General features: G+C 44.0%; 2 protein-coding genes across 2 annotated transcripts; one reads left to right on the top strand and one right to left on the bottom strand.

The window, feature by feature from the left end:
- Positions 1–331: 331 nt before the first annotated feature.
- CCDC92 (coiled-coil domain containing 92) lies at positions 332–6,109 on the top strand. The gene is given in 4 exon segments (XM_033174583.1): positions 332–481; positions 1,126–1,167; positions 4,775–5,182; positions 5,185–6,109. Coding segments are annotated over 4 exon segments (945 nt in total). The 5' UTR covers positions 332–351; the 3' UTR covers positions 5,550–6,109.
- A 1,945-nt stretch (positions 6,110–8,054) lies between these two features.
- DNAH10 (dynein axonemal heavy chain 10) lies at positions 8,055–118,520 on the bottom strand. The gene is given in 79 exon segments (XM_033136386.1): positions 8,055–8,390; positions 9,377–9,522; positions 10,112–10,292; positions 10,673–10,840; positions 10,929–11,140; positions 11,951–12,082; positions 14,898–15,069; positions 15,621–15,716; positions 16,165–16,374; positions 17,796–17,996; positions 18,942–19,125; positions 19,265–19,419; positions 19,695–19,849; positions 20,292–20,396; positions 21,469–21,742; positions 24,160–24,392; positions 25,310–25,586; positions 27,429–27,576; positions 29,839–29,878; positions 29,881–30,059; positions 31,580–31,625; positions 31,628–31,796; positions 33,174–33,310; positions 34,154–34,335; positions 35,422–35,596; positions 40,297–40,458; positions 40,664–40,861; positions 42,170–42,250; positions 43,334–43,537; positions 44,409–44,580; positions 45,000–45,188; positions 47,205–47,372; positions 48,519–48,612; positions 48,820–48,992; positions 50,064–50,324; positions 52,763–52,915; positions 54,158–54,303; positions 55,346–55,465; positions 56,506–56,722; positions 59,512–59,646; positions 62,817–62,936; positions 63,309–63,444; positions 64,853–65,011; positions 65,574–65,692; positions 66,321–66,512; positions 68,237–68,383; positions 68,685–68,873; positions 69,036–69,188; positions 70,560–70,694; positions 71,804–71,987; positions 72,249–72,518; positions 74,476–74,699; positions 76,219–76,452; positions 76,608–76,730; positions 77,700–77,933; positions 78,037–78,193; positions 78,961–79,172; positions 82,754–82,932; positions 85,072–85,174; positions 85,260–85,376; positions 86,797–86,955; positions 88,333–88,809; positions 89,975–90,131; positions 90,638–90,845; positions 93,905–94,069; positions 95,528–95,679; positions 98,548–98,717; positions 98,898–99,074; positions 99,348–99,524; positions 100,808–100,978; positions 101,241–101,435; positions 103,089–103,287; positions 103,684–103,874; positions 104,847–105,077; positions 107,722–107,879; positions 110,296–110,512; positions 112,232–112,347; positions 113,857–113,965; positions 118,445–118,520. Coding segments are annotated over 79 exon segments (13,470 nt in total). The 5' UTR covers positions 118,502–118,520; the 3' UTR covers positions 8,055–8,243.
- Between the last annotated feature and the right edge of the window lie 17,244 nt (positions 118,521–135,764).

The raw sequence follows: 135,764 nt of genomic DNA on the forward strand, positions 1-135,764 counted from the left end.
AGAACTCCACTTCAGTCTGCTAAAGGGATTAGTGCCCTGAAGTCTGTCTGGCACTAATCCTTTTAATATGTTAACTGCAAACAAATGAGCACCTGGTGGTTTCCTCTGTCCCCACCCCCATCATGAGCATGGCTACCCTGAATGCACTGGGATTTCCACAACTGGAAACATCCACATCTTAGTTGAAAGTGTCCATGCTGCCTTCTCTGCACATGGGCTCATTTGGGTGCAGCTGCATTGATGAAAAGCTCACTTGTTTTGCCCTGGACGTGGAAACTGCAAGGAAAAAGGCCCCCGATTTGGTCTCAAGATGCTTCCACCCTTCACTCAGCAGGTTCGCTGGATGTCAGGATGGCGGCATCAAACCTGGAGAATCAGCTGCACAGTGCCCAGAAGAACCTGCTCTTCCTCCAGCGGCAACACGCAGACACCCTCAAGGGGCTGCATGCTGAGATTCGGCGACTACAGCAGCACTGCACAGGTAATGTGGCCCAAGCCACCTTTGCTTCCAAGTGGCTTCCCTTTGTTGTTGATGCTTGGGGCATCTCTGCTCTTGTCCTCTGCTTCTCTCCAATGTCAGTCCCCTCTTCATGCTGTCCCCACATTGCTTCATACTGGAAAGGCAAGTTTGGTATTTCTTCGGATGCTTTGTGTATATTATCTTGGGAATCCTTACAACAGCTCTGGAAGATGGGTCAGTACCTTTTGACAGCAGCATCTGGGGTTTGGGACATTCTCCCCAAAGAGCTCTGTGTGTCTACCTCACTGCTAGTCTTTGGTATGCATCTAAACCTGGCTTCCCAGGGAAGACTGTCATCTGACTTAGAGTGACCTAAAGAGTTTGGGTGAGACAACTAGTCAGAGTAGACACACCAAAGTCAATAGAGTACATTAACGCCAATGGATCTGCTCTTGAGTATGATGGTTTGTTCAACTATTGTTTTGTTTTGTTTTGTAACCCACCTTTTGTGCCGGGGCAGGAATATTTGACATAAAGGTCCTGCTGCAATTGATCACCCAGTTCTGTGAGCCACAAAACTTTGAAAGTTTTGTGAAAATGTTCTATTTATGAGTTTTGCACATGGGTAAGTTTTCTCCAGCTTTCCTAACTCTGCATGTTTTCAGATCTGACGTACGAGTTGACTCTCAAAAGCTCAGACTCAACAGGTGAGTGGTCTCAACCATCTTCTATTTAGAGGGTGTGGAAAGGGCTGGCAATGACAAGGAGAGAATCTTGAGCACTTTCTAGACACCTTCTTGGAGTGTTGCATTGAAGTTGTTTTGCAAAGAAGTTCAAATGAACTCTCTAGGTCAGGAATTTGTGGAACTTTCTTACACTGAAGCCCTCCTTCCATCAGGGAGAACCAACGTCAAGGCTGATCAAGACAAGGAGTGGGTGCTGTGGCTGGTGTTTTCACTCTTGTGACAACTAGCAATGTTGCCTCAGCTTCTGGTTGTGCTAATTCACTTCCCAGCATTTACTTGGATGTCAGTGTTGGCAGAAGTGTTCCCGTAATCTCCCCAAAACAGGCTGGTTCAAATTGCATCTCCCTCTTCACAGATTTGATTTTCATAGAATCAGAGTCATGGCTTTGGAAATGACCACAAGGGTCATCTAGTCCAACCACCTGCAATGCAGGAATATTTTGCCCAACATGGACTCGAGCCCACAACCCTGAGATTAGGAATCTCATGCTCTACCAACCGAGCTATCCCAGGTAGCTTTTTTGGGGTGGGGGGGGGATGAAATAGACTATATAAGCATAGGTTATAACTCCCATTATTCTAGGTGCGACAGGGAATTTCATTAGCGCAAGTAGTTTCTGAGCTCTGGGAGCAGTACTGCACCTAAGATTTCAAGTTAAAACCGCAGAGTGGAAGGAAAGGATGGTCTTTTTCGGCATCCCCACTTCCAGCTACTCTCTGAAGACTGGAGAAGAGACTCTCTTAAGAATATTAGGGGTGTGGGCTGTGCTATAAATTGCCATACCATTGAATACTGGTATTGAAATAACATTGTGATAACTATTTCAACAAGGTGTGAACAAAAGGTTGAGACTTGACAGCTTCCCAGGGGGTAGTGCTGATGGGATACTTTACAGATACTTTGCAGGCTTTGTTTGCTCTTTCCCTCCTAACCAATAAGAAATGGCGGCCAAACTCTCTCAGCTTCACCAGTATGCAGGGCCGTCTCGGCATACGGCCTGGGTGGCGCAGCGCCGGGCCCCAAGGGCACCCCCACGAACCCGCCGCCGCCCCCGTCCCCAACCCGCCCCCACGGCGGGACGGGCGCTCACGCGCTGGCGGGCGGGCGGGCTGCAAGCTGGCCACCCTCCGGCACCCCAGCTGGAGCGCTGGGAAGGGCGCGCAAAGCCCCGCGCCGCTCCAGCGCCACCCTCACCCCCGCTCGCCCACCCCCCTCCCGAGGGGCGGCCAGCACGGGAGCGAGGCAGGCGGAGAGGCGGCACGCGGGGGGCGCCGAGGGATCGTTGCACCATGGCGGCCGATCCCTTTAAGACGGCCCTGCCAGTATGTTTCTTATTGCTGAGAAAGAAGGATAGAAGCCCTCAGCTGCAGCCAGTTTTAACCCCTTGCAAGCACACAAACCAAGTCTTTCAGCAGAACTTTCTGCTCTCACCCCCAAAACTCCAAGAACTCAGCTAATTATGCAGAGTCAGCTAACAATTCCGGAGGGACTCCCCATGGCTAGCAATCAGGCAATGTAAACAGGGAATGTAAACAAAGAACTGGGAAAGCTTCTTTCTTTCTTTCTTTCTTTCTTTCTTTCTTTCTTTCTTTAAAAGGAAGGTTGGTTGGTTATTTATTTATTTGAGAGGGGACTTCTGTGTCAGGGGAAATGGAGGGGAGAAGATTTAAATGGCTACCTTCTGCTGAATTGGGAGGTTAGGTAGGTACTGTGAGAATGGTGTGGAGGGTGTTTGTCATTAAGCAGTTGTCTTGCCAAATGCAAAGTGGTTCTTTTAAATTGAGATTTAGAAGTAATACAAAACAAGTGAGTGAGAAGATTAAAGATTTCATTCTAAACATCAACCAATATATACATGCCAAGCAAGCCCTTAAACCTGCCACTTGGATGCCCTCAAGAAGTGGCGAAGTGACTCCCCCAGGTAGCCTCAGGTTGCACGACCCCACAGCCAGATCATTCCGTACTCGAGCTTCTCTCTAACTCTGCCCAAAACCATCGATCTATAGCTAGCTAGCTAGCCTGTGTGGCTTGCCTGACTGGCTAAATGCAGATTATTCATTACTAGCTATGTGCAGATTATTCATTAGCCACCCACTCCCAATGCTTCACTTTCTCAAAACAATGTCCAACATCAAAGAAGGTACTCATCACTATCTCTTCCTCCTAACTGATTAGGACATTATAGGCTGTTCTCATGCCATGAAAGAACATCAAAGACAAGGAGAGGGGGAAGGAACAGCGGCAGGAAGTGGGCAACCATGTCAGATCACTAACTCCTCAAAATACAATCCACCACCACGGATGTATATTGTGATATATCACAATATTGAAAAACAGTTATCGCTCAGCCCTAGGGGCAGGGGAAGCATGGCTTTGTTTTTTGCAGTCTTCAGATGAGGATTAGACCATGTGAAAAATGAACACAAGTTTTTAGCTGCAGTTTCATTCATTTTAGCTTTGTATTCTTGTTACCTCATGAGAAGTGAAGACTCCCTGGAAAAGACCCTGATGTTGGGAAAGATGGAGGGCACAAGGAGAAGGGGACGACAGAGGATGAGATGGTTGGATAGTGTTCTCGAAGCGACTGGCATGAGTTTGGCCAAACTGCGGGAGGCAGTGGGGGAAAGGGGTGCCTGGCGTGCTCTGGTCCATGGGGTCACGAAGAGTCGGATATGGCTGAACGACAACATTCTTATTATAAAAAAAGTTTGCCTAGACATGCCATTGTTGCACCCATAACCTAGGTTTAAGGTGCCATTTCCCTCCTAGCTTTCATATCTCTGTTTCTAACACTGTAGGTTGCATCCATGCTTAAGAACTACTTGCTGTTTTTCATCTGTGTTGGAGAGTTGTAAAAGTGTGGAAGTGACAGGCAAGAATAGACAGACCCTTCCTAGTCATACCGACAGTTTTTGAGCCCTTTCGTCTAACCTTTTTATATTTTCTCAAACTTCAAAAAACACAACCATACTTTATTTTCCATGTCTCTCCCCAGCCTAGAAGCCTCACTGAACGTACGGTATATATTTGGCTACTATACTGTCTTCTGCTGCTGCCTCCTTGCCTTTATCCCTCTGCACAGAGTCACTCTCCGTATCTCTTTCTTTACACAATCCCCTCTCCTACTTCAAGTATACTCTGGTAATTGGAACTGCTGGATTGCCCCCTGTTGTCTTCCTGACAGTCTGATGGGATTATAATGCAGACTCTTGGAAAGTTTGTGGCTTGCATGTTTATGGGCCTGTTCTGTCAGACATGCAGATTTTGTAAGCATATCTTGCTGTTTTATGTTTCTCTGTTTGAGAAACACCAGCATTCTAAGAGCTCTCTGAGATTCTGCAATTAAAGTTCAGTGATTCTCATGCCTTGAAGAATTTGGGTGCAGAGCAAACACTTGAGCCACTTTCTTCCAAGAAATGCTTAGCATTTCCTTACTGTTCCAATGTTGTGGAGCTGCTTTTGCTCTGGTTTCTTACCTTAATCACCTTTATGGCGAGAAAGCATGTTGCTTAGTGAGTTTGCTTGACTGTACATGGTGTAAAACTCTTTGCCTGCCTGCTCTTTCAGAAAGTGGGACTTCAAGAAGTGAAGAACTCAAAAGGAAGTGTGAAGAACTTGAGGCCCAGCTGAAAGTGAAAGAGGCTGAAAACAATGAGCTATTAAAGGAACTGGAGCAAAAGAATGCAATGATAATGGTGCTTGAGAACACCATCAAGGAGAGGGAAAAGAAGTATTTAGAAGAACTGAAAATGAAAAGCCATAAGCTGAACATGCTGTCGAGTGAACTGGAGCAGCGCGCCAGCACGATTGCGTACCTCACCTCACAGCTGCATGCAACCAAGAAGAAGCTCATGAGTTCAAGTGGGACTTCTGATAGCTCTCCATCTGGGAGCCCAGTGCTGTCCAGCTACAAACCAGCCCCTCCCAAAGATAAGCTCCCAGAGACTCCGCGGCGCAGAATGAAGAAAAGCTTGTCCACCCCCTCAACCCTGAATTTGAAGAGGCCTACAGATTAGGATCGGATAGCCGCAAACTGCTGTTACGGGAGCCTGTTGATGCTATGCCTGATCCCACTCCCTTCCTACTGGCAAGGGAAACTGCCGAGATCCACCTTATCAAAGAGAGGCCTTTAGTCATTCCACCGATTCCTTCGGAACGCACCTCTGCCGAGCCACACAGCCCAGCCCGGGAGAAGCAGCACAAGGCTCACGTTGGTGTGGCACACCGAATCCACCATGTTGCTTCACCCCAGGCGCAGCCAGAGGTTGAGACACTAGCAGTGGATCAGGTGAACGGGAGCAAAGTGGTCCGAAAACATTCAGGGACAGATAGAACTGTTTAAGCATACTGTCTGGAGGTGACTCTCTTATGCACTGTGATCACAAATAGGGTTAATTGCATCTGCAGTCACTCCCCCCCCCTTCAAATCCCCTATGCATGCCAAATTCTTCCCATCACTAGAATAACCTCCTCCAATGGATTCCCCAATATGACTATCTACTTAATGAAACGCTGTGGCCAAACTCAGGTGTCTGCCTGACTGCTTGCTTCCAATGCTCCTTCATTTATTCTAAGCGCACTTGTGGGCAAATGCCCAGGCAACAGTCTGCATTATTAATCAATAGTAATGACAGAGCCTGATAGCCTCCTAATGATAGCCCTGCAGCACTGTGTATTGGCTGTTAATGGTTAAAGCCTTCTATGTATCTGTCACTTCACGCAGTCATGACAAATCCTTCTTTTTGGGGAGGGGCAGCGCTGACCACCAGTGTGAGAAGAAAAAAAACAGCTGAGTGACCCTCCTCCGTCCATCACATGGTCTTGATCACAGTGTTCATATTTTCTGTTACATTTTTATCTACAGCTACTAAAATCCCAACAAACTCTATTTTATTAACCCTGGCTGATCTTGTTTTGTGTCCTTTGTTCAATATTTGGAATAGTTTTCCACAATTACAACTGGCTGTTTCCTTTTGGGGCAGGGGAAAGAAAGGGGAAACTTACAAACACAATGTACCGGTAGGTTTTATGGTTTCTGCTTAGTAGAGAGAGTAAAGCTGTGCATCTTTTAAACTTTGGAGATGCAATGTGCTCCCGCAGGCCGTGTGCCTGCCAGATGGAAACTTGTACAACTTGAGCAGTTTGCGTAGCTGACATGTGGAGGAAGAGGTCCTTACCTTTTCTACGGAAGATTCCTCCAGTTTTGGTTGTGCCCAATCAGAAGTGCAGCTTGCCACTTTACAGTCATAACAAGAAAGACTCATTTTTCAATCTTATGATGACTCTATCTTTGCTGACAGAGGAAAGCCTATCATTTTAGAATTTCCATCCCCTATTTAAGTTTATAAAATAATCACAGGTCTATTTTTTTGGGGGGGGGAGATATGTAATTTGTTTTACATTGTAATCTTAATGGTAAAAAGTCACCTCCTGGAAGATTTAATCAAAGCACCAGTTTCTGGTGGTGGTGTTTTTTTAAGGCTACTCAGCCAGAAGCCTAAAACTAACTTCTTAAAGATGGAAAGCTACAGCTGGTATCAGCAAATAACATTTTCAAAATGTTCCTCATTTAAAATGTGCCTTTAACTGAATAATCTAGCCCTTATAGAATGAATGGTGAACCTGTGACCTTCCAGATGCTATGGACAACAGCTTCCCATTGGCTTCACATAACCAGTGGTGGAGGATAATGGGAGTTACAGTCCAGCACCATCTAGAGCCACAAGTTCCCCATCCCTGCCTTATGCTAACCTACTGAATAGTGCTTATAACTTCATCCTAGGACTGCATGGCAATACTACTAAATGGAGCTAATTTCAAAAACAGGGAAATTTTTGAAATGACCAATTCCTCCTCTTCTTCCAAAATCCATTTCTTAAACTCTGTTTCAGATTGATATTTGGCACACACCTAGAAAAATCTGAAAAGAAATATTTGCAATGGGAACTCTTGCATGTGCCAATATCTACTCTCACCCAACAGATTTCCTACTGTGCCCATGCATCTAGAGGGCCTCATTTCTGGAGAAAGTGTGCATGCATCTTAGAGCTCTACAACTGCAGCAGCCCCTTAGCATACGTTCCTAACTACCAATCCTTTTGGGACATGGGTGGCGCTGTGGGTTAAACCACTGAGCCTTGGGCTTGCCGATCAGAAGGTCGGCGGCTCCCGTTCCTCGGTCCTTGCTCCTGCCAACCTAGCAGCTTTAAAGCATGTCAAAGTGCAAGTAGATAAATAGGTAACACTCCGGTGGGAAGGTAAATGGCGTTTCCGTGCGCTGCTCTGGTTCGCCAGAAGCGACTTAGTCATGCTGGCCACATGACCTGGAATCTATACACCAGCTCCCTCGGCCAGTAACGCGAGATGAGCGCCGCAACCCCAGAGTCATCTGCGACTGGTCCTAATGGTCAGGGGTCCCTTTACCAAAGTGTTTGTAATATCTGCCAGTCCCCTTTTCCTGCGCCATATTTGTGTTGCTTTTCTGGAAGAATTTAACCCATATGTTTGCTTTTGATATTCCTTTTCATGTTGGGATTTTTCTTTTAAGTAAACATTACAGCTCTTCCTGGAGAATGTTAAAGGAAGCATATACTTTTGACAAGATACCACTGGTTTGGATCCCTATATCTCCCGGTTATTCATGTGCCAATGCTGATGACAAGCATCCATTCTAAGATGCCAAGAAAAGTACACTGTGAAATTAAAATTGCTCTTAACCTTTCTTACAATAATGCAAACCAGTTAAATAGTAATTCTGTGGTTTGACTGGGGGTCTTAAACAGCATTGAATCTGAGGAAGGATGTCTGAAGAATAAACAATGAAATCAAAGTATTTACAACTGCTGGCTAACCACAAACACCAAAGAAAGGTTTATTTTCAAACAAGTTGCAATATATAAAATGTAAGGAATCCTACTCAAAAATTAGTTTTAAAGAAACCTACAGTACATATCTTCAGCAGCTGGAAGCAAGAAGATTCCAGTGTTTTTCTGTATCTTCTCTCATCAACACAATGTGTAGCCTTTGCATCTGGCCACTAATCAGCATTCAATGTAAGGCAAACTCCTTGAAGTACCCAGTGAGAATTATGTCTTGTGGTATAAAGATCAGCTTCAAAGACCAAGCCAACGCCCATTGCGTTCCTCCGCATAGACGTTGTGTACACTGGAGTCCGGAAGGTGTTCTAGGAGAAACAAAGTCAAAGTGTTACTATACACACATTCTATTTGCTCCAGTTGCTAAAGGCATATTATAAAAATAAAGATTGCTGACCACTAGGCAAAACTGATTCTGTGCTCTGCAGAGCAGTACACTAAGTATATGAGAGGGCACTGAGTGACTGCTTTTATAATTACAAGGTAGGGGGAAATGAAAGGGCCTTTTCAGCAGTAGTGCTTTCCCTGTGGGATGCCCTCCCATCAGATGTCAAGGAGATTAAGAACTATACAACTTCTAGAAGACATCTGAAGGCAGCCCTTTCCGAAAGCAGTTTTTAATGTTTGATGTTTTTATATTTTGCTGGAAGCTGCCCAGAGTGGCTGGGGAAACCTAGACAGATGGGCAGGGCATACCGTGTTTCTCCTAAAATAAGACACCGTCTTATATTTTTTTTCGCTCAACAAAACACAGTATGGCTTATTTTCAGGGGATGTCTTATTTTAACTGCGTTGCATCGGTACGCTGCATAGCCACGCCTCTCCAGGCTGTTTTAATGGGAGGTACCACGTCACTATGGCTTATTTTTGGGGTATGGCTTATTTTTGGGGAACGGCTTATATTTCGCAAATGCATAGAAATCCTGCTATGGCTTATTTTATGGCTATGTCTTATTTTAGGAGAAACAGGGTAATAAATAATAATAATTTTTTTATTTAATTACAAGGGAACTTGAGTGGGGGAAATAAAATAGAGGCTTGTCTTTAATTTTCCTAGCACACTTAGCAATGTTGAAATTCAGACTGCAACGCATGAGTGGCCATATTCCAGTTACTGAATTTCCTAACAGGGTGGGGTTGAGAGCATTGCAAAATCTGCCCCTGGAATCCTGTCTAAAATGGTGTGGCAGCCAGAATTGGTATGGAAACAAAAGACCAAGTCTGTGTAGGAGGGAAGCTTCTCTGAACCAGCTCATCCCAAGTAGATTTAAGAGCTGCTATTGGCAGCTTGTACCTGTAGCTTGAGACGATGAGCCTCGATGGGGATTATCTTCAGAATAGGTAAGTCAACAACCAGCACTTTGGGCTTACTCTTGATGAGGCAGCTATTTTCAAGGTCCCAGTCAGCTCCTTCCAGGTACAGGCCAGAAACAAAGCATCCTGGTGAAGACCAGAAAGACATGGTTCAATGCCCCATGTTTTGAGACTTCAAATAGATTATCTAATAAAGCCCTAGGTGTTTAACCATTAAGGAAGTTTCATTAGAAGTTCTATGGGTGGCACTGTGGGTTAAACCACAGAGCCTAGGGCTTGCCAATCAGAAGGTCGGCGGTTTGAATCCCTGCGACAGGGTGCTCCCGTTGCTCCTGCTCCTGCCAAGCTAGCAGTTCGAAAGCACGTCAAAGTGCAAGTAGATAAATAGGGACCGCTCCAGCGGGAAGGTAAACGGCGTTTCCGTGTGCTGCTCTGGTTCGCCAGAAGCGGCTTAGTCATGCTGGCCACATGACCTGGAAGCTGTACGCCGGCTCCCTCAGCCAATAAAGCGAGATGAGCGCAGCAACCCCAGAGTCGGACACGACTGGACCTAATGGTCAGGGGTCCCTTTACCTTTACGGAGATGAGGTGTGTCAGTTCTTCATTTGAACAAAGAACCATGAAAGGCAGCAAGCAATCCTTAACTTGCACGCTCAACTTATAATATTAATCCATTTCCAAGTTCCAACCAAGGCAGCTCTGGGGAAAGCCCTACCCTGTCCAGGACGCTCTGTGACTTCATCTGCAGTCCTGTACTTGGTCACTTGAGTATACAAGGTGGAGCGGTCCAGAGGCCAGCCGTTCTTCCTGCAGGTTGCTTGAACAAGTGCAGTGAGGTACGACTCAGGGATATGCAGTCCTGACAACCACATGACGCTTGGTTCACTCTCCTCAATCTGAAAGCAGAAATGTATGTTAACTGAATCTTTCCCAAGCTGAATTACCATGTCTACAATCCAATGCAGCTCCTGAGTTCAGTGGCTTTAAGGGCATCTAGCTTGGGGTTGGATTGTGGCCTTAGTGTCCCACACAGACAGGAAATAATGCACAAGGGATTACCAAAAGCTGCCTTACACACCAGATCAGACTTGGTCGTCTGTGACTGGCAGCATCTGCCCAGGGTCTCAAGCAGAGAAGGATCTTTCCTATTGGCTGCTGCCTGTTCCATCTGGAAATGCCAAGGACTGAAGCTGGGGTGGTCTGCAAGCAAAGCATTGGCTCTGCCACTGAGCTATTATCCCTCCCCAATTAAAGGACATTTTGAACTTTCACTTACCCATGATGTGTACTGGAGAAACCTATTCTTAAAATAAATCATCCAGTTGCCAAGTGTCTTCAGGGTATCTGGGGCCAGCTTTCTCCATATGCTTGGGATTTGCCCATTAAAGAGAGCACGGGCCACATCATCCAATTCATTGCTCATTCCAACCTCCCCAGCCAAGGCCTGGTGAGATTGCCAGAGAATCCTGGTTACATATCTCTATCCAAGGGGTGGGGACAGTTTAAAAAAAAATCTAAACAGCTTTGCTTACTCTTTGCAGTTCCGCCAGTGACCTTGTCATGCGAATTATGAGCTTATTAAAGCGCTCCAGTTCCTGTAGCAGCACCACTGTCGTCGGTGAAATTTCCAGTCCAAAACCCTTTCTTATCTGATCAATGTCAAAGATCTGGGGCATTTTGTTTTCTATGTCCTTAGCAACCTGGCCAATATATTCATCTCGACTTATCCCTGCGCCAGTTTCACCTAAAATTTATTAAGTTGAGAGTTATTAGAACTATCTACAGTGGCTATCAGTCTGCATGCACAGTTATTGACTATCAGGCTTTTATTAATAAACAGTTTATTAGTGCCCAATTTTATTCACCTGTAGATGCTCACAAATACAGCTAATTGATGAATCACCCTACAACTTCCTTTAATCGTTTTAGTGTCCATGTAAACAGGCTGTCATCTCACAAATCTACATTTCCTAGAACTCCAGGTTGTGGGCTGGGGAGCCATGACAGAAAAATAGGTCTAAACAGATCTAAAATCATCTGACATTTGTAGTGAACCTGACTCCTGTGTTTGACTAATCCAAACAGTTTCCCACTGGATTAGAATCTCCTCCCTAAACACATTTTGGAATGCAAATTGCAGAAGAATGGGTGTGTCCTTGTGGATGAATGGAAATGTTATTGAGCTATACATAACATGCACCTGCAAAATATGGGTTGGTGATTTTGTGAATGGTTCTTTAGTAGCAGGTATTCAAAGTTAAATTCTGTCAGAAAACAAGGATAGCTATAGTTCAATGAATGGAGGATTATTTTTCCACCTAGCCCAGGATTGTGACTGGGATCAGCTCTCTGTGGTCTCTCCCTTTCCTATCCATTGTTCCTTGAACCTTTTAGCTGGATTGGACCTGAGATGATCTTCATGCACAGCAGGTGCTCAACACTGGCTAGGGTCCCTCCTCTCCATTTCACTGATGTCCTCAATGGAGTTGAGGTCTAGTCCTAAATCTTTTGTTTCTTTCATCACTACATAGTTCTAACTGGGCAAGAGTCATACCTGTTTGAGGCTGCAGCTCCAAAAGATGTGACCACATGTCCCGAGCTGCCTGTGTATAGTATCCAATTTCAGCATTTGGGTGTAGGCCAAATACCTCTGGAGTGTTAGCAAGTGGAAGTGACTCTATTTCTTCTGTAAAATGGAGGTACAAAGGGGGGATTGAAGAGGGTGGAATAATCAAAGATGTGGAAGTCAGATTCTAAAATTTGTGCACGATTTTGGCCTCCTGTGGTACTTTTAACATAGTATAACATTCTGATGTCACTGTTTTTTCATAGTTTAGGTAACTAGTAGCCAATAACAAAAAAATAGGAGCAGGGACAAAAGATGGAAGGAACAGGGGTGCTAAAGGAGAACCTTGCCAGAAAAAGGAGACCTTACAATGCTTCTGAAGCAGTGTGAAATTAAGGGTCATTCACCTGTACTCAGCCAGCAAATTACTTAATTTTATTTAATATACTGCCCTATAACCGGAGGTCTCAGGGTGGTTCACAGAACAAAATCAGAATATGAAACCACAGAATATATAATCAAAATAAAAACAACAACCCAATACCCCCTCCCCCCAAAACCCACATTTTAAAAGGGCATAGGATGTCAATCAAATCAACCAAAGGCCTGGTTAAAAAGGAATGTTCAGACAGGGAGCCACCACAGAGAAGGCCCCATCTCGTTTTGCCACCCTCCAGACCTCTCGAGGGAAATTCCCTTATTCCAGCGCCGTTTCCCACTGCAAAAAAAGGGAAGGTTGATAGCTATGGGACTCCTGAGCCATTTAAGGCTTTATAGGTCAAAGCCAGCACTTTGAATTGGGCCCAGAAACTAATTGGTAGCCAGTGCAGTCAGACAAGGATCAGTGTAATATGCTCAAACAGTCTTGCTCCAGTGAGCAACCTAGCCGCTGAACCCTGCACTAGCTGAAGTTTCCAAACTGTCTTCAGAGGCAGCCCTACATATAATACATTGCAGCAATCTAACCTTGAGGTTACCGGAGCATAGACAACTGTAGTTAGGCTATCTCTGTCCAGATAGGCGCGTAGTTTGGCCACCTGAGCCTTGAGCGACAGCAAAGGATCCAGGAGTACCCCCAAGCTGCGTACCTGCTTCCTTCAAAGGAAGTGTAACCCCATCAAGAGCAGGTGATCTCCCACCCATCTGGTCTAGGGAACCACCCACTAACAGTGCCTCAGTCTTATGTGGATTGAGTTTCAGTTTGTTGGCTCTCATCCAGTCCATTACCAAGGCAAAACACTGGTCCAGCACTTCCAATGCCTCACCAGCAGATGCATACTGCTGACAACTTACTCCAAACATCCAGATAACCCTAACCAGCACTTTCATATAGATGTTAAACAACATAGGAGACAGCATTGAGCCCTGCGGAACCCCACACTGAAGGTTCAACGAGGCTGAAAAGCATTCCCCATGCAACCCCCCCCCGGTAATGATCATTCAAGTAGGACTGAAACCACCGCAAAGCAGTGCCACCCACCCCTAGTTCAGACAGCCGCTCCAGAAGGATACCATGGTTGATGGTATCGAAAGCCACTGAGAGGTCAAGAAGAATTAACAATGACGTTTCCCTTGTCTCTCTCTCAACAGAGGTCATCATAAAGGGTGACCAAAGGAGTTTCTGTGCCCCAACTGGAGGTCGGCCAGGGCTTTGACAGGGGCGCCAGTCATATCAGCTGGAAAACCCCGCAAAGCCATTTAGAATCCCACTAAATCCATCAGCCTTTGAGGGCGGATCTTCCTAATAGCTCAGGCAGGGTGGCTGCTGGGAGGTAAACCAGCAGAATCCCTAATCTGTCCCAACTGCCCAACACCAGGAACACACATTCTAGATTCATGCCCTATAATGAATAATGAATTGAAAAAGTATTTAAAAATACATTTATTAAAAAAACCAGAAGCTTTTTTACTAGGAATACTTGGTGAAGAATTGCTCAAAAAAGAGAGAAGATTCTTTTTGTATGCTACGACAGCTGCGAGATTACTGCTTGCCAAAAATTGGAAAACACAGGATATTCCAACGATAGAAGAATGGCAAATGAAGATGTTGGACTATATGGAACTGGCTGAGATGACTGGACGGGTCCGGGAACAGAAGGAGGAGACGGTGGAGGAAGATTAGAGTAAATTTAAAGTATATTTTAAAAAAAATATTGTAATATTTGAAAATTGGAAAGATTTTGGAAGTAAGTTGTGGCTTAGGTTTAAAATGAAAATAGTAAAATTGAAAAATGATAGTAATAAAGATAGAAGATGCTAAAAAGAAAGTTAATTTTCAGGATTTTTAAAGTTGAATAATGAATTTGGAAAACTGCTAAAGATGTATTATAATGAAATTCAACAAAGAGGGATTTGAGGAAGTCATGTAAATATGTGAGTAAAGTTAGGAGTTTTAAATTTTTATTTGTGTTATAAGTTGTGAAGATGTATATCAATTTTGTTAATGTAAGTATGTTGTAATCTTTTTTTATTTGTGGAAAATGAATATAAATATTCTTTTTTTAAAAAAAAGATTCGCCCCCAACTGGACAGAGAGCCTGGAGATAGAGAATCTATAGACCACAGCAACTCCCCCTCCCCTGATGCTGCCCTGAGTACCCAGGTGGATACAGCTGGGTGAGACCAACTCCACCCTGTTGACCCACCCAGGTTTCAGTGATACATGCCAGATCAGCCTCCTCATCCATAATCAGATCATGGATGAGGGAGATTTTATTCTGGGCTGATTTGGCATTTAACAGCAGCAGTCACATTCCTGAAGGCTGGCTGATATGACAAGCACAATTCCCCAGGTTGGAGGAGGGCTGGCTGGTATAGTTATTCATGCCCCAAATAACTATACCTACAATATGCAAAACATATAGGAGATCAAGGCTACTTAAGATGTGGCAGTAAAGTAGATTTGGAAGTCAAGATGCAGCAAAGTTTTGCTTACCAACATACTCATCCTTGGAAGCCCCTTCAGGGATTTTATAGTCAACATCCTCATCATGGAAAAAATGGAAGGGTTGGAAGGTGTCAAATATGAAATCCCCCAGATACTCATCCATGTAGGTGGTAAGGATGCGCCGATCAAAGCTGTCGATGGCCCGTCCACCGTACATCACCTGGAGTTGGATGAGATGACTCTTTAGGCCATTATCAACAACTTGGGGGTTTCCCCATCAATTTGACCTGAATTTCCTTCCTCAAGTCATTCTTAGCAATAAACAGTAAACTTCCACAGGTTTTTGATACTCTCACTTTTCATTTCTTTAAAGCTAGCACTCATGGATCCAAGGGAAAATCTAATGATAGGGTCATGCTTTACCTCACAAAAGCCACAGAACCAGAAGTAAAAACTTCGTATTTGCTTCATATTTAAAACAGCATTAAAAAGTAGTCTGATGCAGTTAGCTACGTACGTGTAACATCAGATTCCCCTTTCTTATAATAAGAGTTCCACCTGCTTTGCATATCGATTGCAAACTTTGGCACCTCCAGTTAAAAGTCAGGACTTTTGGGGGGGGATCCTCTGGAAAAGGCAACATGGTGCCCTCCAGTTCTGGACTTCAGCTTGTTGCCTTCCTCTGAAATAGGCAATGCTGTGCTTGATGGGCTTGGTATAAGGCAGCTTTTTCCTGGCTCAGAGCAATTTGGCAACAACATGCTTGCTTACCTCTCCAATGAGATACTTGAGGCTCCCCCAAGGAATTTTGTCGTCATTTTGCTGGAATGCTTTTGTCAAGTATGTGTTGAGGATCTCCATGCAGACCTAAGGGAGTTATTACAGTGGGCAGGATAAGGAGGTTACTGTTGCTTAGACATTTGTAGACACTGGCTTGCTTTAGTTTCAGACAATTCCACACTCAATGCCAACAGTGCCTTCTTCCTCAAAACAAAATGGAAAAGCCCAACTGTCTATGAACAGCTGTTCCACCTGACTGCAGCAGAGGGAGAGAAGAGACAGCAGGGCCTGCGCACACCAGTCAGGAATTGGAGTCATGTTCCTCAGGAGCCGCCTTGATCATCTGAGATTAAATCTAAAGAATATTTTGTAAAATATCATGCTGCATCTATGTCCTATTCAAGAGGTGAGCAGTTTGAGAAACAGCCCTTGGAATATAAACCAGACATTTAAAGACTGAGACCTATCATGTAAACAAGAAAGCAGAGCTGGAAGCTATTGATTCTTGGGATGCTGGCCTGCACAAGCTTTTTACCTGGAAGTCAGATTCATTGAAATCATAAGGCACGTTCCAACCAATCTTCCCAAATTTCCTCCTCTCCTGAACCACGGCATGAAAAAATGCTAAGACATAGACCAAAGCCTTGAAAGCAGGATGTGGGCACTGATCAAGGGCCTCATGAGAAATTTTGAAGTAGGTGGATCTCATATTCAGTTTCAACCCATTGGGTGGCTCTGTGACAACCTAATGCATTGGAGAAAATGAAGGTTTACAGTTAGATTTGCCAGATAAATTGAAACTGAGCTACTCCACTTCCCAAGGGTGCTTTTAGTGGCTTCCTTTACCTGTGCAGCATGTGCATGGTGCCCGTATTCTCCATCCCCCAGTCCTTGCCCCCAAATGTACAAATTCTGCAACCAAGAGAGTTTAAATTTATATACCTTTGGCCAATATGCAGAGAATTGTCTGACTGCAGAATTTGTTTGCTTTTCTGTGTTTCTTTAAAGCTGAATTCTTGAGCTCTCCATGTCACCTCTTCCTAGTTACGAAATTATATCCACCCCTGAAGCAGGGCCACAACCCATATATGAAACAGCCTTATACTCGTCCTCTGCCTGGGGCCTTTATTAAGGTCCAAGGGCAGGGCAGGCAATGGTGGCAGCAGGGCAGGGCAGCACTGCTCATTTCGCCTCAAGCAGCATTACAGGCTGCACTGCCCCTGCATCTTAGCCAGTATTGTCCACGTGACTCTCCAAGGCCTTTCCAGACTCTGCTGCTTGAGATCCTTTTAACTGGAGATGTTGAAGGAGGAGACCAGAATGTTCTACGTGCAAAGCACGGGCTTTGACACTGAGCTCTGGGCCCACCAGAACTGAGAGTATTTCCTGAAATCCTGTTGCCTCTGTTTTTGAGACTGGAGCCTGGGAAGAAAATTTGCCCTAGTTAAAGTTACTTACGGTAAGTGTCACTCTGCTGCTCCAACATCTGCCTGGCAATATGATTAGGTTTACATGAGGGATTTACAGGAGGGAAAGCAAGTCACTGTTGAAATATCACTAGTGGAGCTTCACTGGCTTGTGATTTAAAAATAATCAGCTCAGCTTGCTTGTGATAAATGCCTCAGACTTAGGATAAAAGCATCCAGCTGCTTCCTATAAAATCATTTGCCCTACTGACATGGAGGCGCAGCTTGGCACAGACATCAGCCCAACATGTTCAAATACAGAAAAGTGTATCTGAAAATGGTGAGACAAAAACTGGTGACTCTAGCATATTTCAAGCTGATTGATTGGCCACCAAGTTCCAAGGCCTTCCCTTCAACACAGAAAGTAGGGTTGCCATATTTCAAACAGTGAAAAGTTTTTCAGCTATTTTTTTAAGGGAAAATCGCCAAAAACGACACTGCCTACATGGGTTGCCATACATCTGGGCTTTCCCTAACATTTCCACCCAGACACTGCTTCTGACTGCAGTATTCCAGATATGTCTGGGAAGTTCTGGGCGTATAGCAACCCTACGGAAAGGCAAATAAAATATTGGGGCATGAACCCAGGAGTTTTCTTACCTCTGACTTTTAAGCATCTGATTTTATATAATGAGGACAAGACCATATTCAGAGGAGGTCATCAAGCCCTCTTCCTGAAGTTACGCCATCTTATTTGTACCTTTAGTGATTTCTGGAGGATCCCAATTGGAAAGCCCTTTGTAGGGTCTGTTGTCAACCACAAGCGGAAATCTGGGTGTGGCTTAACAATCCTTTCTAGAGCCTTCTCCAGATCAATCAGCCACTTCACCAAGAGATGACAGTTCTGCAACATTAACCACTGTCCCCGGGCCACAGCATTCTCCAACAACTGTAGGGCAACCTGAAAAGGAGAGGAGGGGACCTGAGTCAAGATGCAGGTATAGTTTAGAAGGAACTGAATTCTCAACCAAAAGGGTGAGGACTTCATTCCACAGAGAGATCCATTCTGAAAAATCTGTCAGGAAGCTAGTTTAGTCATTTTACAAAACAAAATCGAAAATTCTTTCTAGTAGCACCTTAGAGACCAACTGAGTTGTTCCTGGTATGAGCTTTCGTGTGCATGGCAGACCAACACGGCTACCCACCTGTAACTAGTCATTTTACAGACCTAAAAGAGATGTCAAACTGGGCTTTAAGTAAGCACATCTACATGATCACTAAAGCCCGTACAGGAAATGTGTTGATCCACAATAGAATCATAAAATTGTAAAGTTGGGAGGGGCCCCAACTGTCACCCTTTCCAGCCCCCTGCAATGTACAAGTAGCTCAGTCCACACAGAAGACGCTCATGCAACTCTCTGGCCTTGCTTCCAGCTTTTCAAATTTGTGCTTGAGCACTAAGCGGGTAGCACAAGAAGATTGAGAATGTGCAAGACAACAGGAGGAAAGAGACAAGGCGTTGGCTTCTGAATCCCTCGCTCTGGGATCAAGGCAAGGCCTCACTTGGCTGACCAGTTCTATTGATTTATTAAAGCAATGGTAGACTCTCTTTCCACATACATTATGCAAGTGCTTGGGAAGAAGGGATAGATTTTTTTATTTTTTTATTGGCAAGAACATTAAAATTCCTTTCCAAAGCACTGACTAGAGAGGAAGCACCCTGTTTCTGATCAGGTAGGACTGGGAGGGGCCTCCTCAGCATGAATAAGAAACTTAATTTGCATTAGCCCTGCCTCTAGAGCAAGTGGGAGGAGCTAACCAACTCCTACCCCACCAATGCAGTAAGCATGCCTACATGCACCAAGGAGGGGAAGCCTGCTGACTTGAGGTTTCATATCAAACTTGCCTTCTCCTGCCCTTGTCCCATAGCCAGGAACTTGAGTCGGTTCCCTCCAAAACCTGTCCGGTCTGCTAGTTTCATCAGGTCACTGGCAGGGTCAGAGCCAGGACTTAGAATAAAAACAATGGGTGAATTTGGGGTGCTCTGCTCAAAGATGGCTTCAAAGCTGATCACTGGAGGCTGAACATATCTGGGGAGGAGGAGAAAGGGAACACAAGTGAATGATTCATGGCGAATGGGGAATGGGGACTAGTTGTGATGATGACCCAGGGCTCACACTTTGTACAGTAAAATACTTTTTTTAAAAATAGGAAAAGACCAGCACTTACTTCACACCCATGGTGACAGTAACATAGTCAGTCACTGCGCGATAGACACGGTCCACTCGGAAGCAACGCAAAAGCAGCAATTTCTGGAAGTCACTGAGACTGCTTCCATAGTGCATGGGATATGGGGTTTGTTCCAGAGCATCAATATCATACCACTGGTAAAAATGAGAGGTTAAGTCAGTATTCCATGAGCATTTGGTTTTCCTACTTAAAGGAGAAAATTACTAGGGGTTCTGAAAATTGTTCCATGACCCCTACTCCCCTTCCACAAAGGTCAGCTTGGGTGCAGCTGAATCTGGCCTGAAGGCAATACATCTTAAGCCTGGTATTGCCCGCTCAAAAGCCAGTCACAAGTAACAGACAGAGGCCCCACTCCCTGCTTATTTGCAACACTCAAGGGTGACCATTCAGAATGGAGAAGTTTGCTCACAGCTTTCCACTCATCTGGATTATCCTCCAAATCAGCTGCAAGAGATCCAAATTCTTCTGGGAACAGTTCAGAGACACGGATTACATCCTCCCAGCCTTGATCAGAAAGCCAGGCACATGGCTTCTTTCGGGCACTCTTCTCCAAAGAAATATTGCCTTGAAACAGGACAGAAAAATGTGAGCACCACAATCCATGGATAAGGAGACAGGTTTTAGAAATTCACTTGTCTGAATGGCAATATTCATTAATATGTTGAAGAATAGAATTGTTCACCTTCCTGCCATCATAAAAGAGAAAAATCACCCAAAACTGAGAACCTCACATAGCTGGAAATTACATGGATTTACTGAAAGGGGCGGTCCTACAAAAGCTCATGGAAGTGCACCTTTGTCAAGTCTCACCTCTGCATTAACAAAATCTGTTTTTATAAAATGGTTTCCATCGTAATGGATAATAAGGACCAGAAATCCAAGCCAATAAATAAATAAAAAGACTGATGGAAAGTCAGGATAGACAATTGACAAAAAGTCTGGCTAGACAACAGACACTTTTGTATCCAGCAATATCTGCATTGAGTTCTGGGAAGTATTTGGCTACCTTTTAAAAAGAAATCAAGTTCTTCCTGAGGGACTCTGTGATCAGCTTGCTCAATCTTGATTGTCATGTTAAAGGAGAAGAGTAACTTGTGCTTCTCAAACAAGCCTGCGAATGAAACCCCAATAGCTTCCATTATTAAATGCAAGTCCAGATGTACTACAATTCTGATCCACAAAATGACAGCACACAGAAGGGTTGAACACAGGCATTCTGAATTCTGGGACTGAGATAACTGATGCCTTAGAATCTTATTAGGAGATCTTCCCTCAGAAGATCAGTGAGTGTGCTGAAAGATCACTTGCCCATCAGTTCACACTTGCCTCCGCAATACACAACCAGAAAGAGCACTGCTGGGTAAGTTTCACACCACACAGACTCTCTGCTGATGCAGAGACATGGTGAGGAAGCCTGAAGTTAAATGAGTCTGCATGCTAAACCATACCCCAGAGGAAATTCATGGTGGATGCCCAGGAATTCCTCAGCAGACGAAATGATATAGAAAAGCATTCTATGGAGATGGACTGTTTTGAAAACTGTAATTCTAAAGGGCTGCCAAGGACATTCTACAGAAGTGACTATGTGAGCAGGACCCCTGGTATAGCCCATTGTATCCAACCAGAGTAGATCCACTGAAATCAATGCACCCAAGTTGCAAACAATGGACCTACTCTGAGTAGGACTAACATTGGCTACAATCCTCTGCATGACTGTCAAAGAAAGGGATCTTGATTGGCCAATCATATATTGGGCCCATGTAATGGAACCTTGCCAGGACCACTTTGCAGTTGCTTTGGCTCATTGGCTGGTATTTCTCAAGCTATTGTCTACTTCTCCACAAAGTCCTTAGCCTACACCCCTGGGGAATCCCTTTCTTTATCACTTTGCTGATCTGATCATCCAACCCTGACACTACCTATTTTCAGGAAAAGCTTGATGATCACACAAATTTTCCTGGGCACTAAGGAAGGATTTTTATGCCATACCTCCCCAAGACCAGCCCACATTATTCAGGTGACAGTGCAGGGCCAAGGAATTTTCACTGCACCAGAGAAACCTGAAGGGAGGAGGAATGTATTTCATGAAAATCAAATGTTATAGAATGGACACCATTTTGCACTGCACCAAAGATGCTTCCCATAATACTTTCTGCCCATAGGGAGGTTTCAGTCACACCAACCTGTGCAACCATAGTTGTATACATTAAACGTTAACGTGTCCATGATGTTCCGCAACCTCTTTGCAACAATGGTGTCAGGTATTGATTTTCGAAGAGAGAGACCAAAAACATCCAAGAAGGCAGTCAAGGAGTACTGGTACATTGTGTTGACAAGGGCCATCTCGGACAGCACAAAGAACAAGATGGCACCTCTCTTGGCAGCTGCACGGTAACCATCTCGCAGTCTGTCAATATCTATTGCTGTTTTTTCAGCCAGCTTGAGTTTCTCAGATACCTATTTTGCACAAAGGAAGTATGAATTTGAATCTGTTGCAAAGGCTGAATTGAACCCACTAGCATGAGGAAATCTAAACAATATTGGGGGCACAAGGAATAAAATATTCTGATGTGCAGTGTAAACTGCAGTTGATCATCGTAATGAGTAAACATTTAATCCATGTACCTGGTTTGAAAAAAGATCTGCACTGTACTTCAGACATGGTGCTAAAATAGTGTTTCTTGCATGGATATGTAGGGTAACTGAAACAAGTGAAGGTGTCCTAAATCCATTCCCCACACCCCAAATATTGTTCCCTAGACTATGTAGCCTTGAATGTGAGCTGCTTTATACAGAGCCAGCTCGTTGGTCCATCTAGTCCAGTAATGACTTTCCAGGGTCTAGATTATATCTTTTCCAACTCTTTAACTGCAAATGCAAGAAATAGGACGATTGGTTTTACCTGAATAGTAGATTTATCAGGTGGACGGTGAAGTATTCAGAATGGGCTGTTCCTCTTGCACAAGACTTAGGCAGGAGCAAATAATTGTGGGAGGTAGACAGTTTCTCCTCAGTTTTTCAGACTGGCCAAGCAGCAGCATTGTGACAAAAATCTAAAACTAAATTAAACACAAGACCTACCTCCCCACCCCCCACCCCCGGCACCCAAGCCTTGCAGAGACTCTAAGGATGCCATCAACATTTAGTGGGAGGAAACTGAGCCCCTGAAGCATACTGCTGATTCAAATACAGTTATACCTCTACTTACATTTGCTGCGCATTGCATTTTTGCGGGTTGTGAACGTGGCAAACCCGAAAGTGTTTACTTCCAGGTTTTGCCACACGCACAGAAGCGCTCTGCGCAGTCTGTGCATGCACAGAAGCACAATATCACTGCTTGGGTTGTGGACTTTTCAGGGTGCAAACGGCACCCCGGAACAGATCATGTCCGCAACCCGAGGTACCACTGTATTATTGCAGGCAAAATGTGTCGCAATAGCCCTTTGCGCTGCTGAAGGAGACAGGGCAACTGACAGTTCTCCTTTACGCTGCTGAAGTGGACATGAGAAAAAGGAGTTGAAACTTATTTTCTTTCTCTTTCTTTCTTTCTTTCTTTCTTTCTTTCCAGAAGCAGCGATTCTTGAAGAAAAGCCAATGCCCTGAATAAAGGGTCACAAAGACGCTGAGGGTAAGACGCAGAGCGGCTGTTAGGGAAGCAGCATGCGAACACCGAACATAGAATAGGGAAAGATGTTTAGCAGGGGGACAAGTTTTTTTTGTTTTTGTTTTATTACCTCAGTGGAGGACACATAAAAGGACAGACACCAAACAGTAACAAAGACAGGAAAAATAGCTGACAAACAACTAAGGAAGAGGAAGATTAACAATAACAAAGAAAAAACAAAATAAAAAAATTCCTTCCAGCAGCACCTTAGAGACCAACTAAGTTTGTTCTTGGTATGAGCTTTCGTGTGCAGGTATCTGAAGAAGTGTGCATGCACACAAAAGCTCATACCAAGAACTAACTTAGTTGGTCTCTAAGGTGCCACTGGAAGGAATTTTTATTTATTTGTTTTGACTATGGCAGACCAAGACGGCTACCTACCTGTAACAACAACAAAGAAAGTAGTTCAAGAGGACTCAGCTAACAGGCAACAAAAAGTGAGAGCAGAAAGAGCCAAACTGCTCCATCCTAGACAAGGGGGGGGGGACTGAGGAGAAACGGTCTATCTCTCACAATTCTTTGCTCCTGCCTGAGTCTCGTACAAGAGGAATAGCCCAATCCGAACACTTCATCGTCCACTGTAATAAATTGAGCATGCAAAATGCATACTCTACAAGATTAGCCCCTCACCCCCTTTATGGGCATGACAGTAGGAAAGCAAACTCATAATGAGATGGAGACTATTTTCTCAAGACTTAAAAAGCATGCCTACTCATGCATGTACTTTCCATGGAATAGTTATGTTTCAACCAAGAACTTCAATCAAGTGTGAGGAATCTCAGGCCTGGGGGGGCCAAATGCAGCCAACCCCAGCCTTTTTATCTGGCCCTTGGGACTCTCTCCAGGCCATGCCCTCTATTCCTAGCCAATGCCTGTTATTGGCTCTCCTCCATGCCCTCCCTGAGTGCTTTTGCCCGGCTGGAATTTTCCCTGGAACTGTGATCATGTCTCTTGTTTGCCTGGATGGAAGATGGAGAAGTATGCATCCAAGTGTAGAAACCTGGCTGGAAAATAGTCTACTGTACACAAGTAAGTCACATCTATTGTTCCACCCATCTTGCAATTGCTATGTGCCCCCACCACCCAAAGGTTGTCCATAAGGGCTGACAAAGTTCCCTCACCCTACCTGAACTGAAGGAGACAATACTATGAAAGTGGGGCCCGGAGAAAGAAGAACAGCCCTCTGGTGGACTATGTGCATTGCCCCTACCTCAGTAGCTTTGGACTTTGTCTCCTCCAGAGTATGCACCAAGTCTACATTGTCCAACATATTCCCAGTGGAAGTTGCCAATTCACGAAGGAGGGAGTCTTCCAGATCCTTCAACAAATTCTTGTTTTCACTCGTTTCCTGGATGAGATGTTCCCTCTGCTCTTCCAGTTCACGCCTTTCAAATCCTACAATAACGCTTAGTAGCTGGTCTTCTAAACCTTTCAGAGTAACTAGAAGGAATTTAACAAGGTCACTTAACACAAGGTTAGTTTTCCAACATTACTTTCACTCAACTTTAAGATGACAGAAATCTCTTAATAAGGTCAAAGACACCACAAGTTATGTTTTGCTTGCAGACTTTCCCTGTGGTTACTGTGGGAAACAGCAGGGCTCTTCTTACATTCTCATGAGTACTGTTTAATCATCCCAGTAGCTTTGTTGGTAGTTACTGCATTGGTTCCAAAGACTGAGGTGAATAAACCTAGGGCCAACTTTTCACCAGCTCCCAGTAAACTCCATGAAGATTCCCCCGCCAAAAAGGTTGGCCCAACTGTAAAAGTTACAGAGCAAGGTTTCATATCTACTGCACAATTTGAGAGTTGAATGCCTTGGGAATGGAGGCTCTCCCAGGAATAGTCTGAAGCTGCAAGGTCTGCCCTGGGGCAGTGTCTCCATTGGGGACTCTCAGGGAAGCCCATGTTTGCCAGACTGAGTGCCATGGAAGAAGTATGAGGTGTAACTCTTGTATCTCACCTTTCCACTCATGGCTCCAAGGCAGCAAATAAACAACAGGAAAACTATGTAACTCAGAAGAGCCACCTGCAGCTTCTTCAAATGGAATGGCTGGTTGCTAAATGATCAGAAAGGCCACATCCAAGGACATGAGTTAATTTACCCTGGAATGCTTGTATCACTATCCTAGTGCTGCTTAACTTCAGCTCTTGGATTTTGAATATTCACAACTTTAGGTCAACAAAGCAGGATCTACATCCATCTAATTCTGCTATGAATTTCCCACCTGACTGCAAGGTGTCTAGATTGGTGAAGGTTATAGATCTTTGCTAAAGGAATACAACCAGGGACAACTCATAATCCGGTGGCTGGGTAGAAAAATTCTGCACTGATTGCCAGCCCGATTAATTTGCTCACCTGTAGTTGATGACCATGGCTTTGCCAAACACTGATGGTGAATATTTAGGATTGGATAGTTTGGTGTTCAGATACAGCTTGAAATTGGCATCATAGTCAACCTCCTTGTCTCCAAGAATGATGAATGTTCGGCCCTGGGCACATTTTATGTTCTTTTCTAATACATTATCAATCACAGGGTCAATGTATTCATCAACATCATGGAACAAGAAAGGATTCCCATATTTTATGGCCATTTCGAGTTGCTTAAGGAAATCAGGATCATTGAAGGAAGCCATCTGAGAAATAATGAGATATGGATATATGACCTTGGCGAGTAGTTAAATTGCTTAATGCAGCGCTTCATCTCTAAGTCCTATTTCAGCATGATCAAAACAAGCATTTTAAAACTGAAAGGTTATGCTCTCTGCAATATTTTTATTTCATTTGACAGAAAAATTAAAGGTAGGCCAAATATCTGAAGTAAACTTAAAATAGGCCCAATCATTTGACATCCTCCATTCCAACAATGCAACACAGCTTACTGAGAAACCTGAGACAGGTCCCTGTGTAACGGACAGCAGAGCCAGACCAGAGTCTGGTGATGCAATGCCTCAGAATTCCCCAGAGAGCTGGAGCCTCTCTCTAATTGGCTACCAAGACAGCTAGTCAGAGGGGGGTGGAGCAGCACTTAGAGGGGGGTGGGAGAATTAAAGGGGCAGTTTCTGAGATGGAGATGGGGATGGTTTAAGAAAGAGCTGGAGGGAGAGAGGAGAGAGAGTTGGTTCTGGATAGAAACATCCACTCTGAGGAAAATATCTAAAGCTAGAGAAAGGATTCTCTGAGATTAGATTGGAAGACAGTGTTTAAGGTTTTTGAGAGTATTCAGTTAAGTGAGGGCTGGGTTTGACGAATTAGAGTAGAAGCTATGAGGACACAGTCTCTTTGGGTCTCATTCCAGTCAGGGAAGAAGAGATCTTCTAGAAAGAGAAGACCACCAACCATTTGGAATAACTTGGGAGTGTGATTGTTAAAAGGTTGGATAACTGACAAAAAGTACCACCTTCTTTAGGAACTAAAGTGTTAAGCTGTGAAGGAAGCTGTGTACAAAGCTTGTATATGAACCAAAGTATTAAGCTGTATCACTGAAGTAATTAAACTTGAGGAATGGAAGTAAAATAACTCCATATAAGCTGAGCATTTCCCATCTAGTCTGGAAACCTGTAACAACTATCTGAAGTGTAATAACTGAACTTAAGCAACTGAAGTTTGAAAGAAGCTGTGTGTTTACTACTTTGTTTAGAAGCCTGTAACATCCATTAGATTTAGTATACTTATTAATAGGTTAACTGTTTCCTGAAAGAACTGTACTTCCTGATATGTACATCCTTTGTTTTATCCACTTTATTCTATATAATAAATCTTTCTTATTTGTTCAACTTCTGCCCGAGTCTCCACGTATCTAGGATTTCCCTCAGACAAAATCCAAAAAGATAACCTGTGGTGGTTATTTTAGTGTATGTAGTTTGGATCCACTGCAATCAGTATACAGAGGTGAGATCCACTACATCAGTAAGAGTCACCTATTACTGAGCTCCATCCATGTATTTGAACCTACCTTGAAGTTCTAAGTCAGGGGCCACCAACCTTTTTGGATTAGCAGGCACATTCTGCAAAATGCCGCAGGCACCAGTAACAAAATGGCTGCCATGGGAGCATAGTTCAGCACAAAATGGATGTCATGGGGTGGGGCCATGGCATAAAAGAAAATGAGAGTCAATGCAGTCATTGTTTACTCCCTGCCCCCTGCCCCTGCACACAACAATGCTGTTGCTGTCTAATAACAGCAGAGAACCCTCCCCAACACCAGGAAGCACACACACACCAAAAATGAAATAATCTAAAATCTGTTTTCTAAAATTAAGAATACCCTAGGCCACCCACCTGGTGCCCATGGCTGCTGGGTTGATGATCCCTCTTCTAAGTCTACTTTAACCCTCTTCTAAGTCTACTTTAAAGTGTTCTGCTGGCCTTAATTAGTCCGTCCCTTATTCTCCAGGGTGGTTTACTGGCCAATTTCCAGTAATATGGAAAGTTTTTAAGCTGTGTAATTTCCTTTTAAGTGAAAAAAATAGCCTTACCCTGAGGTTATTTCTTTCTTCTTTCCTCTTGATCCAATTTAACGCTTGTTGCTGTGGGTCAATACATAGCGGGAAACGGCTGGCCCGTGTGGTGAGAATGCCATTTTGAATCGAGAGCTCATCAGGAGGTAGACCTTGAGACCCCCACCTGAAATTAGAGCAATCAAGGGAAGCCATTTTTGTATGGCAAAGAGAACCCATCAGCTGAAAAAATAGCGTGAATGTTTGTGTGTGCTTGAGCATATGTCAGGGGCAGAGACGTACCTAGGAGTTGGTGAAACCATAGACCCTGAGGAGGCACAAAAAATCACCCAGAAATCACTGTGTGTGGTATGCCTCTGAGCTTTGGTCCCCTCGCCTTTACACAGCCCACCTTTCCTTCTCTCTCAGGAAAGTGTTTAGCATCTCTTGAGGAAGGAGCCCACAATGAACCCTCTCCCATCTGCTGCTTGGCTCCCTTTCCCACCCTCCCTGAATTGTTGTTGGGCTTCACCATTTGGCAAGCCTGCCCTTCTGCAGCCACGGCAGGCTTGGCTCCCCTCCCCGTCCATAGCTTCCATCAAGCTGAATTGTGTGCCAGGGAGCAGCAGCCCTGAGAGCTTGGGAAGACCAGTCAGCTCGGTTGAGTCTAGAAGACCCTGGACGCCTCTCCCATCTGCATCCCCCAGTCCCAGATGATGAAGAGAGAAGTGAAAGAGTGGAGAAGTGCTTATTAGAAAGTGGGGTTTCACACACACAGACGCACACTCCCTAGGTCCCCCTTCACCAAACTAAAACTGCCACAAAGGCCCAGTTTTAAACTGCCATGCTTGAAGACCCTTAGTCACCCTGTTGGGGAAACCGGTTTGTTGGGTCAGTTTAAGCAAAAAGCTTCACTGCCAACTAATTGTCTGTTTGAAACCATGGTGAGTGCACTATGGTACAAAGACATGCAATTTTTTTCCACCTTTCGTCCTCACCTCACCCTCCCTCCAGATGCTTAGAGTACTTGGGTCGTGTAAAACATAGTAATTCTTAATGTGGCTAATTGTGTAAAGTGTTTTTTTTTCTTGGGAGAGGTGCCAAGACAGCTCCTTGCCAATGGCACAAGGGACCCTAGGGCAGTGGTGGCGAACCTTTAGAGACAGAGTGCCCAAACTGCATCCAAAACCCAATGATTTATCACAAAGTGCCAATCCGGAGGTTTTAAAAAGTGGTCTTTGCTCTCGCCCTAGTGCTGAAAGGAAGGATCCTATGTTGCATTATTGGGTGTTTAGGGGGAGTGAGAAATATGGTCTTGTGGAACCACTGCTGTTTCTTGTGTGTACCAAGAAAGGAGGATTAAATGAAGGTTTACACAGTCACAACAGCAACCTGGTTAGGCGCCTTGGCTGAGCAGCAGAAAAAGGGGAGTTCAAACCCTACCAAGCCTGGAGGGGGAAAGCGCCACCGCTCACACCTGCAGGGAGTTTCGCAACAGGAACCAAAGGAAAGTTACTGCTGGGACTCAAGCCACCACCTGGCTTGTCGTTGTTGCTTTAGAGTACTTTCCGGTGGAAAGACAGGAGGGCTTATCATCTTCCTGAAGCATGGGCTGCTTAGTGCTGCCCCAGGAAAGGTTTGCTCCGGGAGGAGGTGAGCTGCGCGGAATTGAAGCGTGTGTGCGCTTCCATGCCTCGCGCAGCGCAACCCTGTGCAACTTTGTGCAGAAACATCCCCAGAGAAACGAGTGAAGAGCACAGGCCGGGCACTTCAAAGGGCGCCTTTTCCACTCTCCCTGCCCTGTTTGGCTGCTTCGTTTTCCTCTGTGGGCGAGAGAGGGGCGCAGCCACCCCACACACTCTCCCCTCAGGCTCCACCTTCTCGGAAAAGGAGGCAACTGCCCCCTTTTCTCTCGCTCTTCCCTACACAAAACTTTGTCTCCCGGCAACTGTGCGGACAGCGTCACTTCCTCTCCCTGCAGGCCAGCAACAGTGGGCGGGAAAAAGAAGCTGGTTGGCGGGCACGAAACTCTGGGGAGCGTTTCTAGCTCATAGCGGTGGGGGACACACCCAACCTCCCTCCGCCCCCGCCGGCACGCACTATAGGGAGCGTTTCCCGCCTGCTGCGGCATTTTTTTGGGGGGGAGAGGCTGTCACCTTTGCAAACCACAAAAAATGAACCTGATGGGGCGATGGCGCGCGTGCCCACAGAGAGGGCTCTGCGTTGCCCACTTGGGCACGCGTGCCATAGGTTCGCCACCACTGCCCTAGGGACTTCTATTCAGGGGGACAAAATAGCCGCTGAATGAAAGGGTGCGTAATATGCTATGGAGGGAGCAGATCATCAACTGAAAGGTAGTTTGGTCTTGTCTCTGAAGCCCATTGCAGGAAGATCCTGTGGAAACCACAGAGATGTTAAAGTGAGACATAAAGGAAGAGGCCATCCCTACCTGCTAATCTCAACTTCATCAGTCAGCAGGTTTTCTATCTGAAAGGCTTGCTGAGAGGAATATCTCGCTCATGGATATCAGATTGCCAAACATCCTTAATCATCTCGTCACGAAACTCCCAGGTAAAGGCACCTTCGTAGCTCAGGAAGGCGGCACATAGCAGACAGTCTCCCAACAGTTTCACTTGTCGTTTCTTTAATTCTTCCAAATCATTCATCCACCTGGCCAAGAATGAAGGAAAACAGAGCTCCTCTAGTAGATTAATAATTATTGAATTAATCCAACGAAGACTGCACCATACCAACATCCTTGTTGCCTTGCCCCTCGCGGTAAGCAGCAGGAACACTTACAGGGAGAGCAACGCAGCCGCACCCACCCTGCCAGCCACTATTGTATGACACTGCAACCACAATTCTGGAAGACTTCCTCCACTAGTTTCATGCTGATATTCAAAAGTGTGGGAACAGAACAGAATGTGCAGCACCAAGACCACAAGGCAAAGAAAAAAATCCCTTAGCACCAACCACTGAGTCCATTTTCCTCAGAAAAGACTCGAAGGCTAGCCCAGCCCAGCAAGACAACCCAGAAAGATACCACAGTTGATGACATCAAAAGTCACTGAGAGGTTCAGGAGAAAACTTAACAATCTCCACTGATTGACTGACATGGCTTAACTAGTTGAACAAGCGGGGGGGGGGGGGGAACAACCAATCTTCAGGATAGGTTTCTCCATGGTAGGAGACTGCTTGTGTAGCAGGGGTGAATTGGAGGCAGCTTCTACAAGCTGTGCAACTAGAAACAGCAGTCTATGTAGTCACTGGCACAGCTAAGATAAAAAACCCTATTTTGGGGTGACAAATTTGGGAAGCCATTTTGGCAATTCTGTCTGGTATAGAGATAATTTTTAGTAACATACATCAGGGTGTCATTTCTACCAATGTGTGGGAACTGTGATGGTTGTGGAGAACTGCAGGTATCATTTCCTCCATTATTAACACCATCTTCTCCTGGCTTATTGAATAAAAATTGGGCAGGGAGACATTATGGGGGAAATGGCAGCTGCCAAGTAACCAATAGGCACCGATAGGCACCACTTGTAGCAACAGCAGAACTATATTTTAAATAAACAACTACAGACAACATATTAGGATGATTGAATCTGTCAGTTTTAGTTTTCTCTCAGATTCTCCATACTTCCACAGCAGTTTGTGATTTTTTTTAAAAAGGGCCTCAGGAAAATTCATCAGCAAACCTCTCCTAATAAACACATTTTTGCACGAAATTTTGCCTGATATACACATTTACAATTTCCTCTAATGCATTTTTGTATGTTATTTTCACAAATATATGCATTTCTATGCACGCGTTACCCTACTTAAGTACTTTTGTGCAGATTGGTTGGCTGGAGAGCTGCAATGCAAAATTCAAATAAATGCAAATTTTGAAGGTGGCCGTGTTTTGTTTACATGCTTTTTTTGGAAAGGCTGATTACCGGTAGGTAGTCTCACCTTTAAAGGTAGACTTGATGAAATTCCCTCCCCCATCCCTAATAAAGATGGAGAGAGAAACTGCTTCTCTTAGTAGGATGCAATTCTACAGATTTACTAGCTATTTTCCCTCCCCCAAAATATGCAAAGAGGTGTTGCTAAACCTCCCCTCCAATTTTCACTCTAAACATTCAATAGAGACCTTCTGGTGCTGACTATAATGTACTTGGCCCCTTCAGAGAAGCCTCACTTGCCTTATATTTTCAGATCCCAGTCCCTGAATAAGTTTGTCAGCAGCATAAGACGCCGTTCCATAAGTTCAGCTTCTTCCTGAAGCTGCTGTTTTTCCCTTATGGCTGCCTCGTACTTATCTCCCAGAGCTTTCAGCTCATTCTGGATGGCTGTCAGCTCATTCTGGATCTTCTCCAGTTCACGTTTACTTAAGAAAAAATTCCGTTCCAGTCTGGCCACCTGTGTGAAGGACAATAAGCCAAATAAGGCAGCAGCTCAAACATACAGCAGCCCTCAACCATCCGCCCACTTCCAAAAGCTTTGCAAAACATTCAAAGCTCAGCTGATTTCCATGTGGACAATCTGCCCCTAACCACATCCAATAGTTTCTCCAACTTTCAGCACTTTGATGCCTGCCTCTTCCAGGTGAGCTGTCTGTACAGCTGGAAGGGCATGAAAATAGCAGGATATGGAGTTTGGGGGGAGGCCGCTTCACTAGCATAGCAAGCTCAGAAGGAATCATGGGAAGCATCTCTTTTAAAAACATCTGATCTGCCCATCACTGAAAAACTGGGGTGCGGGGCTGCTAAGACAAACTGCAGCATGCATTTCACAATAATAATAGGTTAATGTAATCCATAAAATATTGTTATGGCTTTGCAGGTCCCCTAAAATTCCTTGATGCTCCCCATAATTTCTGAAATTAGTAAATGTGGGGTTGGATCAATGGATTTAGCAAGGCCTAAAAAATAAGTCAAGACAGCTTCCTCAGGAGATTAGTTGAGAGAGGTGCTATCAAAGAACAAAACAAGTGATGGCAGAGTCATTACACTGACAAAAGTTGGGACATTCAGTCTCAGACAAGGAGGGGGGTTGGGTTCCGTCCCCCAGCTGTGTGTTACGTAGCAAAAGGCAATAGCAGAGTTGGGAGGGGGAGGTTGCCCAGGTTACATGAGGTGTGATGTCACCACAGAAAGAAAGTGTCCTTTTGTACGGGGATCAGGTTATGTTTTAGCAAAAGCTTTGGGAAAGTAGAAAGGTGGGGCCATGTGCCATGCAGAATGACAGAGAGAGAGGTTGTGTGGAGGAGGCACAAAGATGGTGTTTTGGTTGTCTTTGAATCCAATGCTGTGCTGCTATGGGGAGCAAGCCTCTCTTGAGATGTGATGCTTGGAACCTTCTCTCCATCAAGACTTTAGCTATCAATATGTGTAAGTGAACAATAAATCATAAAGACACTACAGTCTTCCTTATGCTTAATTATCCAACACAAACACAAACCCTGATTAAGTATCTAGATCTTTGGAATTTTGCATCACTCAGAAGAGATTGGGGCAGCCAGTAACAATAGGCATTACAGAGCACCATGAAAAGAAGGTCATTCTATTTGTGTGGAGTGAGGCAAGGGAAAGGAAAATTGCAATGGAAACTTTGGAGAAGTGCAAATTTCAAAGTATGGCTGTGATTTGGTTTGCATATTGTTATAGAAAATGCAAATTAGGTATGTTTGCCTTGAAGTGCAAACTGAATCAAATTCCTCCTCTATCTCTCCTCCCAAGTCACATTTAGCCTGGCCCTCATTCTGTTCACTGGCACTTCCATGTTTTCCCCTTGTACCTTTTCTCTCTTTGGCTTGACCTCCTTAGCTACATCACAGTAGCTCATAACAGCATCCACAAATTTCAGCATCCCTAAACCGGCTCTGCTGACAACTTCCATTTCTTCAAAGGTTGTGTTCAAGTTCTTTAGCAGCCCTCCAATTTAAAATGTCAGAGTTAATTTACAGTTTTAAGGCTAAAACACTTATTTCCCAGGACCAGAAGAGGATTGAAGTGGGAGGAACAGAAGGTTACATGCAGGCCTAGTCTTTGCCTGCTTGCACATAGCTCAGGTGTGGGGGATACATAAAGTGAGGTTAGGGGCAGAGCCTCTCTGTTGCATCAACTGCCACATCAGATGCACACCTAAGAGTAGCTGAGAGATGTAGGACTGATGGACATGCCTTTTCCTATCTTATACTTTTGAAAACAAAGAGTTAATTCCTCACTCACTCCTGTCAGGACTGTGACAGACTCCCATCATCCCTGCCCATTGGTTAAGCTGGCTGGGGCTGACAGGAACTGGGGTCCAACAGCATATGGAGGCTCGCCATCCCTGATTTATAGAACACAGTGGATACATTAAAGCCACACACCTAAAATAAAACCAGCATAGCTGTAGCAAGAGTAGTTTGCTCCCTCCCTATCCACATGGAAGCTGGTTTCAAATGGCTCTAGGCATGGGGGACAGTCAACTGGAGAAGAAGGGGAGGGGGAATCACCAGTACCTGTTTCTGGTGGACTGCTTTCCCCTCCCAGAGGTTCTTCCATTACCAATAACCCTGTGGGGTGCAGCTAAGTGTCAAGGCAAGTTTGCTATGACCTGGGCTGCCCCAAGAACCAGCCCTGACTTTGAGAAACAAAAGGTGCCATATACAACTATGGACCTTTTTCCTTAAATATATGAATCCCTGAAAAGAAGACTGTGTGACATTTGCAGTATCAGACTGTGGAATGCAGTTTCAAGGGTACAATTAATTCTGCCACTTAGCAATATACCTCGGACAGATTTCACTTGACTCTGATTAATCGAATCAAAATCTATTTCCATAAGGGAGCGTAGGAAGTTGGCCTCTGACATCATTCCTTTGGCTGTCTTCCAGTTGAGTTCTTTGTAGCCTCTCATGATAAGGATGCACTCGCACACAGTCTGCACCTGCTTAGGGGGCTTAGCAAAGGACCTGAAATGCAAAAATAAATATTAGGGCAAACAATACTCATATATAATAGATCACAGAACTTCAGAGTTGGAAGGAACCCCTAGGGTCATCTAATCGAGCCCCCTGCAATGCAGAAATCTTTTTGCCCAATGTGGGGCTCAAACCCACAACTCTGAGATTAAAAGCCTCATGCTTTTACCAGTGGAACTATCCAGCCAATTGCTTACAGATTTTCTCCCTCCTTGAAATATCGAGTCTCAGAAGACCTTAACTGAGCTACACTGGGCTAGGCTGGGAATGGTCAAGGGGGAGCTCAAGCCTGCCTCTGAGTAGCACAGACCAACTGGACACACTCTTTGACAGCCTGCAAAGAACTCTAGTCAAATTCTTTGTGCTTATGTTTTCATGTCTTTTGTTCCTTCATTTTCCAGAAACCCCACATGTCATGTGTGGTTTTAACAAGGCTGGCTTACCCATCAAACTGACAGGAAAGGAGGGGAAAGCTCTCTGCCTTCCTCCCACCTGCCAAAGATGAGAATCTGATAACATTCCTGCAAAAAGTAACAGGAATTAAAATATTTAAATGTGAAGGATAGAGCTTGGGTTCAGCAGCCTAGACCAAGAGTGGTTAACCTGTGGCCCTTCAGATGCTTCTTGACTATAGCTCTTATCATTCCTGGCTTATTGGTCATGCTGACTAGTGCTGGGAGTAGAGAGAGCCACAGGTTAATTCCACCCCCAACCCCTGACCTAGACACAAAAATAAATGTATTGGAAAAGAGAGTGCAGGGAGAGAAAACCCCAAGAAAACCGCATGCCCCTAGTTGCTGGTGAGTTGCAGGCAGCCGGTGAGCTGGAGGGCCGTGTGTAATCTGCCTCTCCTTTAGCTACTGAAGGCAACTAGTCCTCTGTCCCCAAGGAGAGGACATAACTCAACTGTACAGATTGTCTCCTACAATGTGATTGGAAACAGATGGTAAGCAAACTTTAAATAGGTGCAATATGGATACAAAATTGGTATTCAAGCTGGTGTGAGCACTCATGATGAGCAATGGACATTTCTGTGTAAAGTCATTTCCTATGCCAGGATGGCTGCCGTTCAAGTACCTGATCTCAGTGACATCAGATTTGTCAAGCTTCTGAAGTTCTAGTTTTGCAGCCTCCAAGATGGGCATGGCTTCTGCCAGGGCTGTCTCGGCGTCCTTCTTCTCCACTGCAATGACTTTGTTCTGCTCTTCTATTTCCATGGCTTTTTCCACAGCCAGCTTTTTCTTCTCCTCAGCTAATATGTAGGACAGGGACGATTGCAAAAATTACTCCTCAGAACGGGCACCAGCTTCTTCAACATTGCTACAATACTGATGCATTTTTACAATGCACTTTTACTACAGCAGTATTGCTGAAAGCAGTGCAAGTCCTCGGGTAGCCCAAGACAGACATCATGCTGCCTGAAGCAAAGGACTGGAAGGCGCCTCCCCACCACTCCACATACAGAAGTTAACTGGATTAGCAAATGAATCTTATTTCAACACTGGCAACAGGATGAGTTGTTCATGATAGGCCACAGGACACACACTGCTCTGATCTCAGACAGGAAGCTTGGGAAGAAAGGCTGGGGGACTGTGACCACTTCCCTCTAGCCTCTCCAGCTTCATGCCAGCACACAATAATCCTTTAACTGAGAGGAATAATGAAATACTGGATGGATTATAAACTATGCGTAAGAAGGTAGGGCTCCTTCATGGATCACTGCCTTGTCATGGTGAAGGGGCTAGAGAAGCTATGAGCTATGCTGTGCAGGGCCACCCAAGATGGACAGGTCATAGTGCAAAGTTTTGACTAAAAGTGATCCACCTGGAGCAGGAACTGGCAAGCCACTCCAGTATCCCTGCCAAGAAAACTACATGGACAAAGACAACAGGCATACAAAAGTTATGATGCTGGAAGATGAGCCCCTCAGGTCAGAAGGCATCCAACATGCTACTGAGGAAGAGCAGTGGACAAGTACAAGTAGATTCAGAGCTGATGAAGCGGCTGGGCCAAAGCTGAAAGGTCACTCAGTTGCGGATATGCCTGGAAGCGAAAGGAAAATCCAATGCTGTAAAGAAAAATATTGCATAGGTACCTGGAATGTAAGAACCATGAACCTTGGTAAGCTGGATGTGGTCAAAAATGAGATGGAAAGAATAAATATCGACATCCTGGGCATCAGTGAACTAAAATGGACGGGAATGGGCGAATTCAGTTCAGGTGACCATCATATTCACTACTGTAGGCAAGAATCCTGTATAAGAAATGGAGTGGCCCTCATAGTCAGCAAAAGAGTGGCAAAAGCTGTGCTGGGATGCAACCTCAAAAATGATAGAATGATCTAGATATGAATCCAAGGCAGACCTTTTAACATCACAGTAATCCAAGTCTATGCACCAACTACCAGTGCTGAAGAAATTGTAATTGACCAATTCTATGAAGACTTACAACACCTTCTAGAAATGACACCAAAGAATGATGTTCTTCTCATTATAGGGGACTGGAATGCTAAAGTAGGGAGTCAAGAGATAAAAGGAACAACTGGCAAGTTTGTCCTTGGGAGTTCAAAACAAAGCAGGGCAAAGGCTAATAGAGTTCTGTCAAGAGAACAAGCTGGTCATCAGAAACACTCTTTTCCAACAACACAAGAGACGACTCTACACATGGACATCACCAGATGGGCAGCATGAAATCCGATTGATTATATTCTCTGCTCTATATAGTCAGCAAAAACAAGCCCTGGAGCTGACTGTGGCTCAGATAATCAGCTTCTTATAGCAAAATTCTTGCTTAAACTGAAGAAATTAGGAAAGACACAATCTAAATAAAATCCCTTATGAATACACAGTGGAAGTGAGGAACAGGTTTAAGGATTTAGATTTGGTGGAAAGAGTGCCTGAAGAACTATGGATGGAGGCTCGTAACATTATACAGGAGGCAGCAACGAAAACCATCCCAATGAAAAGGAAATGCAAGAAAGCAAATTGGCTGTCCAACGAGGCCTTACAAATAGCGGGGAAGAGAAGGCAAGCAAAATGCGAGGGAGATAGTGAAAGATACAGGAAATTGAATGCAGATTTCCAAAAAATAGCAAGGAGAGAGAAGAGGGCCTTCTTAAATGAGCAATGCAAAGAAATAGAGGAAAACAACAGAATGGGGAAAACCAGAGATCTGTTCAAGAAAATTGGAGATATGAAAGGAACATTTCGCACGAACATTACCATAATAAAGGACAAAAGTGGAAAGGACCTAACAGAAGCAGAAGACATCAAGAAGAGGTGGCAAGAATACACAGAGGAATTATACCAGAAAGATATGGAGGTCTCGTACACCCCAGGTAGTGTGGTTGCTGACCTTGAGCCAGACATCCTGGAGAGTGAAGTCAAATGGGCCTTAGAAAGCACTGCTAATAACAAGGCCAGTGGAAGTGATTATATTACAGCTGAAGTATTTAAAATTTTAAAAGATGATGCTGTTAAGGTGCTACACTCAATATGCCAGCAAGTTTGGAAAACTCAGCAGTGGCCAGAGGATTGGAGAAGATCAGTCTACATCCCAATCCCAAAGAAGGGCAGTGCCACAGAATGCTCCAACTACCGCACAATTGCGCTCATTTCACATGCTAGCAAGATTATGCTTAAAATTCTACAAGGCAGGCTTAAGCAGTACGTGGACCGAGAACTCCCAGAAGTGCAAGCTGGATTTCGAAGGGGCAGAGGAACCAGAGACCAAATTGCAAACATGTGCTGGATTATGGAGAAAGCTAGAGAGTTCCAGAAAAACATTTACTTCTGCTTCATTGACTACGCAAAAGCTTTTGACTGGGTCCACCACAGCAAACTATGGCAAGTCCTTAAAGAAATGGGAGTGTCTGATCACCTCATCTGTCTCCTGAGAAATCTCTATGTGGGACAAGAAGCTACAGTTAGAACTGGATATAGAACAACTGATTGGCTCAAAATTGGAAAAGGAGTACGACAAGGCTGTATATTGTCTCCCTGCTTATTTAACTTATATGCAGAATCCATCATGCAAAAAGCTGGACTGGAATCCCAAACCGGAATTAAGATTGCCGGAAGAAATATCTACAACCTCAGATATGCTGATGACACAACCTTGATGACAGAAAGTGAGGAATTAAAGAACCTCTTAATGAGGGTGAAAGAGGAGAGCGCAAAATATGGTCTGAAGCTCAACATCAAAAAAATTAAGATCATGGCCACTGGTCCCATCACCTCCTGGCAAACAGAAGGGGAGGAAATGGAGGCAGTGAGAGATTTTACTTTCTTGGGTTCCATGATCACCGCAGATGGTGACAGCAGTCACGAAATTAAAAGATGCCTGCTTCTTGGGAGAAAAGCAATGACAAACCTAGACAGCATCTTAAAAAGCAGAGACATCACCTTACCGACAAAGGTCCGTATAGTTAAAGCTATGGTTTTCCCAGTAGCGATGTATGGAAGTGAGAGCTGGACCATAAAGAAGTCTGATCGCCGAAGAATTGATGCTTCTGAATTCTGGTGCTGGAGGAGACTCTTGAGAGTCCCATGGACTGCAAGAAGATCAAACCTATCCATTCTTAAGGAAATCAGCCCTGAGTTCTCACTGGAAGGACAGATCCTGAAGCTGAGGCTCCAATACTTTGGCCACCTCATGAGAAGAGAAGACTCCCTGGAAAAGACCCTGATGTTGGGAAAGATTGAGAACACAAGGAGAAGGGGACAACAGAGGACGAGATGGTTGGACAGTGTTCTCAAAGCTACCAACGTGAGTCTGACCAAACTGCGGGAGGCAGTGGAAGTCAGGAGTGCCTGGCGTGCTCTGGTCCATGGTGTCACGAAGAGTCGGGCACGACTAAACGACATAAACATAAACAACAAGAAGGTAGGGAAGGAAATATTCAAAATACGTGCATGAGTGTGTGTGAGAGAGGCAGGGAGAGACGCAGGCAAGGGGAAGCTTTTGGCATTTCAGGGTTGTAGTCCAACAACATTTGAATTCCAATGCAGGGGTGAACAAAGGCGCTGTGACACCCGGCGCGGGGCGCCGCTACGTAGGGTGCATGTGTGGCGTCACTACATATGATGCATGCGGCGTATGGAGCAATGCCACACATGCGCTGTACATCGCGGTTTGCCGCCGGTGGCACTCCAGCACCGTACAGACGGTGCCGGGATCCTCTGCTCGTGGCTGCAGCTGCGAACAGAGGATCCTCCACATGTGGCTGTGGCAGCGCAATGGCTGATCACGCTGGCGCGGTGGGGCGAGCCCCTGCAGGGTGCCTTCTTGTCACCCCCCCAGACATGGCCCCCCACCCCCCACCCCTGCTGCAACGCCACTGTTCCAATTGTGGCTTTTCTAAAACCATTTCTTCAGTTGTGGGAGAGAGGAGAATCATGTAACAACACTACAGTGTGGGGTGTGTTATTCAGATGAATTTGATAGAGATTATTTCAAATAATGTCCTTGCAATGTTTTCTTCTTCATCAGTTCAGACCACAGTGTGCCATGCAAGGAAGGAAGTGTTACAGTTTCAGTTGGTTTTCTTGACTCATGAATTTAACTCCTCTAATGAAAGGTTACTGGTAAATTGAGTTAGGGTTCTTCCTAAATGTACTGGATGATTCTTCCTCTCCCCACTGTTGAAGCAGCTCAATTAAAAAGAAATGCAGTTGAAATATTATAATATTATAATTCCAGCATGAAACAACCAAAAATCAAAAGAGCAAGAAATTCTTTGGGACTTGATCCATCTTTGCAAATTTAGAAAGATGCAATAATAGAAAACACAATCCTAAATTGGCTCAGCACATGAGAATCACTAGGCTTAGCAGCCTATGATCTGCCAGGGCATAAAAATGAATAAAAAGAGAGCCACCCAAGAGAGCCCAGTTTAGTTTGTGGGGTAAGTCCTCTAAACCTGAGTGAATTATGACTGTAAGAAACACTTGCCAATTGCTGTGTTAGTTGCAATCTCCTGTAACAAGGCTTCACAGGCTGCTGATTTCTCTGCCAGCACAATCCTTTGCTCAGCAAGCTTCAGATTGAGCTCATCCAGCTGAATTGTAGCTTCTTTAAGTTTGTCTAAACCACCCTCCAGTCGTTTGCACTGAGCTTTGGGAAAGAGGAGGAGAAATGTTGTCTTAAAGATGTAAAACAATGTATTTGCTCTTAATTTACAGCACAATCCTACTGAATTCAATGAAGCTTACTCCCAAGTTAATGCAGTTATGACTGCAGCCTTAGGCCATGCACAGAACTGACATTGCACAATATTTTGTATGAGATTTGCAAAACTTCTTAAGAACACAGATGTTACCCCAAATGAACTGATTCTTTTCATCCAGCAGTTTGCAGTAGGTGTTGATGAAATCAAGATAATTTTTGGGGGTGACATAGTTGCTCCGTCTGAGTTTCTGCTGAAATCTTTTGCTGTAGAGCCCTACTGAACCGTGGACCATGACACTGTGTTCAATGACTGCCTCAGTTTTTTCAGATGGGATCAGTGGATTGCTCCCTGGGAAAGAGAGAAAAAACATGCTTACCCCCAAAGTAGCCTACAGAAGGCTAACAGAGTAGATGCTGGAGGTCAGTGTTGCAACACACAAACACAGCAGAGAGACACACAAGTTGTTATTGATCTTTCTGGCTCAAAGAAATTAAGAAATGCTAGTCTCTGTCATATCAAAGGTGCATTTCACTTAAGATGAACCCACACAATTAATCACCCTGCCAACAAAGGTCCGTATAGTTAAAGCTATGGTTTTCCCAGTAGTGATGTATGGAAGTGAGAGCTGGACCATAAAGAAGACTGATTGCCGAAGAATTGATGCTTTTGAATTCTGGTGCTGGAGGAGACTCTTGAGCAGGGGTCAGCAACCTTTTTCAGCCATGGGCCAGTCCACCATCCCTCAGACCATGTGGTGGGCTGGACTATTTTGGGGGGGGGGATGAATGAATTCCTATGCCCCACAAATAACCCAGAGATGCATTTTAAATAAAAGGACACATTCTACTCATGTAAAAATACACTGATTCCTGGACTGTCCAGGCTGGATTGAGAAGGCAATTGGGCCAGATCTGGCCCCTGGGCCTTAGGTTGCCTACCCCTGCTCTTGAAAGTCCCATGGACAGCAATAAGATCAAACCTATCCGTTCTTAAGGAAATCAGCCCTGAGTTCTCACCTTCCTGAAGCTGAGGCTCCAATACTTTGGCCACCTTGTGAAAAGAGAAGACTCCCTGGAAAAGACCCTGATGTTGGGAAAGATTGAGGGCACAAGGAGAAGGGGGCGACAGAGGACGAGATGGTTGGACAGTGTTCTCAAAGCTACCAACATGAGTTTGACCAAACTGTGGGAGGCAGTAGAAGACAGGAGTGCCTGGTGTGCTCTGGTCCATGGGGTCAGGAAGAGTCGGACACGACTAAACAACAACAACAACAAGTTCCCTCCACTTGTGTTTTCTTTTTTCTTTAATTAATGTAGCTTCTCAGGCTGCAATCTCCAATAGAAGGAGACTAGTGGGGCATGGGTGGAAGATAAGGTGTCTTAACCCTTTATTCTCTTCCAGTTTTTCAACTCCAAAATCAAGTGCCTCTCCACCCCAAGCTGCTTTTGGCCTCACAGAAAACAAAGGGAAGGGTATTTGCTTCTTTCCTCCATAGGTAACAGCAATGGGAGAAGAGGTAAGAAGAGGTTTGGCAGGTCATAAGTTAAACAAGGAATAGGAAAACAGTAAAGGAAGGGGGAAATTAAGGCACGGGGAAGAATATGTTTCCTTCAATTACATGCACATTAGTCTCTTGCTTCAAAAATGTTTACATACCCAAAAAGAACTTAGCAACGGCATCTAGAGCCTGAGGTGGCCAGGGCAAGAACCAGTCGATCCCAGTGTTATTGACAAGACCTTTGAAGAGAAATAACAAGGTTAATACTAGTGATGCAGGGCAGCAAGTCGGTCTTTTCCCTCCCCCAGTTCTTCCTCCTCTTACCTCTTTACTCTGTGTCATAGCTATACTACCATTTGCCAAAATCACTGTTGCCTCAATACCACCCTGTGTCAGTGGCAAGCCTGATGCAGGCAAATTAAATTATGCCCATTAAATGCACTGGTTTATAGGCTTGCCTCAAAAGTTTTCTGTGGAACTCAATCTTCTATACCTTGGGCTTTCAAACTTTCTACCTTCAAGGAATTCCTTTCATGTTGCCTTAGCTTCCAAAGAATTCCTGTGTTCCTGCCACATGATGACACTGTATATTGCTGAGGATCCTGGGTAATTTTCTAAGACACAGAAACTGGCCAGGCTTCTTAGGCTTCACTGTTGCCTTGTGAACCCTAAAATCACACTCTAAAGCAGCCTCTCTCCACCTTGGGTCAAGACATTGCTGAACTACAACTTCCTCAGCCCCAGCAAGCATGACTAATGGTCAAGGATGATGTGCTTTGTAATTCAACATGATCTGAGGATCAAAGTTTGGAAAAGTTTGCTCTAAAACATAGCCAACACTGTCCCATGATTGCACACTGCAGGAGAAAACGAGTAGTTGTAGTTATCTGCTTTTCAGGGATTCTTATCTACTTTCTTTAGGTGTCAGGCAAAAACATTTCTTTTTTGCCAGGCCTTTGGTCCTTAATAATCAGTGGGCTCAAGTGAGTGGAATGTTTTAATCTTGGCTTTAAAAAATCTGTTAGTTTTTTTATTTGTCCCCCTCCCCCCTTTTGTACCAGTTTCAATGCATGTGCTTGTTTTTATATTGTAAGCCACTTTGAGATACCTTGGGAAGGAAAAATGACCAATAATTTTAAAATATAGTAATAATAACCTCAAAGTTCAACAGAACAGAGATTCAAAACCATTGCTCTCCACTTATGAAAACTAAGCTAATGCACATACACCCACTTTTCAGTTTCATTTATCTGCATCCCAGGGGCAGAGAGGGGATACCTGTTAACATCCATCCATCCATCCATCCATACATACATACATACCTGGAAAATTTCGGCAACGTGTTCTCAGTGTCTCACCAACTGGGGACATCCCAAGGACAATATGGAGGTTGTTGGCACTCTTGTTTACAAAGTACTGCCAGACGCTTTCTTTGGCTGGGGCAGCTCCAGCTTTCATTGCTTCAACTGTAATCTGATTTAAAATATTGTCTCTTTCATCATCTGGGAATAGGGCTGGCACCATTCCTATTAAATGAAGATAAGGTAAAAGAAGCTACTACTTCATGGTGAACATCCCGCCCACCCTACCACCTTCAGCAATCTCCTGTCTGGGTTATCTCACCCAATAAACTTCAGATTATTATGCATAATGACTATGATTATTTTATGTGATGCAAAGCACATTCATCTTCTTCCAAGTGGGATTTCCTACCATTGGACAGAGGCAGATGGCTACAGTGCCCCCCACACCCTCAAACTCCACTCTGTAAAATATGAAAATTGTAGAGAATTAAGGCTCAGCACGTTAAAGAACATGAGAGCAGACCAAGAGCCCATCTGGTACAAACTCATGTTCTTTCAGTGGCCAGCCAGAGACCTGTGGGAAACCTGCAAGCAGGATCTGAATGCAACATCAATCTATCAATTTGTGATTGCCAGGATCATTTGGGTTTCCCTTTTCTGAACCTTTTCCAAATCTAGAATAGCTTTTTTTGAGGTTAGGTGACCAGAACTATACACATTATTCCAAGTGTGGCTGCACCATCAGGGTCAGCACAAGACATTTTGAAACATGAGGTGACCACAAAATGGCTCCTCCCCCTGGAAAGAAGAGGTGAGTAATTATCTACATCAGGAACAAGAAGGGAATAAAGATCTACCTTGGGCACAAGGGTGGGATGAGACCAGCAGTGCCTCCTATTCACCAAGAGTCTGCTGGAGAGGTGACAGTTCCAGACTCCAAGGAGCATTTGCAGCTGCCACTGCCACTGTGGCTGTGGTGGCGGCAGCAGGCAATGCCCCTACAAATCCTGCCACCCAAGGCTGTTGCCTCACATTGTCTCATGGGTGGTCCAGCCCTGTACCCCGTGTGGTCACACCATAAGTTTGTCATTACCTGATGTTAGCATGTTGTTGATGAGTTCCAAGAACCCTTCCTCTGCCACATGAGCATCAGTAAATAGGAATATCATTATTTTATTCTCAATCCCAAGTTTTACATACAAAGTTTTAAGATCTTCCCGCAAATTGTTTTCTCCATAACCACGGCTCAGAACTATTTCAAAAACCTAAAAGTAAAGTATGAAATTAGTTGTATTATTTTCACCTGAAGCGCTGATTGGTGGAGTGCAGGTAGGGACATTCCCTTGAGTTGCAATTCCTTTATTTAAGAAGTTAAACAAAACCTGATTTTGTCTCTCCCGGGGTGATATAAGGCCATTTCATTTAGGCAAGTTGGTAGCTGACGATATGCCTTTCCCCCCAGGGCTTTTAAAACTAATTACAGTACTTATATCCAACTAAGCTGTACTCAGAACAGACATACTGAAATTAATGGATCTAAGTTAGTAGTGTACATTAACTTCAGTGGGTCTATTGTGAGTAGGACTAGCATTGGGTACAACTCAAAGCCAGTATGTAACTCAAGCCTTCAAGGACAGGGAAGGGTGATCATCTAAATAAAAAAGCAAACTAATGACCCACTAACCTCGCATCCTGCTGTATAAGCCGCTAATCTTGCCAGGGACTGCTTCCCTGAGCCACCAACTCCAACAAGTAAAGCATGACCACGATCCATCCTTATGATGCGATGAACACGGATCAAATGCTCCAGGGCATCGTCAAACAGCACCAGGTTCATTTTAGTATTCAGTTCATTGTACTCTTCAAGAATCTCCTGCAAGGGAAAAGCGGAAAGAGTGAGCTTGTGGAAGGGTTTCAACACCAAAAGAGCAGGGTGTTAAACAACAGCAACACTGGGATTGCCTGAATCCTGATATCCCTGCTTAATCACAGAGATCATTTGCAGGAATGTTGCTGATTGTTCCCCGAGTTGGTGAGGCTAGTTTGACAACACTGGGAAATCGAGCATTTTGTGTGATTGGCCCAGTCCTGTGGAACCCTCTGCCACTAGAGATTTAGCAGGCACCTTATCATAGAATCATAGACTTGGAGGGTTGGAAAGGACCCCAAGGGTTATTTAGTCCAACCCCCTGCAATGCAAAAATCTCAAATATGCCGGAATTAAGATTGCTGGAAAAACATATCAACAACCTCAGATATGCTGATGATACAACCTTGATGGCAGAAAGTGAGGAGGAATTAAAGAACCTCTTAATGAGGGTGAAAGAGGAGAGCGCAAAATATGGTCTGAAGCCAGTGGCAGAGTAAGGCTCCGCGCTACCCGGGGCGGCAAAAAAACACGTCCCGGGGGCGGGGCGGCGTGACGTCACATTAGTTGCCTTTTCCCTCTGCGGCTCAAAAGGGAGCTGCGGAAGCGGTGGTCCGACGACGGAGTGTGCCTGCATGAAATGTCACGCAGGCGCACTCCGTCGTTGGGCCATGCGCTGCTGCTCCCGGGGTGACGGAGGGAGCGGCGGCGCGTGGGAGTGGTGGGAGGGGCCGCCGCTTGTCACCCCCACGTGCCGCCATTCGTTCCAGGGCGACGGAGCGAGCAGCGGCGCGTGGGGGTGACAAGCGGCGTCCCCTCCTGCCACTCCCCACGCACCGCCGGTCACCCCGGGAGCAGCAGCGCTGCAGGGACGGGGTGCTCGCTCGGCCATGCGCTGGTGCTCCCGGGGTGACGGAGGGAGCGGCTGCATGTGGGAGTGGCGGGAGGGGCCACCGCTTGTCACCCCCACCCGCCGCTTGTCACTCCCACCCTCCCCTGTCACCCGGGGCATACCGCCCCTACCGCCCCCCCAGCGACGCCCCGTCTGAAGCTCAACATCAAAAAAACTAAGACCATGGCCACTCCTGGCACCTCCTGGCAAATAGAAGGGGAAGAAATGGAGGCAGTGAGAGATTTTACTTTTCTGGGTTCCATGATCACTGCAGATGGTGACAGCAGTCATGAAATTAAAAGACGCCTGCTTCTTGGGAGAAAAGCAATGACAAACCTAGACAGCATCTTAAAAAGCAGAGACATCACCCTGCCGACAAAGGTCTGTATAGTTAAAGCTATGGTTTTCCCAGTAGCGATGTATGGAAGTGAGAGCTGGACCATAAAGAAGGCTGATTGCCAAGGAATTGATGCTTTTGAATTATGGTGCTGGAGGAGACTCTTGAGAGTCCCATGGACTGCAAGAAGATCAAACCTATCCATTCTTAAGGAAATCAGCTCTGAGTGCTCACTGGAAGGACAGATCCTGAAGCTGAGGCTCCAATACTTTGGCCACCTTGTGAAAAGAGAAGACTCCCTGGAAAAGACCCTGATGTTGGGAAAGATGGAGGGCACAAGGAGAAGGGGACGACAGAGGATGAGATGGTTGGACAGTGTTCTCAAAGCTACCAACATGAGTTTGACCAAACTGTGGGAGGCAGTAGAAGACAGGAGTGCCTGGCGTGCTCTGGTCCATGGGGTCAGGAAGAGTCGGACACGACTAAACAACAACACAAAGTGCACATAGAATTGTAGTCTTAATTTCTCACTTTGCCAAAAGAGAATGCTACTTATTTTTGGTGTGCACTAATAGTCACACCCAACAGGTGACTGTTCACATGCCAAAGGTGAATTAATACTAATGATAAGGGCATACATAACAAATATCCAGTTGTTATAACCAAGTAACATACACAAAAAATGCAGGAAGAATCCCATATATATGTCTTTTAATCTCCTTTTCTATAGTAAAATCTTCAAACCTTCTACAATGAAAATACACACACACACACACAAATTTCATCTCTATACCTGAAAGAGAGCTTTGGCAGCATCATAGTCCTGAATATCTTCATAAACACGAGGCTCACTTTCATTTAGGGCCATCCTAAAGTCTCCAAAAAGTATAGGGTCTCTCATAACATGCTCTAAGTCGTCTTTGAAATTGCTTTCCACCAGGGCTTGTATATGGCCTTCAACCTTATAATATATAAGAAAGAAAGAAATTTTCAATTCCTTATTTAGGACCAGTCCTCTTCATTCTGCCTCACAAGGACTCATGATTAATTAAAAAAAAAACCCCACAAAGGTCTGCAGAATTCATCCCAAGGAATGTTTTGTGCAAGAACCTAATCAGAACATACAGGTATGTGTATGGGAAGTTGCTTTATAATTCATCAGGCCATTCACTCAATACTGCTCTCCAAGGCTTCAAACACAGGTCTTCCCCAGTTTTGCTACCAGAAGTCCTTTGAAATGAAGGTGACAGGAACTGAAACTGGAGTCTTCCATATGAAAAGCATGCAGCTCACCACTGAGCTAAGTCTCTGAGTACTGATGCCAATGAATTGTAAATTCTTAATGGCAAGCAACATTCCACATTGTGAGTCTGTGAGAGAGGCAGAAAGAGCAGGAGTGACAGAAGGGAGAGATTCTACAACTAATGTGTGCTCTGCAGATATAGGAACTATATTCGGGGGTTTAATTTACATGGCTCTTTAACGGGGTGACAATGTTTACTTTTGTGGGATTTTGAACATCTTGGTGTTTATGGTATGAAATGTGAGGGGAACACTAGGAATGTGACTATTTTGGAGGCTCTGGATTAGCAGAGGGATTGAGAGGCTGTTTTAAGGTTTGATATGAATTTAGAAATGACTGCTATGGCTCCCAGTTCAAGCACGAAGGCAAAAACAAACAATATTCCTGTATCAGTAGAAGTAACAGTCCATGGGGCACTACCTGGCCATCTGCCAGTGTCTACTCTGTTATCGCAGCTCAGTTCTGAAAGCTAGTCTTTTGTAGGAGCAACCCTCTTACAAATTCATGGGAGGCAAGCAGTGCTATTTTTCTAGCAAAAGAGGAGCCAAAACTCACCAGGAATGCCTCCCTTGTTCTCTTAGAATGGCAATGGTTCCCACCTGAGAGGTGCCAGAACCAACCTGAGAGGTGCTAGAACTGAGATCTTGTGAGTTCCAGCTGAAAAAAAGCCCTGGATGCAAGTAAAATAACTGCATCATTCAGAGCATTGCTTGAACTGATGATTTTATTTCAGAGTGGCACACAGCTGTCTTCAAGTAGCCAAATGGGTATTAAGTCATCAGCAGTAAAAAGGATAGAACTCACCAGAGCTTTGTCAACTTCATTAATTAGCCTGTCATGGAAAACCCGCAGGCACTCATTCCGCCATACTCTCACCATTTGTGCGACTGTCTGGAACCTATAATAAAACAAAAACTGGGTCAAATCAGCAAACACAAAACATGGGACTTAGTGGGCTGCCTCTCACAAATGCAGAATTTGTAACTTATCTGATCCCACTTCTTCCAATTTGGAGTAACTTTTTATGAATTGGTATGCTTGAATTGAATGAACAATTTGAATATTGTTACAATTCCAGCGAAAAGCTAAGTGCCTGTTCACTCACCGTTCTGGTGTTGTTTGAACAAGTCCATTGTAAACTCTGGACAAGTCCCGCAGGTTAAAAATGTAATGGAATTTTGAAGGAGTTGGTGGTAAGTCACGGACTATCATTTGATAAAGTGTCAGTGTAGAGGCTGTCATCTTGTCAGCAATTGCAGATATAAATTCATTGAAAATCTGCAAACATCAAATGGGGGGAGGTGTTTTCAAGAGACAATTGTGAGAAGGGTTTTTCTTTAAAGGTTACTGTTTCTTGCAATGTTTCCCATCAAACGACAAACAAAATATGCTTTCAACTTACGTTAGGACCACCTTTCCTGCATCTCACATGCATACATGCTTGTTGATGACCTCTATATGTGACTGACAATTCATTTTCTAAAGTAATGACTTCTTGGAAAAGGCTTCTTAAAAACACAGCTTGGTAAACCCAGCATTGGCAATTGACACTGGGGTCTATTTTTTAACATGGGATTAGATTTTGCCTTGAGCAAGATTGCTGGGGAAAAGAGCATTGGCTCTGCCCACCGATTCATTTCCACATGATGCCTAAACCCCCTCATTCCAAGTGTTTGGCAGAGTCTGCCTCTTGCAATGCACCTCGCCCACAATTTAAGTAAGAGCATGCAGCTGACATATTTGATCCCTCATAGACCATTTGTTACAGTCCATTCTAGCAAGGAGGGGTTCACTGAATCCTTTACCTGTATCTCTGTATCTACTGGAGAATGCTGCTGAAGTGTCTAGTAAAGGGTTGGTGGGCTTCAGATCCAGGCTTATGCTGAAAGCCAGATGAGAAGTCCCTGAGGTCAAATGGAGGCTTCAGGCCAATATTCCTATCAGCCAAATGTGATTTTTTTTCCTCCCCCATCCCGCAGCATACTGGCTAGCTCACAAGAACTACAGAACAAGATTCAGAAGGAGCTCTGCATTTCAGTTCACTAAGCCTTCATTACTTGAAGGGTTATTACTATTTATTATTTATTAAATTTTTCTATTTAGGAATGTGGCCACATTGAAAATGCAATAAAAGATTTTCTGTTACACCACAGAAGAAAATGTGAGGATATTTTCAAAGGTTATACTAAGAGATTAAACAGCAGCAGGATGGCTGCAACTTTTGACAGTGGCCCGTTACTCTGGGGCAGGGGAGGTTCGAGGGCAATTCTTAAACATGTATTGAAATCCTGTGCAGGTCTCTCAACAATAATTTAATCAATATCTCTCTGTATAAATAATTCAGATTACCGAAGTATGGCCTTTTAAAATGGAGGCGTATATCAAGTGCAGTGACGACTCTGAAGGAAACGGCACGTTGAAAGCGCTAAAGAGCGAAATGAATCGTGGGTCAACTTCATTACGGCCGCCCCCAGCTTTGCCCATGGCAGCAATGAAGCCAAGGTCACGGAGGTACTTGCAGTTCATCTCCTTGCCACGATCATACAAGGCGCCTTTCTCTAAGAGTAACTTCAGCAGCGCAATAGGCTGCTGGGTACCATATTCATCAACCTTTGAACAACAAGAAAGTTAACATGCTTAAACAAAGGACAGAAGGGCTACCAACAAGCAGCTTGAGTTATACCCCTCTTTTCAACTACCATCAACAATATTTATAAATCTCCTGTCAATGACAGATGACTGAATCTGATGGCTTTGATGTTCACTCAAGTTTTGCAGTCTTAAATTCAGTTTGCCCCATGGCAGAATCCACAAGGATGTGCATTACAGGGAGCTGCCCTCAGGCACCAGGCCTATTGGCAGACCGACTGTGTTATAAAGATGTCTGCAAATGTGCTATGAAGGCCAGCAACTTTAACCCCAATGTGTGGGAATCTTTTGCAGACAACTGCAATGCCTGGAGACAGGTTCAGAATCCACATCAGTGATGATTGCTGGGAGGAGTGCAGAGAAAAGAAATGTCATGGTAAATGTGTAACAGTGAAACCAGATGCCTTCATCTTCCCCAGCTGCAATAAAATATGTCTCTCTCATATTGGTCTCTACAGCCATAGCAGGCACTGTAACTGTCCAGCAGTTTGACTTTACCCCCGATGGCACACTCTTTAATTACCTCCGGAGACAGACGGATGCCAACCCTGGCATGGTAAGTGAAAATGTATTTTTGTTAATGTCTCCTAATATAGAATACATTTTTGTATGCTGATTCAGTAATATACACAGGGTTATTTTGCATTCTTTGGCTTATGAACTGCTTTGCAAAATTTGGGGAAAGGAGAATTTAAAAAGAAAGGCTTGTTTCAATTTGTGCATTGGTTTGAAAAGTGCAAAATTTTGGAAATCTGCATTAAGATGCAAACTAATTATATTTTTTCCACATTGCTACTTTTCACACAGGTTCACAATAAGGAATAAATGTTCATATGTGAAAAATTCAATTTTCACATACCTAGAGAAGTAAGCATGCCTTGATCATAATCTGTTTCCAAAAAGAGACTAAGGAATAACAAATTAATTGACAGAACAAACTTAGTTGGTCTCTAAGGCAGTGTTTTTCAACCACTGTTCCGCGGCACACTAGTGTGCCGCGAGATGTTGCCTGGTGTGCCGTGGGAAAAATTGTGTTTATTTGATTCCTATTCAAGAGAATTACTTTATATATAGTCAATATAGGCACAGAGTTAAATTTTTTAACATTTTCTAATGGTGGTGTGCCTCGTGATTTTTTTCATAAAACAAGTGTGCCCTTGCCCAAAAAAGGTTGAAAAACACTGCTCTAAGGTGCTACTGGACAAAAAAAACCCTTTTTTTTCTTTTTCCTTTATTTCTAAATTAATTGATAAATTAATTGATAAATTAATTGATAAATTGCTTAGTAAACCTTGAAGAGTGATCTATTATTATTCAATATTTATTATTACTACTACTACATTTATATCTCACAGCACCTCCAAAAGCTCAGGACAACATACATGGTTTTTCCACCTGTCCTCCCTTTCTCCTATGAGAGAATGATAGACTCAATGTCACCTGGAGAACAGAACCTGGGTCGCTCAAGCTCTAGTCTGACAATCTGACCACTAAGTTGCATTGGCTCTCTTTTACAAATGTACCAGGTACATTTTCTATCAGGTGATAGAAAATAAATAATGACTGCAACAAGAAAGTACAGTACCTTCCTCTTACACCCAAGTTGTTTGCTGCAAGCTTTGATGGTTCTGTAGAAGGATTAGACCATGGGTAGGCAAACTAAGGCCCGGGGGCTGGGGAATGAACAAATTCCCATTCCGCACAAATAACTCAGAGATGTATTTTGAATAAAAGCACACATTCTACTCATGGAAAAAACACCCTGATTTCTGGACCATCCGCGGGCCAGATTTAGAAGGCGATTGGGCCGGATATTTGTTCACCCCCCCATATAGTCCGGCCCACCACAAGGTCTGAGGGACAGTGGACCAGCCCCCTGCTGAAAGAGTTTGCTGACTCCTGGATTAGACCGACCTTCCAGATGTTCTGCATTATAACTTCCATCATCTCTGACCATTGGACATGCTGGCTGAAGTTGATGGGAGCTGCAGTCCAAAACATCTGGAGAGCACCATGCAAAGGAAGGCTGAATCAGAGTAAGTAACAGAAAACATGTTGGACAATTAGTTGTAACCAGCTAAATTCTACTCAAATCAAGTCTAATGGACCTAAATTAGTCATATCCTTTAATGGGCTTACTCAGAGCATGATTTATATTGCAAGTACTCCAGTGACTATTGTCCTTTGCTAGAAGCTGGGGGCAAACCACAGGGCATTGCTATAATATCACTGTATGAACTTCCCTTGGCATATAGTTGACCCTTGGTCTGATCCAGAATAGCACCTCTTCAGAAACAAAGGATACAAAGCATTCCCTTCCCAGCATCAGCTCCACTCTTGCTCCATTAAAAATGCTCAAAAATGTCTTGAGACGCTCTTGCATACTTGCATAGTCTTACCCTGGGCATGTTCATATCATCCATAAAGACAATGAGGCGCTTTCCCATTGGGGGACCATAGGTCTCTTTGGTCCGTTTCTCCACATTTGCTTCCATATTCCTTTGAATATCCATGGAGGTAGTGCGAGAGGAAAAGTTAATGATAAGCAGCACCTGGAAGTGGAAGATTAAAAATGAGTTATTGGGAAATGAAGGCTCGTGCAAAGGACTTCCTGCTCAGCAGGCAGAGGTAAAAAGCTGAAAAGGGATTATATATGTGATAGTAAAATTAAAACAGAGTGTCTCTATCATTAAAGAGAATATATTAATTTCAGGTAGTAGACACAATCCCAGTAGTATTTCTCCATTTATTGGGGAATTGTGATTTACAGATGCATTTCAGTGTTTCTGAAACAGTTTTCAGTTTTTCAGCAAAAATGTGTTAGCACTCAGTTCTCGAAAAGAGCAGTTTTGTGGACAGGCAAGTTACAGGAGATTATGGTAATGAGAATGTCTCAAATTAGTTACTTTTATTTATTTACATGTTTATCCTATCCTTCCTCCAAGGATTTCAGGGTGGTATAAATTATCACCTTCCATTTTATAGTTGCAGCACCCTTGTGAGGTAAGTTTGCATGAGAGAGGGTGAGTAGTCCAAGGGCAATGATATCAGGTAGATTTTGGAAAAATATAAAACGGTTTAGAAAATTCACACTTCAAATAACACTACCAAAAATAACACTACAAATAAGCCAAGAATGTACAAAGCAATTTAGTTATATTAGTCATATTAGATAAATGCAATGTTTGACAACTTGGGAAACCTTCTTCTGCTGCTGCTATAGAAGAGGATTTTTTAAAAATAAGATTTAATTTGTTATATTTACAGAAGTTCTCTAAAATTTGTTCTAGATAACAAAGGACATTAATCCAAAATCTGAATCATTCTAATGTTCTTTGATTTGTGGAAGATTATCACATTTGTACCAATTTACAGAATAAATAAGTTTCAAAATTGCTTTTTATAGCATCTTATTGACTTTTATACATTCTCTCTCTTAAAATGTCAGGCCAAGTGGATATATTGTTGAATCAAATACTAAAATATACCAGTAGTCATTGCTGGAGCAGACTAAGTCTGCAAACTTACTCACATTTACCTGAGGGCAATAAACCTTACTGAACACACTAGCTGTTTGTCAGTAGACACTCATAGGACATGACTTATATAGGCAAAAAGGGATATGTAGTAAACCAGAGATTCTGGGGACCTGCGTAGCAAAGGATCTGTCCCCTATACTCATCCCTCAGCTTTTTGCTCCTTCTCTCCTTTTTGCAACAGGAGACTGAGCTTCTTTCCTTATCTGGAAGTGGAGTAAAGGTGTAGGGCTAATTACATAAAATCTGAACCCTTACATTTGTGTCTTGGTTTAGTTTCTTAAGAAAGTTCTGTGTTGTTGCCGTCTTTGAGGTTCCAGATTCTCCAACCAGAACAACGGGGTGTTTGATTTTTACCATCTTTTCTAGCAGCCAGTTTGTACGGGTTGTGTCCACTGTGGGAACTAAAGAGTGTGTGTGTTAACTTGGAATACAGAGAGCAAAAGAAAACCAAGCAGCTTTAAAATGAGGGATTTGCATAGATACTCAATGCACAACCACGCCAGTAGCAGAATTCATTTAGAGACACAAGACCCATTGTCTGATCCAGGAGTCATTTGTTCCTCTAGCAGCTTAGAGGATAAAAGAACAATGTTTCTAGACACATTGTTTTAGAATGGAGCATTGGCCCCTTACTGCCCAGTGTTAGGGAGATATCCAGAGATGGGTTGTCTCCACCCATAGCCCAGGAAAGTCAAGTCTCATGTGGTGATGTTTCATATGCCTAGACTGGCTCAGGAGGCTCCACTGCCAAGCACAGAATGGAGTACAGCACATGTAAACAAAATCTAAGGAGGGGGAGCATTAAAAGAAAATAACACAAGTCTCCTCTGAGAAGGCGAAGCAGAAGTGGATGAAAGTACATGGTGGCCAAACCATGGTCATTTGGGTAGACCAAGCTGTACCAATTTGTAGTATGCTACCTAATGAGGATAAGCTGGATAACTCTCCAAATCAGAGGAACTTTCATGGTAAGTGACCAATGTTTGTTCTGTTCAGTGGGAGGAAGACATCCAGATATGGGACATGTCCAATCATATTGAAGGGCTGAAGGTGACAGACTAAAGACAAGAAGAAGAAGAAGAAGATGATGATGACGATATGATGATGGAGGGACACCAGAACGTGAGAGGGGGCTCTAAGGAAAAACAGGTAGCAAGAAAGCTACAGATATGAAGAAACTGCTGGTGGAAACACTAAGTAAAGGAATCTGCTCTGAACTTGGGCAAGGCAAGGCAGTAACTGGGGTGGAGCCTCCTGAGCCAGCTTAGAGCTACAAGATGTTGTCGTGTGATCCTGCCTCCCAGGGATGATCAATGACGATAAGCCATGTAAAGATGCCTCTCATGTACTGGGCAAGGCATAAGTAGGTTTTTAAGCTGTAATTGATTAACTGGTGACATTAATTACTCCCACTAAATTATGCAAAGCTTTAGTCACACTTACCCAGAATATCGATAAATTTCACCTCGGGTGAGTGAATATATTCAGGGACCAATTTGCTCCAAGGCACCCACTTTTTTATCAGTCCCTCAAAGTGGAAGTCATATAAAGTTGGAAGCTGGCCTGAAGATAAATCAATTGTGATAGCTTAGACCACACTTACGGTCAGAGATTAGTCATTCATTATTACTGGAGGTATGTTGCAAATGAGACATCCAATATAGGATGCCAAGAAACAACATGCTGAACACTGAACATTGTCCAAATTATCAGAAAGCACTGGAATTGGGCCCAAAAGATTGGCAAAAAATGTATGTGTATACCTTGGCCATAGTATGAATTTTATGCTCTCAATAGTACCGCTGTAAAGCACCTGTTTCAGGCAGAATGCCATTATGGTTCAGGGACTCTACTTCTTCCCTTGGAAACTGATTGCACCTGCCCGTGGTTCCAAGGATAGGACATAACCTTAATCCACTGAGGAGAAGATATCATAGTAAGTGCAACAAATCTTTTTTATTATTATAGGGTTATCCTGAGACAGGTTCCTCTTCCTACTTGCTCCATAGACAGTGCCATGTGACTCAGTGCAGAATACGAAGTTCCCATTGAAGGAGTCTCAGTTTCAGCAAGTAATCAAGCAGAAACAGAATATGTTCTACTTTACAAAACAATTGTCTGAAAAGTCTATTAACATTTCTTATTTACTTCAAAGAACTGAAGTCCTTACTCAGCAGCCCCCCAAGTCCCATCTCTATGCTGCGTATCATAGTTCAAGGAAGGTAAAAATTACCAAGATGAAACTCCCTCAGTGCCACTGGGCTAAACAGAAAAGGCATGGGCCCTGGAAGGCTGAGCTCTTGGCTCATAGAGTAGAACTATCTGTAAGCCTTGGACAGTTGCCACCTATGCCCTCATGGGTCAGGTGGATTGATGTCATTCCTCAAATCTAATTCATCTCTCAGAGGCTGCTATTAGGCAGGCTAGGAGAAATACAGATGCCTGTATTTCCCCCTCAGTTGTGCTAATAGCAGCTTGGGAGCGGGAGCAGGAAAATTTTCATTGTGGGATACGTGCTGAACTGCAGAAGGCAGGTGAACTTGCAGTACCTAGGAATTCCTTTCAGAAACAAACCGTGTCATATGAGACTGATTATATCCTACCTGGCAACTCCCCTGGTTTAGCTAGAGTCATCTCATCATTAACGGTTGACATAGAGGAGAGACGTTTGATAAAGTCATCAAATTTTGATCTTCCAGCTTCAAGTAGGCAGGCTCCTAAAGAACAGTATAAAGCTTCAAGGAAGTAGCACTCAAGCACATCAGGGTCATCATATTCTTGCTCAACGAGAGCATCCAGCATCTTGGTCAACTGTGTCACCTGCCATATTAAATCACAAAGCAACAATTACTATATTGGTGAAAATCTTTTGGTGCCTGTCAGGGAACTACCACCTGGCCCACTGAGGGGAACGGAGGGTCCATTAGCATACAGAGAGCCCCAATGCCAATTCAGCAGCAGCCCCTCTTCCAGCGGGGAAAGCCGCCACACACCCAGTGGGGAGGAGAGGGAAGGAACCAGCCAGGCGGGGAGGGGGCATAGGGATGCCACTGAGAGCCCCAATGCCTCATCTAGCCAGGAAAGACAAGCAGGGAGCCTGGTGGAGAAAGGGCTTGTGGATGTTGCTGAGACCCTGCACTCACCTCGCCTGGCTGGTCAGGAGGGAGGCACGCCATTTCCAGCACCCCAGTTGCGCAGAAGGATGAAACGCAAGGAGGGGAGGAGGAGCCTTGGGTGCCAAAGTTCTTATGCTGGGGGAGAAGCCAGAAGGGGCCACTCCCGGATTCTGCCAGCGACTGAGACAGACATGCTGTTTGTAGCTCTGCACTGTAAATAGTTTGCACAATAAAACTGCAAAAGACTGTTTGGGTTCCTGCTCCGTTACTTGTGAGGCACCATCATGCAAACCTTACAGTGCCTCCCTCCTCCCCTGCAACACACTGCTATAAACTGTGTCTTTAAAGGGGGAACCAAGTTGAGAGCAACACTAAAAAAAACAAAAACAAAAATCTGGAACTGAAGAAGAGAGATGAGCAAGGTCCTGGAAGATGTTTCATTATTACGTTCTATGAGCAGACCAGCAAAGGATTTTCTTCAAAGTAGGAAGCAGCTTGCAAGCAAGGGCAACAGGTCCTGTTTTACTGCTTGAAACAAAATGAGAAGTGCTACTTTGCACAGCCACTCCTGCCACCAGCCACCTGCTCCTGTCACCAGTGTCTGTTTGGCTGCCACTATACATCCTGCCACATCTGACACTGGCGGAGAAGTGGTACTGCCATTGATGCCAATTTAGGGCATGATTGCACCAATTTTCTGTAAGATCTCACCCAAAATTGTGTGAGATCTCACACAAAATGGACACGATCTTGCCCAAAATTGGCACCAATGGTGGTGGTACCACCTGGGAGAATGTCTGCTGCCCAATTGCGAGGCCGGCTCTGTTTGAAAGTGTAGCATGGCAGAGAAGATAATGCAATGACCACTCTTCCAGAGTTATGATTTGGAGATCAGTGGAGAATTTGGTGGAGAAAGGCTCCTTACAAAGTCTAATGAAACTTGGCAGGTTTCAAGAATTAAATGTAACACTATTACAATGAAAGTTAGTGTGCATATGTGTGCAATGTTAAACAATTAATTGGTGTAATTTATTTAGAAATCTTTTTTAATCAACTGCAAAGGTAACCCCCAATTAATCGGCAAAATATCGCTTTTTAAAATGTAAATACTTCTCTAAAAATTTGCAAATTCTTAGAAGAGGAATTGCCCTTTCTTCTCACATAAAAGGGAATGACTCTTCTAAAATGGCAGCTGCTGCAATATGCACTACCTAAAATACAGTATATGAAATCCAACGATACAATGGAGTGGGCACACAGTACCTCCATGGGGTTTCTACCCATTCCAGCCACCTGCATGCCCTCCAAATCTGCTTCGGGAAGTTGGGGTCTTGCCAGAGCAGAAGAGGGGGCTGGAGAGTAGAAACTGGAAGTCCCATTGTGCAACTGGAGTTCCTTTTGCACAAGCAGGTGGATGTAATTCAGTAGAAATCTTGCATTGATCTTGCCAGCTGATCTTACAACTTGGGTCCAAGATACTCTAAGGACTGCCTAAACCTGATCATTGAGATTTTTGGGTATTTTTTATTTATTTTTAAATAATTTTATTTTTATTTATTGCATTTATAACCCACTTTTTTCTCTAAGGAGCTCAAAGTGGCATACATGGTTCTCCTCTTCATTAGAATGACAGTCAAAGTCACCCAGTGAGATTCATGGCTGAGCAGGGACACTCTGGCCACTATAGCACACTGGCCCATGCCCTGATCACTGAGATTATCCAGAGGAGCACTGTTGGTTGTGCCCAGTGTCACAGAGGCCACAATGGCCTCAACAAGAAATCAAGCATTTAATGATGCTGGTCCCATGCTGTAGAAAATTCTTTCAGGAGAGATTCAGCAGGTATCCTTGCTTTTGACTTTCAAGCATCTCTTGAAGACTTTTTAATGCCAATAGGCTGATACAGTTGTTTAAAATTTCATTGAGTAGCCAGTTTTTTACTGAGTGGTTTGTACTGCTTTTAAAGGTTTCCATACTGCTGTACATCACCCTGATGTTTTGCAACAGGGTGGTATGTAAACAGTCTTATAAATAAATAAATCTTACCCCTTATACATTTTTGTTCAAAAACTATTGTTTTAGTCCAATGCACAATTGTGCACATTTAATTTATTAGGTATTCAATTAAAACTCATTTGATTAGACAACTAATATTTAATTAGTCAAGAGCCCTAATATTTAAGTGCAGTAAACTGTGATGCTCAGAGCAAATGTCATAAATGGAGCTGGGCTATTTCTCATTGTTGACCAAATCCTGAAGGAGAGCTTTTCTATTTCAGACCATGTCTTGGAATCTTCCGTAAAATTTCAAATTCAGTCTATATAAATCTCTCCAAATCTTACTCTAGCCCAGAAAAGGGGTCGGGAAGGGTAGTCCTACTAAATTCTCCTTAGACATATGGCTGAAGTTTGAAAAGTTTATTGCACTGTTCACGGCTTGAAGATCATCCATTGTTAATGTTTATATTAATTTACAAAGCCAGTATTTCTTACCATATTGAGATCTGTCTGTGGAAGAATGGTCTTTAATTTCTCCCCCTGCCGTCCATCGACAATTCCTTCTACGATCATTTCAATCAGGTAGGGCACATATTTGGCATATAATCTATCTAACAGTTGTTTTTCTTGCTGAGGAACAAAATCAAAACAAAGTAATTCTAATGTATCCATTTCATTTGTATCTTCCTGTACAGAGGGATACACTCTTCCCGCTTGTGATTGTGGATCAGCCTCTTCTAAATAAAAAGCAGGGCCGTCTTAAGCATATCCGGCGCCGTGGTGCAAAGATCCCTCCGGCGTGCCCCCTCCCCATTTCCCAGAATTGTCAACCTTTTTTAGGTGGGGGGACCCCCCAAGTTGTTGACGATTTTTAGGAAAGGTTCCCCGCGGGGGTGCATAGCATGCAACGTGCATGTCCAAATGGCAAGAAGGGGTGTGTGCGGGGAGGAGGGGGAGAGGAATACTTCTGGAGCCGTTCCTCTCCTGGCCTCCCCACAACTCTCGCGCAGAACCCTAAAAGCTCCTCTCCGCCTCGCCTGATTTTGAAAGGTGCTCCAGTGAATTACTCAAGGAAGCTCTTCATGTGGGAGATTTCAACTTTTCTGTCAACCTCTCAGAAACTCTGTAGATAGGTTCTGTCAACCTATCTACATGTTCCAATAGCGTAGCTGGACAGGCAGTTTCTTCAATTCTGCTATCAGAAAGGAACATTGTTGTCCAGGAGTATCCAGCCCAATCGCCTTCTAAATCCGGCCCGCAGACGGTCTGGGAATCAGCACGTTTTTACATGAGTAAAATGCGTGCTTTTATTTAAAATGCATCTCTGGGTTGTTTGTGGGGCATAGGAATTCATTCATTTTTATTTTTTTCCAAAATCTAGTCCGGCCCCCCACAAGGTGTGAGGGCAGGGGACTGGCCCCCTGCTAAAAAAGTTTGCTGACCCCTGTTGTTGTCCAATAAAAATATATTTTAGATGGGACCAGTCTGTTAGGTAGGCCCCAACACCATCTAGTGTCCAAAAGCAAGAAATGTTCACAGAGTCAAAGAATACAATATACAACCACTCTGACCCTAGTCCCTTTTGTGATGAGACCAAAACAGAATATCATCAGAAGCACAACTGTTAGGAGCAGAGAAGAGAACAGTAGAACAGCCAAGACTTTCTCAATGCACTACCTCAAAAACGACTTCCGCATCTATTACAAGGATCATAGAATCATAGAATCATAGAGTTGGAAGAGACCATAAGGGCCATCCAGTCCAACCCCCTGCCAAGCAGGAAACACCATCAAAGCATTCCTGACAGATGGCTGTCAAGCCTCTGCTTAAAGACCTCCAAAGAAGGAGACTCCACCACACTCCTTGGCAGCAAAATCCACTGTCGAACAGCTCTTACTGTCAGGAAGTTCTTCCTAATGTTTAGGTGGAATCTTCTTTCTTGTAGTTTGAATCCATTGCCCCTTGTCTGCTTCTCTGGAGCAGCAGAAAACAACCTTTCACCCTCCTCTATATGACATCCTTTTATATATTTGAACATGGCTATCAGATCACCCCTTAACCTTCTCTTCTCCAGGCTAAACATACCCAGCTCCCTAAGCCGTTCCTCATAAGGCATCGTTTCCAGGCCTTTGACCATTTTGGTTGCCCTCCTCTGGACACGTTCCAGCTTGTCAGTATCCTTCTTGAAATGTGGTGCCCAGAACTGGACACAGTATTCCAGGTGAGGTCTGACCAGAGCAGAATATAGTGGTAATATTACTTCCCTTGATCTAGATGCTATACTCCTATTGATGCAGCCCAGAATTGCATTGGCTTTTTTAGCTGCTGCATCACACTGTTGAGTCATGTCAAGTTTATGGTCTACCCAAACTCCTAGATCCTGGATAATCAAGCGCAATAAAATTGATTAACATGAGTAAGAACAGTCTTAGCATCCTAAGGAAAAAAGCAGGCCAAAATGCCATATTTACACATATCCAGATACTAATAATGTTCCTCAATGTTATGGAGACTTAGTCATTCCTGATTTAAGGTTGCAGGGAGAGGGGAAGGAAACCTGTGAGGAAAAAGTGAGTGCTTTTGTTGTTTTTCAAAGAGAGGAAGGAGAAAGAGTGGTCAAGCGGGGAGAGAAAAATCAGTAAAAGTAATTGCAGAGTGAGAAATGCAGAGAGACAAGTACAGCTGCTGTGACCAAGGCAAGATAGGAAATGAACTGGGCTGGATCTTTCTCAAAGCTGCATCATGTGACCCTGCCTATCCTAAGTACTTATGGAGACAACCCATGTCTAGATGTCTTCCTTTCACCCAGGGGGTGCCCCCAGTTTTGCTGCTCCTGGTGGCCAAGTGGCTTCATTCACCACTGTCTGGAAGGTGGCAACATGAGAACGAACGGGCGTTTTCAGCAGTGGCTCCACACTTGTGGAATGCTCACCCCAGTGAGGCTCACCAGCACCTTCATTGCATATCTTTAAGCACCAGGCAGAAACATTCCTCTTCTCCCTGGCTAATTAAGCCATCTGTGCAGGTACTGTTTTTGTTTGTTACTATGTTATGTATGTTTGTGTTTTTATATTGCAAACCACCCTGTGATGCATTCTTATTCTTTATTTATAATTATATCTCCTTTGAGTTCTACCAACATCAGAGCACCAGCAGGGGCTAGGTCTGAGTATCAGAGGATTCAGCAGCCGCAAGGAGGGGAAATCCAACTTAGGACCTTCCTCTCCAGTGCTGGAACTCCATCTCCAGAGCTGGACAGGGGTATCTGATATATCCTGTGGCCCCTGGGTAAAGGTAAAAGGACCCCTGACCATTAGGTCCAGTCGTGTCCGACTCTGGGGTTGCGGCGCGCTCATCTCGCGTTACTGGCCGAGGGAACCGGTGTACAGCTTCCAGGTCATGTGGCCAGCATGACTAAGCCGCTTCTGGCAAACCAGAGCAGCGCACGGAAACGCCGTTTACCTTCCTGCCAGAGTGGTACCTATTTGCACTTTGACGTGCTTTCGAACTGCTAGGTGGGCAGGAGCTGGGACCGAGCAACAGGAGCTCACCCCTTCGCAGGGATTTGAACCGCCAACCTTCTGATCAGCAAGTCCTAGGCTCTGTGGTTTAACCCACAGTGCCACCCACATCCCTTGTGGCCCCTGGGACACCCTCCCAAATCCTCCACCCCAACCAGAGAACTCAGTTTGTCTGGAAAACTCGCATAAAAATTAGCTTGTCTGGATATATCGGAGAACCAGTAACCTGGTGATTTACAACAAATGCTTCCAAGTTCAGTCTAAGGAGACATTTTCTACCTTGCTTCTTTGGTTCGTCCATTTCTCCCAATAAGGTTTGTATCTCAAGTTCTTGGGGTCCACAAAGACCATCCCACAGCGTGATACTGTTGCAGGTGAAGCATACTGTAAGTCTCCAACCTAGGAAGGAAGCACATTTACTGGAAACTGGCTGGAGGAGTAGCCTGCTGCCTGGATAACCTCCACCACAAATGGAAGCACTGAAGGCTGGACTACTGCATTCTATTTCTGAAGTGAAGCAAGTTTGGCCCTAATGAACTTGGATATAAGACTGCCTAGACCCATATGTAACCCACTCTGAGCAATTCAGAAGAAAAGCTGAGTGTAAGAGTAAGAAAACAGTAAAATAAATAAATACGGTAAAAATGGAGAAACACCACCACCTCCAAAGACCAAAATGGATGGATAATGGGTCCCCTGCGCTGTTATATTTAATGAAATGTCTGGCCACCAGTATCTGTTGTTTCAAAACTTCCCAAGTGACTTCCTTACCTCAAATAAAAGGGCACAATGGGCTTGAAGTCTGATTCGTTCCCCATTTGCCAAAGTCAACAACTTGTTATCATCCATCACAGAATTCATGTTTTCTACCCAGAGGGCATCCACATCTCCATCAAATAAAATATACCTGTATACAAAGATTAAAGAAAGGCACTTATATAATGACTCATCCTCAAAGCATTTCTATTCTAATTCATTTTGATCTGTGTACTTTCACTGGATTGCAGGAAGGTTATTGGGAAAATTAAGGAAAATTACAGTAAAACAAATCTGAAACTATTAAGGACCCACAAGTGTAATGTCTAACCCAGTGGTTTGCAATCCTTTCCCCCCACTAAATAATTCCAGTAGTGGCACAATATCCTGTGAAGTCCAACTCTCCCCCCCCCAAGCATTAAACAAAACAAAACAAAACAAAAAATGGAAACAAATAATTTAACCAACATTTCATAGAACCCCTGAGGAGCCTTGGTTGAAAAATATTGGCATAGGAAAAATTATGTTTAAAGATCTTATAGTCCTACTGATGACTGCTTAATTAAATTTAACAAAATATTGGAAAGTATATGGAAAAATCTGATCAATTGCTTTGATGGGAAAATGTGCACATAAAATGAAAATGTTGAGAAAAGCGAAAGAGCCAGACAAATTTGGAGAAATATGATATCATTTCATTGCATTCATTTCTGACAAGGAAAACAATTTTATTCTACCTCAAACTCATGCTGATTTGTGAATAACTGATTTTGGCTGTGTGGGAAATTGCAGTCAAATATAGCTAGCAAGAATAGGGCTTGCATGAAGTGGTTAAGGTAATAGAATTGCATTCCTAGACTCAGCTAGGCCATGCCCCTCACCTGGAAGGAAGTTAAGTTTCCTCCTTTGATCATTCTCTTTCACCTTGTCAACTCACCAAGATAGGACGTACCTGAGCTTGCTCTCTACAAGTTGTTTGTGTGCTCAGAAATATGTTTCTGTATTTTGTAAACCCAAAATACAGAATACTACCTGTGTTATTCTTGCTGCTGTATGGAATAATGCATGAATCTTATCTTTTGAGTTAAGTAAAGTATTCGAACTTATTAATGGTGTGAGAAGCAGTGTTAAGTGGCTAGAACGGGATATTTAAAAGGTCTAACAGCCTATATTCCTCACACTTCAGGGTGTGGCATGATTCTGTGTTTTAAAACTGCTGGGGGCTCTCGCTTGCTGGAGAGTATATTTAGCTTTGCTCTTTTGATATAGGTATCCAGCCAAGTACTTTATTAATGACCCCACAATGACCCCACATTATCTATTTCCCCTCAAAAGCTGATTGTATTATCTTCATTTCTTCTTTGAATCCAATTCTCTTTAGTTTTCCCTTCTTTATTGTTGTCCTGATGATAACATTACAATGTGCTCTTGACCTTGCATTAATTTTCTTGTAATTTATCTATAATCTGTCATTTTTCTCTTATGTTTGCTTGGTTACAAAACTTAATAATGCAATTTAAACACAAATACAAATATTGGTCTAACCCTTAAGGAATTACCTTCTCTCTTTTTTATCTGTGGGTTTATTGATTTCCCTAAAGATGTTGGACAAAACTCCATCAGTCCAGTCTCGTGTGGTGGGGTCTAGGATTCCGTAAAGCTCAATAACACTCATGGCTTTGGGGTTCAGCGTGTAAAGTTTGGTCACCAATGCCAGCCTAAATGGATACCGGAGGTGCAGTTAGGAAGAAAAACAGTAACACATTGCAGTAGAATTTGCGAAAGCAACTCCTGTATATAAACACTTCACAATTCGTACCCAATAAAAACATGAAGAAGAGCCCTGCTGAATCAGATCAAAGTAAATCAAAGCTTGATCCTGTTTTCCATAGTGGCTACCAGGTATCCCTGGAAAGCTCATAAGCAGAGCTTAAATGCAGTAGCCCTCCTCACTGTTTTCCCTCAGCAACTGACACAATTGGTCAGTTCATGGAAGCCACACCTATTGCTCGATGGGGTTGCCAATTGTGTCACTAGAATGCACCACAACATCATACAAGTGACCTCAGCAAGTATTTCAGTTTCAAATATTTTGATTATTTCTACTTTCTGGTTGAGTATTTTTATTTATTTACTTGATTTAGGGAGGGCAAGCTGCCCTTCTGCCCCCTGGCTATGCCCATGAAAGTGGGGGAAGTGTATTCTCATCCTCTTGCTCTTTTGAAGAGCTAGCAACAAGTCTTACCAAATTATCTACCTGTATTCATAAGCTATACTCACTTTGTCTGAGCCTGGCACAAGGTATTGATAACCACAGACTTGCCGCCTCCTGTCGGCCCGACCACCATTGTAGTATGACGAGTCAACATAGTTTCATACATTTGGACAACTTTATCCACCTGATGAAAAACCATTACAAGGCCTCATAGAGCATATATCAGCTAAACTCACTATTAGCCTTTTTTTCTAATACAGTCGTACCTCGTGTTACGAATGCTTCAGGTTGCATTTGTCACAGGATATGAACGCGCCAAACCCAGAAGTACCGGAACAGGTTACTTCCAGGTTTGGCAATTTGCGCAGACGTGCAAAATGATGTCATGCGCATGCGCAGAAGCGCCAAATCACATCACACACATGCACAGACGCAGTGCTTCAGGTTGCGGACCTTTCAGGTTACGAACAGGGCTCCGGAATGGATCCCGTTTGTAACCAGAGGTACAACTGTAGTATAAATCAACAAGATTCCATTTTAGGGGAATTTCAAGTCCAAAGATATAATCCAAATACCCCAAGTTGTAAGTAAAAGAAAGAAAAGAAAATCCCAAATCATCATAATCTGAATAGATGATGGAAAGAAGTGTCTTCCACCACCTAATAGGATTATTATTGCTACCTATGGACTGGATGGAAGATCTTACTGCAGCAGAGCCAGGCTTTAAGGATGCCGTTTTATATAGCCCCCCCCCCCCCAATGTGGCTTGGCATTTATGATACTTTCCATTTTTCTGAGTTTATTTTTCATACCTGAATTGGCAGGACAACATAGCCTCCTTCAGCCAACACTTGCTCAACAGCATCATTAAAATTAGGGTAGCGAACTCGAGGGCAATCAAGTCCAGGAAACAGGTCAGAGATGAGACCAAGAAAAAGAGGAACATCTTCAAAAACAAATTTTGGGAGATTCATGTCTCGCAGAGCTCTCATCAGGACCACATCCTAGGGCAATAGTGGTTGTAAAAAGCAGTTAACATGTTTAGTGAACAAAATAGGTTTTCTTGAGCACCCCGCCCCCAATTTAGTAGCCCCCTCAAATAGCTGCTGCCTTTCACCACATAACAGTTAAAGGTTTGAGGTTGAATCAAGACAGAAGTACTTTTTTGGAGGGACAGGGGGCGGGTGGGTATAGGGGGCTCCGTGGTCCTGAATGGGGTAACTGTACCCTTGAAGGACCAGTTGCACAGCCTGGGAATCATTTTGAACTCACAGCTATCCATGGAGACACTGGTCAATTCTGTGCCCAGGGCAGCTGTCTACCTGCTTCAGCTGGTATGCAGGCTGAGACCCTACCTGCCCTCAGACTGTCTCGCCAGAGTGGTGCATGCTCTAGTTATCTCCCGCTTGGACTACTGCAATGCGCTCTACATGGGGCTACCTTTGAATGTAACTCATAAACTACAACTAATCCAGAATGCGGCAACTAGACTGGTGACTGGGAGTGGCCACTGAGACCATATAAAACCAGTCCTAAAGGATCTACACTGGTTCCAGTACAAAATAAAAAAAATCCTTCCGGAAGCACCTTAGAGACCAATTAAGTTTGTTATTGGTATGAGCTTTCGTGTGCATGTACACGAAAGCTCATACCAATAACAAACTTAATTGGTCTCTAAGCTGCTACTGGAAGGATTTTTTTTTATTTTTTTTTGACTATGGCAGACCAACATGGCTACCTACCTGTAACTGGTTCCAGTACATTTCCTAGCACAATTCAAAGTTTTGGTGCTGACCTTTAAGGTCCTAATTGGCATCAGCCCTATATACCTGAAGAAAGATCTCCATCACCATTGTTCAGCCTGGGAACTAAGATCCACCTCCAAGGGCCTTCTGGTGGTTCCCTCGTTTTGAGGAGTGAGGTTACAGGGAAACAGGCAGAGGGCCTTCCCAATAGTTGCACCTGCCCTGTGGAATGTAGGGTAGTACTTCTGTCTTGTCAGGATTCAACCACAATCTGTTAGCAGCCACACATCCTCCAACCACCCTTACAAAGCCCTATACAGCTTAAGACCTTCTCCCAAGTGTATCATTCCTAGTCTTTCTGCCAAGTACTGTATTCACTGTGCCGCAACATATCAGAGGGCATTCTTGATATATGCATGTTGGATGTTGAATGTCAAATGCCCTTCCTTCACACTAGCACTGACTTTGATGGCTTTTCAGTGCCAGTTTAAAACTATTTTATTCATCCAGGCCTGTCCTGTGGCTGAATTGCTTCATTTGTGGGTTTGTGCCCTTGCCTGACATGAGAGCTATATACAGTGGGAGGTGTGTTTCTCTTTCTGAAACATGGAGTACACTCTGAGAATTTTCTTTTCTTTCATGTTTGAGGCTGTTAAATCGAATAAGGAGGAATTAAGGTTTTATGGCCATATTTGCAGGGGTTGGACAAGATGACATTTTAGGGCCCTTCCAACTCTACAATTCTATGGTTCTATGATATAGCTGCTAGAGGGCCGTGAAAATTTCTGTCCTGGGCTTTTTAGACTTGTCTACCTATGTACTACTGGGAACCAAAATGGCACATTGGTTGCCAGATGAGAATTTTTTTCCCAACACTCCCATCCCACTAATAGGGACTAGCCCACAGTCATGGGGTCACATGAATGAGCCCCCAGATTCTCTGTTTTCCAGGATGCCAGGATAATGGATTAGGATATGCTTACCTCATTTAGATCTGGTGAGCCTCTCTTCAATTCCCCTGCCATCACCAGTACTGACTTCAGAGCCCGAAGCCCAAAATCATAGTGATGCTGTTTAGAAAGTTGTTCCCTTGCTAGTTTGTAGAGCACTGTCATCTTCTTGGCCAGAGTCTTGCAGAAAAAATGCAGCATGAACACATATAAACGTGTGGGTTTTTTAAATTAAAAAAGCCCTGAAGCTCCCCATGTGCACTTTATTCATACATGTACAAAACTACATGAGTCACATGTGTGAATGAACCACTATAGGTTCAATACCTTAAGTGAAACTTGCTATATATATATATATATATATATATATATATTCCCAGTTTTGACCAGCCCTCAAAGTGGCTAACAACATCCACAAAACACTGCAGATATGTAATAAACATTATGAATGAACCAGCTCTTTGTGAAGGCAATGACCTACCTTTGCCAAAAGAAAACCTTCAGAAAACAGCATGATTTCACAGATTTGTTGGAGATCTGGAACAATTACTACTACAGGTCTGAAAAGAGCCTTAACAGATTCAGGGAGCTCAGTACGGCCTGCGTAGCCAGGATTCATGGTGATGAAAATGCCCATTCGCGGATCCAGAGAAATTTCTTGCCCTTCAAACTGAAACATAAGCCTAAGTGAAGTTCAGACAGATACGTAAGAGAAAGAAATAGACCCACTAAAGGATCGTCATTTCCAAACTTACTGTACATGCATGTACATATTGGTGCACCTGAAACCTAATCCAACCCTTTATGCACATCTTCCCTGCCTCCTCTTTACCTGAAATGTTTTCAGTTGGTTCATCAGAGCATTTCTGATGGTTTGAATCTGTGAAGAGATGACTGAAAGCACGGAGGCATCAATCCGATTAAATTCATCGAAGCAACCCCACGCGCCACATTGGGCAAGACCGGAGAAAATCTTACCCACTGCCTAGAATGCAAAAGATGAAGAAGCATTAAAACTGAATGGCAGCCATTGGTCATGAAAGTCCCTTCTGGTTGAGAGTGAAGAAGGCATCCAGATTTCTCTTACTGCTACCCAGGAGAGACACAGTCACATGACAGAGATTTGAGGTCTTAGGCACCCAGAGGAAGTTCCACCCCAGTTCCATCCCACAGCTGAGGCTTCACCTCCAGGCTTCCTTCAGTGCTACCTGCAGAGTGCAGCCAGGGGAAGCATGGCCATGCATGCTTACTCTGAAGTAAGCCCCACTGTTGCTTGGAACAGTGCTCCCTCCCTCCCTCCTGAGCCCAGCGAGCTCCAGGCAGGTGTGCATGCATCCAGACCCAGGCAGGAAAGTTGCAAGAGGGCAGCAGCACAAGCAGCTGATTTAAACTGAATTACCAATTAAGTGCAAGTTTAATAAATAAAGGGACAAAGAATGGCTTGTCCTGGAGCCTGAGGGATGCGGATCCGCTATGTGGTGGCTGAAGGCTGGGTTTGTGCTGCTGGGAAGGAGTTTGTTTATAGGAGCCCCACACATGGTAAACGGAAGAAGGGGGGAAACTTCTCTCAACTGTTTCAAGCCACCACCAGCAGCCGCCACTGCCATGATAGAAACGTGTTTAAATATTGAACTAAACTGACAATATCATCATACAAAAAGCATACATAGATATTTCCTCAGAGGCAAAGCCTATATATACTATCAAACATCAAAGTGCTAATTCAAAGTGCAATATATAATGTAAAAGATGGTTATGCAAAGTCTGTAAGACATATGGGTCTATCTTCCCAATGTTGGAGAAGGTTATACAAAGTCATTCAGACATGTGGGTATGTCTTCCCGACAGGTGGCCAGCTTCAAATCTTCCTGTTTCGCCACTGCCATGATGGCTTTTGGAGAGGGACTCACCCAGACAAGCAAGGACACAGAGCACACTTTGCCCTTAAGTGGCTGGAGGTGGAAGATGGTTGCTTTGCAGCTGCTAGGCTCAAAGCACAGGTAGCCTAAGCTGGGGAGGACTCTCTTCTCCCTCTGTAGCTGCACTGGGGAGACTTCCCTCTCCCACCCCAAGGATGTTGCCGGTTTTGTTTTTCACTGTGGACTCTGTAGACTCTTAGAGTGCATAGAAATAGAAAAGTGACCCTAGAGATATAAAAGGGTAGTCAAGTGATCCTCAAGATAGAAAAGTGTAGAGTCAAAAGCAATTCAGGACATCCAGGGTGAAGTTAGAAATCCGTGATTGCTCACGTGTTTCCATGATTATCCCAGCCAAATCATGGCAGTTGGAGGGCATGGAAGTGGTTTTCTATCATTAAAAAGAGAGCAGTAGAGGAATGCAGAGGTGATATTCCTACCTTGAAATCCATGCCTTCTCCACAATTAGTTACTACACAAAGCAAGCCCAACGCTTTGGCAAGATCTTTAGTTGTTTCAGTCTTCCCAGTTCCTGCTGGACCTGCAGGTGCTCCACCCAAATACATGGACAAGGCCTTTGGAGGAAAAGTCACAAAAAAGTGAGGCAAAGAAGGAGAAGATCTACTTTGCTGTTGTAATGAGTGCTAGATTCTCCAGTTGCTAGTAATGAATGACTGGAGAAAGACAATAGTATTTAAGAGAACTGAAAATGAGTTAAAAGATTTGCACTCTTTATGGTGTACATGCATAGTTATTTCCCCCTGCAGTACTTCAATCAAACAGGTTTGGAAGATTTTGAAAATAATACAAAAAACTGAAGAAACAGTTTATCAGAAGTGAAAGTGAGATGAGTGTACACACCATGAGCAACCAATTCCAGTTTCAAATTGCTTTCAGTAGGACACCTGTTGGCCAACATCAACAGGGTCCTCGGACCGGTCCCCGCACTGCCAACGAGGCCACTGCTGCTGCAAGCGGGCGGGGGGGGGGAGCCAGCAGCATCCAAGGCAAAAGTCTCAAGGGCTGTGCAGAGCCCCCAACTCCCTTCCCCGACAATCTCAGTCCCACCAGGACTGGGATCACCTGGCAGCAATCCAACAGAGCTCAGAGGTCTGGAGGCCTCTGGAGCTGAGCAGACAGAACAGCAGAGCTGCCCCCTCAGCCTAGCTCTCACCAGCCTCCGCCACCCCAGCCACCCCCGCTGCAGCCAGAGAGAGAGAGAGTGGTAGGAGGAGACCGGGAAAGCCAGGGAGGCAACATAGAAGCTCCCCTATTACTAATCCCATATTCTGGATTTGAATCATCCTGCATCAATGACACTTCCATCCATGCATGAAGAGATCCTTTGGTCAAAGCCAAGACACTAACTGAAGGAAAGTTGTATATAGGCAGAATATTCTTATTCTTATTATATACCGGTACTTATTTATACCCTGTCTTTTCCCCTGACAGGACTCAAGGTGGCTTACAGCTAAATGAAGAATTGTTAAAAACAGAAAAAACAATAATTAAAAAACACTTAAACATTGATAGAATTAAAACTCTCTCTCTCATCTATTAAAACCATACAAATAATTACAATAAAAACAGCATGGCTTTGAATATACATTCCAGACTTACCTTCCATTGTTTTCAACAGTACTTAATAACCTAAGCTAAATGAAAAGCCCCTTTATTGGTTTACCTGTGTGAGTGTTAGATATATCCGGTCTGTGAGTGGTGTGATGACCAGTCTCCCGTTTAAGCCCATATATTCATAGCCATAAGAAAAGGCACCAGTGCATTGGCGCACATTGAGTTCATCTGGTTCTCGGTCCCAATAAAAACGCAGCTGGCTTTCCCACTCAAATTCACGAGCTTCCATGATGCTAGAGAGGGAGAGGCAGAGGCAGAGGCAGAGGCAGAGAGAGAGAGAGAGAGAGAGAGAGAGAGAGAGAGAGAGAGAAGTTCCAGGCTTCCATGAAACATGCAACATCAAAAATCAAAAGAGGTCAGCAAATGGTATCAAGAGAAGTTAGAAAAGCAGACAGGATGAAGGAGGAAAAAGGGAAATTGAAGCACAGAAGGGACCTCAAGAATGGTTACTTTTATTAACAGAGCAATCTTACTAATCTGGACCCCGCAATTACCTGTCTCTTACAAATATATCAACTATATCCCGTGCATGGACATCAATTATGAGAACGGTATTGTATTTTTTCCTGTCATTTCTGCTTAGTGGTTTGGTGATTCGGGTTACTAGCGAGTCAATTTGGAAGTGCATTTTCTTTGCATAGTTTTTCATTGCCTGTTTTTCTCCCTTCTTCACTTTTCGGAAGACGTCTTCTACTTCCCAGGTCCACCACACCTGATTGGCAGCCAGCACCATCATACCTTGGTACATCAGCATCCAGTCAACTCTAAGGAAAAAAGCAGAATCACTTTGCCATGTGACCAGCAGTAATCAGGTAAAACAAAGATAAAAAGTATTTATCTCAAAGAATCATTATAATATTGAAAAGAAGAATGACTGCTGGTGCAGAGGAAGCCTCTTGGCCGCCCGGGACAGCAGCGCGGAGACACCCCCCTGGGGGGCTGGGGCATTGTGACGTCACGACGCACGTTGGATGCACTACGCATGCCCGGAAATTCTGGGCATGCGCAGTGCATCTGGCCCAGCGCTGCTGCTCCTGCGGTGACCGGGCAAGCCGCCAAGCGAGCGGCGGGTTGTGGGGCTGCCCCATCTGTGCTGCTTTACGGATGGGGCAGCCCCACAAGCCGCCGCTCACTTGGCGGCTCGCTTGGTGGCCGTGGGAGCAGCAGCGGCGACTCAGATGCACTGTCCCCAACGCCCCTCCCTTCCTACGCCACTGGATGACTGTACAGCATTCCGGATGTAGCAGGAGAGCTGAGATAGCAAGGCACCATCCATTAGCCTGGCTGGGCTGCCTTCTAGCTCACCTTCTCTCAGAAATGCCTCAAATAGTAGACATGGTGCCTGACTTAAGAACGTGGATAGCACATCACTCATTGGTTACAAAAACTGAATCATAGGGCTTCTGCATTGACGCAAGACATCCATGTTGAGGGTTGTGTTCTCTAATTTGACAAAGGTACATCACTTAATCTATATTGGCTATCCTCCCTCCAGTTGGACTTTCAGTTTTCAGCTCAATTAGTAGGATAGCTAACGAAAATAAATAAAACACTAAGAAGGCAGGGATACAAAGAGGAAGCATACCTAGCATGGAGATGTATAACCAAGCCTGAAGCTGTATGTGTGGTGACAGCCCATTCCAATATTAGGATATAATTGTTAATGTCTCATTATGCCAGCCCATTCACACAGTAGGTGAGCCAATGCTCCTTTCTCAGGTTGATATGTGAAACATCTACACTGAGGGATTTGCAAAAACTACATCACATGCTACAGTGAGTATTATAATGTGGAGGGCGCATAGGTGGGCAGAATAATGTTCTGTAAGACTCTTCTGTGAGACTCCACCACTGAAGTATAGAGTTCTAGTTTGTAATGTCTAGTGGACATGTTTGCTGACAACCACAGGGCAGCTTGGCAAATGTCAGTAATGCTGGTACTGCCAGAAAAGCTTGCTGAGCTTACATGTGCAGTACTGTAATGCAAAGGAAGAAGCATAAGCAAATGTTGAGTCTCATCAGCAAGGATTATACAGGCCCTGACCGGTCAGGCTATGGTGGTTACATCCCTAGGGATGTGGAATGCAATGGCACAAATGTTAGATCTGTGTGCAAAGCAACATAGCCCTTATGGCAGATGCACAGGTTCCTGTTGATCAAAAGTGCACTGATCTCTGATCTGCATCATGCTGTGATTACAGCAATCAGGAAGAGCAGGGACAACCAGAACCAGAAGGCAGCAGTTCCCAGCCGAGATGGACAAAAATTCTGGATTGAAAAAGCCTAACATGTTGGTGCAAATGAGATAAACATTTTTATACCAGAATGTTATCTTCCATGGACAGAGAATCCCATGTTCATGATTGAGCTGTACAATACTAAATTAAATTGTAGGAATTATGTATACGATTTGACATTGTGCAGACTGAACAGCCCATCCTGGCCCTTGAGGTTGCCACAACCTTCACTGCAGAAGGCATTGTCCAGACATTTTGGATTACAGCTCCCATCATCCATGATCCCTGGCTATGATGAGAATTACAATCCAAAAACATATTGATGGTGCCAGGTGGAGGAAGCCTGGCATAAAGAGATGCCATGGAAATACAATGTTACGCAACACTGTTGTTGTTAATTTATTTATACCCTGCCTTCTTCCCTGACAAGACTCATTCAACTCACCCTGCTGCCAACCAAATGTGTTGCATTAGATTACCTCACCTGCTTCTGTCCTCACAGTACCGAAAAATGGCTTCTTTAGTAAGAAGTCTGTTGGTCCTCCTCATTTCAACAAGTACAGCAGTCATCCAGTTCTCCACTCTACCCTCAGCTGGGATAGCCTTTCGAAAATCCATCACTTCACCTTCAGCAGAAATCATAGCAGTAGCTATCTTCATGCCACTGTCATCTTCATGAAACTTCAGGGCGGCTACGTTGTCATACATCTGAAACATACCAGGAGGAGATAACACTGAAGCAATGACACTACTCACATAGGAGAATGGCATCACCAGTATGACATTCGGGTATATTCTCCTGATTAAAGATTTGCTTCAGATTCAAAGATGAGTCAAGGCCTTATCCCTGGTTAGCAGATGCAAGTTTATGGCCCTAGAAATACCCATTAATAAAGTATAGGTAAAAGTAAAAGTACCCCTGGCCATTAGGTCCAGTTGCGGACGACTCTGGGGTTGTGGCGCTCATCTCGCTCTGTAGGCCAAGGGAGCTGGCGTTTGTCCACAGACAGCTTCCGGGTCATGTGGCCAGCATGACTAAGCCACTTATGGTGAACCAGAGCAGTGCACGGAAACGCCGTTTACCTTCCTGCTGGAGTGGTACCTATCTACTTGCACTTTGACGTGCTTTTGAACTGCTAGGTTGGCAGGAGCTGGGACTGAACAACAGGAGCTCACCCCGTCACGGGGTTTCGAACCTCCGACCTTCTGATCGGCCAAGCCCAAGAGGCTCTGTGGTTTAGACCACTGCGCCACCTGCGTCCTATTAAGAAAGTATAGAACTCCCAAATTTACAGAAACACATAAGACACATTTTAGTAAATAAACATTAGGAACTGGAAGTTGAATTTTCCATGAAGTTGCACTCTGATATTCAGGGCAGGAGGCCAGGCAGGAAAAGGGTTGATCCATCTTCTGGTAGAAGACAAGAACAGCAAGTTTGATTCATTCTGAGGATGCCCTCGATGTGCCAGGAGTTTCCTTACTAGAACAAGAAGATGGGTTAGCCTTTCCTACCTGCTCTTTTGCCCTCTGGCCAAGAATAATAATGACAGTTATTAAGTCATCAGATATCTAACCGTTTTGGAAATGTGAAATATACCTGTGATCTAGTTCTGTGTCTGGACAAAATATACAGTTAGTTAAAACTCTCTTAAATGAACTAAAGGAAAGCTGGCTCAAACCAAATTCCCATCTAGTTGTACATCCAGTTACCTACAGTGGCCAATCAACTGCTTTTGTATTTCTGCTTAAAAGCAAAATCAGTATTTAAATTATTTTAATGGTCACAATTTAATAATAATCAGAAGTCCACCAGAAAAACAACAACCCTTTGCTCCCCAGCAACTCGCAGTGAATAGCAAATTGCCTCTGAACATGGTGGTTCTGTCAGCTGTTACAGCTAACAACAATTGATAGGTTTCTCCTCCATATATTAGTCTAATCCCATTTTGAAGCAACCTAGCCAGTGGCCATCATTGCAATTTATGGCAAGGAACTCCATAGATTAACAATATACTGGTATCATGTGAAAAAGTACTTTCTATAAACATCCAGACAGGCCTGGAAATTCTGGATAATTTTCCTGCTCCCTTGGATACCAGTGGGAAGCATCCATATTGCCTCTGCCTTCTGCCTCATAATCCAACTGTATACACCACTTGCAGCAACAGAAAGAGAGAATGTGAAAGGGCCATTTAATTGTTTCTTGGATCAGCCCATTATCCACCTTGATCATGTGCTCCTGAACACACAGTGGGTCACTGCTGCCCAGAATGCTAAGCAGTTCGTCATCTGATATGAAGAAGAATCTGGGGAAAGCATTTCTCTTGGAATCCAAGTAATCATTCAAGCTCTTCTGACATTTCTCCAGGCCGTCACTTATATTCTGTAGGTCTGAAAGACGATTTGGAGCTTCACAACATCTCTTTATTATTGGGTCTTTGACCGTTTCTGACATTATCTGCAGGTAAGAATAAATAAAGAAGATGAGAAGCTATTGATAGCTAACACCATGGATTACAGGTGTGTTTGTGCATATAAGATGCATTCAAACCATGTATACAGTCAATATTCTGTACTTCAATGCTCCCATTAACACACAAGTCAGATACTTGCCCTTTTAAATATCCTGTCAATGTTGTCAAATTTTTTAGCTTCCTCTGGCAGTTGAGATCGTATATCTCCACCAATAAATATGCTCTCCAGATACATCCATTTTCGCTGAACTATCATCCAGACCTAGAGAAGTCAAATATTGCTTTTTTAAAAAAAGGAAAAATCTCTGTTCACTTGCCTGTGAGTTGGACAGCAGTTGTGCCACAGCAGGGCCCACCACCACCCTCCTCTTCCCTGTGCTGGGCCCCCATGGCTGTTGGGAGACACAGCTGCCTCTCCCATCAGCTGAGGGAATTTCTAATTTGCCTGCCTCAATTTGGCCAATCACAAGCAGGCCAGTGGGTGCTGCTTCGAGGGAGGGGGCACAGAGCTGACAGAGACTCAGACAGAGTCTTCACCCAGACCCGCTCCCTGGGCATATAAACGGGCCAATTGCCTTGCCCGGCACTGCAGTCACCTTCCAGATGTCCCTCCCTCCCTCCCTTGTTTTGGTATTTGCTTGACCTTGCTATGGATCACTTCAGTTGCCATATTGGGGGCCAGAGAGGAATTTTGCCCTTAGGCTAATTGGGCCTGTCTGGCTTTTTTGCCTTCCTCATAGCAATCATCACAACTTTGGCAGTTATGGCATTGGATATGGTCCTTTGTCCTTGCCAGAGGGGGAAACGCAGACTGCATCCCTACCATTCCGTGGCAGCGGGATATCACATTAAAGGGATCCTGAGGGAGGTACTTCTGTCTTTCTGCCCAGGTGGGGGCTGAGGACCAGAGCAATCCCCAGTGTGGCAAACCTGTCAGGTGGTACCTCTTTGATGTATGTTATAGGACAGCCTTTATTGGGTTTGACCACCACCCCCAGATTTCTCCAGCAGGTGGGCTAGACATAGCAGATGTGCCCAATGCTATGCCAAACACATCTGTAATCAATAAAGTTGTGGTCTAATCTGAACCCCAGGTGCTTGTCCAAGTCCTTCTGTATTTGTTACTTAAGATAAAAGGGGCAGTGGGTTTCATTGCCTGGGCACACGATAACAGGTAAATAAAAGAGACTACAAAACCACTCATGAAATAGACTTTGTTTTACTTCCCTACCTCAATCACTTCACCAATCAAGGAGAGAGTTTTTTCCCAGCTGTGAACCAGAGACAGGAAAGGTCCTACAAATCTGCTCCCTGAAATACTCTGGAGGTTGACTGCATTGTCATCCAGGATCTGAATTATGTCATCTACAGCTCCCAAAATGAAGCCCCGTTCCTGAGTGCCTTTGAAGTACCTTTGCACAGTAAATTTCATGTTCTCCCAGGTTTCTACTATTTCCTTTACACCCTATGAGAAGACAAAAAAATAATAATTCAAAGTTTCTAATTGTTTGCTGTAGATATTGCTGTAAGAGCACTAAAGAAAGAGGAATAGCAAAGGGGAACTTTACCTTCTCAATGCCAAGTTCCTTCACAGCAGAACCAACTATCTCATTGATAACATCAGTGTATTTGTGCAGCTCCATGGCAAACATATTCTCCAGAGTGAATGTTTCTGTTGCCATATCAAAAACTGTATTTGTTCGACGCATCAACTCTTTCCAGTGCCTGAAAAGTGTTAACAGATCAACAGTAAGGTGCTTTGGTTCAATATATGTTGCTTTAGGAGAAAACTGCACATCACACCCTGGGGAACACCTGGTCCCATATCCATATTTTCCACTGCGATGCAAATGCAAGGTGGTGTGTACATTTGGAGGTTGCCCCCTCAAAAAAAAGTCCACATACAGTCGTACCTTGGTCGTCAAATGCCTTGGTACATGGACCTTTTGGCTCCCAAATGCTGCAAACCCAGAAGTGAGTGTTCTGTTTTACAAACATGTTTGGAAAGCCAAACGTCCGACACAGCTTCCATGGCTTCCAAATTGAGTGCAAAAAGCTCCTGCAGCCAATCGGAAGTGCACCTTGGTTTTCAAACTGTTCTGGGAGTTGAACCAACTCCTGGAATGGATTAAGTTCAACAACCAAAGTAACACTGTAGAGGACATTTAAAACAGCAAGGAATTTTATTACAAAAGAAGAGAACTAAGGTGGAATGATATCCAAGTTATGGTATTCATTTAGTCTCAGTAGCTGCTTAGCATGGGAATTTTGCAGCAAGGATACTTCTATGCCCACATGAATTTCTAATATCATCAAATGCATTGGCCAGAACAGCAGCAGAGACAAAATTAGAAGAACTTGCCTGTTTTGACAGCTTTGCCCATGATCACCACAGAATAAGAAACAGGCATGAAATGTATCAGGTGTAGTTTCAAATCACTGAAATATTTGGCTTTAACATGCAACCGTATATGAATGAATTGAAATCAAACCTCTCTCTCAATGCTTCATTTTTCAAATCCAGCAGCAAAGGAATTGAGTCCTTAAATGCCTTCATCTTCATTTCCAGATGATATGCGACAGGCACACTTCGGACATGTTTGGGCAGTTTGCGAAGGGATTTTAGATACCCTTCAATACCATCCTGCAGCACCTGTACATTGAGGTTCACCCACAGAGTCTGAGACCATTCTTCTTTAGCAGCCTGGAAACAGGAAATAATTTATAAGAAACATTGTTATAGATGTGGGTAAAATTAATAAGTGGTAGGATTTTGGTTATTTGTGGTATGAAGGGAGAAATATAAGCTGCAAGGGAATTATTGGGTAGCCTGGCAAGCTAGGGCAGTTGAGGGTTGTTAGCAAGAAAAGATAACTTCTTGCCCCAGGTGTGACCACAGACTGGGGATTTGGAAGGTTGCAAAGGTAACTGCTCTGGGGGAGGGCAGGGGGTTTCTGGGAAGGAGGAGGAGGAAGGGCTGAGATCAATCAATCTTTGAAGTGTGCTTTGAAAATCTGTCAAGCCAAAAAGTAAAAAGGGAGAAATATTGCAAACACATTTGTTGCTCTTGGTGGTATAAATTCACAACAGTTTTACATCATTAATCATTATTATTTAACTATCAAGTCTGATGGACAGAGAAATGGTGGAGACTTCCCAGTCCTTTCCTCCTCCTCTGCCAGTTCTTGAATCCTTGAAAAGAAAAAGAGGTGGGGCAGGTCTACCTTTCAAAAACTTGACATAGCTTCCAGGCACTGAGAAGGAAGCAGAGGTCTGGCTCAGTCACAACAAACTCTGTCTAAGAAACCTATATCAGACTAGGAATGAGCTGTCTGCCTGCCTGTTCCCACTTCGTTTCCTTCCCCCTTCTGTCATCCACCTTAATTCAATAGGTCTAAAGTAAGGTCCGTGGGGTGGTTGCTTGCGAGTAATCAGGCAATACTCCAACCTGTCTTTTAACAGGTTTATTGTGCATGCTATTTACAGTGCAGAGCTACAAGCTCACGTCTGTATCAGTCACTCGCAAAATCCCGGAGTGATCCCTTCCAGCTGTGACCCCAACATAAGAGTTTCGGTATCCCAAATCTCCACCTCCCCTCCCGGCGTTTCACCCCTCTGCGCACTTGGGGCGCCAGAAATGGCGTGGCTCCCTCCTCGCCCACTGAGCAAGGGGAGTGCAGGGTCTCTCCAACATCCCCAGAGCCTTTGCTCTCCAGACCCAGTGCTGCCTGCCCCTCCCCGCTGGAGACATCGCTGCTACCTCCGCTGGAAGAGGAGGTGCTGCTGGTCAGGTGTGGCTGGGGCTCTCTGTAGCATCCCAAGAGCCCTTCCACCACCCTGCGCTGAGCCAGGGACAGTTCCCTGATATCTAATGTTTCCTGTGACATCTGAAATGGAAACTGGAATTGCCATGGTCCTACATACCAGAGTATAAAACCAGAATCAAACCAGTTTGATGTCCTGGTTAGCAAGGATTGCTCAAACTAATTTCCTGGTTCTATTGAAAATTGTACTTTAAGAAACCTTGGAAGTTTTGAATTAAGGAACACAATATAAGGGACAAGAGGGGAGAAATTGCATGGCCGCATGGCTCATTCACATGGTTTAATGGATCAATATTATTAGATCTGAACCAATTATAGAAGGTGTACACTCTCTCTCTCTCTCTCTCTCTCTCTCACACACATTGTTTAATAGGGAAGGTGAGTAGACTCTGGCCAAAAAAAAGAGAATGTACAAAGTATTGCACATAAAAACCTGGAAGTGCTGATCAGGGTAAGAACTGGGAACTGGGATAATTTTGTTTGGTCTACACTTTTAAGAGAATTGAGCTAATTTGTACCTTCTGAACTAATAAACAGACTGGAATGTAATTATCCTTCAGCTTTCACACTTTTTAAATTTGCAATACAGTTCTCAATTTTTAAAAAAAGTACAAAAATGCATAAAGAAATGTATTAGTGTAAAATATATTTATAAAACTTCACATTGAGATATGTATTTTGTGATAAAATATTTATCTTAAAAACAAATCCTTGTACAGACAGCAGAGACAAATGTGCAAATGGGATGGGACAGAATTATGAATGAAGTACAGGAAACAACTTATTAATGTACATCCAATTGATGCATGACCATGCATGCACACATTGTGGCAACCTAGGAATAGCTGAAAAGGGGGGCAAGGTGGGGCAGTGGCATAACAGAGTGGAGCAGGTTTATGTGCACTCCACCATCATGCACGATGACCTGGAACATGAGAGATTGATAAACCAGAAACAGACTGATACATCTATCTCTAAATAGAAGTCTGGATGTTGTGTATACTAGCTGTCACCAACTAGCCTCCAAGTCCACCCACTGTTGCTCCTGAACTTTCCCTCTGGAGAGAAAAACCTGGAACCTGGATTTTATTACAAACTGTCAAAGGACAGAAGTGACTACCGTGCACACACCAAGAGTTTAAATTGTTATAAGTTGCTTTGGAAGCTAATTTCTGATTAATTGAGGTATTCAAATGTAATAAAATAAATACCTACAGCTAAATAATAGTAATAATAATAATAATAATAATAATAATAATAATAATAATAATAATAATAATAATAATAATAATTTATTGTTTATACCCTGCCCATCTGGCTGAGTTTCCCCAGCCACTCTGGGCGGCTCCCAATCAAGTGTTAAAAACAATACAGCATTAAATATTAAAAAACTTCCCTAAACAGGGCTGCCTTCAGATGTTTTTTTAAAAATAGGATATCTGCTTATTTCCTTGACATCTGATAGGAGGGTGTTATACAGGGCGGGCGCCACCACTGAGAAGGCCCTCTGCCTGGTTCCCTGTAACCTCACTTCTCGCAATGAGGGAAGCACCAGAAGGCCCTCAGCACTGGACCTCAGTGTCCGGGCTGAATGATGGGGGTGGAGACGCTCCTTCAGGTATACAGGACCGAGGCTGTTTAGGGCTTTAAAGGTCAGCACCAACACTTTGAATTGTGCTTGGAAACGTACTGGGAGCCAATGTAGATCTCTCAGGACTGGTGTTATGTGGTCCCGGAAAAACTTGTCCAAACTACAGTGTAGACACACCCTAAAAAGGTAATGCTCTCCCCTACCAGACCAGAAAGCACTCTTACTTTTAAAGCTTAATGTACAGATAGTAGATAATTCCATTTGACTTTCTCTACCCAATGGACCAAGCCCCTGCTTACAGATGGTAGGACTGAAATAGACCATACACTGCAACTTGGTGCAGGGATGCCATCTATGCAGGGACATGGGGGCCAGCCCCCCATATTTTCAAGAAGGGCCCCCCCAAAATTCTGTTGCAATCCTCAAAAGGACACACCAGGACCAAGATGTTGCATCCTTTTGAGGATCCCCAGGGATGCAGCAGTGCAAAGCATCTTCCCCCTATGTGTCCCTTTGATGATCACTAGAGCACCTCCCCAGAAGGCGCGCTGGCAATCTCTGCCAAGGACATGCAGGGTGAAGCATATATGCCCCTTGTGTCCCTCTCACAAGGTAAGGCAGCTGGCGGTGGGTGGGGGATGGTGGGCTGAGTTGACCTGGCCAGGTTTGCGGGGGCATCACACATGTGATGCCATGCATGTGCAACATGACCCCCCAATGTTGGGCACAACTCGGCGCCAATGACTTGGTGTGAGATTTGAAGCACGAACCTTCTGTGATGCAGACAAAGCCCTCAGCTATGAGGACTCTCTCTCTCTACACACACACACACACACACACACACACACTTATTAAAAAACAAACACTTACTCGCTGAAACTTGTAAATATCATAGATCTGCCTCAGGCCCTTCATGTCCTTCTGGATTTTCATTAAATCAGGGTACATTGTGATTGGAAGGTCAAATAGTTTTTCAGCATTTGCCAGTTCCTGGCGATTTTTCTCATGCTTCTCGAGTTCTTTTTCAAAAACTACCATCAGCTCTAATCCTGCAGATGGCAATAGAGAATATATGGCATCAAGGGATGTGTAGTAGTCACCATATATAGCACTCTTAGACATCCCCATAGGTGGCATCTCTACAAGAACTGATCCACAACAGAAGCTCAGTTCAGATCTAACTGTGCTTTTTGCTCCTTGTACAAAACACATTCTGGCCCAGAACACTTTCCCAGGAAATCTACCAGCAGATTCTCAATGAAAAAATCAATAATGGGAAACAAGTTTCCCTATGAGAATGTTTGGTCCCCATTACTGACCTTCTCTTCCGGTGGACAGATGCAAGCAATCTCTGGGTGTTTTCTTCTACAGTGCCCTCTAAATTCACCTGAGGCTATAGTGAGTCCCAACCAGAAACTTAGGATAATTTTTATTCAGTTCACACTTAAAGACATACTTTCCAAAAGGAATATGCAAACTGAAACACAACCATCCAGGAAACTCACGTTTTCAGAATTTTGCAATGCACTTTTCCACATGGGTAATATGTACAAATAGCACATATTTAGCATAAAATGTGCATAAGCATGTATATATTAGTGAAAATAACATTCAAGAATGCATTATACTAGCTGAAATTGCTTGCAAAAATGCTTAATTAGCCAAACTTATTCTCAAATAAATGTATTAGGATAAAATTGCACTAAAATGGTGATAAATTTTAATGAAGGTAATTTTAACTAAAATTTGCAAATTGCTGTGGAAATGTCATGAACTAAATTTAAGACTAGAAAAATAAAAACTGAAATTGACAGATTCACCCATCCCTAGTTTCAACAGGACGGAACAGAGCTTTCCGCACATCCATCACTGTCACCGGTCCATTCAGGATTAACATTTTATCTTTTGGTATTTTAGATATTCCAGTATCCTCTAGATATTTTTGCATTTCATCTATAATGCCCTGTTTAGCTCAATATAATTATGTATAGAAACTCATAAATTGATCTCTTATTTCTTTAGGGTTTTCCACAAATCTACCTCCTATATTAATTTTACTTATACAGGATTTTTCTTGTATTTCCTTTATCAGATTAGCAAATTCTTTCATTATTTTTTCACTTAGTTCCACCATTGCATCCTCTGGAACACCTCTCAGACGAAGAATCAAGTCTTTTTGATTTAATTCTAAAACCACCAGCACCTGATGCACTCTCAGCAATATATTATAAGAAGCTACAAGATTACTGAATGCAGCCATTAAAGGACATTATGAATATGACTTTAAACACAGGCAAGCTGCCAGAATCTTGGAAGAATGCTTATATAACTTTGATTCCTAAACAAGATAGAGACCCTAGGCAGCTAAAAAATTATCAACCTATATCTTTGTTGAATAACAAATATAAACTTTTTGCAGATATATTAACAAATAGGCTGAAAATGGTATTAAAAGAGGTAATCCATTATGATCAGGCCAGATTTTTTTCCAAGAAGCCAGATGAAGGACAATATTAGAAATATAATTGATACATTAGAATATTTACAAGTGAGAAATGAAAAACAAGTGGCTTTAATGTTTTTTGATGTAGAAAAAGCATTTGAAAACACATAAGAAAGCACAGAGCACCTTGTCCTCCCCCTTCCTTTCCCAGATGTTGTAGAGATTTTCAAGCTTCAGAAAAATATTCAAATACCTTCAGAAAGCCAAGCCCAGTCCTTTTGGCAGCTGACTGATTGCAGCCAATTAGCATATGTCAGTCCAGGAGTGCCTCTTGATTAAAGCCAATTATCCAGATTAAGGAGAAACCCTCCACAAAGCATGCTGGTAACAGAGGCTCATCCATGGCAGGGACACACTCACAGGTCACTCTCATTCTGCCTTTCAAATTGGCAGACATGGGATTACGTGGCACTGCAGGATATAGTCAAACCCCCCCCCAGACCCCACTGGGGAGCATTGTGAGGGTTTATGCCTCATAAATCCTCTCTTTCCCCTGCTTGAACTTCTTCACAGCCCCCAGACGGCTACAAAGAACAACCACCATTGATTCGTACACGTGGCCGGAAACCTGTGGTGCTTATATTCTTGTATAAGAAGGTCTGAAGAATTCTGGGCCACTGCAACATTATCCATTGTTTATTCCAGCTGACTAATAAGAGGAGTACTAGCCCGCACACATTCTTACCTCTGTCAAGATTCTCACCAACAGAACCTGGTCCTTCAGTGATAAACCTATGGTAAAAATCATCAATTTCCTTACTGTAGTTTGCAATCTGCTCCCTTGTGATCTAGAGGGAATATGATCCAAATTAGTTTAGCTCCTCTTCTAAATGCATTCATCCGATTCTATAATATATGTTAAAGGAACAGTACCTCAGTAAATGTCTTTTTGATGCTTCCAAGGCTGTGATCAACTGTTGCTGCATCATTAAAAAGTGTATCCCACATTAGTTTTATCTTTTCCACCAACTGCCGTTCTTCTTCTGTTGTCTAAAACAAAATAATATTCACATTTTAAAAAATGTGTCTGAGCCTCCAGATCATGTCTAAATCTGCTGGCATGCAGCCCAGCATGCTATCTGGGGAGTCACTCACAATACATTTTGTTACTCTGACACTTTATACAAATTAATGTTTTTTCTATGAGAACTGCTAGCAACAACCTGCCCTCTTAGAATCATAGAAGGGGCCATGAAGGTCATCTAGTGCAACCCTCTGCTATGCAGAAAGATTTCACCCAACGTGAAAACCCACAACCCTGAGATTAAGAGTCCCATGCTCTACCAACTCACTTATCTTCAAGGTATCTGTAATAGCTCTCTAAATTTCCAACAAGCCAATCTATATTGGTATTACAGAACACACAAACCAATCTGTATTCTGCCATCCTACTTTCAACAGCTCCCTGCATTTTGATTCCTTTTGCCATGCTAGATTTCTTAGATCCACTGCAAAGTCACTTAAACAACACAGTTGGATGCCAGAGAAACCAAAACCCTTTATAACACTTTACTTAGCAAAAACAGTCTTCGTTCGAGCCTTAGTTCAGGTCTTTAACACTAAGAGAATGAATCTTTAAGTTACTAACTGAATGATCTTTGCTGTTGCACTTCTAACATGCAGTACCAGCTTTGTTTAGTGAGGTGGCTCTAGCCCTTTTCTATCAACATTCTTGTTGCCCCTTAGCCTGGAATAGCTGAGTTGGGAAAGAATCACTTGACCTAGAAACAAGTCAAGCAAATCCTAATTGAACTAGCTCATGAGTCAAAGTTGTAGACTAAACTACTAGATGTTACAAATTTGAAGGCCACAAATATGAGCAGGACATAAGTGAGGAGAACAGAAAGGGGTTGTTTAACCCTTCTCTCCCTGGCTATGTCTTCACACTCCCAAGTTATTGCACATGCAAGTGGAAAAGCAGACTATTACACATGCCTGCCCTGTAGGGTCTAGTGTGCCCCTGAAATTCATCATCTTGTCCATTTTGTTCATGTGCACCAATACTAAGTCAGACTATTTGTCCATCCTGTCCTGCACTGCCTACTATGACTAGCAGCAACTTTCCAGGAGAAAGGGGTCTTGGTCATCTCCCTCTTTAAACCAGAGATGCCAGTGACTGAATCTGCTACTTTTTGCATGCAAAGCTGGCATTTCACCACTGAGCTTATGGGCCCATTCCCATAATAATTTACTGTTATATCAGTCAGTGCAGATTCCCTAAGAATGATTCCAGATTTGCCAAACTCTGAGGTCCTTCAACAACTCCCTGATTGTCTGTGACTCATTAGGTCTGGGGGCATGAGACTTTCAGAAAAGTCCCATCCTCCCAGTCCAACAGATAAAAATTATAGAGCAAGGTTATATTGAGATTCTGTAGCACTTATCACAAATACTGCAGCATTTCACTTACAGGAATATTATACATTGCAAGGGTACGGTATCGCTCACGAATATCCAAGTATTTAAGTTCCACTTCTAGAGACATATCTTTGATCTCAGCAATTGTGCCCAAGACAAATTTGAGATCTTCCAGGGTACTGGGAGTTGTCTTAAGGTTATGCGATAATCTCTGGGGAGAATGGTTCATTAAAAAAAGAAAAAAGGAAAAAAGAAACATTTAGCTGAAAATACTTTTAATAAATCATCAGTATCATTAACTAAGCAATTATTTGTTCATGAGAAATACAATTATAGATCCTCAGGATCTTGGAGCAAACTAGATTATGCAAGAATATGCAAATGAAGTATCATGGGGCTGCAAAAATAAAATGTATTGTGGTTACAATATTTGTTTGTTATATAAGTGGCAGGCAGTGGATCGCAACAATTTATGCACCACCATGGTTGAGAAATCAAGCCAGCTTCGGACAGGGCTACATCAATCCCAGTGGAATGACCTCTGCAAAGGGTGAAACAGGGGGAGTGCAACCTTGCTCCTGTTTATTGATCTTGTCAGCTTCTGATACCATGGCATCCTCCTGGACCAGCTCCAGGGAATGGGAATTTAGGGCACTATTTTTGGGTGGTTCCAGTCCTACATTTGGGACTAAGTCCAGAGAGTAGCATTGGCAGCTACATTATCTTATTCCCAATGCTATTTAGTATCTATCTGAAGCCACTGGAAGCAGTCATCGGGAGATTCAGGGTGAGGTACCATCAGTATGGCCTCTGAATCAGGAGAGGCCATACAGTCCCTGGGGCAGTGCTTAGCTGCAGTGGTAAGGTGGTGAGCCACTTTCCCACATGTCCTCCAGCCTCCTGCTGGCCCCAGAGCTTCAATTCTAGTTGTGGATATTTTTGGATACAGTATTTTTGGTATGGGTTGAAGAGAGAGCACGTGTTGTCTTTCCTCTTCTATGGCCTTGGATTCACTATTTTTCCCTTATGTTATTTTACTGAAAGAAGGCAGTGGGGAATGTGGTGCACAGTCAGAAAATGTGTGAACACTTTTGGAGTGTCTGAGAGATGATACAAAGATGACAGAGACTAATAAAGTATGGGAACTTTTGAAGAATGAACATAAAAAAGTTTTAGGGAAACGGAAAGGGTTAACAAAAGAAGGAACTGCTTGCCTGTGAAGCCATGGTACAATTTAAAGCAAACTTTCAGAAGAACAAACTATCCCCTTCAACTACTCCCCCTTGCCCAAATGAAAGAAGAGTGGACTTAACACGCCAACAAATTATAGAAAATGATTGAAGCTTTGCTACATCCTTCTGTATCCATTCCCCCATCAATCCAAACATAGTCTGCAGACTTAACTGGGCAGTAGAGCTGATAAGGGCATTTTACAGCCTTTGGCCTTCCAGATGTGGCTCCCACCATCCCTGAGCACTGGCCATGGTGGTAGTGGCTGATGGGAAGTGGGCATCCAAGAATCTCTGGATGACCACTGCTTAACTACCCCTGATAAAAATGATTCATTGCCAGTGAAATAGTTTCTTACTTCAATATTTTCTTGGAGCTCGTAAAGTGCCTCTTTGGCTGATTCGTTGAGTAGTTTCCCGAGTGAAGCCATCCAGCCTTTAGCAGTTTCTTGCACTGTAGAAGCCAAAGGCTCGAGCTGAAGGCGAATGCACTGCTCGTCTTTAACCATGGGCTGCTGCATCACTTCTTGGGCTACCTTCAGGTAGAACTGCAACTTGTCATCAAAGACGACACAGGCTGGCTTTTTGGCAGCAAACTTATCCATAACAATGGCCTTGTCTAACTTCCATAGAGGGCGGTACCTCTTCCACCGGTTCAGGTATTTTGTGAGGGAGCCCAGAAGCTTGTGCATGTTCTGAGAAATGAGGATGGCCTGCTCAATGATCAAAGGGTTCTGGGAGATATCGCTAAAGAAACTAAAGATGATGGGTTCATCGTCACCAGTTTGCTGTGGTGGACAATCAATGCAGGTGCCATGCATCCAGCGAACAAATTGCTGCATTGAAGACAAAAGACCTTATTGGGTATCAGGTTTTGCATCAGCAAAGGAAGGGGGCTATCATGAAGATCAGTTGCATTTGCATCAGTGATGCCAGCATGGCAATATGAGAAGACAGAGGTCTTTGCCAGACTCCCATAACTCAAGGCCTTTCCTGCTCTCTCAATACATCACATTCTGTTTTCCTTACCCTTCAGGGTTTGCATGGCCACTCCTGAATTTCTACTCCTTCCTTTCCACTCTCTTGCCAACATCTCTTTTTATCAAACCACTGTCCTGTGCTCCTCTTCCCCCTCCCCCATGCTCCTTTTTCTTTTTCTTTGTCACCGTTATGGGATCATATAATTTTGTTGATCCTCCTGGTCCTTCCTTGGGATTTCTCCTCCTTCAAAGTCACTGCTGATTGTTATCTGCTTACGTAATAACTGTTCCACTTAACTCCATTTCTATCAATCCCTTGATGATGCCTTGGTCCAACGGAGCCAGCCTTAATGCAGTATTTCAAAGCATTGATTTGAACAGTGGGTCATTCATTTGCTGAACACTTATGAATGATCCTTCCCTCACCAGTTCATACCCAAACTTATTCTTGGCCTAATGAATGGAAGTGTAGCCAGGAAGATTATTTTCTCCTAAAGGGGCAGGTTGCACAAATCGACTGAGGATCCCACTACTAAAACACTTATACAGTGGTACCTCGGGTTACAGACGCTTCAGGTTACAGATGCTTCAGGTTACAGACCCCGCTAACCCAGAAACAGTACCTCGGGTTAAGAACTTTGCTTCAGGATGAGAACAGAAATCGCACAGCAGCGGTGCGGCAGCAGTGGGAGGCCCCATTAGCTAAAGTGGTACCTCAGGTTAAGAACAGTTTCAGGTTAAGAACGGATCTCCAGAATGAGTTCTTAATCCGAGGTACCATTGTATTTTTAACTAGGAGGCTGGATTATACATCATACAAAAATCAGGCTACATCATTTCACTGACTTCTTCTGATCTGTAAATCTGTATTTTGATGAAATATACCTAATTGAACCATCCATATTTAAGTTTAATGCCCCAAAATCATTGTAAGTAGCATGGTATTCTACTGTCTTGTTATATAAATCAAGGAAAAAGAAATTCACCCGGATCTCATTGCAAATTAACACAGAATACTCACTTTAGTAACTTCGACACAATCTCGAATGCATTGTACACACATTTTTTCAATTTCAAGAGCATTTGGCTGGAGGATGATTTCAGGAGCTGATAAAATTGTTTCTGCTTGAAAGAGAGGGGTATTCCCTATGACAGCAGCATTGAAAGACTGCAAATTTCTGCAAAGAGAAACAGAACATGGGCACTTATCATTGATGTTCCTTCCAGGAAATGTGCATGGTATGTTCAGTAAAGAGTGGGTTAATATCCCTCACCACCTAAGCCAGGAAGCATCTTGTGACACAAACTGCAGGAGTGTCCCTGAGTACACTTTGGAAAGAACATGCGTAAGAACTGCACAATATTCCTTTCCCAATTGGCATGCAGTAAAGAGCAGAACTTGACTCAGCTAACCAAAGGAGATGTTGAGTGAAACTAGGAAAGATAAAACAGGGAAACAGCAGGAGGTTTGACCTAGGAAAAGGAACTGGGGCAGGGATTCAGGAGTTGAGCATAGTCAGCAAAGCCATGTCATATTAACAGGCTTTGCCTAAGTGGTAGGTGATGCTAACCTACTCTTTACTGGGTATCTCCTGCACACCAACCAGGGAAAGATGAATGAAAGTTGCACTCAGAGAGCGAACAACTAGACAGAAGAGGAAGAAATATGTTCAAACAGACTTACTTGAGAATCAGGGTCGTCAAGCTCTGGTAAACTTTCTTTTCCCAAAAGGCATAATAATGAACCAGTCTTGAGGCCCTGCCAGTGTTTGTGTTCACAATAAGCCCCTCCATTTTTGTTAGCAGGGGGCCAATGGAAATGTACTTGTGTACCATGTGTTCAACATCCTTGGATCTTTCATGCTTAATGTATTCAAAGTATTCTTTCGCCCCTGCCAAGGTGGGTAGCAAAATTAAATTTGTCAGTTGCTAACAAATGTACAAGATAATATGCTGGGATTCTCCTTGAAAAATTCACTCCACATGAAGAGTTATTTGGAATTCATACAAGTTACAGCTTCAGTACCAGGGCTAACTCTTAGGTGCCTGTTTACACAATCAAAACAAAATAAAAAATTCTTTCCAGTAGCACCTTAGAGACCAACTAAGTTGCTACTGGAAAGAATTTTTTATTTTGTTTTGACTATGGCAGACCAACACGGCTACCCACCTGTAACTGTTTACACAATGTGTGGATAAAATAATATCTAGAGGAGCCATTGGAATCATTTAAATACCAGCTTTCATTTTCAAGGTTTCTTCATAACTTATCCTCAAACACATGGCTAATCAAACAATCTTAAGCAATGTTTATGAGGACAGTAACTTCACATAACTTAAAAAAGTAACAGTGTTTAAACCTGGGCTGTTCAATGTAGGAGGAAGAAAGGGGTGCACAATCTCCTTTTCAAAAACAAATAGCATTAACACCAGTACTGCTTGTGCATGCAAACACTACAAAGAGTCTGTGCCTCTCAATTCTTCCCTAGGGGGCCTTTACCTAGTGTAGAGAGAATGGCAACATGCACAATAAAAAGCAATGACAAGGAAACTCTGGGATATCCCAAAATCAATGAAGAAATGGAAACAGCAGCATATTATATATACACCTATACACACATACGAATAGCAAACTCAAGTGCAGGGTTATGGTGGGTATGTAGCCGAAATGGGACTACAGAGAAACAAGAGGGAGATATTACCGGTAGCAAACTAAGAGGGACTCCAAAGTTTGCAGAAGTAGAAAAACCCACACCTAAGGGCAACTCCCTCTGAAATAGTTCAATTAGGACTGAACATGTTCAGTGGCCACAGTATCAGTTGGTGAGGGGTGGGAGAAAGAAAGAAAGAAAGAAAGAAAGAAAGAAAGAAAGAAAGAAAGAAAGAAAGAGAAAAGGGTAGGGAGAGTAGAATGGAATGTCCTGAAGGAAAACACAACTACAGGTAGTTGGAACACTGAACCATTGTATGCTTTTATAATTTTTATGTGCACTGCTTAGAGGTTTCAGAAATTAAGTAATATATAAATAAATCTTAAATATTGTTTTTAAAAAGTATGGAACAATTTCCTGAATAACCCCTAGAGAAGCAGGTACCACTGTTTGCTTCATGTTCATGTGCTTCAAGCCATTTTCTTCACAAATAAAAGGTGTGCCCCACCTCAGAAGGAGGATGGGGAATCCCCAACATAGAAGCATACTACAATGCCAACCAAATACGTCATATAATCCCATACATACTAGAAGACGAGACAAAACAATGGATACACCTAGAAAGGGACACAATTGAAAATATCTGCACCACAGCATACCCACTCCTCCCAAACAAACTAAGAAAAATCCCCATAACACTTAACAAGTACACACAAACCATGTTCAAAGCATGGAAAGCAGAAACAGGCAAACTATCCCCAACCCCATCCCCACTAATTCCCCTGGCCTACCATCCACTATTCTACCATGCAGCACAAAACCTCCAAATCAAAACCTGGCAATCCAAAGGCCTATATCACCTAATAGACTTTTATAAAAATGGCAAACCTCTGTCAATGCAAGAAATTCAGGACAAACTAGAAGACACCCAAATGTCCTGGTTAACACAACACCAATTACATGCCCTCTTGAACAATCCAACAGTAAAATCAGCAGCAACTAGACCCCTGAAAACCTTTGAAAACCTCGTCCTAATGACAAAGGGATGCGGCAGAGGGTTGGTGTCTGCAATATACAAAATACTACTCAAAAATCCCACGAGCTCCCTAGACACAATCAAAAGACAGTGGGAGGATGACATAGGATATGAAATCAACCCCACCCAATGGTCCAAAATGTGGTCTAAACCCCCCTTTAAATCCATATCAACAAAAAGAAGAGAACTCACCCTAAAACTAACCTACAGGTGGTATCTAACGCCTAGAAAATTAGCACTAATACGCCCAGGAACCTCACCAAAATGCTGGAGAGGGTGTACCTCCATAGGCACATACTTCCACATGCAGTGGGAATGCCCCAAAATCCAAACATTCTGGACAACAACCACACGAGAAATATGTAAAATAACCAAGCAAGTGTTAGAAACCACCCCAGAATTGGTCTTACTAAACATCTTCCAAGACAATAATGCCCACTTACAACACAAAGAACTCATAATCCATCTACTCTCAGCAGCCAGAAACACCATAACCAGACACTGGAAAGACCTGTCAGGAGTAAACATGGACCAATGGTACCAAGTAATATGGGAAACAGCCCTAATAGAAAAACTAACCAGTAACCTGAAACTGACACAGGGACAAACAGAAGAAGACACCTTCACCCCGGTATGGTTCCCCTTCATCACACATACAGCCCAACAAGACAATGACAAAAATCTACCGACAGCATACAAATCAATATGGCTAACCTGATCCAAAACACCCACAAACCCCACTCACACAGACAACCAAAGATCACCGCCAACCATAAATGAACAATCACACCCTACGCCAATCCCGACCTCTCTCATCACCAAAGAAACACAAGCGAACAACAGAACCTACACAATCAACGCTGACACCAAACCCAACATATATCAAGGAAAATAGAAACATTGTCACCCCACCTCACCCATCCCACCCACCTCTTTTCCCCCTTTTCTCCCTAATGTCTCAACAACCAAATCTGATTTGTAAAAATGTTACACACTTTTGTAAATCAAGAAAATCTTCAATATTTTTTTAAAAAAATAAAATAAAAAAGGTGTGTACACGGTAGCATATAGAGTGCACTGCATACTTTTGTTTTTACTTCAAATCCAGTATAAAGCTGCAGAAACAAATCACATCAAATCACATTTCACACCTTATTACTTAAAGACTGTTCCTACATGGAGACTGAATTGATCTACCTAGAACCTAGACTTTCTGCACCACACCTCTACAAGGCCTAGAATCAGCAAAAATGGACAGACTTACCAGGAAGATAATCTTCAAATTTGGAAGCTGGGTTTTTGAACAAATTGGTGGATTCTATTAACAAAAGCTTATTAGACATGTCTTCAGCATTCTTGTGAATTTGATGGACAAGTGACTCAAACTTCCCAATGGACTGGGTACATCGCACAATGTAGTCACCAATACCTTTGAAACAAAAGGAGTCCAGATCATTATTGTGTCTTTAGTCTATACCCAGTATGCAGGTATCGGTATGTATGTGCTATTTATTAGTTTATATACTGCTTATATGCCAACATGGTTTCTAAGTTGTTTACAACGATAAAATCAATACATAATTAAAATACATGATACCATATCCATTGGGCATTAAAACAACCTTAATTAAATTATGCAATAAAACAGTTAAAAGAAAGGTTGAACAATAGAATCAGAAGTTCAGTCCAGGGGAATGCTTGCCTAAGCAAGTGTGTCTTCAGGAGCCACATGTATGCATTGCATTCAAAATATGTCTATCATGGATTTCCATTAACAAGTCCTCAAGGATGTCAACAAAAAAACAGCAGAAAAATCCAAAATATTGTATCAGTGATAGCAATCCAATACATTTGACTGAAACTAACACCAGCAAGGACTGAAAAACACGCACACAATATCACAAATGCTGGAATGAACAAAACTGTTCTGAGACCTACGCTAAGACAGAGCTTTCCAAACTTTTCATGTTGGTGACACACTTTTTAGATATGCTTCATTTCGCAGTGCAGTACTTGAGCTTTACTAGCAAACTGGAGGTTAATCTAACTCCTTTCCAGCCCCGGGAGGAGTACGGGGAGCATTCGCACGACACACCATGTTGCAATACACAGTTTGGAAAGCTCTGCTCTAAGATATAGCAAAGTTGGCACCAGTATAAATAGTTATTCGGAGGGACAGCTACAAATTACAAGAAAGGAGATTCCGACTAAACATATGGAAAAACTTTCTGACAGTAAGAGCTGTTCGACATTGAAACAGTCTCCCTCGGGAAGTTGTGGACTCTCCTTCCTTGGAGGTTTTTAAGCAGAGGTTGGATGGCCATCTGTCATGGATGCTTTAGCTGAGAGTCCTGCATTGCTGGGAGTTGTACTAGATGACCCTTGGGTCCCTTCCAACTCTACCATTCTATGATTCTATGGACTTCTACTCCCATCATCCCTGACTACTGGCCAAGATGGCTGGGACTGAGGGGAGCTGTGAGTCCAACAGCATCAGGAGGGCCACTATACCCATTCTTTTTTAAGAAGAACTAAAAAACTGTTATTGTTTCTTTAATTACTATACAACAAGGTACAGCTTATACCCATGAACCTTACTTGGATACCTATTTGGACATGCAGACAGCCTTTATTAATTTATATTAATATTAATTTATATGTTTAACTCAGGATTGATGGAATGTTTTTATTGTTAATGGCAGCTGATGGTACTTCTTTTTTCCCTCTGTTATATTTAAAAAGAAAAGAAAAAATAATAATTACTATATATCTCAGATAAAACCCAGGAGTTAGGTTGTAATGACAAAAGGAAAAAGATATCAAGTTCTAGCAAATTTTAACTGATAATTATTGCGTTAAAGTTGTTTTACAAGGGGAAATGTATTACCTAATGAGTTCCAGTTGAGCCTCTTGTAACCAGATCTGAAAACTCGCCAAAGGTCTTGTATCTGTTCATCCAGAAGCTGGGTCTCTGCTTCATTCAGTGTTCCTATTAATGTGTGATAGCGATCCAACATCTGTTTTATGCCATCAGTGTATCTAAAGAAAGAGGCACAAGGAAACTGTTAAGAACTGCTTCATTCAGGCATCACCTCATCTTAAGATACTTGACAATGACACATTTGAGTGGTTACAGGTGTGCCAATTTCACACCAGTTTGTCTCCAAAAGACAGATTTCTACATGCTTTGAGAAATCAGCATGCATCGAAGTGTCTAAAAATGTGTAACATCTGAAAGAACAGTCTTAAAGCCATCAAAATAAGCCTAATGTCAGCACCCAGTGACTCTGCTGTAGTTATTGCCTTTTTGGATATAGGGCAGTAGAAGTCTGCTTCAGGAACCCTGAACATCTTACACAATGGTCCAGTCTGAAAAAGCATCCCATGGGTCATGCAAAAAATGAGAACCTTTGTTGCTGAGACCAGAAAGACAGGAACAAAGGAAGCAGGAGAGCTCAATGGTGCAACAGAAACAATGCATTCAGGTCCAAAGCATTTTTGAACCATATGGCTCTTCTTCAGGGACAAATTTAATTCATCTCCTATCAGATAGCATGCAAGTTTGATTAAGTTGCTCCTACCAAGGATAATATAATCCAAATTTTACTGGGTCTTAAATCATTGAGGTTTGATGTGCTGCATCATCATCATCATCATCATCATCATACCATCATTCCAAAAACTTTGAGGTTTTTTCTTTTTCCCCATGCTGGTGCTTTCCCTCCTTCCTCAAGAAAAGAAACTACAGTTCCATTGCTTCTCTGGATGTCCCTTGCTCCCATTTAAGTTCCAAGCAGAGAAGGCAGAGGAGTTCAGCCAGCAATAGCAGTGTACCAGGTTCCAAGCCAGAGCTCTGTCTTTATATTCTAAGTAGCTCTCAGCAAAGGTACTTTAACAGGCCTGTGTTGCTATTTAAGTACTCAGATCAACAACATTCATCTTCCTTGGGAGTTTGCAGTGGGAGCTGTCCCAGGTCCTGCACACCCTGACCCAGTCTTAGCTTCCTAGACCTTTAATACCAGGAAAACACTGCTTGACATTCTCTTTTCCAGACTTGATTCAATACTGTGGGCTCACAGCTTCATCACACCAGGGCTCTCCCAGAATGGCACACAAAGGGTCACAGAACTGACTGGATTTACCATGAAGACTTATTCTGATCAATGAAGTGTGTTCTGGTGTTAGCTGCTCCTTCCACTTCTTCCAGTAGGCAGGTCCATGCAAATTAATAATATATCCCTTTTAATGGGAGGACAAGCCCCACCCCAAGATCTGGGACAAATGTAATAAAAAAGAAGAATCTTCAAATTGTTCACCAAACTACCAAGAAGGCCTGCCCTGTGGAACACCCTCTCATCAAATGTCCAAGAGATAAACTACTATATAACTTCCAGAAGAAATCTGAAGACAGTCCTGTATCAGGAAGTTTTTAATGTTTGGTGTTTCATTATGTTTTTTATACTCTGTTGGAATTTGTGCAGAGTGGCTGGAGCAACCCATTCATATGTGCTGCATCATCATCATCATCATCATCATCATTCCATGTGCAGTGTATGCTACCTGACCAAGTTCTACTCAGACAGTTATAAGCAGGCCTTTATTTTCATAAGTGGCCTTCGAAGCTACCTTGCCCCTTGAAAATTCTCAGCGACTCTTAAGGACATTGCATTGTGTGCAGTACTTAGCCATCTTTTCCTTTCTGGTGACAGTTGGGAGCAGCTATTATTACTTCTTCAATAGGGCAAGCCCAATATATTTTGCTGCCTGAGTTGAAGGATATGATGGTGCCCCGCACTGAGTGATGACCATATCCCTTATATATCCCATAGGTCTCTTTCCTTCCATTCGGAAAGATACCAGAAGCCTGCTCCACAGTAATTTGGAGCAGGGCTTTCACTGTGGTTGCCCCTATTCTGTAGGTTAGCGTTCCTGCCAAGTCACAATCTGCACTTTCTAGAAACAATTGAATACTTTTTTTGTTCCATGGGCTTTCTCAGCTGAATGGAAAATGTCGTGGGTGTCAACTTTGTTTTGTTTTTAAATTTGCCTTCTGGTTTTTTCTCATGCGATATTTAAACTTTTTTATCGTTTGTACATTGCCTTGGAACTTAATTGGAAGGTGATTAATAAATAAGAACAATAACAAATAATGCATACACATATCCCTCTCAGAAACAGCTCTGCCTAGTAGTAGGGCCAGTCCTGTCCTTTGAACAACAGTTGGAAGCATCAAAGAGGTGAACCTCTGCCTTTCCTGCCAAGACCAACCTGCTACTGAGTAGAGCAAGCAGCAAGCCAAAAACACAAAGATGGAGGAAATCTCCTCTCTAACCCTGTGAGCACTGAGCAGGCAGGGCCAGAACTGAAAGGGCTTTCCACCAATTGAAGCAACAAAGTCTACCGATTTGCTTGACCCTACCAGAGGAACCCAGGTGGCGCTGTGGGTTAAACCACAGAACCTAGGGCTTGCTGATCAGAAGGTCGGCGGTTCGAATCCCTGTGACGGGGTGAGCTCCCGTTGCTCGGTCCCAGCTCCTGCCCATCTAGCAGTTCGAAAGCACATCAAAGTGCAAGTAGATAAATAGGGACCGCTCCAGCGGGAAGGTAAACGGTGTTTCCGTGTGCTGCTCTGGTTCGCCAGAAGTGGCTTAGTCATGCTGGCCACATGACCTGGAAGCTGTCTGCAGACAAACGCCGGCTCCCTCGGCCTATAGAGCGAGATGAGCACCGCTACCCCAGAGTTGGACACGACTGGACCTGATGGTCAGGGGCCCCTTTACCTTTACCTTTACCAGAGGAAACAGGAGGAATGATTTGCAACAGAATGCTCTCCACCAATGAAGGAGAACCAACAGCTTCACACTTGCCATGTACTCTGACAAGAGCAGATTTACATGATATCCTTACCTAAGCAATTTGTCCTCCTGAAGGGCCACATTCCTGGCTATTTCAGGCACTGGAAATCCAAGGTGTTCCATATATTTTGTTTCATTGATTATCTCTCGAAGCTTGGGAGAAAAGTTAACTGTGAAACGAGTAGTTTTCTCTCCAGTGTCCATCTCTTCAGTACGTGGACTCTACATCCCAGAAGATCAACCACCACGAAAAGGAGGGCAATGTGTCAAAACATAAACCAAAAGGGGAAAGAAATGTTGCCAAATAGAAACAGAAATTTATTAAACTTAAAATTATTATGCAAGATCCTTATCTTCCCAAGCATATGCAAAGAGCTGGAACAAGAAAAAATTTATAGCCACCTGCTCACGGGTGTCTGGATTAGCCTGAATAATAGCTCCAGAAGGATGAACTTTAGCGAGGAGAGTTTTTTTCAATAGAATTGGGAGCTTGTCTTCTGTGTTCTCTCTCCACTGGTCATATTTCAGATCTTCATATTCTTTCATTCTCTTTGCCACTTCAAGATATTTTTGTTTCACCTAAAATACCCCAGGTCAGACAAGAGAGCTTTTACTTTCTGCAATTCATCTTTTCATTTTTATTCATTTAACATTATTCTATTTTGCTCTACATCCCAAAGCAAATCCCAGAGCAGCTTACAGAACAATATTGAAAAATGAAAGCAAAAATGTTATTCAGCAACTTCCCATTCCAAAACAATGTACTTTGAACTTCCCATTCCACTGAAATGCTAAGTTTCTGATATATACTAATGTGTATTATTATTCACTAGTAACAAAACTCCAGCCCACCTCCTTTCCACGCTCACTAGCCAGCAGCTCCTCTACTTCTTGGAATCGAACAATGGTATGCTTTATACGGTAGAAAAGAGTTCGCGCCCAGTAAATTGCTCCTGCCACTGGAGGATGGTTTTTGCATAAAGGTGGGTTGGAAAGGTTACTGACGAATATGTTGTTAACTATCTCAAGCTGTAAATAAAAAAAAGATATTTATCAACTTAATAGGCAAAATTCTTTGTTTCATCATTAGCAACATCTAAAGATGCTACATGTCAGATCTCAGTAGGGTCAGGCTTCAGGCAGCCAAGATCCAGGAAGTGAGGGAGTCACCTCATAATCCAAATGGGGTCAGAAGTAGCTGCATGTCCAAAACAGGTTGGGACAAGTCCCAGAACATCAAACAAAGATCAGGAGGGCCAAAGTCAGGTGAGTAGACAAAGCTAGGCAGGGAGCAAGATCCAAGCTAGCCGTTAGGGAAAAGGAACCAGAACATAGTGTCCTCAAACAAGAGGCTAGTTGCTCAGACTGAAGTGCAAGCACTGAGGCTTTAGACAGCCTGGTGGAAAGGGACTAGCTAGAACTGCAGTTTGGAGGGCACCCACAGAGCCTAGAGCTCACTCTGCCCAGTTTTCAGTGGTAGCTGAGCACAGGTGGGGCAGGAGTTAAGGTGCCAGAGTCTAACTACTGGATATGTTGGTTTCAGACACCTTCCCAGTACCTTACAATATATAACATAGGCCCAAGGGATTTCACAATTCTGTTAATAGAACTGACCATTTCCCATACACTATCTATATAAAACCCACATTTTTGGAGGCTTTTTAAGCTCTGAGAAAGATCTGAGGGGAATCATCATCTTCAGAAGTTTTTGTGCCATGCTGTTGCTGCAGAGGAACTGCCTTGTCCCAAAATGCAACCCCTCAATTACTCTTAGTAGAGAAAGAAGATTCCCCTCCCCCCGACAGAGTCCTGGAGCATTTTGATAGGTGTGTGGTTCCTTGAGTGTCTCAGTGCCTATTTGAATTGTGCCTATGTCATCTATGTCAACAAGAGATACCATTCACTCATAGGCTCTTATTACTAGTTTTTAAGAAGTGCTCACTTCCATGTGAGCAAAGAAATCCAGGAAAGTCATCCCTGTTGTTAATTATTATGGTAACAAGACCAGTCTCACCACTGGGGGCGTCCTTAAGATTGATGCAGCTATGGGAAAGGAGGCCTCAACATCCGTGGCTGGTGATGCGAGGCAGCTTGGGTAGGGCTCTGTTGCTTTCCCAGCTTCCCAACACAGCAGGTAGCTGGTGCTTACCCAGGGAGAGAGGTGCTACTGCTTAACATGCAAGGCGGGATAGGGAATAAGAAGGGAGTCACCAGTCTCAGCAGCTCCTGCATAAAACTTTGAGGTGAGGTGCTATCTCACAAAGGGCACCAAAATATCTAAGGAGTCATGGCTGGAAAGGAACAGCAAATACCTCTTTACAATACTGTGCCAAAATGTCATTGAATTTCATCATCATCTGCTTATTAATGGCCTCTCGAGAGCGGATGTGTTTGAAGTTTAAGAGCATGTCAAAAGCAGCTTCTGCTGAACGAAGAGTCTTAAAAGAATCATCAATGAAGCTCTTTGCTTCTTTTTCTATATCCTAAAAATTAAGAAAGGGAAGTTAACAAGGGGGGCATTCTCATTTATCAATGGCAGGCATGGCAGGCAGTCCTAACTCAATAAAAAAACAGCTCAGGCTTCCATAACACCATACTAAATGCAACCTGCTTTTCACATATCACTTCATAGAAGGACTGAAGGGGCTTGTAGGTCAAATTCTTATTGTTCAGGGGTTCTAGCAGGGAAACAAGAAGTTATAGTGAGAAGCTAGAAAAATACAAATCAAACCTGCTGCTGCTTACCAAAACTTCCAATTTAAATTCGTCCATAACTATCTTCCATTGAGTTGCACATCTGATGTTGAAAGGCTCAAAGGTCAGAACCTCCATAGGACTGACAAGACCGTCAACTCGTCGCAAGACTTCATCAATGCGCTTTGGATCCCCAGTGACAGCTTTCAGTTCAGGACCAAAGATGTTGTAAAACTCTTCCATAACCTATCAGGGTACAAAAAGAGCTGATGTGTAGGCAGATATCATTTCTAGTGGCTTTCAATTTGTGCTTTATTTTTCCCAGGAAGGAAGGGGAGGAACTGAGCTAGTCTGAGAAGCCAGAAAAGAAACCCAGAGAGTTTCTGGTTAAGGATGGGCCATGAAGCAGCTGACAAAAACTGTCTGAGTGCTGTGAAATTGTCACTTGAAGTAACTAAGAAGTTGTTTCAGCAGCAAGACATATGATCCTGAAGCACAGGCACAGGTCTAGCTAGGTCTATACACGATGCAGAAAGTGGTGACTGAATGAATTATATCATTCACCTCAGCCAACAGGTAAGGGATAGCACTCTCCCATGCAAAGAAAAAAACTTACTACAAACAGAAACTAGCCTATCCTTTTTGCCTGCTAGGCTCCTTTTCTGCTTCTATGGTTTGTGTGTGTGTGTGTGTGTGTGTACATGATTTTTTTTAAAAAAAAACATCCTTACAAACTGAATGAAATGTTTTTATCGATTAAAAAAACCCACTATGTAATGAAGAAAAGGATAAGAAGGGGATGGGATACAAGGGAAAAGAAGGTGGGAGAGGAATGCACAAGTATATTTATGACAACAAAAAGAAAGTACAGATTAGAAGCTAACAAATGCACTTCATTTAACAAAATTTATATACCTTTTGATTGTAACAAAACCTGTAAAGTGATTCACACTTTTAAAAAAAAAAAAGGTAATTAAAATGAACAGTAAGCTAAAAAGAGATTAAAACATATGTCAACACTCTACATTTCCAGGTTGGCTTGCCAGCACACAAAGCAGGCACCTAAAGGAGTATGGCAAAAGAGCCTGCCGCATGTCAACAGGCAGGTTCCAAAGTGTAGGGGCTGTCACACTAATAGATCAATTTATTGCAAGTAGAGAATGAGTATTATGTAGCACCTGTAACCGTAGCAGTTCTGCAGACCGAAGCAGTTGCATGGACATATGTTGTTGTTGTTGTTCAGTCGTTCAGTTGTGTCCGACTCTTCGTGACCCCATGGACCAGAGCACGCCAGGCACGCCAGGCATGACATATGTAGGGCAATGCAATAGAATATATTGCAGCCATACCAGAGGCCAGCAAATTTGTGGCCCAATAAAACGTGTTTCAAGAGAGAAGCCAATATTGGACAGTGAAATGAATGGAAGCCAGTGTTCAGATGTTTGGGGTGGTGTTGCAGGGAGTTTCTCATGTAGGAAAATATTAAGAAATGTGATCCTTCCCCTGCAGTCTGAAGTTATTCTATCACCTGAGCCTTACAGCACCTGAGCCTTACACCCCTCAGACTCCAGCCATCAGTTTTGGCCAATTTATTCATTTATTTTATTAAATTTATATCCCACCCGTAGGATGGCAAAACCACCAGTGATCTAATAAAGAACAAAACAAAAAACACCAGCTCTCCTTGATGCTTTGTTTAAGTGAAATTTTAAATTCTGAGTCCACACAAGGAGTAAATGAATGTCATTGCTCTTGTGCAAAAGATGTGAGGAAAGCCTGTGCATCTTTGGAGCTCTGCTTGTGCCTTGAAACTCCAGCACACATTAGGAGACCTTAGACTGGGCTCAACGAATGATGTAAAGAAAACCCTATTCTTCAATAATTCATGTATGCTCTTACCTGCAATACGTTATAGAGGTCTTGACAGATTATGGCCATATAATCTGTTTTTTCAAATAAACGCTTCCTGTCAAATTCCCATCGTGCATCTCTTCCAGAAGCTTCAATTTTGGCACGGATGTCAAAATAGGACTCCTTCCAAATTTCAAGGGTCCGTTTGGCTTCTATCATTTTGATTTTTGCAAGCTGCCTGTCTTCCCTATGAGCCCATAAAAAAGCACAGAAAAAATGATCCAAAATTCAAAAAGAAAAGGCAGCCATATTCAACACTCAAAAGACTCAATGTATTTCTTGCCAGAAATTGCCTTTCATCATAGAAACTACTAAACTTTAGACCCTGGCACTACAAAAAATGGCATGCTGTGCTATGCATATGAACACCAGTGGGTGCAACTCTAAACTATGGTCTAGAGTTGAGGCAGGTAAGTGATGAAAAACCAAATTTACACTGCAGCACACATTCCTGAGGATGGCTCCTGATCTGCCTGGAGTCGCACTCAACCTGGGTGAGCAAAGTAACTGGTGCAAGGTCCTGAGAACAAGATGAATGGCATTCACAACTTTAGCTTAGTTTACAGAAGGAAATGCCACATACTTGAACAAAGTCCGTAGATCCACAACCTTGCAGACCCTTGCTGAGATCTCCCAGGCAATCCTTTCCATTAGGGGGATCATCCTTTCATCCTTGTTGTAGTGCCGTGAAATAATCCACACCATTCTCAAGGCATTCATCAGTGAGGGAATTGTATCCAACACAATGTTGAAGCCAGTGCCGTGTGTTAAATTCTGTTGAGTCAATGGCAATTTTTTTTTTAAGTATCAGTATGAAGGAATAGGATACATGTTTTCGTAACCATAAAATGAGGTACAGCCCAAAGAAAGGAAAAGGAAAAGGGTGGGGAGTGCATAGTAGGGGCACTGAGGCACTGAGGCTCTACTGAATTAATTAAACATATCCAAGATGGTAGCTGATCAGGAACACTACTCGGGGGAAAGGAAGTCTCCTTATTTCATCTCCTAAAGGATTTGAGCAGCCTTGGGGCCGTTTGGCTGCACCATTCTGAGTCTCAAATGCTGTTGTCACTACCGGTATTTACAAACTCTGTCCAGGAAGTGACGCAGGCTATTCCAATACATAAAAGTGGGGAGGGGGGAGGTTGTTTTTTTTTTTAGAGGTGATACATGAGATGGTTTGCAAGCAGATGGTCCTAGATTCGGTTCCTGGTAGCACCAATGATTTAAGGCAAAGGCCCTTTGCTACAAGAAGCAGCTGCTATTGCTCCTTGTTAATAGAGTGTTGTTGGCTGTGTTTGTACTCTGCAATAAGCCATTAACCATAGCTTACTGTGCAGTCCCTCTTTACTCCTCCGTGAATATGCAGAGGCAGCAAACAATGAACCGTGGCTTAGCATTACATCCAAACCAGGAATTGTGGTTTGTTTTGCTTAAACAAAGCACGACTAGTAAGCCGAGAGTAAACCTTGGTGTGCCACCACAGCTTGTTTGGAGGAAGCCAAACCACAATCCCTGGTTGGCTCATAACACCAAGCTAGGGGAATGTGACTTCTTTCTTCTCTTTGCTAGTAGACAGGAGCAAAGTGGCAAAGCATGTTTTATGGCTTACTGTGATATACAAATGAGTGATCATGAGGTGTTTAAAAAAATTATGAACTCTGTATCCGAAACCTTTGGACATTGTTGCACAGTGCCCTGCTGCTACTGAATGTTACATATACAGTACAGCTGATAAAAACCTACCTTTAGGTGTCGTTCAAGAGTGGAAAGGAACCTCACATTATCAACTGCCTCCACGTGGTGCTTGCAGAGCTCATTGATGACTATCTGCAAGCTATCCACAATTGCTATGTTAGCCACCGTGAGCACTTCCAAGACCTTTTTGACTAATGGCAGTTTGAGCTGCTGAGTGAGAGCACTCAAAGTAGCATTTCTCTCTCGCCACAGGTCAATCTCGGCTAGTGGGCCATTCCCCTGAGGATAAAAGGAACCAAGATGAGACCAGGTACTTTGGAATAAAGGTAGACACATCACACAAACTCTGATCAGTAAGCCTGCAGGGTGTTTTTCCCATGGACCCATATACTGCAACATTTCTGTGTCCAGCCAGTAGAACACAGGGAAGCAAGCTGTATAGTAAAACAGCTACAACAGGGTGCTCCAACCTCTCAAACCAAATGAGTCACAAGAGTTATTTGACACAGAACCTGCGAGGCACACACTAAATTAAATTTCCATACTGTAAATTAAAATGTTTGCAATATAGTTAACATTTTTGAATATACACAATTAATGTATTTAATTAAATATAAATATTTAAATACAAAATTAATATATTGAATTAAATACACAATTAATAGATTTAATATATTTATTGATTACACAGATTTAATACACAGATGCATGCGCTTTTGTTAACAACACAGGCATCAATGAGATGTTTGAGCTAGAGAATTCTTCACAAGTTGATTGATGCCTTGAGCTTAATTGTTGACATCCACAGGCAACTCTCAAGTGAATTGTCTGCTAAATTGTTTCAAGTTTTGGACTTTATGAAGTTCATGTTTGAAAACGCTTGATCACAGTCACCCACCCAAAGCGCAAACTTCTCTGTATTGCAAAAAAAAGCAAAGTATTCCATACTCAAACATACACAGATACCCACTCCAAACTTCTTCTCTGCATTGTTTGCTCCCAGGGGGGCTCTGATGCTCTGGAGCCCTGGGGACATGCTCCAAGTGGGCTCAAGAGCACAGCCTGGTGGCTGCACAGAGCTCCTCCAGCAGCAGAGCAGCAGCAGCCTGCCGTGGGCCACCAGCCTGGCTGTGCTACCCTGAGAGAGGTAGAGTGTGGGGAGCTGGAGGGCCGCCAAAAACAGCCTCGAGGGCTACATACAACCCAATGGGCCATGTTTCTGACCACCCTGAGCTACACAATACATACATATTCACTTCTAGTCATTTCACCTCAAAAATGGAACAAATAAAACCAGAAAATGAAGGTCATAGAGCTGGAAAAGGTATAAATATGGCTCCTCAAATTTGGAATGCCCTCCTCAGAGAAGCCTGTCTGGACCACTTGATAGTATCATTTAGGTATCAGCTTTTAAGAAGTGCTAATATTAACTCGAGAGCAGTTTTTTATTTTTACTGTCTGTTTGGGCAATTACCGGTACTGCTTTGTTAGTTTATGTGTGAGTTTTTATTTTTCTATTTTTATTGTATTTTTACTTTATTTTGCTACTTTGCTAGCTGTCCTAAATTGCAAGACATAATTTGTGCAAATGAAATAGATCTGTCAATGGCCATAAATCATGAAAAGTAAACTGAACCTCTACATTTAGAAAGGAGCTTCAGGCACTTACTATGAAAGTTCTTTGTGGTTTGGGTTGAACAAGACATCCATTAGAATGTTTGTGAAAACCCTGTCAGAAGGGCGGGGTAGAAATGTTACTCCTACTCCTACTAATAGTTAACTTCCTCTATTGCCTAATATGGCAGGGAAACTGTATGATAGGTTTTTAACCAGGTGCTGGTCCTGTGAGCTCCTCCTCTAGTTCCATCTGTTACCAAGCTATAGACAGAAAAGTGCTGAGAATATGTCCCCCTTTAGATACCAGGACCATTTGTTGTTGTTGTTGTTGTTGTTGTTGTTGTTGTTGTTGTTGTTGTTGTTGTTGTTCAGTCGTGTCTGACTCTTCTTGACCCCATGGACCAGAGCACGCCAGGCATGCCTATCTTCCACTGCCTCCCGCAGTTTGGCCAAACTCATGCTAGTCGCTTCGAGAACACTGTCCAACCACCTCATCCTCTGTTGTCCCCTTCTCTTTGTGCCTTCCATCTTTCCCAACATCAGGGTCTTTTCTAGGGAGTCTTCTCTTCTCATGAGGTGGCCAAAGTACTGGAGCCTCAACTTCAGGATCTGTTCTTCCAGTGAGCACTCAGGGCTGATTTCTTTAAGGATGAATAAGTTTGATCTTTTTGCAGCCCATGGGACTCAAGAGTCTCCTCCAGCACCATAATTCAAAAGCATCAATTCTTCGGTGATCAGTCTTCTTTATGGTCCAGCTCTCACTTCCATACATCGCTACTGGGAAAACCATAGCTTTAACTATATGGACCTTTGTCAGCAAGGTGATGTCTCTGCTTTTTAAGATGCTGTCTAGGTTTGTCATTGCTTTCCTCCCAAGAAGCTGGCGTCTTTTAATTTTATGACTGCTGCCACCAACTGCAGTGATCATGGAACCCAAGAAAGTAAAATCTCTCACTGCCTCCATTTCTTCCCCTTCTATTTGCCAGGAGGTGATGGGACCAGTGGCCATGATCTTAGTTTTTTTTATGTTGAGTTGTTTGGAAGTGTTGCTGTCCTGTTTGAAAGTGGGAAAAGAGCTGGAGGAGGAACTCATGGGATTATCATCTGGTTAAAAAACAACCACATAGTTTCCCTGCCTTTCTATGTTAACCCATCCTCAGACACCTAAGACGGAGAAACAATAAACCTCAGAATATCAGATGCTAGGAACAGACCACAGGAGAAGGGTGTTACCATCTTGCCTGCTTGTGGGCTTCCCAGTAGACCTGACTGGCCACTGGGAAAACAGAATGCTGAAATAGATTACCTGGGGGACCTTTTTCAGAAGCTCTTCATCTGCTGAGGATATTAACATGAGCCAATTGCTTGCAAGTGTCTCCAGTGTATCAACCACATCCCGATCATTGGCAAGTTCTTCCACATCACCATCTAAGCTTATGGTTGGCAGTTCTAACTTAATTTCCCCTGTTGAAAGAAAACATTATTAGCTACAGTAATCATTAATGAAATAGACAAGAATATTCCCTAGCTTGTCTATTTCACCAGAAAGCAGTGAAGACATGGCTTTATAGATTATATACTGACAAGGCAGAACCATCGGAGCCCTGGAGAAATTATTTTATGCAAAAGGTGGCCAGCTGGTTCCGCCAATTAGAAAGGCTTACATTAGCAAAGTACTTCTGATTTTACTATATGGGGTCGAAATTTGGGGATGGAATCTAAAAATCCTTCAACGATTAGAGACCCTGCAAAATTTCTTTGTGAGAAAGATCTTCAGTCTTCCCAAGGGGTCTGTAGCCGCCCTGTTAAGAATGGAACTGGGCCTTCCCTCCATTGCAGCGAGAGCTCATATTAGGATCATCAGCTTCTATAAAAAAATTAGCAGATGCTCCAAATTCCTTATTAGCCAAGCAGGCTTTTTTAACTTTTTCCCGTAGTTACACATGGACCAAGGGCATGGAGGCCATCCTTATTCGTTATTCCCTTCCGGAATTTCCCAAGCTGTTATCCTGGGATCAAGATAAAATTCATGACTGGATTCTAGCTAAAGACGAAGCTATGGACTTGGCACGGTCCAAGTCAGCCTGCCTCTCAATGTGGTTCCCTAGAGTGAAGGCCATAAGATCATTCGCCGATTACTTGAGTGACCTGACGGAGACTGCATTAAGAAGAGCTTTCTCTATGGCCTGCTTCCATACCCTACCCACGGCCTTCCTCCAGGGTATACACCAGGGGTCCCCAAACTAAGGCCCGTGAGCCGGATATGGCCTGTGCAAGCCAATTTTCCAGCCCCCCAAACACCCCCACCCACCACCCACTCTTACTGGTGCAGTGCGGCGCAGCTGCCCATCTCCGGGGTCGGCGTGGCACCAGAAATAGCTTGTGTGCATGCGCAAGTGTCATTTCCGGTGCACTTCTGGCGCGGTGCAGCACCGGAAATAGCTTTTGCGCATGCGCAAGCGTCATTTCCGGTGCACTTCCGGTTCTGCAGAGGCCCGTGCACATGTGCACAAGCTATTTCCAGTCCTGCACCGTGCCAGAAAATGTGAGTGCGCATGTGTATGAGCGCACACTCCCCCGCCCTCTGGCCCGCCGCGCTATTGGCGGCGGAGGACCCGGCCCGAGGCTAGGTATGTTTGGGGACCCCTGATATACACCTTAAGATCCCTATTGATCAGCGCCTCTGCCCCTGCAATATGAAAGAGATAGAGGACCTTTTACATTTCTTTTTTCAGTGTCCCCTATACGATTCAATAAGACCCAAACTTCTTTTCCTGATCCCGTCCTCCATTATATCTAAGGATGACTGACTGAAATTCCTACTAGTAGATGCAAATCCCCAGGTCTCACGCGGAGTGGCCGTTTTCCTGCAGGCATTGAAACTTGGGGTTCCCTTAACAGGATGTGTGACCTAGCTCAGGACTATCATCACTGTCCCCATTTTCAGGTGGGTAGCCGTGTTGGTCTGCCATAGTCAAAACAAAATCGAAAATTCTTTCTAGTAGCACCTTAGAGACCAACTGAGTTTGTTCCTGGTATGAGCTTTCGTGTGCATGCACACTTCTGCACACGAAAGCTCATACCAGGAACAAACTCAGTTGGTCTCTAAGGTGCTACTAGAAAGAATTTTCGATTTTGTTTTGTCCCCATTTTGTTTTAGTTCAACCTTTAAAGCCTACCCCAGGTTTCTATTTGCTTGGTATCTATTAGTAATTTTAGATAATTGGCCTCAGGTGTTTTAGATATTAGTTTTATTTATTTTATTGTAATTTAAGTTTTATTATGCCATGCTATGTCTGCAGCTCAGTGCGACTCATGTATTCTGTTGTTCGTATTTGGCATTGTTTGTTTTTGTTTGTTCAGTTTATGCTATGGCTAAATGCTAATGCAATAAATAATTTGACTTTGATACTGACAAGTCTCTTCTTGAACCTTCTAAATTTCTCCAGAGAACAAAGAATGGAGAAAAGGTGAAGGTAATAAATTTGGGTGAATGCTAGGGTTGCCATATTTCAAACAGTGAAAATCCGGACAGAAAAGTTGTTGAGCTTACAACTGCAGTATTCCAGATATATCCGGGAAATTCCGGGCGTATGGCAACCCTAGGTGATACTAACAAGCATTTCCTCCGACACACACTTTTGTACAGAGAAGAGATTAAAATATATAAAAAGGAGAGTGAAGGACAGAGAGAATGCACCTGTGCCCATTTTTACACAAACAATGCTGGAAGATTAGAATGCAACTGAAAATCCATCTTCCTGAATGTGCAACAGCTGGTTTTGAAACTGGATACAAACTCATTTTTGCATTTCACACATTTACACCACCCAACCAGTAGTGCTTTAAGATGCCCACATAAGATCAGACTGAGACTTACCTTCTATCTGCTGTATGGTTCTCTGAATGTGGCTTAGGAATTTCTGCATATTCATCAAGAACTCATTCCTTAGGCTATGCAAGCTGTCTAATACTTCTGGTGATGTTTTTTTCTTCACAACAGGCTGAGCATCTTCACCTTCTGCCTTTTCCGGTTCTGGGTGAGGAATGGACTCATCCATATCATATTGGTTATGACACATTGAAGGCAGAAAGACCTGAAAATACAACCATGTTTTGTTTAACTGTCTTCTATTTGCTTTCATTTAAAATATAATGGCTAAATTCATTCCTAACTTTGTAACAGTTAAAAGCAAAAAGATAGAAAGCTATTGCCTCAGGCAATCCTAGTTGCCATTGGATCCAGTTATAGCTGCTGATATGTGTGAAAGTAATGACAATCCATCTTCTATGGAAGAAGAGGGTACAGCTAGCCCAACATTATTGATTTAGGTCTAATACATATCAGAAGATAGTCCCACTATGTTCAGTGGAGCTTATTCCCAGGAGAGTTTGTGCAAAAGAAGCAACTCTAGGCTGTCTTCTTAGGCTGCATGCAGTCAGTGGAAAGTCCCCCTCCCCCCAAGTGAACTCTGCTCTTCCTCTCAGGGGAGTGGCCCACCTTTTTCTCCCTCTTCTTTAAGTGCTTGACAGGTTTATTTTTAAAAAAATCACTTTAGGGTTTTACCCTGTTTGTCCCTCCACAGAGGCATAGCAAGGTGAGGTGGTATCCGGTATGGATTTTTTTATGTCACCCCCCCCCCCAATTGACGGCTCAGGGTAGGCTTGGAAGTTGCAGGCGGGGTGCCAAATGTCACCCCCCTCAGCGATGACACCCGGGTCAGTCTGCCCCCACTGCACCCCCTTCCTACGCCTCTGTCCCTCCCTCTCTGTATAAAACCATTTCTTGTTGTTGATTAAAAAGGGGAGCTTGGAAATTGAAACAGCATTTTTCTCTGCTTAAGAGAAGCTTCCTGGAATAAAATAGCTGTCAGGAGGGGGAACAGTCCATAATGGGTTTTTCCTGCTTCTTCTTGCTGTTTTATCTGAGACTCAATGTGTTTCTCTCCATCTTTTGTGATGGGTTGAACCAATAACTTTTTTCCCACAATGAAGTATGGTGAGGCCACCACTGGTCAAACACATAACACAGACCAGTTAGCATAGAAAGCTACATGCCATCATTTGGGGGACTTTTCTGCTTTAAATGCTATGTAAACTCTAGTCTGTTTTTTTTTTAATGAAGTTTAAATTATTATAAACCTTTACCTTGGAGTCACTCACCCTCAAACCTACTCATGACTGCTTGGGCTAACATCCAACTTACAAGTTTTGAATTACATCTAAAAATGGTAGTTCACTTAAATGAGTTGCTGATAAGGTAGTCACCAGAAATATATTCAAATTTTGTTGTGGTAGCAGCTGGATGAGGTTTGAAGAGAGTATCTATAGCACAGGAGCCAACTTCCAGGGGCTGAGATCCCTTCGGCCCCCCAGTAAAATATTTGAGGGGGCTAGGCCCCAAAGATGATGGGCATTGCCATTCAAATGGTGTGTGTGTGCCACATCTTGTAATCAATTATGTGTGGCAGGGTTTACCTGCCCCCCACCAACATTTTATTCATGTTGGCATCCCTGGTCTACAGCAACCATTTCCCCCATTGCTGTCACACCACACTAGTAATGTGCCATGGCTGATGAATGCAGAATGGTAATTGTTTATTCAGCTATTACTTCTCTTGAAACCACTACCTTTACCTCACAGCTCAAGCGATTTCTATTATCACATGCATTTTCTATGATTTTGTATAAAGAGTCATTAAATTCTGTAGAAAACCTGTGGATTCAAAATCACTGAGTTTGCAGCACCTCGGTCTCAGGGTGGGCGAGCTATTTTTGAAAAAGAAATTTAAAAACAAACAAACAAAAACTTTCACCAGTGCAAAAAGCTGCTTCAGCATCATGAGGGTATGGCCATTCAGTATGCCGTACTCCAGTACTTCCGGCAGGACGTCCTTCGCTTCAAGCAAGTCATTAGGTTCACTAACGGTTTCTAAGCAGCAAAAGAAGGCAAGGATTTGTTTAAAGAAATATTCTAACCCAACACTCCCAATAAGTTCAGGAAAATCATGTGCCTTCTGGGACACTACTACATCCAAAAACAGCAGATGAGCTTTCCTTTCTGCACACCGAAAACCAATTTGAAAGTAAAAGCTAACCTAGATGCTTTATGCCTGGTATGCCAACTCTCCAAGGGCAGGCATATTATTTATTTTATTTATATGAAATAATTTAAGCTGCATGTCTAGTGTTATGAACTACTCAGCATTGTCTCCAACAACTTAATGCAACTATTTATAGGAATGCACTCAAAGATCATCTACATGCCTAGGAAAGTGTGTAGCTCTTCCACTGGTGGTAATGAGAGCTTTCTACAACAAAGTAGTTCATTGGAATCCCTGATTTCTAGGAGCTGGGATGCAGATATGTATTTGTATATGAAGGTTTCTCCTAGCTGAGGCTCATGAGGAGCAGTTGTTAGGTGTCATTGCCTTGGCGCCCATCTTTCTCCCTTCTTACCCTGGCCTCTCCCTCCTTCATTCAACCTCAAAACCAGAAGCCTGTTGGAGCAGAGACCTGTATTTGTTGCTTATTTGATACACCTCCATCTCCACCAGTTATACTGTGTTAATAAAAATAAATCATTTTGTTGTTTTTATTCTTGTAACAATGATTGTATTTGATAAGGGCTGGCAGGATTGAGAAAATGGATGGATGTGTTGTACAGGAGATGAAATGCAGTTACAGGTGGGTAGCCGTGTTGGTCTGCCATAGTCAAAACAAAATCGAAAATTCTTTCTAGTAGCACCTTAGAGACCAACTGAGTTAGTTGCTGGTATGAGCTTTCGTGTGCATGCACACTTCTTCAGATGAAATGACAGAGGAGTAATCATTTATCAAGTGTGGCTGGTAAGAACTGAAATGAGACTGAACAACGGGCAGACCCAGTGGTGGAGCATATGCCCACCCTGCTCAGGGTGGGCGCACTCCCAAGGGGGGAGTGGCGTGGAGGGTGCCCTCCCAGGCACAGGAAAGCTGCTTGGGTGCCTGGAGGGTGCGCGCTGCCCATGGCGGACATTCAGTGCGCTGCCCGCCCACAACTCCCAAACCTCCCCCAAGCTGTCAAAACTAAGGGGGAAGGGGGGAATGCCACCAGCAAAGTGGCACCGCTCCCCCCTTACCCCAATGGCTTGGGGTAGGCTTGGGAATGTCATCCCCCTCAGTGAGGGCACCCGGGGCAGTCCGCCCCCACCGCCCTCTTCCTACGCCCCTGGGCAGACCATACCACATATACAATATAAAACTTACTGATACCTTTAAGCAAAGTCACACCCACTTTTCTTCTGAAATATTGTTGAAATATTGTTTGAAATCTTGAGCTCCCCAGGTTGAAAACAGCAGGTTTCGAGGGTGGATCAAGATCTCATAGGATCCATGTGGAAAGAACCTGATCTATTATTAACCATAACTTCCTTTCTTAGCCAAAACTTTCCTTCCTTACCTGCAGTGTCTCTGAGAAAATACACAGTGTCAGTCTCCACAAAGTCTTCTGGGATGTCATTCATAGCCATGTGATAATACAGGTTATAAACCTCCCGCTTTATGGTTTTCTGAAATAGAAAGGGACAAATTGACAGGAGGTAAGACTGTTTTCAGGGATCGTGCTGGTGCCTTGACAGGCATGTAAGCAGGACTGGGAAAACATGCCTGTCCATCCATTATCAACAATTGCAATCTAGATTTATCCATCAGATTTTCCAAAGATATGGCAGGAGCGAGGACAGGAGGAAAACAGAAAATGGAGCAAGAGAAAGGGGAAAGAGAGAAAAGTACAAGCTGAGAAAAGGAAGAAGGAAGAAGGGAGGCAGGGCAGGGGGCAAGTTTTAAAAAAAATTGTTAGAAGTTTATTAGAAGTTCAGCAATTTCACATCTGAGTTCTTTTTTAAAAAATTGGATGGATGCCATTCAGACCTGGGTTCTTCTTTGCTTTAATATGTCAATAAGGCCTACGATACAAAAAAACAACAACCCTCATTTTGCCTATGTGCCTGCATGACTGGTTGGTTCCTACACAGGCCTGAGAACTGCAAAGCCACTTCCAGAGTGCTACACCACACACAATTGTGTGCATTTATTCAGGAATTCAAGAAGTATGTCATGAGTGAAAATAAAAAGTGAGAAGCCATTCTTTAAAAAAAAAAAAACTTTAGTAAAAAGACCAAAGAGATGGGAATGGGGACAGAAATGGAAGAGAGGTATATTCATGCTTGCAGTCTACCATATACAAGTGGAGGGAAAGCTCACAAAATAGAAGGTCTGCAAAATAACAAGGCAGAAAAGGTAAAGGTAAAGGGACCCCTGACCATTAGGTCCAGTCGTGTCCGACTCTGGGGTTGCGGCGCTCATCTCGCATTACTGGCCGAGGGAGCCGGCGTACAGCTTCCGGGTCATATGGCCGGCATGACTAAGCTGCTTCTGGCGAACCAGAGCAGAGCAGTTTACCTTCCCACCAGAGCGGTACCTATTTATCTACTTGCACTTTGACGTGCTTTCGAACTGCTAGGTTGGCAGGAGCAAGGCAGAAAAGAGAAGGATAATTCTATAGTGACCAGTATAACATTCATAAGCTTTTTAACATAATATTTTGTGTTTTAGCTAAGATTCTTTAACCACAATTAACATTAAACTATTTGTTTGTAAACTGCCCTACAAAAATAATCAAGTATGCCACAGATAGTTTCAATGTTTATTTAAAAATTTGTTTTAAAAGATGCTCAATAATCTATCTGTAACTTTGATAATTGGTTTCTCTAAAAGTTTGAATTGCATTTTCCCCAACAGTGGCAATACAGTGGTACCTCGGGTTACAAACACCTCAGGTTACAAACACTTCAGGTTACAAACGCTTTGGGTTACAAACTCTGTTAATCCAGAAGTAGTACCTCAGGTTACAAACCCCAGGATGAGAACGGAAATCGTGCGCCCATTACCGAAAGCGCACCTCAGGTTAAGAATGGTTTGGGGAACTCTGGAACTCTGGAACGAATTAAGTTCGTAACCCGAGGTATCACTATATACACTAAGAGCTGATGTTTCATAGGAAACACACCATGTTTCCAATACCATATGTTTTGTGGGGGGTTTTGGCCAAAGTTGCTGAGCTTTTATTATTATTATTGGAAACTGTGAAAAAATGTTTTCTTACAAATCGCCTGTAGCCAGTGTAACATAGAAACATTCATTGACAGACACTCACAAATAAATGCCTCCAAAGCAAGACACTGTGCATGTTACACTTTACTAGGTATTCACGAGTTGCTAGTCAGCATCAATTCCACGTGGAAAGTTGTAATGCCCATGGTAATTTAAACTTAGCTATGGCAATGCTCTAATGATTTGTTTCCTAGTTTCAAACACAACAAAAACTAAGCTGCCAACTGACACCATATTTGCATGGCTGTTTCTGCTTCTGCACTTGGTTTCAGCCTAACCAATTTCCATAAGGACATTATACCCTGTACTCGTGGAGTTTACATGCAGCAGGCCCCACTTTACAAATGTTCACTAACTGAAAATTAGCTTATCTGAACATGAGGAATTAGTGCCCAAACCTCACTATACACACCACAGATTCAGATATCCAAACAGAGAGCATTTTTTGCTTCCTTGTTTGCCTTTTGCTGGCTGGCTGAGAAACAGAGGGAGGAGGGAAGGGGAGTGATTAGATAAATAAGATAGCATTTTTCTGGATTTTCCTGCCTTTCCTGAGGGTTTTAAGCTTTAGGGGTTAAAATCCCATGGCTGTGTACATATTAATAAATTTTCCCATGGGAATAAATGGAAATTGTTGACACATTATGCAAACACTCCCCTAATGAACAATTTACAGGGCATGCATTGTGTTTGGTAAGTGAAGCCTATGTGGGTTTTAGATTATGTTAAAATTCATTTACGTGTGTGCCTTCAACTTTTTACAGTGTTGCACTGTTTTCTAAACCAAGGCAAGAGACCTTGAGATTAATTTTGTAATTCTAGATCAGGAGTGGGAACCTCCAGCCCATGGGCCAATCTTGGCCCACCAGACTTCCATTTGGCCATGAGGCCATTTTGGGCCAGCCACACCCAACCTCCCTACATGTGACATCTTACATGTAACAGCAGGGCTTGCCAGAAAGGGTGGGGCTTGGTTGTCAGGAGCCTTTGAAGTGCTGCTCAAATGGGGATCAACACTAAACAGGATCTCTCCCCCTTCACATCACCCAGTACAAATAGGGAGTGATCCTGCTGTGTTCAGGTGCGCAAGAGAGCTTCCTGCATGAGGGAGCACCAAGCAGGATTGCTCCCCCGCCTAAAATCAGCAGAGGTGATCCATCTTAGCACTCCACTCAGGAAAGTAACTGGGCACACCAGCAAGTTCCCTGCAGGGAGTTCTAGGCTCATCCAAACTCAGTGCAAAAAGGAGGATGGGGAAAGTCTCTTCCCTTTCCTTTTAAGCCTGATCTTGCTGCAATCTTAAAGGGAAGTAGACTCATAAATTATTATTACTATTATATCTTTGTTTATATACTGCCTTTGGGAGTCTCCCCTCTCTTTTAGACTGCAGAGAGATTGAGCTTAAAGGGGACTCCCAAATTTTATTTCCTCCACTTCCCTTTTTAAACCCAATATTACTCCAATGGGAGCAGAAATCCTCATACCTATCCAGCCTAGCTAGGGAATGCCAAACAGGGTGGGCTTGCATCTCCCGGATTCATCTGAGGGGAAGTTTGTAGAAGCTTGTACATGCTTCAGGAATGGGGGTGAGGGTCTAATAGAGAAATATAAATTCTACAATTTTCTAAACCATAATAAGGTTTAGAAACAAATAAACGTTAAAAGGGTATATGATTGCTAAACATATTCACACATAATTATATTATCTTCATCCTCAAACTATTAACATATCTCCACCCCCTTGTCCGACTTGTCTCTAAGGATGCAAGCTTGTTCAGGACAGGAACCTGTCTCAGATGGTATGGTTCAAATAATAGGCTTTGGATGCAGTCCTATGGCAAGATCTGTTGGAATGATCAACTTAGGATGCAGTGGATTTCCAGTGACACTAAGTTCCTGACTCAACCAAAGATATGAGGTGTAACTTGGGTCATCCTGGCTCTGCTGGGCCATGTGACTTGACAACCCCGCATAGAACACTATTTTAAAGGTTTGTTTTCCCCTCTGCCATGTTTAGGCAGAGCAGCAACAGTCTTGCAGCTGAACAGAGTTTGGATCCAGTGTAACCTTACATCAGCGTACTCAACTTACACTGGCTTTCCTTTTCATTGGGGGGGGGGGTGCTTCTGTAACTAATGTAACATGCTGAACCAATGTAAGTTTTATTATCCTAAGCTCATACAATTTTGTTCCTAACATAACATTTATTGTCTTTCACCAAATGAGAAAGCACAAATATCCGTACAATAAAGTATTTAACCTATTCTCTATTACAGGTAGGTAGCCGTGTTGGTCTGCCATAGTAAAAATAAAATAAAATAAAATAAAATAATCCTTCCAGTAGCACCTTAAGAGGATTTTTTTATTTTTTATTTTTCTATTCTCTGTTGTCTTTGGGAGGTCTTTAACTGAACTTTGGAGGGGGGAAACAGAGAAATTCTGAGTCATCCTGAATGTCAAGCTTCTGGCTGTTTTATTCATGTGCAAAATGTGATTTTGAAAAACTCTTGCCAGATAATGAAACTTTGGGAAATTATATTTAAAATTATATAGAACATGTAAACGATGTATGAAAATGAAAAACGAGCCTGAAAGTTGACGTTTTTATTAAATTACCTGGAAATGAAATGAAGGGATTCTCAATGGAATTCATAACGAATGTGTTGCATCCAATGATAGTCCTGCTCAAGTTATATCCATTCAAAATGGACATGACTAACTTAGATGAATTAATTTCAGGGGGTCTATTTTAATTTACAACCCATCTGTGCAAGGTTTCCTAATACATTGAGCAGACCTATTTGCTTTGACTTTTCCATGGAAAGCCCATGTTTTTGGTGCACTGAAAAGCCAGCAGTGAAGACAAACACACTTACCTTATACATCCTAACTGTTCCACCGCCCATACCCAGTTCACGCTCTATTTCAGTCATGGACCCAAGGGAAGCTGCAGAAGAGCGGTCCACCATAGGTTTCTCGCCACTTTCGGGCAGAGAACTTTTGCTTTTTCTATCTCTCTCTAAGAAAGGAATATTTGGAATAAGAAGTCAGTGGCAAACATGAGTGCAAAATATCAATCATGCAACCTGAGCTATGGGAGAGGACTCACTTCAAGGGGGCCCAAGTACAGCTAAATAGAGCCTCCTTGTGCAGAAGCAGTAAACCTCTGACAAGATACTGGGAAGTCAGGAGTGTGAGGGCAAGCTCCCATTAGCCCCAGCTGGCATGGCCAATATTTATTTATTAATTCATTCATTAATTTAGGAGGATTTTCATCCCACCTACCAACCAAAGTTCTCGAGGCAGCTTACCGATATATTTAAAACACAATACAAATAAGAACGGCACAATGATTACTCATTCTCTTCCAGGCCTCATTCTCTTCTGGGCAATCTTCCAAGGGCCACATCCCAGCAGGGCCAGAAACAAAAGTAGGCAGATGGGGGCAGGACAACAAATGTTTTCCGCCCCCCTTTTGTACACTAGGTTAGTTTCTATATATACTCACACACCTCTCTCTATTCTCCATCCAGACAAGCAAGAGTTCTTATCACAGCTCCAGTCAGGCAAAAATATTAAACATCATCATCAACCTTTTATTGGCATCAAACAAACATACATACATACATACATACATACATACAAAACAGTAGCGAAATAATACTTTCGCAGTGGGGCAAACTATATTAGAAGAGAAAAGAGACAAGACTCCGCTGTCCACAATCACATCTCTGGGACTCCTGATAACTCAGACGACTGCAGAATATTATGACGAGAAAAGAGCAAATGTAGGTATTGAGCTACCAATTTGGTGAGATGCTGGTCAGTCCCCTTTAGTAGGAAGTGCAAGACTTCCCGCTCTGGTCTCCTTCTAGGGATACAGAGCTGGTCCAGGAATTGCTGGCGGAGATCGACGTAAAGTTTGCAGTGAAAAACCATATGAACAAGGCTTTCCACCTGATGGTCATCGCATGGACAAATCCTCTCGCCCTCCACCCTGCCTGAGAACCTTCCCCATAGGAGGTTCGATGGATTTGCGTTGAACCTGGCCAACGAAAAAGCCCTTCTTTCTGGGGGGTTCAGTAGAAAATCAAGATATCTTGATATTAAAGATGTGAAGCAGAGCCAGTGAGTGGTGGTGGCCTGGGAAGAGTTTCAAGGACCATATGGAAGGATCTGGAGGGCCACATATAGAAATATCTCCCCTAGTTCTCCAAGGCTACAAGTACCACTCTGCAACTGAATCTCCCAAGAACCAGATGTTGGTCCTTATAAGCCAGGGCTTCTATACTTGACAGCAATTGCTATCTCTCAACAGCAGATACAGGAGGTACTAGATCAGCAAACGTGTTAAAAGCTTTTCTCCTAGCCTTCAGATTTCTAATAGTCTGGAATGATGGGTGCTGTAGTCCAGCAAGTTAAGCCCAAATAAATATAATACAGTATTAAAACCAGAGACTGTTATCCTATATTCACTTACCTGGATACATACCATGCTCCAGAGTGCTACATACCTTCTGATCCCACAATTCATTTTTAAAAACAAAGAAACTGTGATCCTAAATCACGTCTAATTTAACTCTAACTGTTTCTGTAGTTGTTTCTAACTCCAGCTGTTAGTGAGGCTTTTCCTGAATTGTTTCCTTTACGTACTTGATTCTACTATTGAACTGCTGGACCCTGCAGTCATCTTCTCTGAATGATCATCTTCTTCCTCGTCTTCTTCATAGGGAACATCTGTTTCAGAAAGAAACAAAGAAAAGCATCACATAGAAGTTACAATAAAACGAAGCTGCATTCGTGAACCCAGTCCAGAGCGTTGCATGGACTCTGAATGCACACAGGAAGCTCCTCTGTCCACTGATATCCAAGTAAGAAGGGACTCCATAAAGGAATTCTCTCCTTTGAAATTAGCAGGTTCAGAAAGAAAAACTACTCAGAGCACACAATTTGAGCCAGGGCTTAAACCTGAGCCCTGGGATATATATAATAATGGTTACGTTGTATTATATTGTTACATTTGAACAGCTTTTCTTCAGTTGTGATTTCTGACATCCCGAAACAAAGATGCTGGGGCTGACTACCTGGGAGAAACTAAAGAAACTTTGGACCTGAAAATTATGAAGAGGGAAGGACTAGAGACTGTGTTGTTTATTTATTTATTAAATCCATACTCAGTCCTTCCTCACAAAGGCACCCAGGGCAACAAACAACAAGTGATAAAACAATAAAAACATTTTTAAAACAATTCCAGTACAGATGCAGACTGGGGAAAATCACAGTAAAGTGGTGGGAAAGCACTCTGAGACATGCAGGAGGGTGTGTGTGTGTGTGTGTGTGTGTGAGTGTGAGTGAGTGTGATAACTCTTTTACATAGTCAAGGCAGAAGATACTGATGTTGGAGGAAGGATGCAAGGAAGGATGTTGCTACTCAGCAACTGGGTCAGGGCACTCTGTATATGCTCAGAGACACTCTATCATTTCTCTACCTCTAACAGGCAGGTGTTTGTGGCAAATAAAGGAGATGGCACACAAGGCTATGGTCATTCTGTGTGCGGAGAGTTAAGGCACTCAGCAAATGCTCAAAGGCACTCTTAGAGCACACACTTTCTGAAGGAAAAGTGCAGGAGCAGTCCCGAGACCCCCTATCTAAAACCCTGCATAACTACTGCCACTGCCAGTCAGTGCAAGCAACACTAGGTTGCACTGCCCAGTTATCTGACTTGATAGGAGGCAGCTTCTTCTATGTTCCTATGAAGGGGGAGTGGTGAGAGGATTCCAGGGACAGCCAATGTGGCACCCCTCCAGATAGATATATAACTTTATTGATGTTTAATTGGTTTTTTTAATTGTTGATTCCCCCCCCCCTTGTAGCAGTTCTCTTTTATCCATAAGTCACCTTGAGTCCCTTCAGGAGGAAAGGCAGGGTATAAACAAACAGAAGAAGAAGAAGAAGAAGAAGAAGAAGAAGACGACGAAGACGACAGTTGTGGACTACAAATCCCATCAGCTCCATGGCTGTTGCAGCCTAAAATATCTGGAGGGTGATGAGCACGTGGGCTTTCCCTGGGAAGTCCGGGGGACGCTCTGTCCCTGCTCGAACCGGGGAATGGGGGTGAGGCCCTCTGTACGTGCTCAGAGGCCCTCTGCCCACGCCCGCGGGTGGGCTCCGCAGAGGCCGCGCGCGCGCACCGATCTCGACGTCGACCTCGTCGAGGCGGATCTCCTGGCGGAAGAAGAGGGCGGCGGGCTCGCCTTCCTCCGCGCTGGCGCCCAGGTTGAGGAAGTGCAGGAGGGTTTCGGCCTCCTCGCCGTCGTTGCGGTTGAGCAGCTCCTCGAAGGGCGCCCCGTCCTTGACGCCCAGCGCGCACTGCAGGCGGTCGCCCACCCACTGCACCCGCACGTCGTCCATGGCTCGGCTCGGCCCCGCAGCGCTCGCCCGGCTGGCTGGCTGGCAGGCGGTTGGGTTTGGGCTAGGTTTGGGCTAGGAGGCGAACCGACGCTCCTCTGTCGCCATGGCGACGGCGCGAGGCCAGAGGGCGCGCGGCAGGAAGAGGGTGAGGAAACACCGCGAGGGGGGGGGGGAGGCCGGCAGGTAAGTCGCGAGGGGAGTTAATGTCCATAGAAAAATGTGTGAAATTCAAGAAATAACATTTATGAAAAATAATTCATTACGGACTCTTTCCTTCTGTGTGTAAAACTCAATGTGCAGAAAGAGCATGAAACGGAACAGCAGCTACATACAACCCGTTCCTCCTTTGGAGGAACTCGGTGGCGACAGCGCGGCCGCCCCTCTCCTCTCCTGCCTGAGGAAATCAAGCAGGCGCCTATTGAAAACACCCAAGCCCGGGGTGGTTAGAAAGCGGAGGATATTTTAATATGCTTTAGCATTCTTATTTAGATTAGTTTCTTTTCCTTTATTATGAAAAGGCTTTAATAAAATCTTATTGGGGGGGGGGGGAGAAACCAATCAAGCAGTGTATAGATGTTATAAAATTATATAAACACAACACGGAAAAACAAAACAAAAAAGGGTGCATAAAGTAAATGCATTTGCTATCAAAGTCTAAAGCCACGAGGAATAAAAAGCAATAGAGAGAAAGTTGTGTCCATATGTTTTTGGCACATTAAGTGCAATTCCAGCCCTGGCCAATCTGGAATCAGAGGCGTAGGTCCCGCTCCCACGCAGCCCCAGCCGCTTCGCCCACGGGTGACCGTGACGATGATGGACGGGAGCACGGAGCCGCCCGCCCGCCATCCATCCATCCATCACCGCAAGCTCCGGACTCCACCCCTTCGCGAACTGCAACGTTCCGTCCTTCCGCGGCTGCCGTAGTCGGGCGCCGCCGCCGCCGCCGCCGCCCCTTCCCCTTCCCTTCGCTCCCACGTGGTTGCAGGGCAGGAGCAGCAAGGGCGGCGGCGGCGGCGGGCGGGCGGCTCTTTGCGGAGGGCAGGCGTGGGGAGCTAGCCAGGAGATCCGGGTGTCCTTCCTCCCTGCCTGCCTCCCTTGCTTGAGGAAGGAAGGAGAGGGAGAGAGACCTCGGCTGCGCCCAGCGGATGCCTGCGTTGCTCAGCGCCCCGCTCGTATGGCTTCCTTAGCCTGGCTGGGGTCGGTGCCGCGGCGTCTGGCCGCTCATTCCCTCGGGAGACCAGCCCGTGGCTGGCGGCTGCCTGAACGGCATGGCTAGCGTAGGTATCTCTCTGGATCTTCGTCCGTTTGACCCGGGAAAGCTTCCTTATTAATATATCACTTTTATCAGCTGGCGATTCTGAAGAAAGGAGTTAACATCTTCAGGGCGTAGGAAACTGCCTTGATGCGGAGGTAGCTCAGGACTGCCTCCTCTTGTAGGGTTTGAGAGAGGGGACCTGGACATGCCACCGGGGGCGGTCTGCAGCATCGTCAACATGGTTGTTATTAAATAAATTTCTATACCGCCCTTCATCCGAAGATCACAGGGCGGTTTACGAAGACACAAATATTCATACCGTCATAACAAACCCAACCCAGACAAGGAAAAAATTCAGTACAGCTACAAAGATAACATGCATGCCAAGCGGATGCTCTTGTCACTGGGCTACAGCCTTTCCCTATTCAGCATGGTGTTTCTGTTGGTTTATATTCAGCTCTTTTTTTTAAAAAAAAAGTGTCTTTTTAACACTTCGTCCCCTGAATTGCAGGGATTCTTCTGTTATTGGTGCATTGCTTGATCTTCAGAGATGTGGATAAATAAAAGGACAAATTCTACTCATGTAAGAACACACTGATTCCCGGAGCGTCTGTGGCCAGATTAAGAAGGCGATACGGCCCCGTCCAGCCCCCGTGCCTTAGGTTGCCTACCCCTGCTTTGGTCACTTGTAGCATTGCTGATCGGCAAAGCACATTGTTAGCTGCGTGCGGAAGTGGGGTTTATCTGGAGTGCTTGTTGTTGTTGTTCAGTCGTTCAGTCGTGTCCGACTCTTCGTGACCCCATGGACCAGAGTACGCCAGGCACGCCTATCCTTCACTGCCTCTCGCAGTTTGGCCAAACTCATGTTAGTAGCTTCAAGAACACTGTCCAACCATCTCATCCTCTGTCGTCCCCTTCTCCTTGTGCCCTCCATCTTTCCCAACATCAGGGTCTTTTCTAGGGATTCTTCTCTTCTCATGAGGTGGCCAAAGTACTGGAGCCTCAACTTCAGGATCTGTCCTTCTAGTGAGTACTCAGGGCTGATTTCTTTGAGAATGGATAGGTTTGATCTTCTTGCAGTCCACGGGACTCTCAAGAGTCTCCTCCAGCACCATAATTCAAAAGCATCAATTCTACGGCGATCAGCCTTCTTTATGGTCCAGCTCTCACTTCCGTACATTACTACTGGGAAAACCATAGCTTTAACTATACAGACCTTTGTCGGCAAGGTGATGTCTTTGCTTTTTAAGATGCTGTCTAGGTTTGTCATTGCTTTTCTCCCAAGAAGCAGGCGTCTTCTGATTTCGTGACTGCTGTCACCATCTGCAGTGATCATGGAACCCAAGAAAGTGAAATCTCTCACTGCCTCCATTTCTTCCCCTTCTATTTGCCAGGAGGTGATGGGACCAGTGGCCATGATCTTAGTTTTTTTGATGTTGAGCTTCAGACCATATTTTGCGCTCTCTTCTTTCACCCTCATTAAAAGGTTCTTCAATTCTTCCTCACTTTCTGCCATCAAGGTAGTATCATCAGCATATCTGAGGTTGTTGATATTTTTTCCGGCAATCTTAATTCCGGTTGGGGATTCATCCAGTCCAGCCTTTCGCATGATGTATTCTGCATATAAGTTAAATAAGCAGGGAGACAATATACAGCCTTGTCGTACATCTGGAGTGCAGTAGCAATCTAAAGATGCCCCGAAACCACAGTATTTTAAAATACTATTTATTAAACATTTTTAACACAAAAAAACACACACATCTACAATTACATAAAAATAAACAAAACAAACACAATAACATACATATCTATCTTATATCTAGCATTTTCCTTATTTTCAACAGGAAACAATGATAGAAGGAAGCGACAGCTGATTTTATGCAATGCTTAAACACTGAACATGGACTTTTCAAAAAACTGAGCATCATGACTCTAGTTCTGAAATATTAATACTGTAGGTAGAATGTGTGGTCCTGGTCTAATGATAGGTGGGAACAGTGAACAGACCACCTGTAGCTCTACACTTGAGGGCGTCTGCAAGCAAAACGGATTTCGAAAATCCGCACCAGGTACCGGAGGAGCTAGCCCCCGGCTGGACATTTCCTCCCACTTCTGGTGAGCCAGGGTTGTCTCCGATGGAGGCGAGCTCCTCTTTCTCCGCCATCCCTCCAGGCGATGTGAGTCTGCGTCCGGCCCTGGGATTCTCTGAAAGGCTCTCAGCTTCCCCTCAATCCATTAACGTGGCTCGTTTCCCTCCCATTCTGCATCCTGCCACGGACAAATCTGATGGGTTTGAGGATCTCTCTCTTTCTTTTTCCTGTCACCAGATCTAGCCTCACCAATGCCTCTCTGGAGAAGAGCGTTGAAAGCAAGGAGATCCATTCTGTAGTCTCTGTGATGGGTAGGTAAGCTGGATTCCAGGGTAAGAACAGGAATCTGACCTGGAAAGGATCAGGGGGAAATTGGGTCAGGCAGGACCAGGAAAGGAAGGAGTCAGGAAGGAAGGGAACCCCCCCCCCTCCCAATGGGATCAAGAGCTTCAAAGCAGACCTGCCTCCCTCAGAAAGGAAGGCTCCCGGGAATCATTCTGCATCCTTGTGGGCAGTGCTTTTTTCTTAAAAAAATGTGGAAGGGTACTCTCCTTTTCCTACTCATATTGAAACACTGCCCCTCAATGAGGCCAAACTTGGATTCACAAAATGTTTAGGGTTTTTCCCAGGGGGGAAAAACCCACTGCTTGTTGGACAATGACAGTATTCCCCTTCACTTTGTCCTGGCAAATTGGACTGAACTGAGGAGACAGGCTACCTTTTCAAAGTAAAATGAGAAATTCCTTGCTAGAGAGAAAGGGATGGGGGGGGGACCTGGTTTGCCACTTCCTTTGCCTTCTCCCACCAACCCTCTGATCACTGTGTGTGTGTGTGTGCGCACATGCGCAACCTCAATGAAGCCAGGCAGTCCCCAATCAATAAAGTGCTGACTGGCCACTGGCCACCTGCCTCCGTGGGTGTTTGGGGCTCACAGTATCACTCACTAAGCAGACCAAACTGCTACATCAGGCAAAAAAGAAAGGAACAACCCCTCTTGCACCCAGCAGGATGGAACATTAGGACCACGTGTTCTGGCTTGCTGCAGGTCAACAACTCACGGAAGATGAACATCACTGACCATGAGCTGAAAACACTCAACATTGACATTGCTGCTCTACAGGGGGCAAGACTTGCTTTGAACTACACCTTTTGTGGCAAGGAGGGCATCCTGAAGATCCACGCTGCCAGCTGAGGGCTCAGAATGCTTGCCTCTCCATCTCTCAACATATTGAGTGTTTACGCTTTGTGTGCTCTGATATACAGATCAAGAACAAGTTCTGCCAGGAACTAGACCAGGATGTCAGGAGCCTGCAAACACCTTCTCGGTAGTGGCGCCCGCCCTGTGGAACGCCCTCCCAGCCGATGTCAAGGAAATAAACAACTAACTGACTTTTAGAGGACATCTGAAGGCAGCCCTGTTTAGGGAAGTTTTTAATGTTTGAAATTTTATTCTGTTTTTAGTGTTCTGCTGGTTCCAGATGGGTGGGGTATAAATAATAAAATTGTTGTTGTTGTTGTTGTTGTTGTTATTTCTACTACTACTATTACTATTCCTGCTGGGAGAGTTCATCCCAGCTGGGATAAACACAGAGACAACAAAAGTGTCCAGATCAATAGAAGACAATAAAAACAATGAATTTCAAAACAGTAACAGTTTATTGTGCATTTATACAAAATCCATTAAAAATATTTATTTTTATTCCATTCTATTTCCATTCTTTTTCTTCTCATTCCTCTAAGCAGGCTCTGGAATTCTCCTTTGTGTTCCACGAGCTGCAGATTCAGAAGTCTCTATTAGAATTTCTCTCCCTATAATTCTTCAATGAAGATGTCATCTGGATGGAAGAGAATGAGAATGAGATTTTCCCACAGGCCTTTATTCCCCACATTTATACCCATCCTTCAGTCCCAGGTTGGAAATGTAGCTGGAGTCAGTCCAGACGCGGCCCTCCCAGGCCAGGTGGGAGCAGCTTCTGCAGGACTCCCAGCAAGAAGACCTGGGAGGTGGGTTTTGAGCAAAGAAGGGACAAGGGTGTTGGCTGTCTCCAAGGTGTGGGGCTTACCTTCTTTGGGCTTCAGGCGGAAGCAGGCCAAGTCCGGCCGAATAACCGTCATCTGCAGAGGAAAGAAAGATCGGGGTCAGATGGGAGCAAGAGAGCACAGAAGCAGCGCCAAGCCAGGAAAGCTGGGTCTCGCTCTGTCTTGGGCCCAATCCCTTGTTCCAGAGGACCTCCCTGGGCCCTGCAGCCTCCTGGGCAGAGGTGGAAGGGCAGCAGCAGCCGCAGGAAAGGGGGCAGGAAAAGCCTCTGGCCTCATCCTGGCCCCAGGGACACACACCGCCGCATCACTCGGGGATGTGCTCTTGGAGGGGTGGAAACAATCAGAGAAATGAATAGAAGAAAGCGAGGTACTTACTCTAAGGCGGGGGTATTTCCGGGCAATGTCCAGCAGCAATGAAATGCTTCTGGCTGCTAGTTCTTGAGCCTCGCCGCTTTCCCCCAGGGCGTATCCTCGGAGGTCCTGCAGGAGGAAAGAGTGCCTCAGAGTCAGGGGCCAGTCTGGCCAAAGCGGCCCCCACTGCCCCCACCACGGAGTCCCTGGCACTTCTGGACCATGAGGGTTTGCCAGCTTTGGTCTTGGACCAAACGGGGGGCCAAACAGGCTCTGTGCCCCAGAAATAGGGCAGTCCGTTGGGTAAGGGACGGGGAGGGGCAACCCTAAAACCACCCCTGATGCCATCGGGACACTTAGAGTGAGAAGTTGGAGGAGGGTGCCAAGATTAGGAGCTGCAATAAGGAGATTTCCCAGAAGGAGCCGGTAGTGCTGCTTCAGTTTCTGCGGGAAAAGAGAGGAGAGTTTGAATGCAGGGTTAGAGTCTGCAAGTGTGTGACCATGAAGAAGAAGCAAGAGGGAATTCAAGACAAAGGACATACCTCTCAGTCCTCCTCCTTTTCTGGGCCCTCAAGAACTGCCTCCAAGGTCCTATGGAGGATCGCACTGATCATATCGCAGCTGAATTTGGGGTGCATAGTACTGCAGAGATGAAAGGGAGAGGGTGCGACGCTGCCTGCCTCCTCCGAGTCTCCCCTGCCCCCTTCTCCCTCCTGCCTGCTCTTTCCCCCTGGAGTTCTCCCCCCACAACCCCACCCATGCCAAAGACCCCACTCACCTTAGCTGGAGGAGGGCCTCCAAGGCAAGGGCCAGGGTCAGGGGGCTCCGAACCCTGGAGTGCTCCAAGGGCCGCAAGATGTCCTGGAAGAGAACAGAGGAGGAAAACCAGCTCTTTCCAGGGCCTCCAGAGGACAGCTCCGACCTCAAACACCAGGCTTGGCTTTCCAGGGGAATGGCAACCCCATGTCCTAAGCCGGCAGGGTGGTCCTCTCCGCAGATGCAGAAGCCCTTCCTCCCTAAAGCCCCTCCTTCCCCCCACCTCCCTGTGGGGGTCCCTCATGCCACCTATCACTCACCAGAATGGCTTTGGCCGTCTCCTGCTTGGAGCACTTCAGGGTTCGGAGCCCCCTGAGCTCAGCTGCCTGGCAGCTCTGGATGACCCCCAGGAGTTTTAGCTGTTCATCCTCCAGCAGCTGAAATGCAAACGTCAGGCTGTCAGTTCCGAGTGGGGGGAGGGCTACTCCGCATCTGAGACTGCAGAGTGGGGGGCAAAGAGCCCAGGCAGTGGGGGGCAGGTCTGAGGGATCCAGTCCCTGCTCTTGTTTTCTGTGATACTCACCCCTGGGGAAGGGATGGGGAACCGCAGCAGAACTGCAAAAAGAAGGACGTGGGAAGAGCTGAGTACCTGGCAAGGCTATTCCAAGAGTTTTCTCCTGGATTCCAAGTCCTACTGCAGGGGTGGGACACCCCAGGCCTTGGGGGCCAATCCTGGCCTCCTTTCCCCAGAATGGGGCACTCCAGGGAAGGTGCCCCTCCCGCTGACAATTGCGCCACCCCCAGCCATGCTCTGCAGCCCTGCCCCCTGCTTCCATCATTGGACCCCACAAAACGGGTTGGCTGCTGGGGGGGGGGTTGGGTTTCCAGCCCCTGGCCCGATGGACCTTGGCTCAGATGAGGCCATCTGGATCTTTGCATCCTTTGACTAGTTGCCCCCCCCCATGCCCATTCTTGCCACTTGCTCACCTGGCGCCACGGGCTGCTCTGGGCCTTGCTGGGGGGCCACCCTGTGGCAGCATCTGAAAAGGCGCCTTAAGCACCTGATCCTAGAAGAGATGAGTGGAGAGGAGAAGAAGAAGAGTTTGGATTTGATATCCCGCTTTATCACTACCTAAGGAGTCTCAAAGCGGCTAACATTCTCCTTTCCCTTCCTCCCCCACAACAAACTCTCTGTGAGGTGAGTGGGGCTGAGAGACATCCAAGAAGTGTGACTAGCCCAAGGGCACCCAGCAACTGCATGTGGAGCATTTGCCCTAACGAAGGCTGAGCCGTTTGCTCCCAAGGCGCTCAACCAATCTGCTCAGACCAAGGAGCGCCGCCAAACAGCCCCCAGCAAAAAGCACACAGGCACTGCAACTGCCGACCAGCCGTGGCCCCTGCTCTACAAATAGGAATTCCCACTGGCAAAAGGGGAAAGTCAGAACCAACCATGAAAACCGTTCTTGGTCCATTGAAACTAGTCTTTTGCGTTTCAGTCTAGGCTCTTGTACTACCAACCCAGCTGTACGCTTGTGAACCATGAACCACTTATAAATGCCATCTCCAACTCCTTGAAAGATTCCATCAATGGTGTCTCTGAAAAATGTGACACATCACTTGGGAAGGCAGGCAAACTAATACCAGTGTCCTGGAAGAAGCAAAGATCACCAGTGTTGAAGCAATGATTCTCCAACACCAACTTCGCTGGACTGGTCATGTGGTTCGGATGCCTGATTATCGTCTTCCAAAGCAACTACTCTATTCCAAACTTAAAAATGGAAAGCTTAATGCTGGTGGGCAACAAAAGAGGTTTCAAGACTCTCTCAAGTCCAATCTAAAAACATGTTGTATAAACACCAATGGCTGGGAAACACTGGCCTGCGAGCGCTCCAATAGGAGAACAGCCTTTACCAAAGGTGTCATGGGCTTTGAAGACGCTTGAACTCAGGACACAAAGGAGAAACGAGCTAAGAGGAAGGTATGCTTGGCAAACCCTCACTGTGATCAAGTTCTGCCCAGAAAACTATGTCCCCACTGTGGAAGGACGTGTGGATCCAGAATTGGCCTCCACAGTCACTCACGGACTCACGGTTAAAACTCACTGTTCATGGAAGTCAATCTTACTCGGCTACGAGTGATAGAAGAAGAAGAAGAAGAAGAAGAAGAAGAAGAAGAAGAAGAAGAAGAAGAAGAAGAAGAAGAAGAAGAAGAAGAAGAAGAAGATATCTGGTCATAGACTCGCCTACTGTTGCAGTGGGAAAAGCTTCAATATTCATATAAAAGCAATCCAACATCAGATAGACACTGTTCTGCCCAGAAGGATGCTATAGCACCAGAGGCGGCCCTTGGGATATGGCTAGGGGCAGCCATCATCCCTGAAGCATGAGACCACATACACAGCAACCCTTCTGCCTGGGAGATCATCACTGCCCTCCTGGTCTCTGAGTGCCAGATAGGGAGCCATCTCAAGGACAAGAGTGGATCCAACCTGCATGGATTGGGGACTTGGCCAGGACAATAGGGGGTACTCAACTTGGCTGGGAAACAGGAACATATATATAGGTTTTCCTTTTGTTTTACTGAATGGGTGTAAGGTGGGGGTCAAGGGAGGGACAGGGACAAACCTGATACTCAGGTTTGCGCCAGAAAAACTTCCCCATTTGTGACACAAGTGTGATGTATGTATGATGTTTTATTAAAAGGTGTTGTGGGTAAAATGGGCTTCTTTCTGCTTCTTCCATGTGGTAGTTGGAAGTTGCAACAGTTAATTGAGTAAAGACCAGGCCTCTCCAGAGAGCCAAGGCTGTGCAGGGGACCCCACGACTAACCCCCCCCCCCCCGAAGATGAAGAGAAAGGGAAGGAATGCTACTTACAGCCTGCCCATTTCGTTCAGGAAAAGATCCCACCCTCCTGTCTAAAGTAGCTAACTATCTCAAATGCCCACCCAAGCCTAAATCTGACCCCAACCCCTGCTCTAAGCCTACACCTGACCCCCGCCCTAACCCTACGCTTAACCCTAGCTACTCTATGTACAAAATTAAAATATACAAAATATGTACAAAATATGCACAGATGTGCACAAAAATATAAAAAACAAAGAACAAAAATATTAAAACAAAAATAAAAGAAAAGCGTTAAAAGAAAATAATAAAAGAAAATCAAAATAAATCAAATCAAATCAAATCAAAGTATTAAATGAAATAAAAATCAAAATAAGAAAATGGAAAAAGGACAACAAACCAAACTCCTCTCTGAATCGCCACCAACCACCACCAACCGCCACTAACTCCTCTCTCTCTCCACGCCTCACTACAAACCCACAATGGCCGCCTGCAAGTCAGTGGCTTTTAAAGGAGAAGCAAGAGATGTCACAAAGGAGGGTGGGTCCTTGTCACCGTGGCAACCCTCCCCCCTGGACCTGGGCCAACCTGGCCCCTCCTGAGAGGTGATGCTCCTGTGTCAGAACTCGGAGGCACCTGCTGTTCCGCCTGCAGCTGGGCTGCATCTTCATTGCACATCCTTCTTCCTGCAGCCCCATTCCCAAAGGGAGACCATCCCCACATCCTTCCAGGCAGGCTAGGGGTCTCTGTAGTGCAGGACTGGGCCATCTGCTTTGCAGGCAGGTCTTCCGTCCTGGGCAGCATCTCCAGGGGGGGGGGGGCTGGGAATGGCGTCGCCCCCCAAAAGGCTAGTTGAAGAAAGATATTGAGCAGCTGGAAAGTGAGCAGAGGAGGGTGACCAGGATGATGAAGGGTCTAGAAACCAAGCCTTATGAGGAACGGTTGAGGCAGTTAGAAACCAAGCCTGATCCATATTCTAGATATGGAAGATAACATTAAGCAGAACTGTTCGTGTGGAAAAAAAGGGGAAAGGGAGGGAAACTCTATTTTGCAAAAGGTTTACGATGGAGACTTAGAGCTGACTCTTCCCCATCCTTTATTATTTATGGAGTGAATACCGGTATTGCAGTTTTTGTGTAAGGGATTGTTTTTTTGACTGGAATGTAATTGAAATTCATAAGATTTTGGAACGCAGAAATAAAATCATCAACCATCAATTCTAGCACACAGGAGGCCACTTAAATTATATAACTTTGTATTTGAACAATTGGTATTAGTAATTGTATTATAATTGGGTATTGTTATAATGAGGCTCTTATTGGATTGAAATTGAAAATTAATAAATTTGTGCTTTTTATGCAGAATGCTCTAATCCCAAACTCTAGCCCTATGCCTGGTTCTGCCACGCTATATCTGTTTGTTTCTAAGGTGCTTGGTGGCTCTCTTTTTCTCCCTTTGCTGCAGGGGGCTTAATAATATCACTACCCTTCCGCACTCTGTGAATTAAGCAGGGCATGGATTTGCAAGCATTTGGAACTTCTGCCACATCATTTTCAGGTGGAACTCCAGTTGGGAGAGAAAAGGGTAGATGCAGCCTGCTCTTTCTATGCAGGGGGCCCATTTCGTTGTGCATGCAAGTTTAAAGGAACCATCATATTCGCTCAGCAGTGAAACTGACCTCAGAAAACCTCTCTGGCATGGGAGCACATGAATTCCAGAGCCATGGGCACACGGGGCACATGAATGCTTCACAGTCTGTTGTTTTTCTGCTGAATTCACATTTGGAAATATGCCCAGTCGCAAAGAGCACATACCTGCTTGTTTCCAAAGGAGTGCTAAAATAAATTAACAAGTCCTCCAAAGACAGGGCTTTTCCAGTCCCACCCCACCTCAGATAGTCTCCAAGTGCGAGGAAGCCCGTGCAAATTTAGCAGCAATTTCAGCAGAAGTTGTGTCTAAAGAGTGCACCAGCTACCTTTTGTCCGACAAAAATACTGGCCCCTTGGCTGAGTGGAGCATGCACACAAATCCTTGACTTCCAAGGGGGAAGTAGCATTTCAAAGTCCGCAGGGCAAATGTGCTCCTGAGCACAATCCTTTTCCTCTGGCGAGGTGTGGGGAACCTTTGGCCACCCCAGCTCTTGCTAGTTTTTGCTAGACTGTAACTCTTGTCAACTGCAGCAAGCAGGAGTTCAGCAACATCTGGAGGGCCAGAAGTTCCCCACACCTGAGCTAGAGACTGTTCAGGTATCTGTGGATTCTGGAGTCCCAGAATTCGCCTTAGGTCTCCCCGGACGTTAGGTTGTCTTTATGCTTGTTGTCTTTATGAGGTGATGGCTCTAAAGTATATGTGATAAATGGGTGTCATGTCAGATAAAAAGCACCTGGTGATTTATAACTGTGGGCTATTATTAATTATTATTATTAATTTGTATACCACCTTTCATCTGAAGATCACAGGTTTACAACACAAAATACATAATAAAACAGAAACAAACCAATAACTCCTCTCTCCCACAAACACATTTTTAAGAACCATAGAATGTTATTCAGTCAAACACCTGGTCATAGAGAAATGTTTTCACCTGGTGCCTAAATATATGTAATGAAGGCGCCAGATGAGCCTCCTCAGGAAGATTTCCACAAATGAGGAGCCACCACAGAAAAGGCCTGTTCTCGTGTGGCCACCCTCCAGACCTCTTGAAGGGAAGGCACACAAAGAAAGGTCTCAGAGAATGGTTACAGGGTCCAGGCCTTGAGGTGTTATGGTCCTGAGCTGCTTAGGGATTTATAGATCAAAACCAGCACTTTGAATTGGGCCAGGAAACTAATTGGCAGCCAGTGCATTCGGGCCAGGATTGGCATTAGATGCTGAAAATGTCCTGCCCGGTGAGAAACCTGGCCACTGAATTCTGCACCGGCTGGTTTCTGAACCAACTAGATTTGTTGGGATCTCTTCCAACCCTACAATCCTTGTCTAATAAACACATTATTATTATTATTATTAGTAGTAGTAGTAGTAGTAGTAGTAGTAGTAGTAGTAGTAGGGAATGGGTGGTGCTGTGGTCTAAACCACAGAGCCTTTTGAGCTTGTCAATCAGAAGGTAGGCATTTCAAATGCCCGCGACGGGGTGAGTTCCCGTTGCTCCATCCCAGCTTCTGCCAACCTAGCAGTTCCAAAGCATACCAGTGCAAGTAAATGAATAGGTGCCACTGTGGAGGGAAGGTAAACGGTGTTTCTGTGCACTCTGGCTTCCGTCAGTGTCCCGTTGCGCCAGAAGTGGTTTAGTCCTGCTGGCCACAAGACCCGGAAAGCTGCCTGCAGACAAACACCAGTTCCCTCAGCCTGAAAGCGAGATGAGTTCTGCACCCCATAACCGCCTTTGACTGGACTTAACTGCCCAGGGGTCCTTTACCCATTACCTTTTATCTATTATTATTAGCATAGCAACATAGAACTTGTCAACCTCCAGATCAAGGCAGGAGCGTAGGAAGGGGGGCAGAACGCCCTGGGTGCCACTCTGTGAGGGGTGACAAGATGGCCCCTGCCTCCCCCCAGGTGTAGAGCGGCCGAGGGTGTGGCGTCCATTCAGGCTGCTGCTCTCGCACCGCAACCTGTACGGACTGCACATGTGCGGCGTTCTGTACGGAGTGCATGGGATGCCACACATGCGCCACCCTGGGTGCCGGAGAGGTTTCCTCTGCCACTGGATCAAGGTTAGCTCCGTAACCTTTAGGTATTTGCTGGACTAGAATTCCCAACATCCCTGGCTATTGCTGGCTGGGGTTATGCTGGCTGGGATTGATAGTATATGGACAGTAACAGATCTCCAACCCCTGTGTTAGTGGCAGAGCAGAGTTCAGGCCTTTCTATTCTTTTCTATTTTATTTTAAATTCTGTGTGAGAAAGGGGTGATGAAGCATATATGCTGGAAGGCTTTAGTTAACCACTAGAGAGCTAAGACAAGTGTCTCGGAGTTTGACCTTGGGAATACAGGATTCAAATCTAATCAGGTGTGAAGTTCACTGATTGACCTTCAGCTAGCAGTTACCAATCTCTTAGCAAAGGCTTCCTCAACCTCGGCCCTCCAGATGTTTTGAGACTACAATTCACATCATCCCTGACCACTGGTCCTGCTAGCTAGGGATCATGGGAATTGTAGGCCAAAAACATTTGGAGGGCGAGGTTGAGGAAGCCTGTCTTAGCTTAACCTACCTAGTGGGTTTGTTTTGAGAGTAAAGTAAGAGCCCATGTACACTGCTTGGAGATAGAATTTAAAATGCAGTAATGAGCACTAGATTTGTGGGGAGCACAAGAAAATGCACCTCATAAAACAAGACAAATGAAAATATTCATTCACACAATACAATAATTTGTGGAGCTCCTACTGGCTCAGGTACCTTTAAAGGGTGATTAGACAAACTGATAGGGTCAGTTAAAGCTCACAAGAT

This window comes from Lacerta agilis, chromosome 17 (genome assembly GCF_009819535.1).
Source record: "Lacerta agilis isolate rLacAgi1 chromosome 17, rLacAgi1.pri, whole genome shotgun sequence".
NCBI classification, from domain to species: Eukaryota; Metazoa; Chordata; class Lepidosauria; order Squamata; family Lacertidae; genus Lacerta; species Lacerta agilis.